Below are 144,179 nucleotides of genomic sequence, written 5' to 3'. Positions count from 1 at the left end.
TCTTGCAATTTACCTTTATTAGAAACTGCCTTACTTGCTTTACTTTTCATTACACTCATCCATATATTTTCAAGTTAAACTCACATTTCCGATATGGTTTTTTATCGAATGAAAGATTTTTGAATCGATGTCATTTTTATCTGCTACACTAATTCACCCCCCCTCTTAGTGTCGACTCGATCCTAACAGTTAGTATCAGAGCCATGTTCTTTCTCGTTTGGTTTAACACTCAAGAGAATGACTCTTTTCGACTTTTAATAGGGCTTTTCTATCGTTCGTCTATTAAATTATATGACCTTATTTAATTAGGTAAGATATATTATAGATATGATTGGATTCTAATTATGGTTATTGGCCAATAGAAAAGTTTATGTTAAAGTAGGATTTTTTAAGAGATAACCTTGATGGAGGAACTCTCCTAATAACTTACCCTCTGCTCTCGCCTATAAATAGACGATACCTCTAGGGGCTAAAGAAGACTGCAGTTGAGATTTGCAAGATAGCACTTCTTGCTTCTCTTTTGAGATGAACAAGCTAACAAGTTTGCTTCTTTTGCAATGTGTAAGTTTCCAAATTTTGCATCTTGAGCTAGCAATTTTTCTCCCCCTTTGTCATTGTCAAAAAGAAGGGAAGAATATGGTATCTCTTTTTCCCTTTACAATAATTTTTAAATCATGACAAAGGATGAATAATCAAGTTATGAATATCAAAATAATTTTTCATCATGAATATTTTATCATTGCATGCATCATTATCATAAGTTGAAGTATTGCATGCATAATATAAAATCATCATTCATAATTACATTAATGTTTCAATCATTATTTCAATATATTTGTGCATCATTATAGTTTCAATTTACAACATGCACAATTTCAAAACTTTATATATGGTATTCTTACTTCATGCATGATATAAATAAATCAATCACCATGGGCATATCATACATGATATTCACGCATTCATGATATATCATTTTGACAATAAATCATAGCATTTCAAATTATGATGGTATCTAAATGTCAAATTATATTACATCCTATCATGCATGATCATAACTCCTCATTTGTTTGCATAAATTCATGAGTATTTCGTGCATAATTTCATATCATCACAAGAAAAATATCAAGAGAATTTTGGTAATGAGATATACAAATCATGAAGACAAATTATGAATATCAAGAGACATATTATGATTCTTTTTGGATAACACAAATAGCGAAAAGAAAGAATCATAGTAGACAACCTTGATTTATAAAAAGAATTTTCAAGTTATAATTCTGAGAAATCAAGAGAAACCATGATTCATTTTAACAAATCTCCTCTTAAATAAATAACGAAAAGAATTCTTAAGAGATCATGATATAGATAAAATTCATTCAATCTTGTAGGAGAACAAGATATTAATTCATGCATATAAAATCTCTTAATTCATTATGAATCATAAAAATTATAATTTCAAAAAATTATGATTCATTTAGAAAATTCTCCTCTTTAAATATTCAAAGAGAGATCTTAGGAGATCAAATAATAAAAAATATTCAAATAAAATTTTAAGTTATGAATTTTAAAAAAGATATTCTCTTTAGGAAATCGTAAAAGGAAACGTAGGAGAAAAAGATTTCAATTCATGCCTAAGAACTCTTATGATTCATATTAAAAATTTTCTCAAAATGCAAGAGAATAAAGAGTAAGAAATCTTGATTCGTTAAAGATTTCAAGTTATAAATCTCAAGAAATCAAGATCGTGATTTTGATAAAACCCATTAAATTCAAACCATTAAAATCAATTTCATGGTTCACAAAATACATAACATAAATAGATTCATGATTTTAAATTGAATAATATATTTTCCATTTTATGTATTACATTTTAAGTGATTGATTTCATATAAGCATGTTAAAGTTTTTTTAACACCATATATCATAGTTTAAAATCGAAAGAGCAAATTGATAAGACTTTAAAGGTCTTATCGTCGCTCTGATACCAAATGATAAGACCCTAAAGTCTTATCGTCGAAGAAAGGGGAGAAATGGGGATGATAATGATCACTTCGAGGGGATCGACCTCCTAGGGTTTGTCAAAAGATAGAATAATATTTTTCATAGATTACTAAAAAGAAGCAGTTACATCCCTATCTATAGAGTTCCACCCAGAGTCCATCAGGACTTGAACTCTAATAATAAATAAATATTAAATAAACCTCTACTTGACTCTAACTGAACAAAACTGATTCAATAAACAACTGGACTAAATAGACTTAATAAACATTATTCAAAAGCTCATAAAAAGGTTTCTAACAGTTTCTCCCTCTTCAAATCAGCCTTGTCCTCAAGGTTGAGCAGCCTCAATCTCTGGGAGCTTCTCTTTCAGCACTTTAACCATAGACTATCTGCAACGCATCACAACCCGTTGATCAAGTATGATCTCCACTTTTTGATAGTATAAGCAACAAGTCGATCTTTCAATGTAGCAATCATTGCATGAAACTTCTGGCCCTGTATAATCAATTTTATCTTTGAATCTTTGCTATCACAAGTGAAAATCCGTCCATCAACGATCTTTACTTCGAATCTGTCATAGTCTTCAATGTGGTGGGTCAATCGGTCAATAGTCCCACTATCCATAAAATTGTTAGTGCTACCAGTATCAATCAAAACTATAACAGGCTGATGTTCCAGAGTTTCGCCAACTTTCATAGTTTGCGAGATAGAGTAGTTGGCTAATGCATGCATTGTATATATGGTAGGTCTAACATCTTCATTAGAATTTATACCTTCATAATCGGAGTCCACATTCTTAGCTTTCGGTTCCTCTCCAATTGGTTCAATTATCATAAGTTATCCTTGTTTACATCGGTGCTCCATACTCCATTTTTCATCATAATACAAACCCTTTGCTGATCTTTTCTTAAGTTCTTCTTGGGTTAGTCTTCGAGCGTCAAGGCTTTGGTTGGGAATAGATAGGGCTGGTAGCTTACTGATCATCTGGTAATTGTCACTTTTGTTTCCATGATTTTCCCCGTTGATTTTTTTCTCATGTAGATGTGCGAATGAGATCGCAGCTATCATAGTGCGAGGTTGACGAGCCTTAACTTCACACCGGATCTCTGGAATAAGACCTTCAATAAATGTATCCAGAAGTTATCGTTCCGACCAATCTCTAGCTTGATTTGATAATCTTTCAAACCTACTCTGATATTCCAACACTGTAGAAGTCTGACAAATTTTTTAGAGCTGTCCATCCACCTTCATGTATAAGTAGATTGTGTCACAATCTTGGGGCCCTTTTCTAGTATTTCCATATCTATGCAATGTAGAACTCCCACCTTGTTGAAATTTACTAAGGCTCTCCAATAAGTCCTTTTTGAAATCATTAAGTACTTCTTGTAACCGGTTCTCAATTCTAATTTTCAATGCTTCCATTTGTGCTTTCACTGAGTTATTAGTGGCCATTTCGTAAGACTGCAAATCTGTAATCTCAACTCCTATTTTTGGTATTAGTCAAGGGCATCAATCACTGTCGATGCCAAGTTGCCAAGGAGGTGGACGTCAAGGGCAGTGCTGCGGTGGCTGCGTTGGAGGAAGAGTAGCTGCCCTGTTTCTATCGCTGCGTGAGGTGAGAGCGCCGGGGTTGGAAGGCGACTGCGTTGATGTGGCTACAGCTGCTGCGACCCAAGAGGCGATCGCCGAGCAACGGGGTTGAGGCTGCGGTGATGGCAACCTGTGGTTGTGGCAGAATATGCTAAGCAAGGGGGAGGCGGCGTTGATGCAGCCGAGGTTGAGAAGAGGAATCGATGTTGCGTGCACTGCTGGGGTTGAGGTAAGGCAGCATACTTGCTGCAGTTGCTGCGTTCGCTGTTGGAGGGCGGCTGCTGCAGAACGAGGGGTTGGTCGTTGGCTGGGAGTAACGACGGTGGTTACAATCGGCGGCTGCGACAGTAAAGGGTGCCACTGTTTTTGTTGCTGCGTGGTGGTTGCTGCGTACTCTGTTGTTGTCGCACCACCGAAGGAGTTGGCCGGAAGGATCACGAGCGGTTGAGGAGAAGGCTGCAGTGGCTGGCAGCAGCGGTGGTCGCTGGCCGGAGCGCAGCGTTGTCGGAGGAGAAGGAGGCAGCGAGGGTCACGGCCGGGATCGACAGGGGCTGCAGCAACAAAGGAAGCTCTGTTTCTGCAACCGTTGAAACGAGGGCTGCGGCAACCGGTGGCTGCGGCTGCGATCGTGCGACCGAGAAGCAGCGGCAGCGGTAGAGAAGGAGGAGCCGACGATGTCACGGTTGGGAACAAGGGTAACCGGTGAGTTGCCCTGTTTCTGGCACTACGGATGCAGAGCAAGGAGGATCGGCTGCTGGGAGGCGTGCGGTGGTCGTCGCACGGTGGCCCGCAGCGGTGATGGGTCGGCTGGGCGGCGACCGCACTGGAGGGGAAGAGGAGTGCTGGAGGCGGCGTGGCTGGTGGAGGCGCGGCTGCGATCGACGAGGGGCTGCGGCAACAGTGGAATCTGTTTCTGCAACCGTTGCAATGAGGGGCTGCGGCAACCGGCGGCTGCGGCTGCGACCCAAGGGGGGGGCACGGCTAGGGTTGCGGTTGGGAGGCGACCGACAATGATCGATCGACCGGGAAGCAGCGGCGGTAGTGGAGAAGGAGTTGCCCTGCAGCGGCAGTAGAGAAGAGGAGCAGGGCTTCGGCGGAGTGGGACGCTGGCAGCGTCGTCTCCTGGCAGCGGTGGTGACTCGAGTGGGAGGCGACGGCCACGGTGGACTCTGGCCGGAAGCGGGGCAGGGTCGGTCGCTAGCCGGAGAATAGCGACGGCCGGCGGTGTGCTGGCCACAAGCAAGGGAAGCAGGGGTGCGTGGCTACGGCTTCTTTTCTTCTCTCTCTTCTTTCTCTTCTTTCTCTTCTTTCTTTCTTTCTTCCTTTCTTTCTTTTTTTTTCTTTTTTTTTTTCCTAAGATGAAGATAACTGCAGCAAGGGGGCAGCAGCGATGGTGGTGGCTGCTGGTTGGGCAACAGCGACGGCGGTGAAGAAGGAGCAACGATGGTCGCTGACCAAGACGCAAAGGTTCCTTCTCAGTTGAGAAGGATCGGCGTGGCTGTTAGCTTCACCCTTCCTCACACAATTTTTTTATGGCAACACTGCAGCGAGAACGCCAAAGTCTTATCATCGAAGAAAGGGGAGAAATGGGGATGATAATGATCACTTCGAGGGGATCAACCTCCTTGATCGCTTCGAGGGGATCGGCCTCCTAGGGTTTGTCAAAAGACATAATAATATTTTTCATAGATTATTAAAAAGAAGCAGTTACATCCCTATTTATAGAGTTCCACCCAAAGTCCATCAGGACTTGAACTCTAATAATAAATAAATATTAAATAAACCTCTACTTGACTCTAACTGAACCAAACCGATTCAATAAATAACTGGACTAAACAGACTCAATAAACATTATTCAAAAGCTCATAAAAAGGTTCCTAACATAAATATCATCATTAAAAATCATCAAGATCAATAAACCATAAATTACCCAAAACTCATCATTACTTCAAATTATCATGCATAATTTCAAAAAATAAATTTATTAGGTATGATATCACCAAACATGATTTCATAAGGCATTTTTAATCAAAATCATTTTATTTATCATAAACATGCTATTTTCATGATTATTTTCAAGATTACTAGAATGATAAGCATGATTCCCAATTTTTTTTTATTTTCATTATTAAACATATAATTTCTAAGAAAATTAATTCTAAACTAAATTAAAAATAACTCATGAAAACATTATGTAATTTCGAAATAAATTAAGGGCATTTTGATTACCTCATCATCGAAAGTCATTAAGGCATAGTTTGCCACCTCACCTTTGTTGATTTTCTCCCTGTCTTCGGAGGAGCTCGATTCATCCAAAGTCACCTTCTTTTTCTTGCCTTCGTAGCAAGTAGTTGCGTTCTTTTTGTTCGTTAATTTTTATTTCATAGGAGTTCAAGTTCACCATCACTTGAGCTTATGCTCGAGTGATCTTCAATTGTTCTAAGTCTGAAATCCTTTCTGTTCTTTGGAAGGTTGTTCTCAAGTTTCCTTTTTGCCACATTGTTCATTTCATAGGTTATTAAAGACCCAATTAGTTCTTCGAGTGGAAGGTTGTTTAGATTTTTAGCCTCTTGTATGACCGTTACTTTAGAGTCCCAAGTTTTAAAAAGCGATCATAAAATCTTGTTTACAAGTTCAAAATCTGAAAAACTTCTACCAAGTGCTTCTAAACCATTGACGACATATGTAAAACGGGTGTATATGTCAACAATGGTTTCACTCGGTTTCATATGAAACAATTTGAAATTATGTATTAAAAGATTAATTTTCAAAACTTTTTAATCTACTAGTGCCTTCGTGTGTGGTTTCAAGAATGTGCCAAATATCGAAAGTCGTTTCACACAAAGAAACCCGATTGAATTCATTTTTGTCTAAGGCACAAAATAGAGCATTCATAACTCTAGCATTTAGTGAAAATGTCTTCTTCTCCAAATCATTCTAATCGTTCATTGGAAGAGAAGACCTTTGAAATCTGTTTTTGACCATATTCCATAAATTTAAATCAATCGAAAGCAAGAAAACTCTCATTCGAGTTTTCCAATAAGTGTAGTTCATCCCATTGAAAAAGGGAGGACGAATGAGAGAAAGTTCCCCTTGAAAGCCGAAAAGAGCCATTTCTCTTGGGTGTTAAACCAAATGAGAAATACGAGGCTCTAATACTAACTTTTAGGAACGAGTCGGTACTAAGATGGGGGGGGGGGTAAATTAGTACAGTGGTAAAAGTCACGTCGGTTCAAAAAATCTACGTACGATAAAATCTGATTTCTACAAAAATCATTTCGGAAAGATCTTTAAATTGAAAGCATACGGAAGTGTAGTTGATGTAAAGTAAGGAAGGCATTTGGCAATTAAGATAAATGGCAAAACAGAAATGCAAACCGATTTATAGTGGTTTGGTCATCGTGACCTACACCCACTCCTCCGATTCATCTTCCGTCGAGGCCACCAGCATCCACTATCAATCTTCCTTTAATAGGCGAAGATCAACCTCCTTCTTACACCCCTCTTCTCCTTTTACTGGGTTTAGGAGACAACTCTTACAAGCACACACACTCTTCTGTAAACAGAATTCTAAAGTTAGATCTAAAGGAGGGATTTCTCAAGTGATTTCTACAGTGTTTTCTCACTTTAAAACTCTTTGTGCTTGTGTAAGTTAACTACGGATGAGAGGGGTATTTATAGGCTTCAAGTTGATTCAAACTTGGAGCCTAAAAAGGTCTCATCCGAGATTTCCTAGGTACTGGTGGTACCACCATCGTTCCTGGGCGGAACTACCATCGTAGGACCTAGTACTAGGCAGTACCACCGCCGAACAAGGGCGGTACCACTGTTGGCAGCATTGCTACCGGTGGTACCACCGCCCAGAATTCCTGGGGTGCTGTTCCCCATGCGGTGCCACCGTCGACCAGGTTTTCAGCACCCTGGTTGGGCCTTGAATCCGACCCAAACTAGCCCAACTTTAGGCTCAGGTGCCCCCTAACATAGTTGATGGGATTACCTCCCAACCCCAACTCTAATTATGTGCTAACTATGATTCCTAAGACATATCTAAGAAAGACAAGTCCGATTTCTTCCGGCGAACTTCCAACAATCTCTCGGCAATGTTCCGGTGGACTTCCAGCAAGCTCCTGGACTTCACGTTAATCTTCTTGGCGAGTTCTGATGAGCTTCTTTGGCAAGCTCTTGGACTTCTCGGTTGGTTCCGGTAGAACTTCCGGCGAACTTCCAACAATCTCTTGGCAATGCTCCGGCGGACTTCCAGCAAGCTCCTGGACTTCACGATAATCTTCTTGGCGAGTTCTGACGAGCTTCTTTGGCAAGCTCTTCGACTTCTCGGTTGATTCCGGTAGAACTTCCGATGAACGTCCGGACTTCCGACGAACTCTCAAACTCCCAACGAAATCGCGTTCTTGACTTTGGGACTTCATTTTGCTTTATGCCTTGCTATCATAGTTAATCTTGCACACACAAAAATACACTTCGATCTAGACAAGTATTACTAAGCATGAATCATGTTGTCCGGTATGTCATTGGTCCATCGACACTTCGTCTGATTCTTCGCTGCATCGTTCTCTCTTGTGACCTATTACCTAATCGGTCAGTTGACCTCCATAACTCCGATATCCTTACCATAATATCTGCTCTTCTTGGCCCGATGCCCGAATCCATGGCCCGAAGTCTTCTGTCGATATGTCGACCGATCCTCCGACCCGACATCCAATCTTCTGACATGTTTTCCTCCAGCCCAACATGATTCTTCCTGCTTTAATTATCTCTGTTAGGATCAAGAGTGGTGTCGGCACTAAGAGGGGGGGTGAATTAGTGCAGCGGTAAAACTTTCATTATTTCAAAAAACTTGTTTCGATTAAAATCGATTTCGACGAAAACCGTTTAGGAGAGAGGTTAACTTGAAATTGTTTTCATAAAGATAACTTGAAGGTAGTAAACAATTAAAGAGGTTTACAGTAAAGATAAATTGCACAAATAGAAATGCAAACTAGATTTTAGAGTAGTTCGGTCGTCGTGACCTACATCCACTACGCCGATTCCTCTTCCGTTGAGGCTACCGGCATCCACTATCGGTCTTCCTTCAATAAGCGAAGACCAGCCATCTTTTACACCCCTCTTCTCCTTTTACCAAATTTAGGAGATAACCCTTACAAGCACTTACACTCCTCTCTAAACATAATTCTAAGTTTAAGCTAGATGAGGGGATTCACTTATGATTGCAATAGAGTTTTCTCACTTTTAATCTCTCTATGCTTGTGTCTTTTAACTAGGGATAAGAGGGGTATTTATAGGCTCTAAGTTGATTCAAACTTGGAGCCTAAAAACATCTCATCCCAGGTTTCCTGGGTACAGGCGGTACCACCGCCTGCGCTGGGCGGTACCACCGCTAGCGTCAGTCTAACACTAACACTGCACTAGGCGATACCATCACCCAATCTGGCGGTACCATCGCCTAGCACTAGGCCACTGGGCGGTACCACCACCCAAACTAGCGGTACCACCACTTGGCACCCTACCAAGGGCAGTACAACGGCCCAAACAAGCGGTACCACCACCTGACATAATCTCGAAGATTGTGCCATGACGGTGTCACCTCTTGGGGCACTATTTGGGCCTCTCATTGGGCCCAACACAATCCTTACATGGGCTCAACTGGCCCCTAATTGGGTTGGCCCAAATCTAAACCCAATTACATGCTAACAACGATTCCTAAGGCATATTCTAAGCTAAATAAGTCTGTAAGTCTAGTTTCTTCCGGTGAGCTTCCGGCGATCTTCCGACGAACTTCCGATGATCTCTCAGCAATGTTCTGACGGACTCCCGGCAAGCTCCTGGACTTCACGATGATCTTCTTGGTGAGTTCCGATGAGCTTCTCTGGCAAGCTCCGAGACTTCTCGGCTGGTTCTGACAAAACTTCCGACAAACGTCCGGACTTCCAACGAACTCTCGAACTCTCAACGAAATCACGTCCTTAACTCTGAGACTTCATTTTGCTTTATGCCTTGCTATTATAGTTAATCCTACACATGTAAAATATACTTTAATCTAGATAATTAATACTAAGCATTAATCATGTTGTCCGGCATGTCATTGGTCCCTTGACACTTCGTCCGATTCTTTGGTACATCGTCCTCTCTTGCGGCCTATTGCCCAATCGGTCAGTTGACTCCGCAACTCCGATATCCTTGGCACAATATCTACTCTTCTTGACCCGATTTCCGAATCCATGGCCCGAAGCCTTCTATCGATACGTCGATCGATCCTCCGGCCTGACGTCCAATCTTCTGACATGTTGATAAGACCCTAAAGTCTTATCGTAAAAAAGAAGAAGAGAAAGGGGATGATCACTTCGAGGGGATCGGCCTCCTTGATCGCTTCGAGGGGATCGACCCTCCTTGATCACTTCGAGGGGATCGTCCCTCCTTGATCACTTCGAGGGGATCGGCCTCCTAGGGTTTGTCAAAAGACAGAATAATATTTTTCATAGATGATCGAAAAGAAGCAGTTACATCCCTATTTATAGAGTTCCGACTTTAGCTAAACTAAAAAGACTTAATAAATATGCAGAAAATAAAAGGATCCTAACAATCCCGCCTCCTTTAATTCAGCCTTGTCCTCAAGGCTGAGAAGCAACAAATTATGGAAACTTCTCCTTTAGCATGCTGTAGGACTCCCAAGTGGCATCTTCCTTTGGTAAGTTGGCCCATTGCACCAGCACTTCAGTTACAAGATGTCTGCGGTACATTGCAACTCGTCGATCAAGTATGACTTGTGGTTGAGCTTGAACTTCCCCAATAGTAGAAGTGTACGGCAAATGGCACTGTACTATTGCATCTTCACCCAATTTCCTTTTAAGGCATGCAACATGAAAGACTGGATGTATTTTAGAGCTAGCAGGCAAATCCAAACGGTAGGCCACTAGTCCAATGTGTTCTAGTACCTTATAAGGCCCAAAAAGCCGAGGAGATAGCTTCATAGAAGATCGGACCTTTATGGAAGTTTGCTTGTAGGGTTGAAGACGAAGGAAAACCCAATCACCCATAGTAAATTCTCGTTCACTTCAGTGTTTATCAGCTTGTTGTTTCATTCTTGCTTGTGCGACTGTGAGGTTATCCTTTAAAAGCTGAATAATCTTATTTTTATCCATCAATTCCTTGTCCACTTGATCAACTTTAGAAGAACTGGGTACATACTTTGTAATTATAAGTGGGGGTTGGCTATAAACTACTTCAAATGGAGTCATTTTAATAGAAGAATGGTAAGAGGTATTATACCACTACTCTGCCGAGGGAAGCCATTTGACCCATTCCTTCGGCTTGTCACTAGTAAAGCATTGGAGGTAATTTTCTAGGCGCCTGTTTACCACTTCAGTTTGCCCATCTGTTTGCGGATGATAAGCAGTGCTCATATTCAGCTAAGTACCTTGTAAACAAAAAAGTTCTGTCCAGAAGGAGCGAGTAAATATCTTGTCTCTATCACTAACAATGGAACGGGGACTCTCATGCAATTTAGCTATATTTTCCATAAAAATATGAGCAACACTTACAACAGTATAAGGATGTCGTAAAGCACAGAAATGAGCATATTTTGTAAGTCTATCTATGACTACAAGTATAGTACTCTTTCCTTGAGATGATGGGAGACTGTCAATGAAATCCATAGATATGTCGGTCCAAGTAGCATCAGGAATAGGGAGGGGTTGTAATAAGCCTAGGGTGACTACTGTCTCACTTTTGTGACGTTGGCAAACATCACATTCAGTAACAAATTTCTTGATAAAATTTTTCATACATTTCCAGTAAAAAAGTTGTCGAACTCGCTTATAAGTGCGGAGAAATCTCGAGTGACCATCAATTGGTGATGAATGGAACACCTTCAGAATTATTGCCTGGCAAGAAGAATGTGGGGCAACCACTATTCGACCTTTATAGCTTAAGTCCACCGAATCCCAACTATAATTTGAGACAGAACCTGGGGCTTCTTCTAATTTTTTAATGATGTTTTGGATCTTAGGATTATTTGCCCATTCCCTTCTAATAACTTCCAAAGTCTCGCAAATAGGAATAGAAATAGCTACTAGTTCAGCTTGTTTTGGAAGGCGTGAGAGGGCATCTGCTACTAAATTCTCACTCCCCTTTTTATAAATGATCTCATAATCGAATCCCAGTAGCTTTGTGACCCATTTTTGTTGCTTTGGAGAAGAAATCTTTTGCCCTAAAAAATATTTGAGGCTTTTGTGATCAGTGCGTATTTGAAACCGTCGACCAATTAGGTAGGGTCTCCATTTTGTGACTGCATGTATTATGGCTAGCATCTCCTTGTCATAAATATATAAACTCAAATGGGAAGGGGAAAGAGCCTTACCTGCATAAGCGATAGGCCGACCTTCCTGCATTAATATATCCCCTATTCCAGTTCCAGAAGCATCAGATTCAATCAAAAACATCTTATTAAAATCTGGTAAAGCCAGCACGGGTGTAGCAGTCATTGTAGTTTTCAAGAATTGAAATGCCTGAGTTGCCTCTTCTGACCATCTGAATGCATTTTTCTTTAGAAGTAATGTCAAGGGGGCACTAATTTTGCCATAATTCTTTACAAACTTTCGATAATAGCCTGTTAGTCCTAAGAACCCCCTTAAAGCTTTGATTGACTTTGGAATTGGCCAGTCTGTCATCACTTGGATTTTTGAAGGATCAACTGCAACACCCTTTTGAGATATGATATGGCCGAGATACTCAACCTCAGGTTGCCCAAAACTGCACATGGATTTCTTGACAAAAAGACCATGCTCACGAAGAATATTAAAGACAATTCGTAAATGTAATAAATGACTTTCTAGGGAATGACTGTATATTAAAATATCATCAAAGAAAACCAAAACAAACTTACGGAGATGAGCCCGAAATATATCATTCATTAAACTCTGGAAGGTAGAGGGCGCATTGGCCCAAAAGGCATTACTAGAAACTCATAATGGCCATTATGTGTCCTGAAGGTAGTTTTCTAAACATCCCTTTCATGTACTCTGATTTGATGATAGCCCGATCGTAGGTCCAATTTAGTGAAGACCTGAGCTCCTCCCAATTCATCCAACAGTTCATCCACTACTGGAATAGGATATTTATCTTTCACTGTAATGTTGTTAAGTGCTCGATAGTCAACACACATCCGCCATAAGCCATCCTTCTTTCTGATAGTAAGACTAGGGAATAATATGGGCTAACACTAGCAAGTATAACTCCTGTTTTGAGCATCTCTGTGACAATCCTCTCTATCTCTGCCTTTTGGAAATGTGGATATCTACAGGGTCGAACATTGGTTGGTGCCTTCTCAGGTAATAGTGGGATCCGATGATCATGACATCTAAGAGGTGGAAGTCCGTGTGGCTCTGCAAATATATCTGCAAACTCTATTAGTAATGATTCAATATTTCCAATCGGAATGTTCATTGTCATTTCCTTTTCAATGTTATGCAATTGCACCAAAACTCCGGTGTGTGTCTTCCGATGGACCCGCTCCATCCGATGGCTAGTGATAGTTGTAACCTTACCTCCACGTCTTTCTTTGAGAGTCACCTGTCTTCCATTAATAAAGAACTTCATAATTAGTTTAGAAAAATTTCAGGAGACATCAACTAGGGTTGATAACCATTCAATTTCGAGCACCACTTCATAGTCTTCCAAGGGTAATAAAAAGAAATCCACAAATAATTCTTGACCTTGCAAAATTAGTTTTATCTTTGAGCACTTGCTGTCGCAGGTTAAAATCCGTCCATCGGCGATCATGACTTCAAATTTGTCACAACATTCGATGTGGTAAGCTAATCGGGCTGCAACTTTTCTATCCATAAAATTATTAGTGCTACCTGTATCAATCAAAACAGTGAAAGACTGGTGTTTCAGAGTTCCCCCAATTTTCATAGTTTGTGGATTAGAGTAGCCAGCTAATGCATGCACTTTATGTGTGACGGCTTCAACATCATCATTAGTTTCCACTTCTTCATGATCGGAATCCGATACTTCTACTTCCGGTTCATCCTCGATCGGTTCAATCATCAAAAGTCTTCCTTGTTTGCATCGATGCTCCTTACTCCACTTTTCATCGCAATGCCAGCACAAACCCTTCGCTAACCTTTCTTTGAGTTCCTCTCGGGTTAGTCTGCTAGTGTTATGGTTTCGACTAGGAGTAGATGAGGTAGGTGCCAGTCATAGGTGCCCAACAAGCCAATCACGTGAGTGATGGCACGTGTGACTTGACACATAATCTTTTTGCTTATTATATTTTGACGTATATCACTTTATAACTATTGCATAAATGCATATATATATTATGATGTCCTTGGATTTGTGCAATGGGAATCAGATCATGATGAGATCACGATAATGAGATCGATTCACCTTTAAACACATATTCTAAATAATCCCGGTCATAGGTTACTCGAGAGGGACATCGTGATAACCGGACAGACTAGTGTGCTGTATACCCGTCCATATGATGGATGCAACTGGTCTCATAGCTGCTCGTATAGGGACACTAGAGATACAGTACAGGTGCTCATTGGAGAATGAGTTCACTGATTGATCCACTTACGGAATGTTGGATGGTTGATGATGCCTTATTATCAGACAGCGATTCTGTAGTCCTAATGGTATATCTGGTCCTTAGACTTGAGACACCAAGGATGTCCTATATGAGTGCTCCACTCTTTGATACCAGACTTATAGGTTTGGCTATCCCAGATCTAGTACAGCTGGTCATTGGGAGTGGTAGTCAACCTTACGAGGGCTATTGAGTGTCGATAGAGGATCATCCACTCTCCAAGGATGTCCTGTATGAGTGCTCCACTATTTGATACCAGACTAATAGGTTTGGCTGTCCCAGATCTAGTACAACTGATCATTGGGAGTGGTAGTCAACCTTACAAGGGCTATTAAGTGTCGATAGAGGATCATCCACTCTCGGCGTCATGAGAGAAATATCCCATGTGTTCTTGCTCAGACAAATCCCTGACAAGGGTCATTCGGGTTGAGAGAGAAAGAGTTCTCCGGGAGAATCCGATTCGAGCGAGACTCGAGTAGAAACCGTATGGGTCTGACAGCACCATGCTCGATATACGGTCTCTGGGATATTATATGGATGAGGGACTATAGGTACACGGTAACTAAGGACAGACATGTCCAATGGATTGGATTCCCCTGTATCGTTTGGGGACTACGGCGTAGTGTCCTAGTACGTCCGTAGTCGATGAGTCGAGTGAATTATTATAGAGATAATAATTCACTGAGTTAGAAGGAGTTCTGACAGGTATGACTCACGGCCAGCTCGATATTAGGCCTAGAGGGTCACACACATATGGTAGGCATTGCGATGAGTAGAGGTTCGGATATGAGATATCTGACGGAGCCCTTGTCTTATTGGATGCAGATCCAATACCCACTAGGGGAGGACCCATTAGGGTTTGACAAGGGACCTTTATAAATAGGAGGGATTCAGAGCCTCATAGGCTAGAGCCTTTGCTTGCCTTTCCTATTCTCCAATCCCTCTCCACTTCAGAGCAGGCCTGGAGTTTTGAGGAGCGTCGTCGCAACCCTACTGTGTGGATCACCGCTAGAGAGGAGGACGCTTGATCTCCTTCACCCTCTCCTAAGGATCTGCAAGGAAACAGGGATATACGATCTCCCTAGGTAACATAATCTACTCTATACGCAGTTTTAAGTTTCGCGGATTTTGCGCACCAATCTTCGAACGACGACGAACATCTCTTTGGGAATCGGGGATTTTGTTTTCTTTTTCTTTCGCTACGCATATGATGTCGTCCCCAAGATTTCCCAACAGTGGTATGAGAGCCAGGTTGTTCGTGCGAATGATTGGTTTTGAACTGCGTGTGTTGTGTTTAGGAAGAATTTTGATGTCAAAATCGTTGACGCAAAAACAAGGAAGGGCAGCAACAGTTGCTGCCCTCGATCTGCGTACGTGCAGCGCAGCTGAAGGCGGGCAGCACAGGGGCTGCGTCTGCAGCCGCCTGACGCAAGCCTGCCAGACGCCGCTGCTCCCGCGGGCGAAACCCCCCCGCAGGGGCGGCCGCCCGTCGGGACAGCACCGCCCGCAGAGGCGACGGCGCCCGTAGGGGCACCAACCTGCAGGGGCAGCACCGCCGGCAGAACCGCCCGCGGAGGCGGCGACGCCTGCATGGGTGACCACCTGTAGCGGCAGCGCCGCCAGCGGGCGTGCCGCCTGTAGGTGAGGGGAGCGCCCTTGCCCCGCCGCACAGGCCGCTGCTAGTAGGGTGGCGGCGGTGGCAGCAGTAAGAGGGAATTAGGGTATTGGGTAAAAAGACCGTTTTTCCCTTGTGAATTTGAGAAATTCCTGTTTCTGTCTTTCGTCCAAATTATGAAAATACCCTTAGGAATTGAGAAATTCCATGTATGTCCCTGATTTCAGAAAATATTAATTAATTAAAAGGTTTAGTTGATTATTATTTTTATTATTATCTAGTAGTCCTACATGATGATGATTATTTATACATGTGATGTATGATGTGTGGACGGATGATCATGGACCGTGTGATGTGTGTACTTGTGATTATTATTATTGAGGTCTGCGAGCCTCCATTATATTTCTCATTTATTGTCGGGCCTGCATGCCTATGATTAAGTTGTAATCACATGAGGAGGCGCAGCGGGAGCGTGGATGCGATAGCGGGACCCACGAGATGGACGATCGTGATGCATCAAGATGCATCAAAATGTCGACGGAACCAACGAGGACGAGATAGACGATCACAGGGCATGGAGATGCACTGTTGCACATATAGATCTTGATGTGAGTGATTAGGCCTACTGGCTCGGGCCTAATCATATTAGGTTGTGGTCCATGATCATCTGGTGTTATTGCTTATACACGTACTAGATATGTATATATATTTGCATGCGATGTAGATATATATTAAATATGTATATGTATGACATGTCATATGAGGAGACCAAATCATAGAAACATCTCTCGATAATATTAAGTCGGTAAACGTGAGGCAATTAGATTGACCCATGTGGCCTTCCATCGTTATGAGTAGGAATCGATTCCCGGTGTAGGTTGAGTTGGTCGAGTCCCTCGAGACTCACCTATATCGCGATTCGCTATCTTGCTTACGACATAGAGATGTCACCGGTGACCTGAGGGCATGGTATGCTTGGTCGAGTCCCTCGAGGGTATATCATCAAATCAGACTCATCTTGTAACGAAGGTGTTGACTTAACCGAGCATCATGGTTGGTCGAGTCCCTCGAGGCCATGGTAATTCGGAGGCCGAACAGGACGGGAATCACAAGGAGTTGTGATCGGTAAGAGTTGCCTACCTTTTAGGCTTAGTGTGATTGGTCGAGTCCCTCGAGGTTACACTAAGACACTGATTGGATCCTGATCCCCACTTGAAGTCTGTCGGAGACTTCCGTTTCACGTGCTGAGGGTGTCGCGTGATTCGTTAGTAAAATAGTGGGAGCATATTAAGATAGAAGTCCATATCTTGATAGTTTATTTTTTGCAAAATCTGCAATGTTATTCATTTCTGCTGCATCTTTATTTTCAGAAAATGTCGCTTTCAAATCCCTTACGTGGCATACTTGATGTCAACCGCCTCACTGGTCCAAATTATACGGATTGGCTCCGTAACTTGAGAATTGTTCTCACAGCAGAGAAAATCGTGTACGTCCTTGATATAGTGATGCCTACGCCCGAAGAAGGGGTAAGCGAGGATGAGATCGCTCGCTACGTGAAGTACATTGATGACTCCACTCTTGCTCAGTGCTATATGTTGGGCTCTATGACTCCTGAGTTACAAAGACAACATGAAAAGATGGATGCCAGATCCATTCTCCTACATGTCCGCAAATTGTTTGAGGAACGGGGAAGGACTCAACGATATGAGATATCCAAGAGCCTTTTTCGCGCTAGGATGACTGAGGGGACACCGGTTCAGAACCATGTCCTAAAGATGATTGAGTGGATAGAGAAACTCACAGGTCTAGGAATGATCCTAGAGGATAACTTATGTGTGGACATTGTGCTTCAGTCCCTACCAGATTCCTTTTCACAGTTCATAATAAATTTTAATATGAACAAGCTTGAGGTGACTCTCCCAGAGCTCCTCAATATGTTGAGGGAGGCAGAGAGTACTATTAAGAAAGAGAAGTCAGTTCTCTACACTGGTGAGACTAGAAAGAAAAGGAAAGCAGAAAGGTCCCTTAAGAAGGGAAAGGGCAAGGGCAAACCAGGTAAAGCAAAGGTTGCTAAGAAAGACCCAGCAAAGGACAAAGGCTAGTGCTTCCACTATGGTAAAGATGGGCACTGGAAGAGGAACTACAAAGAGTACCTTGCAGAAAGGGCGAAATAGAAGTTTGGAGAAGCTTCAGGTACATTCATGATCAATATCCAATTGGCAGATTTTTATGATAGTGCATTGGTATTGGATACCAGTATTGCTTATTACATCTACAATTTATTGTAAATTCTAGCAAAGCCGAGGGGAGATTGATGAGAGGAATATTGCATAAAGGTTTGTTTATGCAAGACACTACTCCACATATCATGAATGTAAGTGTCTAAGAGGAAACGAGATGAGGTGAACAGTGCATACCTATGGCATTGTAGGCTAGGTCATATCCATGAGGGAATGATTCAAAAGTTGCTAAATGATGGATATCTAGATCCATTCGACTATGTGTCATATGCAACTTGCGAGCCTTGCCTTCGTGAAAAACTTACTAACTCTCCATTTAGTGGAATTGGAGAGAGAGCTACTGAGCTGTTGGAACTCATACATAGTGATGTATGTAGACCCATGTTAACTCATGCCATTGGTGGTTACACCTATTTCATTACCTTTACTGATGATTTTTCAAAGTATGGATATGTGTACTTAATTAAGTATAAGTCTGAGGCCTTTGAGAAATTCAGAGAGTATAAGAATGAGGTGGAGAACTAGACTAGAAAGAGTATCAAAACTCTTCGATCAGATCGAGGAGGTGAGTACTTAAGTACAAAGTTTACTCAGTTCCTCAAGGACCATGGGATATTATCCCAATGGACACCTCCTTATACACCTCAGCTCAATGGTGTCTCTGAAATGAGAAATCGTACGCTATTAGATATGGTACGGTCCATGATGAGTTTCGCTGACCTACCCATCTTATTCTAGGGATATGCCCTAGAGATCGCAGCTTACCTTCTGAACAGAGTTCCAACTAAGTCGGTAGTGTCTACACCATATGAGATATGGAAAGGGAAGAAGCCTGATCTTAAGTTAGAATCAAGGACAGAGCGATGCAAATTTGTGGGATACCCCAAGGAAACTTGTGGGTATTATTTCTATCATCTCGAGGACCAAAAGGTCTTTGTAGCTAAGAGAGCAGTGTTCCTTGAGAAGGAACACATTCTTGGCGGAGACAGTGGGAGAATGATAGAGTTGAGCGAGGTTGGAGAACCAAGCTCAAGCACCACTCTACAGCCCGAGTCTGTTCAGGTACCTAATACACAAGTTTCAACTTTACACAGGTCTGATAGAGTATCCCATCCTCCTGAGATATATGTGGGACATATTAGAGGAGAGGATGTTGAGGATATTGATCCTCAGACCTACGAGGAGGCTATTATGAGTATAGACTCCGGGAAGTGGCAAGAAGCCATTAATTCTGAGATGGATTCTATGTACTCCAATAAGGTTTGGAACCTAGTTGATGCGCCCGAAGGTATTGTACCCATCGGTTACAAGTGGATCTTTAAGAAAAAGATTGGAGTAGATGGAAAGGTAGAGACCTATAAAGCAAGGCTAGTGGCTAAGGGGTATCGTCAAAGGCAAGGTGTTGACTACGACGAAACCTTCTCACCCGTAGCAATGCTAAAATCCATCAGAATTCTATTGGCTATTGCAGCACACTATGATTATGAGATCTGGCAGATGGATGTGAAAACCACATTCCTCAATGGGAACCTCGAGGAGGAGGTGTATATGATGCAACCTGAGGGATTCGTGTCCAAGAATTGCCCAGATAAGGTGTGTAGGTTGCTTAGATCCATTTATGGACTAAAGCAAGCTTCCCGAAGTTGGAACATAAGATTTGATGAGGCAATCAGATCTTATAACTTCGTTAAGAACGAAGATTAGCCTTGTGTGTACAGGAAGGTAAGTGGGAGTGCTATTACCTTTTTTGGTGTTATATGTGGATGACATCCTCATCATTGGGAACGATGTAGGAATGCTATCCATAGTAAAGGCTTGGTTATCTAGACACTTCTCCACGAAGGACTTAGGGGAAGCATCCTATATCTTAGGGATTCGAATCTATAGAGATAGATCCAAGAGGATGCTTGGTTTGTCCCAATCCAGGTACATAGAAACTATTGTCAAAAGGTTTGGCATGGAAAATTCCAAGAGAGGTCTCATACCGATGAGACATGGGATATCGTTTTCTACGAGTATGTCCCCAAAAACTCCAGAAGAAAGGGCAAACATGAATATAATACCTTATACCTCAGCAATAGGGTCTATCATGTATGTCATGCTATGTACTAGGCTTGATATAACGCATGCTCTGAGTGTCACGAGCAGGTATCAGGCGGATCTAGGCTTGGAGCATTAGAAAGCAGTAAAGTGTATCCTTAAGTACTTGAGAAGGACTAAGGATCTTTTACTAGTATATGGAGGTAATAGCCTTAAGGTTGAAGGCTACACTAACTCAAGTTTTCAGTCTGATGTCGATGATAGCAAGTCAAATTCAGGGTATGTGTACACCTTGAATGGAGGAGCAGTGTGCTGGAAGAGTTCCAAGCAAGATACTACTACTGACTCGACCACAGAGGCGGAGTACATTGCTGCATCAGATGCAGCAAAGGAGGGAGTCTGGTTGAAGAAGTTCATCACAGATTTGGGAGTCGTGCCGAGTAGTGAGAAGCCGACTTCCTTATATTGCGACAACTATAGAGCGATTACTCAAATAAGGGAACCCGGGTCTCATCAGAAGTGTTCTGAGGAGGTTCCAGCTTATCAAAGAGATCGTAACCCGAGGAGATGTAGTAGTGGAAAGAGTTCCATCCGAAGATAATATTGCAGATCCACTGACAAAGCCGTTGTCTCAGATTATCTTTGAGCGTCACAGGGGTCTGATGGGGATCAGACACATAGGTGATTGGCTTTAGGTCAAGTGGGAGATTGCTAATCATAGGTGCCCAGTAAGCCAATCACGTGAGTGATGGCACGTGTGACTTGATACAGAATCTTTTTGCTTATTATATTTTGGCGTATATCACTTTATAACTATTACATAAATGCATATATATATTGTGATGTCCTTGGATTTGTGCAATGGGAATCGGATCGTGATAAGATCACGATAATGAGATCGATTCACCTTTAAACATATATCCTAAATAATCCCGGTCATAGGTTACTCGAGAGGGACATCGTGATAACCGGACATACTGGTGTGCTGTATACCCATCCATATGATGGATGCAACTGGTCTCATAGCTGCTCGTGTAGGGACACTAGGGATACAGTACAGGTGCTCATTGGAGAATGAGTTCACTGATTGATCCGCTTACGGAATACTGGATGGTTGATGATGCCTTATTGTCAGACAGCGATTCTGTAGTCCTAGTGGTATATCTGGTCCTTAGACTTGAGACACCAAGGATGTCCTGTATGAGTGCTCCACTCTTTGATACCAGACTTATAGGTTTGGTTGTCCTAGATCTAGTACAGCTGGTCATTGGGAGTGGTAGTCAACCTTACGAGGGCTATTGAGTGTCGATAGAGGATCATCCACTCTCGGCGTCATGAGAGGAATATCCCATGTGTTCTTGCTCAGACAAATCCCTGGCCAGGGTCATTCGGGTTAAAAGAGAAAGAGTTCTCCGGGAGAATCCGATTAGAGCGAGACTCGAGTAGAAACCGTATGGGTCTGACAGCACCATGCTCGATATACGGTCTCTGGGATATTAGATGGATGAGGGACTATAGGTACACGGTAACTGAGGACAGACAGGTCCAATGGATTGGATTCCCCTGTATCGTCTGGGGACTACGGCGTAGTGGCCTAGTACGTCCGTAGTCAATGAGTCGAGTGAATTATTACAAAGATAATAATTCACTGAGTTAGAAGGAGTTCTGACAGGTATGACTCACGGCCAGCTCGATATTGGGCCTAGAGGGTCACACACATATGGTAGGCATTGCGATGAGTAGAGGTTCGGATATGAGATATCTGACGGAGCCCTTATCTTATTGGTTGCAGATCCAATACCCATTAGGGGAGGACCCATTAGGGTTTGACAAGGGACCTCTATAAATAGGAGGGATTCAGAGCCTCATAGGCTCAAGCCTTTGCTTGCCTTTCCTATTCTCCTCTCCCTCTCCACCTCAGAGCAGGCCTGGAGTTTTGAGGAGCATCGTCGCAACCCTACTATGTGGATCACCGCTAGAGAGGAGGACGCTTGATCCTTTACCCCTCCTAAGGATCTACAAGAAAACAAGGATATACGATCTCCCTAGGTAACACAATCTACTCTATACGCAGTTTTAAGTTTCTAGGATTTTGCGCACCAATCTTCGCACGACGACAAACATCTCTTTGGGAATCGGGGATTTTGTTTTCTTGTTCTTCCGCTGCGCATATGATGTCGCCCCCAAGATTTCCCAACAGTAGATTGCCTGCTAATCACCTGTTTATTGGCACCTCTGTTTCGACGGTATTCCACACTGATTTTTTCTTCATGTAGGCATGCAAATGAAATCGCAGCCATCATAGTGCGGGGTTGACGAGCCTTAACCTCGCACCGGATCTCGTGAATAAGTGTTAGGACTCTAGCTAGGAGAGTCCTAATTGAGAGGGACATTCATGTAAAACCTACCTAAGTCGACCCCTATTAAAGATGTGAAGAGGCCGGCTAGGGTTAGGAGGTTGTTTCTTATAAAAGAATTAGGAGTTGTAAAGGAATAGGAGTCTTGAGTAGGAGTCATATTAGGTGTTAGGGTTTAGAAGCCCTATAAATAGTAATGTATTCCTCCTCTTTTGATAAGCAATAGATGAATCTTTTCTGCAGCCTTTGAGCAGCAACTTGGAGGGAGGAACCCCTATAGAGTTCCAAGGAGGCCAATCACCTAAAGAGATCAACCCCAAGTTTAAAATCTACAAGGGTTCTAACACCTAGTATCAGAGCAGCGTTCTTGGCGTTTCGCTGCCCTTCCACAGCCATCCATCAACCCTCCACAACCGCCTAAAGCAATTCCCACAATTGCTTAAAAGATTGTCGCCAAATTCCGCCGTCATCTCCACCACCACGGATCATCCTTTGATCTCCCCGTGAATTGCAACAAGTTCTGGTTTTCTACCTTACTGCTGCTGCAATTTAGTTATCCTTATTTGAAAATCCCAAAAAAATTATTCCTATATTGCTGCATAAACTTTTCGTCATAAAGTTTTCATCTCGATGACGAAAGATACATTGCAGAATTCCAACTGTATAGCATCGTCTGTTTGATCTTGCTACTATATTTTTTCTATCCAAATCTCTACGAAATTTTTATGACATCGTTGACATTTCCTAACAGCATATTTCCTTTGGTTTTGTCAAAAAATTCTCAATATAAACTATTGATAGTTTACGTCTAATCTGCTATACTTGAAAATTTGCACTATAAAATTTCAGCCGCATAGCACTGTTTGTTTGATCTTGATACTATGTTGTTTCTATCCAAATCTCTACGAAATTTTTATGATAGCTTTGACACTTCCTAACAGTGGAATTCCCTTTAGTTTCATCAAAAATTCTCAATATAAACCACTGATCTGTTACGTCCAATCTGCTATACTTAAAAATCTGTGCTGCAGAAAATATCAGCCGCATATTGTTGCCTTAACCCATCTATTTGAAATCTTTTTTGAATAAATTTCTTATACACTTCATAGATCATCTTGGCTTCCATCTATGATTGATCTATTAAGAAATTCATCTCTAAAAACGATTTTGTGTTGTTGCAAATTTTTGTCGTAACCCGCTGAAATTTCTTGATGAGAATTCTGCAATCACAACTTGCACATACTTGCTACAACTTCCACTTATTTCTATCAAACCTTTGCTACCATCTACCACAGATCCAAAACTTTCATCTACAGCCCTAAAACTCCACCAAACCACACCCTCAAACTGCACCCAAAATAACCACAAAACAAGCCTAAACCGTAGCCTACATCCACCGATCTACCAACCCTTTCGACCATCACCTCTCTCAACCAATACATGTCTTTAACCCGACAACAAAAGAGAGATCTTAACATCACATATTTGGCAGCATATACTATGGCATCTGAGGAGGTAATCAATGCTAAATTCGAAGCCTTCGAGGTGCGAATGGAGGATAAGATTCGGACGCTCTTTACCGAACTCAGATTGGGCCGACCACTAAGCCCGAAGAAATCACATCAAGGAGAGAGCTTTGCCCAATCGCACCAAGTCCAAAGATATGACTTCCAAGAGAGGAGAAGCTCTATGACCAACCCCAATTATCCATGCATGAGAGTGGACTTCTCTAGATGGGAAGAAGGAGACCCGATTGGTTGGATCTCGCGTGCGGAGCGATATTTTCGGTACCATAACATCGCGGATGTATCTATGGTGAAAATTGCAGCTATACATCTTGAAGGGGATGCTATATAGTGGTTTGACTGGTTTGAACATACTTATGGAGTCCTTTCATGGCGACAATTCAAAGAAGGACTGCTGATCTACTTCAAACCAACCGATTACGAGAATATTGACGGACAACTAGCAAAGATCCGACAAACCTCTACCATTCAGGAGTACCAAACCAGATTTGAAAGGTTATCTAATCAAACTCGTGATTGGTCTCAAAAAAAGCTATTGAGGACCTTCATTGAGGGCTTGAAACCGGAGATCCAAGGAGAAGTTAAAGCGCGACAACCATATACGCTTATGGCAGCCATCTCTTTCGCACGACATCAAGAGGAGCAATTGAACCATGAAGCTCAGAGGACTAGGGTCGCTCCTCAACTAGTAATATTGAAGCCCTCAGTCCCCCCTACTATCGACCAAGTCCCTACACGAAAGAGGTTAACAAGAGAAGAGCTTCGGGAGCGATATGCGAAGGGGTTATGTTGGCATTGCGACGAGCCGTGGAGCCGTGAGCATCATTGTAGGAAAGGGAGACTTCTTATGATTGAACCAATAGAAGAAGAGGTCATTGAACATTTAGAAGAGAACCTTGAACATAAAGAAGATGCGAAAGAAGAGCCACAACTGATTGATGTTACAGTACACGCACTAGCCGGCTACTCAAACCCACAAACGATGAAAGTTGGAGGCCTTCTCAAACAACAACCGATCACTATTCGCATCGACATGAGCAGTACTACTAACTTCCTAAATAGTAAGCTTGCTGTTCGGATGGCATTACCTATCGAGAATCGCTGCAGGTTTGATGTTAAGGTCACCGACGGATGGATTTTGAGTTGTGATCGTAGGCGCCCGCAGGAGAAACTATTGCTATTGGACCAAGAGATAATTGCAGATTTCTTCCTTCTCCCTCTTAACGATCATGAGGCCATGCTCAGAATTAAATGGTTAACGACATTAGGTAATGTTTCCTAGAATTTTATGAAAGTAATTATGAAATTTTACAGTAAGGAGAAACAGGTGATATTGCACGGGAAACGTGGGGGTGACATAACAACGATTTGCACACAACAAATGGAGAAGGTTTTGCATAAAGCATGCAGCGGGTTTTTGGTACAACTTGAGCAGCAAACTAAGGGAGAGCCAACAGAATTTGAAGATCCAAATCTACTTTCTTTGCTTACTGAATTTTCAAATATATTTGACGAACCGCGCAATCTACCTCTTACCCGTCGGCATGATCATTGTATAACGATTCTTCCAGGCAAATCTCCAGCAAATGCTCAGCTATATTAGTATCCACATCTCCAGAAGGATGAAATAGAAATGATTATAAAAGAGATGCTCGAAACAAGAGTTATTCGGCCATGTTGCAGCCCCTACTCTTCACCGATGCTCCTCATACGAAAGAAGGACGGAACATGGTGATTATGTGTTGATTACCGAGCTCTCAATGGCATAACCATCAAGGATAAATACCCTATTTCAGTAGTAGATGAATTGCTAGATGAAAGGGAGCATAAATCTTCACAAAGCTGGACCTTCGATCCGGGTATCATCAAATACGAATATGCGAAGAAGACATACCGAAAACCACCTTTTGAACACACAACAACCAATATAAATTTTTGCTTTCTTCAAAAGAAGGTAGAATATCTTGGGCATATCATATCAGAGGAAGGTGTGGCAGTAGACCCCTTCAAAATTGGAGCAATGCAAAATTGGCTGACCCCGAGGAACATAAAATTGCTACATGGCTTTCTAGGTTTAATAGGCTACTACCGTAAGTTCATGAAAACCTATGGAAAGATCAGTATACCACTTACGTCCTTACTAAAAAAAGATGTCTTCCAATGGTCGGACAAAGTCTTCGCTGCCTTCGACAAACTTAAGGCAGCCATGACGACGACGCCGATGCTAGCACTACCAGATTTCAGCCGACCCTTCATTATTGAGGCCAACGCATCTAGAGTCGGAAATGGAGCAATTTTCATGCAAGATGGTCGACCACTCGCATACACTAGCAAGACATTATCTCCCTCCCATCAAAATATGTCAACATATGATAAGGAGATGCTCGCCATTGTACACGCAGCAACAAGGTGGAGACCCTACTTGATCAATCGACGATTTCAAATTAAAACCGACCATAGAAGCCTCAAGTACTTTTTGGAGCAAATTATATCATCCCCTAAGCAGCAAAAATGGCTAACAAAACTTATTGGATTTGATTATGAAATAACTTACAAAAAGGGGAAAGAGAATGTTGTTGCAGATGCGCTTTCACGGCTACCTGAGCAAGCTGAATTTTCGGTCGTTTCACTTTCGACCAGTGACTTCCTTGAGGATATTAAGATGGAATGGTAAAAAGAATTGGAGACCAGTAAGATCATAAAAAAATTGGAGGAAGCACCAAGCCCCGTGGCTCATTACAATTGGGACTCAAAAGAATTACACTATACGGGACGCATTGTGCTTGTGACAAATTCTACTTGCATCTTCAAGAGCAGGTTTTGGACAAAGTTATTTCATATGCAGGGTACTAAATTCAAAAGGAGTATGACATATCACCCAAAAATTGATGGTCAGACGAAAGTTGTAAATAGGTGCTTGGAGACAGCCCAAAGCCACCCACCAAATATGACTACGCAAGGAGAACTCCAGACCCAACCAAGTGCTTTTATTGATCGACGGATCGTAACTCGATGATGACGACCCACTACTAAAGTGCTAATACAGTGGGCGAACCTACAATAAAAGATGCCACTTGAGCGAACTATGACTACTTGAAGATCAAATTCCTAGAATTCATGAATCGTCAGCCTCGAGGACAAGGCTGATTTGAAGAGGGCGGGTCTTTTAGGACTCTAGCTAGGAGAGTCCTAATTGAGAGGGACATTCATGTAAAACCTACCTAAGCCGACCCCTATTAAAGAGGTGAAGAGGCCGGCTAGGGTTAGGAGGTTGTTTCTTATAAAAGAATTAGGAGTTGTAAAGGAATAGGAGTCTTGAGTAGGAGTCCTATTAGGTGTTAGGGTTTAGAAGCCCTATAAATAGTCATGTATTCCTCCTCTTTTGATAAGCAATAGATGAATCTTTTCTGCAGCCTTTGAGCAGCAACTTGGAGGGAGGAACCCCTATAGAGTTCCAAGGAGGCCGATCCCCTAAAGAGATCAACCCCAAGTTTAAAATCTATAAGGGTTCTAACAATAAGCCCTTCAATAAATGTACCCAGAAGTTGTCGTTCTGACCAATCTCTAGCTTGGTTGGACAATCTTTCAAATCTACTCTGATACTCCAACACTGTAGAAGTCTGACGAATTTTGGCGAGTTGGCCATCAACATTCTCATATTCGGATGGGCCAAAGCGAACAAGAAGTCCTCTTTTAAACTGCTCCCATGAAGGAATTCCATGGCAAGTTTTGTACCAATCATACCACTAGATTGCATCTCCATCGAGCTGGATTGAGGCCACTTCTACCTTGGATTCTTCTGGGGTTCTGTAAAAACAAAAAAAAATTTCCGCCCTAGAGATCCAACTGGTTGGATCCCCATCTTCCCATCGTGGAAATTCTACCCCGATACATGGGTAGTGTGTGTCACCATCCTGGGGCCCTTTTCCTGTATCTCTCGATCTGTTCAGCGTAGAACTTGGGCTCCGATGTTGTTGAAACCCGCTAAAGTGCTCCAACAAGCTCTTTTTGAAATCATGAAGAGTTTCTTGTAGCCGATTTTCAATTCTGGTTTCCAATGCTTCCATTTGTGCCTTCACTGAGTTATCGGTAGCCATTGCGTACGATTGCAAGTCGGTAATCCCCAGTTCATGTTTCTGATGTCTAGTCAAGGGCATCTGCACAGTAGCTGGCAGTAGCAACGACGGTGGCGACAGCCGGCAGCAGCAAGGCACCCCACGCGGCTGTGGCGCGACTGAAAACAAGGGCAGAGCAAGTGTGCTCTGTTTCGGTTAGATGTAGAGCAAGGTGGAGTGGCGGCGGCTGGGAGGCGAGCGGCGGTCGTCGCACAGTGGCCCATAGTGGTGATGGGTCGGCTGGGTGGCGACGGCGCTCGAGGGGAAGAGGAGTGCTGGAGGAGGCGAGGCTGGAAACAAGGGCAGCAGTAGTGAGTTGCCCTGTTTCGGTCGCCGTGAGGAGGGGGGCAACCGGCGGCTGCAGCTGCGACTCGGTAGGGGGCACGGTGGTAGAGAAGTTAGGGCAGCGTCGCCGAGAGTATCAACGACGAAGGGGTGGTCCGTTGGCAGGGAGACGGCGCCAGTGATCCTTCTCGCTCGAGCGAGATGGGAAAGCGAGGAGGAGAGGTCGCCGGTTGGGGGGGCAGTGGCGACGTTGGTCGATCGACCGGGAAGCCGCACCGGCGGTGGAAAGGTGCCAGCAAGGGAGGGCGCAGCCTGCCGGAGAGCAAGGGCGATGGTGGGGAAGAAGGGAAGCAGGGAATTCTCGGTGGTCGCCGGGGTAACAACCCTTTTCTCCTTTTTTTTTTGTTACGTTGCAGCGAAAACGCCAAGGATCGCCGCTCTGATACCAAATGATATGACCCTAAAATCTTATCGTAAAAAAGAAGAAGAGAAAGGGGATGATCACTTCAAGGGGATCGACCTCCTTGATCGCTTCGAGGGGATCGGCCTCCTAGGGTTTGTCAAAAGACAGAATAATATTTTTTATAGATGATCGAAAAGAAGCAGTTATATCCCTATTTATAGAGTTCCGACTTTAGCTAAACTAAACAAACTTAATAAATACACAGAAAATAAAAGGAAAGCATAGAAAATAAAAGGATCCTAACACATGTTTTCCTCCGACCCAACATGATTCTTCCTGTTTTAATTATCTTATCATGATTGAAGCATCTTGCGTCACTCAAAACGCAGATCAAAACATAAATACTTATCAATTGGTTTCATCATCAAAATACGAGATTCAACAATCTCCCCCTTTTTGATGATGCAACCAATTGATGACGGAGTTAACCTTAACTCCCGGAGTTTAAACAAACTCCCCCTATCAATATGCTATATTGATAGAACCTTGAATTCAAGCTGAATTCAAGTCATTACAAATTTCATCATGAATTATTTGTAACACGTCATCATGCATTACATGATTATACTTCTCCCCCTTTGTCATCAACAAAAAGGAGAAGTGCAACTTTCAATGTGTTTGAGGTATTAGTTCAAATCATTGCATGAAAAACATAATATCAAGTTTTATCATCATGCAATTTGTAAGTTAGTGAATGTAACAACATTTTAGAACATGCAAGCTAGCAATTTAAAGATCTTCATGAAAGCAACTCTTGCTTCTTGAAAGAAGCAAATTTGTCAATTTTGCTAGATGTGCAAGTTAGCATGTTTTATTTCTTGAGATAGGCAAGATAGCACTTCTTTCTTCATGCAATTTGCAACCAAGCAAATTTTTACTTATTCTTGACTTGTGCAAGCTAGCTAGCAAGCTAGTTATTCTTGCTTCCTTTTCAATGTGCAAGTTGCAAGTTTTGCATCTTGAGCTAGCAATTTTTCTCCCTCTTTGTTATTGTCAAAAAGAAGGGAAGAATATAATGTTATAATTCTTTTCCCTTTACAATAATTTTCAAATCATGACAAAGGTAAAGTGTCATTCTTATTTCAAAATGTCATAATTAAGATAAATTTTGAAATCAAATTAAAATAATTTTGATCATGATTCACATCATATGCAATACATCACATACATTATAAAAAGCATAAGTATTGCATGCATCATTCCAAATCATAAATACTTCATATCACGATGATATCTAATTGTCAAATTACATTACATCCTATTATGCATTATCATCATTTTTCATTTGTATTTCATGCATAAATTCATATCATCACATGAAGAATATCAAGAAAAATTAATTGGGTGATGAGATAAACATTTCATGAATACAAGAAATTGCATAAAACTTATCTAATGAAAGATAAGATCATGTAAATAACAAAAAAAGTGATTTTTTAAAAAAAAACCTCCTCTTAAATAATCAAAAGAAAATCTTATGAGATCGATTAATGAAAAATCTTGATTCATAATAAATCTTAATTTATAAGTATCAAGGAATCAAGATCATGATTTAGATAAAAATTTATTCAATTTTAAATCATCAAATCATCAAATCAAAATCATTTTCAAGAGATTCACAAAAGTGATATAAATAGATTCATTAATCTCCTTTTTGGAAAACTCTATAAAGTAAGGAAAAAGAAATCTTTTAAGGAGAAACCTATCCACTTTTTAGTTGTTTCAATTCATGTGATTTATTTCATTTATGCCAAATAAATAAATACATCAACATTTAAAATCGAAAGTGCAAGATTTATTACATTAAAGATCAATAAGGTATAAATCACAAAAATCATCATATATAGCTTTAAAATCTCATGCATAAAATCATGAATAATGGTATCAAAACATTTAATGTTTTTATTATATCATTATGCATCATTAAATATACAATCATCAACACTTACACTATTTCATATAAGCATGTCTTTTTCATTTATGCCAAATCAAAATATGCATCATTTTTTAAACTGAAAAAGCCACTTTTATTACTGTGAAAATCGATAATTGATAAATCATAAAAATCATCACACATCATTTCAAAAGAAAAACTCATTAAGCATGATCATTATGCATTACTTCAAATCAAACATGATTTCATTTAATCAAAATCAAGAAATAATATGGAAATCAACATGATATACATTATTACTTCTTAAACACATATAGCATGATTTCATAAGGCATTTTTAATCAAAATCATTTTTTTTATTAAACATGTAATTTTTATTATCATTTTCGAAATTACTAGCATGATCCTAATTTTTACATTTTCATTATAATTTTAAACATGCAATTTTTAAAAAGAAATTTATATATTTTTTTAAAAAAATAAATTAAAAACAACTCATGAAGGACATCAAGTAATTTCAAAGTAAACTAAGGGAGTTTCGTTTGAGTTGTTTACCTCATTGTAGAAAGCCGTTAAGACATAGTTTGCCACCTCGCCTTTGTTGATTTTCTCCTCATCTTCGGAGGAGCTCGATTCATCCTAATTTGTGTTCTTCTTCTTGCGTTCAAAGCAAGTAGTTGCGTTATTTAATTTATGTTTCATGAATTTTTTAAATTTATTTGTGAGAAGTTCAAATTCACCATCACTTAAGCTTATGCTCGAGTGGTCTTCAATTGTTCTAAGTCTGAAATCCTTCCTGTTCTTTGGAAGGTGGTTCTTATGTTCGTCAAGTGCCACATTAGTCATTTCATAGGTCATCAAAGACCTAATTAGTTCTTCAAGTGGTAGGTTATTTAGGTTTTTAGCCTATTGTATTGCGGTTACTTTCGAATCTCAACTTTTATTAAGAGAACGTAAAATTTTATTTACAAGTTTAAAATCCGAAAAACTTCTACCAAGTGTTTTTAGACTATTGACGACATCCGTAAAACGGGTGTACATGTCTCTATTACTCTCTCTTGATTCCATACAAAACATCTCAAAATCATGCATTAAAAAATTAATCTTCGAATCTTTTACTCTATTAATGCCTTCATGTGTGATTTCGAGAGCGTGTCATATGTCAAAAGTCGTTTCACAAGTAGAAACCCGATTAAACTCGTTTTTGTCTAAGGCACAAAATAAGACATTCATAGCCTTTGCATTTAAGAGAAAACGTCTTCTTCTCCAAATTATTCCAATGGTTCATTGGAAGAGAAGACCTTTGAAAACCAAATTCGACTATGTGACATAAATCGAGATTTAATGAAAGCAAGAAAACTTTTATTCGAGTTTTCCAATAAGTGTAGTTCGTCCCATTGAAAAAGGGAGGACGAATGAGATAGTGACTCTCTTGAAAGCCGAAAAGAGCCATTTCTATTTGGATGTTAATCCAAATTAGAAAACGAGGCTTTGATACTAATTGTTATGATCAAGAGCGAGGTCGGCACTAAGAGGGGGGATGAATTAATGCTGTGATAAAACTTTTATTATTTTAAAAAACTTATTTCGATTAAAACAGATTTCGACAAAAACAATTTAGGAGAGAGGTTAACTTGAAAGCGTTTTTCGTAAAGATAGCTTGAAGGCAGTAAACAATTAAAGATGTTTGCAGTAAAGATAAATTGCACAAATAGAAATACAAACCAGATTTTAGAGTAGTTCGATCGTCATGACCTACATCCACTTTGTTGATTCCTCTTCCGTCGAAGCCACCGGCATCTACTATCAGTCTTCCTTCAATAGGGGAAGACCAACCACCTTTTACACCCCTCTTCTCCTTTTATCGGGTTTAGGAGACAACCCTTATAAGCACTCACACTCCTCTCTAAACAGAATTCTAAGTTTAAGCTAGAGGAGGGGATTCACTTATGATTGCAACAGCGTTTTCTCACTTTTAATCTCTCTATGCTTGTGTCTTTTAACCAGGGATGAGAGGGGTATTTATATGCTTTAAGTTGATTCAAACTTGGAGCCTAAAAACATCTCATCCCGGGTTTCCCGGGCATGGGCGGTACCACCGCTAGTGTCAGTCTAACACTGACACTGTGCTGGGCGGTACCACCGCCTGGCACCTTGCAAGGGGTGGTACAACTATACAGACTAGCGGTACTACCGCCTGACATAGTCTCAACGACTATGCCACGATGATGTCACCTTTTGGGGCACTGTTTGGGCCTCATTAGGCCCAACATAGTCCTTACATGGGCCTAGCTGGCCCCTAATTGGGTTGGCCCAAATCCAAACCCAATTACGTGCTAACTACGATTCCTAAGGCATATTCTAAGCTAAACAAGTCTGTAAGTCTAGTTTCTTCCAGCGAACTTCCCACGATCTCTCGACAATATTCCGGCGGACTCCCAGCAAACTCTTGGACTTCACGATGATCTTCTTGGCGAGTTCCGACGAGCTTCTCTAGCAAGCTCTGAGACTTCTCGGCAGGTTCTGACAGAACTTCCGACAAACGTCCGGACTTTGATGAACTCTCGAACTCCCAATGAAATCACGTCCTTGACTCCGGGACTTCATTTGGTTTCATGCCTTGCTATCGTAGTTAATCCTGCACATGTAAAACATACTTCGATCTAGATAATTAATACTAAGCATTAATCATATTGTCCGGCATGTCATTGGTCCCTCGACGCTTCGTCTGAATCTTCGGTGTATCGTCTTCTCTTGCAGCCTATTGCCCAATCGGCTAATGACTCCGCAACTCCAATATCCTTGTCGCAATATCCGCTCTTCTTGGCTCGATGCCCGAATCCATGGCCCGAAGCCTTCTGTCGATACGTCGACCGATCCTCCGACCCGACGTCCAATCTTCTGACATGTATATATATACATATATATATTCGGTGTTCAAAGTAAAAAAATAAAACTCAAACTAGAAATCAGCAATAAATCTGATATCAGAAAAAAGAAAAAAGAAATAGGAATCGACAACAAGTATCAAATTATAAAAGTTGACACAAGACGTTCCTTGTTCCGGAGACTATTAAATCCTTAACAATATGAGAATAATCAAATATAAAAATAAATCTCTATTTTTTGCGGCACCCTTTCACTTGAATTTTGCCTATTCCATTACGCTCGCTTCGGGACTTCTCCGAGTTTCGAAGAGACTTCTCTTTCTCTTCCGACCGATGATTCCAACCTTTTCTTGTTCTTGATTTAGGCGAACTATGATTTTGTTACTATCCTGTTTCTCTTCCAGTATACCTGCTCGATGTCTGTACTTCTCCGGGTTTCGAACCACAGTGAGATAATAAAGATCTGTACAAAGTTACGCATCATCCATAGAAGGGCATTGTCCACGGGGCATGATCAGGTATTAAACCAGAGCTTAAGCATGAGGCTCTTGAGTATTTTCTTTCGACATGACACACCATCGATCAGATATGCCACCCAAGTCTCTCTCTCTCTCTCTCTCTCTCTCTCTCTGGTCACACGAGCATACAGTGCCATCATCTCTTTTAAAATAGAAACTTTTATTTCTTGCTTTCAAAACCTAAGTTGATGTTTTCCATTCTTTCCCCCTGACGTGGATAATTTTTTCCGCTGATGGTTTAGATAAATAAACCTACCGCTTATGCTACATGTAAACTTCATCTCCCCGTTGCTTTCTAGGCACCTGTTTATCCGTTAGTCTATGTTGGCATCCTGCTTTAGTTGGGAGGATAGTGCTTTGAATATGTTCCGTTTTCTTTCAACGCTTTGGGCATATGCTTATGCTTTTCTTTTTGTGTGAAATGCAGCTGTGCTCGGTGTACTCATGCTGTTTCAGCAGGTAAGTTGAGCACTGTTTCATTTTATTTCTTCTTATATGGCGTTGCGCTTCTATTTTCTTATTCTATTTCTCTTTTTTTTTTTTTTTTAAAAGTAGAACATACTCGTTAGAAACCACTACTAGCCTTACATATTTGAGTATTGTAGTTTAAAACTTAGGTAAGACACTTATAAGATCATTATAGGTTTAGGTTTTTAAGGATATATACTTGAAATTTATTTATTTACAAAAATAAGTGATGTAAATTGAATTTGATTCTAGAATCTTACATATCTTGTTCACTAAATTAGGTAGCATCTTTAAAAATCTGATAGATAGATAAAGTTTCAAATCATCAATCAACTTTGGTATATCATCAATATTTTAACAATCAAGTTAATCATAAAATTGGAGCCACCACGGAGACGTGACCTATATAAAACTTTCAGCTTTCATGATATTAAAAAAAGTAAAAAAAAAATTTCGATAAGACTAGATACTATAAGGGCTAAGATTGTGCCGGGGGGAGGGGGGACGCACGATCTCACATGATGTTTTCAATATCAAATTAGGATTAAAATTTAATATTTTTATTAAAATATAAATTATAATTGTATAACTTAATTATATCTATCCAAATTATTAATCATAATAATCGCAAGGTCCAAGCATAGTTATTAGAATCAAACTGAACTAACTGGATCACTGGATCATTAATCGATCTAATTAATTTAGTTGATCAATTGTGTTAAAAAAGAAAACAAATCAATTGCCCGGTTGGTTCTTAGGTAACTCACACAAACCAATCAAGTTAAATAAAATAGATTTAATTTTATTATATAGTTAATATTACTTAAATACCTTCTGTTTAAATCTTTCTTATTTTTTTTTATTTTAAAGTGTATAGGTGTCAATTCGAAAATAAGATTAAGATGAAAACGAAAAGCGTTTCCCCTTTTTGCTACATCTTCGCTTCGCCACGGTTCCTATTTCAACCCCGTCTTCTCATCACCTCCTCCCCCTCCGCTCACCCTTCTTTTTATGTTTTTTTTTTTTTGACATCTTCTATTAGTTTCTCTAACATCAATCAATAAATATGGTCCTTTCCTCTTTTCCGGTCACCCTTGTGCCTAAAGTTATTTTGTTTTTGTTGTTATTATTATTATTTTATTTTATTAAATTAAGTTTCGCTTTAACTTTCATCATACATGTATGCTACATCCATATCAATATTTCTACTTACCTAATTGAACTGCATATTCACTTTTTAGTTTTCAAAATATTATCATATACTATTCAATTTAGAAAAAAAGTTTTTTATAATATTCGTTGACGTTTTTATTTTATTTTTTATTTATCCAAGCTAGTTGAATTTTTTTTATTAATTTTAATATTTTATATTTTTTAAGGATATATAATTTTAAATTATTTTATATATTTGAAAATATGTCTAATTAAACGGACGATCGGATCAATGGACCCCCATCGATTCCACGAGTGACCCAGTGACGTGGGGCTCGCTGGTTCACTCTGGTCCTTTCATATTCTAACCCTTGCCACGGGTCACTCCTTTTCGAGTTCTAACTTTGCTCTGATGCCTTCTTTATAAAAATCAGCCTGTTAATTTCAAGTGGTAGTTTTACCTCAAAACGTTTTCGGGTGGTTTATTGCTTTGTATCATCGTTCGCTGCCTGCCTGTTAACCTCAAAAAAGTGCGATGCCCTCGAACCCGTTTAGATCTCTGGTTAAAGCCGTCAGATGAAGATCAGACGACTGGCACGCTCGTTTCGTCTCACAGTTATCGTGGTTCGCCACGACGAAATCAAAAGCGAAGGCGAGAAAGTGAAACTCACCACTTGGTTGTTTTCTTCTTCCTCCGTCTTTCGCGATCTCGCGATGCGTCGTCCCTCTCTTTCTTCTCTCCGAAGCTTTCTTCTCCCTTCCTCGAGATCCGAACCCTAACCCTCCTCCGTTTCTCTGATCGGAGTGACACTAGCTAGAGGAATCAACCTCTTCCGAGGTAAGGGATGGCTTTTATGGCGGTGCTCGAGTCCGATCTGCGGGCGCTGTCTGTCGAAGCCCGCCGAAGGTATCCGGCTGTGAAGGATGCCGCGGAGCATGCGATCTTGAAGGTGACCGTCGGTCTTTGTTCGGATCTGAAATATATGATTTCTCCACAGTTACATATGAGAAAGATTTTGCTTGATTAGTTTGTGATTTAGGTCTTATTGCTTCAATTCAGTTGTAATTTTCTTTTTATCCCACGAAAATAATTTTTGAGGTTTATTACTTAGACGGGCAATGTGTGGAATAGTTTTGATACATAGACATTCTGATTAACCCATATATTTTGCATTTCCTGTGCTAAATGTTTTGAAGTTATAATCTTGATTCTTGAACTATGTATCAAAAGTTTTGTGTCAGATCTGATCGAGTCGCCGAACTCATTGAACATGCCTTTTCTTTTTATGGAACTGTTCCTAATCACTTTAGTAAATCGTTGTTGCCTTCTTTAACTCTGTTTCTGGGTGTAGCAACTGCTTATGTTCTAATGCCACGTTCTCATGGTGTTATCTTCAGCTTCGCTCCTTGTCAAGTCCAAATGAAATTGCTCACAATGAGGACATATTGCTCATATTTTTGATGGCTTGTGATGTTAAGTCAGTAAAACTTAGTGTCATCGGACTTTCTTGTTTGCAAAAGCTCATAGCACATGATGCTGTTACGCCATCAGCTGTGAAATATATACTTTCCACCTTGAAAGAGGTAAAATTCTCATTGAACATGCATTCAACTTCCAAACATTTTATATATAAATTCAGTGCCTGTATTTCACTATCCATTTATCTATGCTCTATGAGTGCCTGGTCCAAGAAAGGTATCCTTGTACTTGAAGCAAAATTGCTGGGGGTCCATGGCTTGTGGTGGCTGTACGAACACTCCTATCATACAAAGTTCTTTATATTCTTTTCTTCTCCAATGCTTCTTAAGTTTGTTATGTATAATATTACTATTATTGGGATTTTAGATTCTGATACTAATAATGTTAGAACATGAACTAGAAAAACACTATTTCCCATCATCCTAAAGATTCTAATGTTAATATGATTTGGGGTTAGGTGGCTTGAACCTTACTGTCTCTTTAGGTGGGTTAGTGTTAACTCTTTTTTGATGCTTTGGCAAGAGAGTTCTCTATTGCCAACAAGAAGCTATTGTACAAACTAGAAACTCCTGTTTTGGGAGCCCAAAGAAGCTACTTTTATGGTAAAAAGAAATAATTATATCTGTGATGTGTCACCTTTTTGATTTCTTGTTGTATATAAGAGTAAATGCTCCTTGGTTTGCCTGCACTTTGTTTTATTTTTTCTTGTATCTTTGTGCAAATTGTTTTCCTACTTAGGAAGGCCAATTTTCTTTTTCTAATTTAGATATGTCAAAATATATGTAGGCTTCTCTCTGAGGTTTATGCTTCATGAAAGTCACTATACAAAATGTTTGCATATCGATCCATAAGATTGATGAGCCTGATTTTATTGGGCTCATATGGATGGACATTAAAGAGTCACTTAGGTTAACTGGAGCAGATAACCTGCAATGATGATTCCTGAAGCTGTAAAGTGATGGATTAGTAGAGAACAACTAAGAAACTGAGTAAATAGATGTGATAAGGTTTAAATCAGTAAGTTAGATCGTGGATCTTTATTTAGATTGTTTTAAATGGAGTACAAACAGCGATTTCAATAGGCGCGCTCGGGCAAGGCGAGGCGAGGCCTGAGCGCCTCGCTTCAAAGAGGCGTCGCCTAGGCGCTCGCCCGAGCCCAGGCGTCGGGCGCTTCGGGCGAGTGCCCGAGTTAAACCAGGCGACCGAACCAATGTTTTACATTTGGTTCGGTCTCCGGTGCTTCAGTCGGTTCGATTGAACCAACTAAAGCATCGATATTAGCCTCCCAACATCCCTCTCGTGACTTCCCCAACCCTAACCCTGCTCGTGATTCTGCCGCAGACATTTCCTCTCTATTGCCGCTGCCTCTCTCCGCTATCGTTGCCTGTCTTCGTTGTTGTTGCTCTCCGTTGCCACTGTCGCTGCTGCCGTTGTCACTATCGTCGCTCCCGCTCTCGCTCTTGCTACCGCTGCTGTTTCTCTCAATCAGCAACCTTAGTCTTACTCTTACACCGCTGCCGTTGCTCGCTGCTATCGCTGCCACTACCGCTACTGTCGCTGCTTGCCACTATCGTCGCTCCCACTCCCGCTGCCATTGCCGCTACTGTTACTCTTACTCCCTCTACTCACATCGACTTGATAGTGTATACCGTTAATGGTATATTAACAGTATACTGTTAACTGTATACTAGTAACAATATTTTTTTATTTATTAGATTAATAATATATTATTTTGATTTTAATACTGCTAATTTTTATTTATTTAAATTTTTTTTATTGTTTTGAATTTTGAGATTTTTTGTTAATGTGATATTGTGATTTTTTAAGATTTTTTTAATTTAATATCATATTTTTATTTAAATAATTATATTTATTAATTGATTTATATATTTTTATATTTTAGCGTCTCGTTTCGTTCCGGCGAGCGCCTAGCGCCTCGGACGTTTTTGCACCTTGGCGCCTTTTGGCGCCTAGCGCTTTTTAAATCACTGAGTACAAAACATTAAAGAATCTGGTCAGTAATAAATATGCTAATAGGTGATACATTTATTAACAATGTAAGTTAATTTTTAGCATTATTTTTATGCACATTTATGGGGTTTATTTTGAGGAGTTTTTGCATCAGAAGCTTTTCACCTCCTTTTGTTGTGACAATATCAATGTAGTGATCCAACCATATGATATTGTAGCTTGTGTAAGGATACTTAGATAATATTTATTGATTATTATTATTGTCGTTATAGTCTTTTGGAATATTTTACTATGATGTTTTTGATATGCTTTTTTCAGCATGCTGAGATGACAGATGAGAGTGTTCAGCTTAAAACCTTGCAGACTATCTTAATTGTATTCCAGTCACATTTGCATCCTTTAGAGGAGGTGAGCAAAAAATGACATATTCATAATCTTTTCTTTTTTCCTTTAGCCCGATTAAAAGATTGTGATTAGCATGCATATCTATATTCTTGCCGTCTTAAGTTATAATCCTTGAAAACTTGTTTAAGTGAAAACAACCTTTATTGTAGTTTTGGTTGCTCTTTTGAGTGAATTTCTTTTATGCAATTGCTAGATAAGAATGAGATAAACAATTGTTTTTTTTTTCTTTTCAAGTGTTCTAGATGATTGTTTCACTGGCTGGTTATGGTTGAAGATAAAAAATAAATCTTTGATGCTTTCAACTATAACTAATTAAGTACATGATATCTGACAAACTTTGGCTTTTAATTGAAGAGCTAGGATATTAGTTTGACATTATGATAAACAACATCAAACAATTGATGAATCTAGATCATCACTCATTAAGAAGAAGATTCTTTTAGTAGAATATTGGTGAAATATAATAAAATGTCATCACTGTTATTTATTAACCTTAATTTGATTTTCTCTCAAATATGAAGATACGTGTACAATAATCTATATTTCTGTGTACATATGTATATTTTTCTTTTCCTCTAGCTAAAATGAACATTTAAGAGAAATAAATTCCTTTGGAGTCCCTAGTAAATGCCCATCTCCCAAGTATCTTAGAAGTATTCAATTGTAAGTGATTATTTATAGAATCAAATTTCTTCAGGGAAAAAGTTTTAAAATGCATTTAACTATAGATGACAAGTACCAAAGCTGTATAGGTACTCAAAGGTGCCATAAGAATTTTGAAGTATTTAACATGTATCTGAATCTAGTCCATGAATATAATAGAGTGCCAGTGATAAATCTGGATCATATAGATATGGCCTCGAGGATCATGAGAAAAAAAGGTGTACATCCAAAATTTTCACTTAAAAAACAAGACAAGCTGCCTCAATGATCTATCATTGAAATGTGGTGTGAAGAATAGTTTTGATTGGCAAGTGTCTCAAAGTTTCATACAATTGACTTTTGCAAAACTAAAGATTGATGAAATACCCATATCTACGATTAGAATATCAGTCTAGCACCAAGAGGGGGCAGGACACAAAGGCAGGAAACAAGGGGAAGTAGGCAGCTACGAGCAGATGCTCACATTATTGGAGAGAGTTGCAAGGATAGCTGGTGATGGCAAGCAAGGTGGAATTGAGGTTGTAGGAGGCAGTGGAAAGGAAGCGGCCATTGATGAGGTTGCTAGGTGCTTTTTTTTGTGTTTTGGAGGGGTGTGTCTGTGTGCGTGTGGTAGGGGAGCTGACTCCAGTGCATTTGGTAGGTGTAGGTGGTGCAGACATATCAACAACATCCGGTGGCAGCGGACATTAGCATCGCATGCAAAGGGTCATGTGGGAGGCCCAGTCCAGGTTGTATGGCCACTGTTGGTGTTGGAGTGAGCAGCTAGCAATAGGCAAAATTGGTACTGATCGAGCATTTTACTATTGTTATTGGTGGATTAATGTGTTGAGTGAAAGATCACAAGTGGGCGGATGTGATTCGACTTTATAAGAGATCATATACTAGTACTTGGTGGTTAGCATATTGCTTGGTACAACTTAGCATCGTATGTGTATATGTGGACAAACATGCATACAGACATGTCCGGGTATGTGTACATTTTGTAAGGTATTATCATTACATGTTTGCACATTTATGTTTTACTTTTCAGGGTTTCTATAACATGCCTTTTGTAGTAGTACCTTCTATATAATTACTGAGAACATGACCACTAAAAGTTCTATTTTTTTTCTTTATAGTGCCAATATGTTCATAGAGCAGCTGTTATTTAGATGATCACTTATGGCGAATATTTGTACTTTTTAGGACAACATGGCTCAAGCTCTTGGTATATGTCTCCGTCTACTTGAGAGCAGTCGATCTTCTGACAGTGTGCGCAAGTGTGTATTTTAGAAAGCTATCTTAATACCCTGACCTGAGTCGAGCTTTATTTTTTAACTGTCTCTTATTTGCATTTGTTGTGGGTCAGTACTGCTGCAGCTACATTCAGGCAGGCCGTAGCTCTTATTTTTGATAGCGTTGCTTACATTGAATCACTTCCTCCTGGCAAAATTGGTTCCAGCAGTCACACGTCTCGAGCTAGTACCATTATGGATGATATTAGCCGTAGTTTCAATAACTCAGTGTATGTAATTCTTTCTCTTGCCTGTTTCTCTTATTTATGATTTTTATTGCAATGATAATTTTGCCATGTGTTTTATGCATATTTTCATTCTCTAATATAGCATGTGCAAGTGTTATTGAAATTGGTATTCACATAATTTTGAGCTTGGCCTTTTGTTACTTCATCATTTAGCTTACTTGAACTTTTGCAGGTCACTTGATAGTGATTTTGTTTCTGAAGGGCCAGCAAAGCGAGAAGGTCTTAGTAAAGTTGGTAAACTTGGACTTCGACTGCTTGAGGACCTGACAGCACTTGCTGCAGGTGGATCTGTATGTGTTGAATGAATCAATGAGCTTTTTATTGCAAAGTTTTTTCTTTTATGAATGCTTTAAAAGAAATAAAACATTATTATTATTTTGCACTAGTAGTTATCTCCCAAGATTTATTTTTTTCATCAATAAGCCATGTCCTACTGGTTTCCTTTAACTGTTATATGCCTACTGTTCTTTGTCTTCTGTGAAGGTAGAAAATATGCACACTAATGATCTGAGTACCTTTCACTTTTGTCTTTGTCAGGCGATCTGGTTGCGAGTTATTTCACTTCAACGGGCATTTGCTCTTGATATACTTGAGTAATGATTTTATTATGCCCTTTTAAATTATTTTTTCACATGATATCCTGATTTAATTTGCCTATTGCCGCCTGAACATTTTTATTTCTTAATTTATGATTTTCTATATCTTCTTTTGCTCTTGCCATTATTCTAATTACGTTTCTAGCATTGTTTCTTTTCATGTAGACTACTCTTACTCCATGTACATCTTTTTTACTATAAGCAAGGGACAGTTGTACTGACATATCTATGCAATTTCACTCAAGTCAGTCGTTAAAGTTTGATGCTCTAATATTTGTAAATAGAATTCACAAAAGTCAACTCTTCTTTTTTCCCATGTGTTTCTATTTGAAGCTCAAATTATTTCCCATGATTCTGCTGCTGGGAAATATCATTGAATATAAGCCTTTAAATTTTGGTGCTCTCACCAGTCATTTTTTTGTTTGTCAATGATGATGTTGTTCTCGAAAAGGGTTTTCCATTGAAAATAATGTCATTATATATGACATAGACCATCATGAGCTGCCCCTTACGTTCCTTGTTACTAGGTTGTGCATACAAGTATTACATAAAATCTCATTGAATGGCTTCTGAACTTTTTGTCACAATTTTTGCATCACTAGGTCTGGTTTTTATTTCTCATGCTGATAAATGTAAGATATTTTTAAATGTGCTTCTAAGGAATTATTATTACTTTATGTTCAACCACCTATATACTTATGTTTTCTTTTTATATCCTGATTGCCTGTAGCCTTATTGAAACACCAATTTCTCCTTTTTATCTTTTCTGTTTTCTCTTCGTACAAAAAATCGACAGAGCATTCAATGGCCACATGCAACCCAAAAGGTTTATTACATTGTTTATGCTCCACTCCAATTCATCAAGACATGTTGTTAGTTAATTATATTATTTAATTGAAAACTGAGTTGAATGATTGATAAAAAAAGAACAGTCTTGTAGACTATGCTGACTGATGACATATCCTTATGACAAATCAATTTTCTAGATATTTTGCTACATTAGTTATTACCTTGTTACTATTGGTACTTGTGAGCTATCTATTTATTTTTTTCGTGCTTTTGGAGGAACCACGACTTTGGAGAAAGAGGGCTTTTTGTTGAATTTTTCTGTAGACACATTTGCCTTATAAAATTTTTGAGCATGCTGATTTTAAATTTGTTTTTAACGTATATCTCAGTCATGATGTATTATAGGTCTTTATAGAAGGTGCACCTTCTTTCAAGAGCTACCAAATTCTTTCTCATAACCCCATTAGTTGTTGATTAATTGAATGAAAATTATTTTTAAATACTTTAACCATTTGACTTCATATCTGTTCTATATATTTTGAATTTCTTATTTTTTGTTTCTGAGTTTATGCTCACTTGCTACCATAATTAGATGGTGCAGTCAATAAGTTTGATATATAAAAAAAACATAGCATCCCACACATGGTATCTGGTGGGAAAACATCCGTTGATCTATGTGCTTACTAATGGTAGACATGAACATAGTATCCGGTTGATTTAGACTTCCTAAGATTTTATGAACATTGTTGCTATCACATAGAAAAGATGCAGGAAGATTTACAACTAGCTCTTCATTAGGTTAGCTACGTTCCGGTATAGAACTTTCCTTGCAATCCTTTGTGCTTTCATTAGTTGATGGATACATATATACACATTTGTACATATGCTTATACATAAATATATATACACATTTTATGGAACATAGAATGTGCAAATTATAAGCCAAATGATTTTATCTGTCACTCTAGCATCTGTCCTTATTTGTGTCCATTGCAGGTTCATTTTGTCCAACTACACAGCAATGTTTCAAAAGTTAATACCTTATGAAAAGGTTTTGTGTCACATTTTTTGTTATCTTCGTAGTCAAAATCTCTCCATTTTGGATCTTCAATCCTTTTGAATGCATTTGATACATCAGGTCATGCGCCACCAAATATGTTCTCTTCTTATGACTTCGCTGCGAACAAATGCTGAGGTAGTCTACTACTCTACTTCAGTTTTATGTTTGCTGTTGTGGACATTGATCTAACTTATGTTCACATCTTGTTAATATGTTTTCCCATTCAAAATCAGCTTGAAGGGGAAGCTGGGGAACCCACATTTCGACGATTGGTCTTACGAGCTGTTGCAAATGTTATCAGAATGTATTCTTTATCCCTTGTTACAGAAAGTGAGGTATACATTTTGTTACTCAGCTTAATGTGCCCATGCTTGGTTATATGCAAATATTTGTTACTTCTATGACTAGGGCTGATGCATAATCCATTCCAAGCTATGTACCCTGCTAGTAAATAAATGTGAGTACCATGGTTGTTACATAGTGGTGATTGCTATGCTCAGGCATGGTGTTGTAAATACGGTAATGCACTCAAGCAACCTAATGTGGCCTAGGACAAACATCGGCATTCTACCTAGTGTTTGCTGTAATAGTGTGAACTGTGGCATAGTGCCATTTAGTTACTATAATGGGCTTGGGATATGTGACATGAGTTTGATATTTCAGCATACATTTTACCATTTTTCTTCCTCAGGCAATCTTTTATTATATTTTGACTGTCTGTTTCATGGTCCATATTGATTAAGAAATCCTATATGTTTAGACTTAAAAAGAAAGTTGATGCTCCAGTGGCCAAAACATTTTTCTGGATCAAGGATTCAGTATTTAACTATTGGCAGCATTTGGCGTTTCTATAAATTGTTCAGTTAGAGTGGAATTATCCTACTGGCATCCATTTTGTGCTGGCTTGACGCCTTGACTTAGGGTGTGATGGTTTGGACTTTGGATACCAAATGGAGTCTCATAATTATTATCATGTTGATGTAGTATGTCTTGTTTGGTATGTGTCACTGAGAGGTTGTGATGCCCAAATTAATTCCACAACAAAAGTGGATGGTAGGTGGTTGTTGGTATTTGAGGCTGGATGAGATATTTTAGATCGCATGGTTCAAGTATAAATGTATAATAATTCCATTGAATCAGGTTGTGACAGCATGTGCAAAATCATTGATGTGAAACTAATAAGATCTTTTAATTTCAATTACATGTACTGTTTGATTATTTTGAATTATGCATCATTGATGGAGCTCTCTGAAACATCGTGAACAGATAGGGCATCTGTCTAAAATTTTGACAGAACATCTAGCTAGATTTTTTAAATCAAGAATTCCAGAGAAACAGGTATCCATGCTTAGACTTATTATTGCAGCTTATTATGCTTAAACAGGTATGAAAATGATATGTTAGTATATGACAAATCTTGAAAAAGGTTAGGAAATGACATGACATTGACATGGATGCTTACCATTTTTATGTTATATTATTTCATATGGTCATTTTTCGCTTTTAGATCATTGATTTGAACATTGGCCACATCACCCTGTACGTTCTTATATTTACTCTCTGATCCACATACTAGTTAGTCAATATTGGTAGTAAGTTATTCTTTTTGTAGAACTAAACATTCTTGTATGATAAAAGCACTTGAAATTTGGAAGCACGATTTCCTTTAATGGTCATGCTCACGGTTTGATGTATTGCCTGATACAGTATGACATGGGCAATACATATTGGTCCATCAACTCGTCAGCTGTTCAATACACGGACACTGTTAGGGGTTGTAGAGGGCAGTACACCTCTTGTATCACCCGATGCAGTTGGAACTTGACCGTTGGTCATACAACTGTCAGATTTCAACCAAATAATGGTTGGATTTCGGCCGTATTGATCTCCTCTGGTCATACCAGGTCCCAGTGTTCAAATTGGCTCTTAGGTCCTGTTTTGGCCCTTTAAATTCTCCTCCCTCCCCCACTTTTACTCACTCTCATTCACTATCATTCTCACTCTGTCACTCATTCAGTTTTTCATACTTATAACCTATTTTCTATTCATTTATGACTTAGATACATATTATTCTTATCTAAATATAATTTATACACCAAGAAATTAGGATTTAGGAGAACCCTAAAGCAGTTTTTTTTTTTGAATTTTGGCCATTTTTTGCCCTTTTTTCTGAACACTGGTACATGAACACTGGTACATAGTGGCCATGTTCGGCCCTTTTTTCGGAACATTGGTATGCTGGTACTGACCGATCATCCAATGCAGCCGGTCAACATGAGATGGCATTCCTTGGTGGCTTGGTCATGCTTTCCTTTGGTTGGTGTCTTGAAATTTTCATTCAGACATTTGCATTTTTGTGTTTTATGCTATGTATGACCCTAAAAATGCGCACAAAAGATATGTATCTATCAATTATACTAACATGATTAATAAAAAAATTAAAATAAAGTAGTCATTGGTGTTAGAACTGTAGTAAGTGTATCTAGCAAGATTTCTGTTATGATAGGATTGCATCAAGAATCAGTTTAAGTTGACATTGGCAATGGATAATCTTGTTAGCCATACGTAGGATAGACACAATGGTAATGTTATTCGTAGATGATATTGTGTTGCTTGATGAGAGTTTTGTTTACATTATTTCTTAATTTGAGTTATAAAGACAAACCTTAGAAACTTGACATTTTAAATTAAGTAGGATTAAGTACCATGATACCTAGAGAGAGGATGAAGAGGAAGAGAAGGAGAAGAAGAGAAGGAGAAGAGGACGAGGAGTGGAAGGAAGAGGTGACTTAGGAAGAGGACTGGTTGGGCTGACAACAAGGGGCGGCAAGTTATGCACGATGCAAGTGATGGGTGGTGCACAATGTGAGTGATGGGTGTTGCGAGGAAGTGAGCATGAGGGAGATTGAGAGAAGGGCACCAGGGGTTGCTTTATTCTAACCCAAAATTAGAAAAAGAAAAGACTGAATCGGACCGGGTAAGCTTGTTTAGGAGGGTTGCCATCCAGTAATTACTGAAACAGCCTTGAATCTCCTGAAAAAGGGTGGCTTTCATGCGGGTTGAGGCTTGGACCAATAAATACCACCCAGTACACACCAATCCAGCGAAATTTAAAACCTTGTTTGTTGTTTGTTCACCGGCAGTGGTAGATTAAACTTTTTATGGATTTATATCTGGCTGTTATTTTGATAGTTCAAATTAGTTTCTGGTTTAATCTTTTTTATTCTGGCATTCTATTCCAGTGACCTCTGTGTTTTTGTATTGTTTTTATTTTCAAACCATATGATCCTTTTCAATTCACACATAGATCTGAGTTTTTTGTGGCAAAGTCAAGTTGACGACAAAATTTGATAATCTCTTTGCAGAACAATGTTCAGATCTCAGACCCTTTTAGAAAATAAAACAATGATAATTGTTAAGCTAATTTTTTATACATAGACCAGATTGTAGAGCTGAATCAACTTTGGTTTTGTGGTATCATAATTTGGTAAAGACGACTGAATCCTAAAGGAACTACTGAACTACCATGATGTGTGACCATTGTTTTCTGCTATGTCATTATTTCTCTTACTCCAGACATGACCGCTGCTGAATCTGGAAACATATTCTTCAACTAACATCAGGGAACTTTGTTTTTACAGGTATTTTTAAATATGTTGGTAAAAGTAACCCGTCTTGACTTGCCACTGTGGCATCGGATACTTGTGCTTGAAGTCTTGAGGGTAACTTTTCAACAACTTAATCTGTGACTAGTTACTGTGTTTCTTTTGAACTATTCTATAAAATTCTGGAGTGATTGAGAGCTACCCCTTTTTACCATTTCAAGGGTTTTTGTGTTGAAGCAAGGACGTTAGGTCTGCTCTTTTGGAATTTTGATATGTAAGTTTTAAGAGTTCTTTTCTTGCTCATTTATTAATGGATTTGTTAGATTGCTGGTCATCTTCAAATTATCCATGAGATTTTGCCTTTATGTAGCATTTGTATTTATGTTTAACCGACACTGATTGAATTGATTTTTTGTACTGCATGGATACAATTTTACATTGATATTTCTTATTGGATATTTTGGTCAAGACTAGATTTTGCTATTTGACATTTGATTGGACACACCAGTTTCCTATAGGTGTATTAGTCGGTTGGTCGTGAACTTGAAATGCTAAATCACTTGAAAACCTTGCCAAAGTGAGACTTAGCCTGGTAGGAAGTTATAAAGGATGACACCTGTTTTTTTTCTTTCTATCTTATTTAGCCTAGTTAGTTCCAACTTAGTACAACTTGCAACTTTTGCATTTAGGTAAAATAGCACATACTTGAAGAATAACAATCTTATATATGATTGAAATATGAAAATGCAATTTCTATTTTTTACTAAAGTAAATTTTAATGGTTTAGGATTGTCAGTATAGAAAGTAGAAATAAAAGTTTAGAAGGCAGTACCTTCAAAATATTTCACAACCCTGATACCTATTGTAAGAAGCAATCCAGTTAGCAGCACTATTACCACAAAATAAGCATGCTTAGTGACAAATTATTCATGTCTTGTAATCCGGAATGCCTCATACTGCCATCCATTCTGTCCAACCAAGGAGGGGCAGTTACCTTCCTCAAGCGACAACTACTACCCAAACCTGGTGCAGTTGTAATATTGGTAGTTCATGCTATAGATGATTCCCTGAATTGACTTGGTCCATTGCCAGTAGTGGCCACTGCTTTACTCATATTGCAAGTCCCTCGATCACTGCTCATATTGTCCTCCAGGGAAGCATGTATGCCGGCTGTGAGGTCCGGATCGACGTCAACCCTTGTACTCATCATAGACCTTTCAACTCTGTAGTCTGCCAGTTCATCCTGGCTGGCCTTTTTTTGCAGCTTGGTGCTTTCCCATCATCAAGTTCTTCTCGAAAGGCCCTTCTTATCTCTTGAGGAACTTTTGTGCATTTCGCGACATTATGAAATCCATTGGTCAAATGCTGTGTTATTTGGGTTATTCCTCCTAATGATGCCATTTGGGGTATGTACCTTAAATCAACCATTAATTATGTGTTAGTGGAATAATAGAGCCTTAATTAGTCATTCATTTCTTTATCTAAGAACAATAAACATGCTAAAATGACCCTAAAATTACCTCTATTTAGCCCTTAGTTATGTGTTAATGGAATAATAAACCCTTAACTTCTCATTCATGTCTTAATCTAGCAATATTAAACATGCTAGAACAAGTCATCAATTACCTCCAAATTGTCCTTTGTAAACGGAATATTAACCGTTAATTCATCTTTTTATTTCATAATCATGCAACATGAAACATGCTACAATGAGCCTTTAACTACATCTAATTAGTCCTTAATTATGTGAACATGAAACAATAAACCCTTATTTCTTGGATAATTCTCTAATCAAGTAAGAATAAATATGCGACAATAAGCCCTTGATTACCTATAAGCCCTTAATTATGTGTACGTGGAAGAAAAAGCTCTTAATTGATGGATAATTTCTTAATAAAAAACATACCAGAATTACACCTTAATTGTGTCTAATTAGTCCTTAATTAAATGTATGTGGAAGAATAAGCCCTTATCCCTTAATTTTCGTATCACAAAGAATAAACATTTCTTTAACCTAATTACATAAAATTTTCTTAGGGGTCAGGTTTTGGTCTACACTGATTTGAAGACAAGATTGGATCTTTAGATTTAAGCCCTCTTTGAATGCAAATCAACCTTCCCTGATTGTTTTGGAAGGTTATTGAGAAGATCTAAGCCTGGTTTGTATTTCAGCCATCAAATAGGTCACTACTGGTCCGAACTGGCCAGTACAATCGGATTTTAATTTCTCATATTTAATACAATACTTTGTGGGTGTAAATCTCAAAAGATGCTATTACTTGCTTTGGTTGGCAGGGAATGTTTCAAAAAAGTCTTTATTAAGGTCAATGGTTTGAGATGTAAAAATGGGTATAACAAAAGTTGGCAGCGGAGGGAGTTTAAGTAAACATACCAAGAGAATCTTAAGTCTGAAGAAAAAATGTTGTTTGCGTGATACATTTAAAAGTCTTATTACTTAAGAAAGCAAGTGTTCTTTTTGTAATCACAATATTCATGAAATTTTGTTGATTTAGTACTGAAGTTGATAATTTTATGTGTACAATATAAGTTAGACGATGGTGGTAATTATTTTCCCAAATAGAAACTAGTTTTGAGTTTTGAAATTCTTAGGTACACTGGTTACTGCCAAACAATTTTTCTAAGTTCTTGGGATTTGACCAGTGATCCAACTGTATCTAACAATGCCATATGATACAGCATTTAACCTCAGAAGCCTTGGATAACACAAAATCATTCTTAAGTAGTTTATTTTATGTAGTTTATTGTTTCTTGTGTTGTTGGAATTTCTAAAAACAACGTTTCACCATAAGCTCCTACATTTATCCACACAGAGAAATGCTTAATTTAATATCTACAAGTATTGAAAGGACTGCCTGAAATGGGCCAGTAGTTTTATATACGAAATTATAATTGTGTTGTTGTTCTTCTGTGAACTTTATGAAAAATTATCTCGGATTTTGGAAATTCAAAAGACATATTGGGACAAACAATTATATACTTTGTTAGTCACACGCCTTAAATTCTAAGATACCTCTGTTTTGTTAGAACTGATGCAGTTGTAACATAAAACCACCCCAAGATTCAGAATTCACAATCTCCTTTTACCACCGGGTGCAAATAAGACCACAGTCAAATTTGTCTTCCAGGATAAAAGGTGCCCCCAAAGTTGCATTTTTCTGACTACAAATATCCTTTTTGTAAGTTTCAAAGCTCAAGTGATGTAGTCTATGTCTAATAACAGTTTGCACAGCCTATGGCGTAGCCGAAATGTCTTGTATGTCCCATTAATTTTTCCTTAACCAATTTGGGATTATTCTTCGATCCCATCACAAAAAGAGAAAGCTAATGTTTGTGATTGAAGTGAAATGTAATTAGAATTTCTCATTATTTTTGGAAGCATTTCAATGATTCTTGTTGTGTTAAGCGATATGGGAATGCATTTGGTTTTTCTGTGAAACTCAAGAAATGATAGTTGCCTGTTGTGAAATGGTACTAGCTTTTAAGTCAATCTGTTCTTTTCTTGCAAGCTTTCGTTTACTGTGAATGTAAATTGCCATGTGAATAGACTTTCATGTATCATCAAGTCTAAGCTTTATTGAACCAATTCATGGTTTTCTTGCCTTGTATTTTGCTGCACTATCTCATTTTGTTTTGCCCAGGAATCCAAAAAACACAAATGTTGTGGAGAACATGGTGAAAGCACTTGCTAGAGTAGTTTCCACCATCCAAATGGTATTCGTTTCACTTCCCTTCTTATTTTTTTGTGAAATTATTTTTGGCCTATATTGTTACATTTCTTGAGTTATGCCTATCGTGTTACATTTTTTATTACTAGGTAGGAGAAACCTATCAAGACATCATTTCATTAAGCTTATATGATAATGATTACAAGTTCCAAAAAAGAAAAAGATGTAATAACACTAGTAAAGCAATAGAGTAGGATATGTTCTTCATGAAATTGATTCTCTTGTGAAAAAGTTGCTGAAGAAAAAAAATCTATGGTTATTAAGAATTTAAGATGTGAGAGATCTAGTAAAAGTTCTTGCATTTTTATTTTTCCAAATGTTTTAGCATGTAACAATGAATAATCCATCCCAACAAAATTCCTCCAATTGCCTTAAACAAGATTGTAGGAAAGTGGCTGTAATTCAAACTTTGAAAATTCCTCCTTTGCATATTATAAGGGGGAACATAAACAGGATGTTACCAGTGACCATGCAAGATTAGTTGCACTTTCTTCGGTGCCTGTCAATGATTTCAATAGGCGCTCGGGCGCTCGCCTAAACGCTTGGGCGAGGCGAGGCGAGGCCCGAGCGCCTCGCTTCATTTCCAAGCGACGTGCTTCAAAGAGGCACTACATAGGCGCTCGCCCGAGCCCAGGTGTTGGGCGCTTCCGGCGAGCGCTCGGGTTAAACCAGGTGACCGAACCAACGTTTTAGGTTTGTTTCGGTCTTCGGTGCTTTAGTTGGTTCAATCGAACCAACTAAAGCATCGATATCAGCCTTCCTCTTGCGACTTTCCAACCCTAACCCTGCTTGTCGCTCCCGCTTCCGCTCCTGCTTCCGCTCCCGCTTCCGCTCCCACTTCCGCTGCTACTGCTCCCGCTGCCGTTGCTTGCTGCCACTGTCGCCGCTCTCCGCTCCCACTATCGCCGCTGCCGCTACCGTTGCCGTTGCTCGCTGCTACCACTACCGCTGCCACTGTCGCTGCTCGTCGCTCCCGCTCCCGCTGTCGCAGCTCGCTGCTACCGTTGCCATTGTCGTCGCTCGTCGTTCCCGCTCCTGCTGTCGCTGTCGCTACTCGTCGCTGCTGCTCTCAGTCAGTAGCCTCGATAGTATACTGTGAAATACTAGTAATAGTGTTTTTATTTATTAGATTAATAATATATTTTTTGATTTTAATACTGTTAATTTTTATTTATTTGAAATTATTGTTATTGTTTTGAATTTTGAGACTTTTTGTTAATGTGATATTGTGATTTTGCAAGATTTTCTTAATTTAATATCATATTTTTATTTAAATAATTATATTTATTAATTATATTATATATTTTTATATTTTAGCGCCTCGCGTCGCTCGGGCTAGCTCCTAGCGCCTCGGGCGTTTTTGGATCTTGGTTCCTTTTGGCGCTTAGTGTTTTTTAAATCATTGGTGCCTGTTAACTATAATGCCATTTTTATAAAATTTTTGCTTTTGTCGGCCTAATTTGGAGTATCCTCAAGTTGGTCTAATGTAAGAAATATTTATCAATTCAACAACGTATGAAAGATTAACTTAAATGGTTGTTTGAAGGGTACTATTTGAAGGAGATTCTGTCAATCCTCATCGTCAGTAGAGATACAACGATTGATATTGGCTTTGAAATAAACGAATTTCCAGGCCATGCTGTAAGGAACTCCAGGCTGATAAATTATGAGATATATATATCAATTCAAGAACTTATGGAAGATCAACTGAAATGTTTTAGAAGAGGACCTTTTCCTGTACATCCTGTCAACCTTCTCATCTTCAATAGAAATACATATGATTGATCCTGACAGTGAGTTGTAACAATTCCCTGTGATGAAGGAATTCCTGGGCCAAGAAGTTGCAAGTAACTCAAACCTGTGCTGCTTAATTAGTACGGCTAGCTTTTCTTACCAGAAATCTATATCCGAGTTTCATAATGATAAGTTGCAGTCTTCAGAGGAAGACGCAAGTGATTGATAGGAAAGTTGCAGAGAACCACCAAGATTCTTTGCGAGTGATCTTCCCAACATTTCTCCTCTAGCATGATGACTTTGGTAGACTTTGTCAAAACGTTGATTGACAAATCTTAAACTGACTCAAAATAGTACAGAACCAGTTTCAACATAACAGTAAAGTAACTTCAAAATATTTTAGAGGGTTTAAATTGAATAAGAATTACTGGTCTGATCCCTCTGATTTAGCATCTTTTCCCAACCATGAGAGTCCGTACAAGATAATTGACAAAAAGGATATAAAGAAGAGAGAGTGGCGCACTTGTGTTAGGCTATTGCTATGAATAAATTGCTTTTTTAATATCCTATATACTAATATTACAGAGTTTTTGAGACGAGGTAGTGCTTGATGAGTTGGATTGTTCTGCATTCATGTCTTTTTTATTTAAAAATATTAATTTTTAAAATTTTCTATTAATGGCACTGCCATAAACTTGCTTTTAGTTGTTTAATTTAGCTTTTTTAATTTTTGACCAAGCTGAATATGGATTTTCATTTTTGTTGAATGTTTTCCCCAATAAATTTGATCATTATGCCATCAGTTGAGCAATAGCTATGCTTTATATAGCTTGAGTTATGTCAGCTAATAAGAACTGCTCAACTCTTCCACGCTTCCCATAGCTTCTACTGCTGTAGCTAGTTTGGCGGGAACAATCCCAACTCCATGTTGAAAGTTTCCACCACTCATATGATTTGATTCGCAAGGAAGCTTTTATTGTATGTACTATTGTGCCTTATATACGCCCATGCGGCCTATATTCCATTATGACAGCTCCATCATAAAGGTAGACCTCCTACACAATGAAAAATATTGCAATTTTTACAATCCCTATTATACTCCCTTTCTTGAATGCTAACTTGAGTGTAGCTGTGGCCTTGCCGGGCATATATCTAATGCATCTGTTCCTACTTTGGTAGTATAAGCTCCATGTATGATTATCACGTTAGACTCCTGACATAGTGTTCCTTAGCATAAGGTCATGACCAGCGATTTAAAAAGGCGCTCGGGCGCTCGCCTAGGCGCTCGGGCGAGGCGAGGCGAGGCTCGTGTGCCTCGCTAATCTCCCAGGTGGCGTGCTTCAAACAGGCGCCGCCTGGGCGCTCGCTCGAGCCCAGGCGTTGGGCACTTCGGGCGAGCGCCTAGGTTAACCGAGGCGACCAAACTAGGATTTTAGGTCTGGTTCGGTCCTGGTTCGGTCTCCGATGGTTAGTTGGTTCAATTGAACCAACTAAAATTGCTATAAGTGACAACCGAACCTTAACCCTCGCCGCTGCTGCTCCCGATCTCGATCCCGCTGCTCGTCGCTGTCTCTGCTTGCAAATGCTGTCGCTGTCGCCGCTCGCCACTGTCGCTACTCGCAAACGCTGCCGCTATCGCCGCTCGCGCCACCCGCTGCTCGCCGCTCTTGCTCCTGCTGCCGCTGCTCGTTGCTGTCGCTGCTCGCAAACGCTGCCGCTGCCGCTGTCGTTGCTCGCAAACGCTGTCGCTGTCGCTGCTCGCAAACGCTGCCGCTATCGCCGCTCGCGCCTCCCGCTCCCGCTGCTCGCCGCTGCCGTTGTCGCCGCCCGCCGCTGCCTCCTTACACTCCGCTACCGCTGCCGCTTCCTCTTTTCTCAATCAGCAGGCACAACACCCCCTTACACTTCCTTCTTCTCCTTTTGTTAACAGTATACAGTATACTGTTAATATTGTTAGGTTTATTTGAAATTATTAATTTTTAATACTGTTAATAGATTTTCTTAATTTAATAGCATATTTTAATTTAAAATTTTAAATAATTATATTTATTAATTATATTATATATTTTTATATTTTAGCGTCTCGCTTCGCTCGGGCGAGCGCTTGGGTGAGCGCCTAGCGCCTCGGGCGTTTTTGGACCTTGGCGCCTAATGCTTTTTAAATCACTGGTCATGACCAGTATCCTCAATCCCAATAGGATGACCCAAAAGGATGATGATAAATGATTTTGTATTGTCATAGGATAATCGACAATTCAACATGAGTCCAGCCAAGAAGCAAGGACTTCCATATTAATTTTGAAAATACAGTTAAGAAGGCTGATTGCTTTAAATCCAATTCTAGTTCATTTATGTTTGAAAAAATAGTTTTTTTTTTATATGGCTTTCTTCTGGACCCAACCTTCCTTGCTGATTTCTCTCTTCTTTCTTTTCACTATGGGATATTATATTTTCTATAATATTATTTTCTTATTGAGATAGAGATTGGCAGCCTTCTGACCATTTTTCTTGAAAGGAAAAATATTGACTCTACCAAGTACAAATGATTATTTATTTTTGGAAGAGGTCATAGATAATGTTTTACCTATTGGACATTATTATTTTTTTTGAAAAGGAAAAACTGCTATAGGTTACCCGGACCTTGCAGGTCCCTCAAAATTGCATCATGCTCCTCGGTTGGAGGAGGATCAAAAAATCTTGCAGCAATGGCAAGGTTGTGACTAGTAGTGTTTACCAATATGTTAATGTGGACCCAGCCTAGAACATTGAAAGACTTGGCTATAGTAAGGATGTAATTACAGAGGTTTCACCTGTTGGACATGATTAATTATCTAAATTTCTGAAAGAAAACTATTTTGACTTCTGTCCAAGTTTGGATCTTTTATCTGTTCGGATCAAGAGCGGCACTAAGAGGGGGGGTGAATTAGTGCAGTGGAAAATTTTCTCGATTTTAAAAGTCTTTGTTTCGATCAAGGTTCGCCATACCGATGTGTACCGCTCGGTACGGGCGGTACGTACCGGTCCGAGAGGCGACCGGTACGCGGACCGCCCTCTACCGGGCGGTACACCAAAAAAAGCTTGTATCGGGCGGTAACGGTCGAAATTTCGACCATTACCGCCCGGTACCATTCGGTAACGGTCGATTTCGACCGTTATCGCCCGATACCACTCGGTAACGGTCGAAATCGACCGGTACCACTCGGTAACGGTCGAAATCGACCGTTACCACACTGTAGCAGTGCTACAGTGCTCCAACGGTCAAATTGACCGTTGTAGCCATTTCTCCTCCTATTTAAACTAATCTTCTCTCCCCTATTTCATTATACACTCTTAAACTCTCTCTCAAACATTTCTTTTCTCTCATAAACTCTATAAAACAACGATTTGTGAATTCAATCAAGGTAAATTTGGGAAGATTAAGAGGAAGAACTTTCTAATCAAGAGGTATGAGTCAAACTGCTCGAGGAACTACCGATACCCAACGGTCACACTCGTCCGCCCAACGTGCAAAGGCAAAGGGGAAGGCAATAGCATCAGTTGCATCGTTGGAAAGAATCGAGTCGGGCGACGAGACACCTTCACAATCACATTCTCTTTCTCGTTCGGTCCAGAGACATGACAGCAACACGGACATCAGTGCCTCAACAGATGATGGCGGTGATACCGGGCAGTCGTTGGTCTCGTCTGCACAACTTGAGGGTGGTGAATGGACTGAGGAGCAATATTTTACACATGCCACTCAAGATTTAGATCATGGAACTCGACAAGGTACTGGTTAAGTTTATGCGCGGAAGGGAAAGGAGAAGGGGAAGGGGAAGGGGAAGGGGAAGGGGAAGGCAGTGGATGAATATGAACAAATGCGACAGAGCATACATGATATAGACACAGAAAGAGACTCATCGTATTCACAGCCATCGTATTATGAAGAATTATATGGGCAACAACAGTATGGTGATAGTTGGTCATCCTTCTCTGAGCAACAGCATGATACAGAACAACACCAATATATGCCTCAAGAGCTGCCTCGGACAAATATGATTTATGACGATCAATCTACGATCAGTACCACATTGATGCATCAATGGCATACGGTGTATCAATACACTATGTCATGTGATCAATTTCATGATTGGGTCAAACAAACGTATCATATTGATATGTATCGGATCGAGGACCCCGATCCACCACCCGTGGAGGCCTGTCGTTCGTTTTGGTGGTAGAATTAACAATCAGGTATATCTAGATATATGATTATTTAATTCATTTGAATTTTAGAGTTTATATTGTAACAAAATAGTCTAACAATTCAACTGATTTTTCTATAGATATTTCAATCTATAACGAGCTGAAATACGAACCTCGAACAAGACTACCTCAAAGCCCGAAAAAGAAATGTGATGCTATTTTTACCAAATTTACATTGATTTTGCTAAACTTATATTATTACTATATTTATTTGTAACTTGAAAACTCTATCCTAACTTTTTTTTTAATTTTCAGGTATTTTCGGAGGGATAAATCGGTGAAATCAGGTGTACCGAGCGGTACACCTCGGTATACCGCTCGGTACGCCGTACCGTACCGTACCGAGCCAGCGTCGAAACGCCGGTACGGTACGGTTCGGCGAACCTTGGTTTCGATTAAAATCGATTCTGACGAAAATTATTTCGATACAATCCCTTTCGGAGAGAAATTGAATTTGAAAGCTTTCGTAAAAGTGCAAGAAGAAGATTAAGGAGGTTTGTAGTAATGTAAATTACACAAATAAAAAGTACACTAGAATGTAGAGTGGTTCGGTCGAAGTGACCTACATCCACTTTTGGATTCCTCCTCCGTTGAGGTCATCGACGTCCACTAAAGGCCTTCTTTCAATAGGTGAAGACCAAACACCTCTTTACAGCGCTTTCTCCTTTTCCCAGGTTTAGGAGATAACCCTTACAAACCTCACTCCTCTTTCTTCGATATTTACAAAGCTAAGAGAGGGAGGGGAGGACTCTTTCTAACTTTGTAACACTTAGCACCCTAGAGATTCAAGAATATGTTAAACACTTTCGTGCCCTTTCATGCAGAAAAGGGTGGGGTTTTTATAGGCCCCAATGACTTCAAAATTGGAGCCAAAAAGTGTCACATCCCCGGATTTTGAGGTACTAGCGATACCACCGTCGTTACTAGGTGGTACCATCGCCTGACAAGGGTCGTACCACCGCTGGCAGCATTCACTGCCGGCGGTACCACCGCCCAAACAACCTGGGACACTGTCTCCTAGGCGGTGCCATCGTCGGCCAAGAATTCAGGTGTTGAATGGGCTGCTCAATTCGGCCTAATTCAGCCCTGTTAAGGGCCCAGTTGGCCCTTAATTAAGTTAGTGGGATTATCTCCCAATCCTAACTTAATTTACTATCTAACTATGATAATTAAGACATAATTATAGCACTTCTTGTTCCGGTGTGTCATTTGCTCTTCCGGCAAGCTTCCGTCGAACTTCCGACGAACATCCGACGAACTCTCGGCAATGTTCCGGCGAACTCCTGGCGAACCTCCTGGACTTTACGACGATCTTCTTGGCGAGTTCTGACAAGCTTCTTTGGCTAGCTCTTGGACTTCTCGGTTGGTTCCGGCAGAACTTCCGACGAACTCTCGAACTCCCAATGAGATCTCAATCTTGACTCCGGCACAACACCTGCTTTATGTCTTACTGCTATCGTAGTTAATTCTGCACACTTTTCTCAACATATAGATTAGATTAAACAATTTACAAGTGACTTCATCATCAAAATCCGAGATTCAACAATCTTACCCTTTTTGATGATGACAATCAATTGATGACGGAGTTAACCTTAAGGCCCCCTATCTATATGCCATACTTGAGAAAAGACATTTTTGAATTCAAAGCCTTTGAATTCAAGAAACAAACTAATAAGATAAGTTCATTAAACTTATCAACATGCACATTATGATTCCTATCATGATCTAACATTCACAAAATATGATTCCAAGTTTTTATCAAAATGATGTCAAGGCATGACATCCATTTTCAAGCATGATATTTCAAATATAAAAAATGACAAAGATAACAATTCATCATTCTATGACAAGATATCAATTGTAAAATAGTAAGTTAAGCTCTAGATATCTTATCATAATGAAAAAAATTTATCAAGCAAACATTTCAAGTATATATGATGAAATACATTGCATACATTTGTCATCAATTTATCACATTTTGGTATTATTTTTTCCCCTTTGTCATCAACAAAAAGGAGAACAATTCAATAATGCAAGTGTGGTAAAAAAAATTCAAGCAAGTTTCACACTCAAAAGTTCTCATCATTAAATGTTATCAACATTAAAGTGATAGATTCCATCAACTTCTCCCCCTTAGTCATCATAATTTTACATGAAGAAGAGGAAAGAAGGTAAGGAGGGAATTCATTAAAAACTAAATTTATGAAATGATTTGAATGAAGTCAAAAACGATAAATAAGTTTTCGTTAAAACATGCTTTCATTTTGACAAAGAGAAGGGATTCATGAAAAGGATTGAAATATCCATATGAAATCAAATCCCCAATCTTGCAAATAATTATCATACACAAAAATTCATCTTTCAAGGATTAAGATATCCAATCTTTCAAGGATTAAGATATCCATTGGAATTCCTTCATTTTTTAGGAGAAGAATAAGGAAGAATTCATGGGAGAGGAGTATCACATGAAGGAGAAATTCATGAATAAAACTTCATAGTGAGAAGAGCATTACATCAAATCTATTTCTCATTAAAAATTCATAAGAGTAAAATCCGTGAGAGATGTATTTGTCAATGATTTCCATGTATCAAACATCAAGATATTTAAATGCACAATCACTTTATGCTCGATAAAATGTTTCGGCATAGCCTTTCATCACTCTTTGCATGAAATATCATTATTATTGTATTGTGGTATTCAAAAGTTCACACTATTAAGAATCCGATAATGTATCATTTGTATGATAAAGAGATCACAACATCATAAAATTTTCAACACAGAGTTTTGACATCAAAGTAAGAGTTATAACATCTAAGTAAGCATCTTATTTACATCATTTTGTAAAATTCGCATCATAAGAGGAGAAGATTCATACTCAAAGATCATATAAAACTCGTATGGGAAAATGCATATGGCTCAGTATAGTACTGTAGCACTATAGCGGTACGCCTTGGTGTACTGAATAATTTTTTATTTTTTATTTTCATACTGTAGCAGTGCTACAGTATAGTACTGTAGCACTATAGCGGTACCGGGCGGTCCGCGTACCGATAACCTGTCGGACCGGTACGTACCGCTCGGTACGGGCAGTATACTTTGGTACGACAGACGTTGGCGCATACTATAAGATCATGATTTAAATGAGTGATCCATGGAATCAAGAAAGTCCGAAAACAAAATTTAACAAATTCATGCATTCGGACAAATTAACATTCCTAATTCTTTTCTAATAAAATCAAATTGTTCTTAACTTGAAGGCTTTGTAAAAATATCGGCTAATTGATGTTTAGTATCAATAAACTCTAAGATTACATCATGATTATTAACATGATCTCGTATAAAGTGATGCCTAATATCAATATGTTTAGTTCTAGAGTGTTGAATGCGATTTTTTGTTAAACATATTGCACTTGTGTTATCACATTTTATAGGAATGTTTTTAAGATGAATCTTATAATCCTCTAAAGTGTTTTTCATCTACACAACTTGTGCACAACATGCACTAGCTGTAATGTACTCAGCTTTGGTTGTAGATAGTGCAACCAAGTTTTGTTTCTTGGAAGACCAAAAAACAAGTGAGTGTCCTAAAAATTGACATATTCTGGATGTGTTTTTTCTATCTAATCTACATCCGGTAAAATCCGCATCAACATAAACAATTAGTTCAAAGTTCTCAGATTTTGGATACCATAATCTTAGATTAGTGATACCTTTAAGATATATAAGAATTCTCTTAACTGCTTTAAGATGAGATATCTTAGGATTAGATTGAAACCTAGCACAAAGTCCTACACTAAACATGATATCCGGTTTAGTTGCGGTGAGGTATAGTAAACTTCCTATCATACCCCTATAAGCTTTTTGATCAAAGCTTTCTACACTTTCATCATTGTCTAACTTAGTGGAGATACTCATAAGAGTATTGATAGCTTTTGAGCTATCCATATTAAACCTTTTTAGTAAATCTAAAACATATTTTGTTTGACTAAAAAAATATCATTACTTAGTTGTTTGATTTGTAAGCCTAAAAAGAAAGTTAATTGCCCATTCGAACTCATTTCAAATTCAAGATTTATAATTTGAGTAAATGATTCACATAGAGATTTATTCGTGGAACCGAAAATAGTATCATCAACATAAATTTTAACAATAAGAAACTTATTTTTAAAATTTTTGATAAACAATGTAGTATCGACCTTGCCTTTAGAGAAATTATTTTGGATAAGAAATGAGCTAAATCTTTCATACCAGGCTTGTTTCAATCCATAGAGAGCTTTAGTCAATTTAAACACATGATTAGGGAGATTATCATTCTTAAATCCGGGAGGTTGTTCAACATAAACTTTTTCGGAAATAAAACCATTAAGAAAAGCACGTTTAACATCCATTTGGAATAACTTAAAATTATTACTACTAGAATAGGCAAAGAGCATCCTTATGGCTTATAATCGTGCCACATGAGCGAAGGTTTCTTCATAATCGATACCGTCATTTTGGTTGAAACCCTTGGTCACTAATCTAGCCTTGTTTCGAACTACGATACCAAATTCATCTTGCTTGTTTCTAAAGACCCATTGAGTACTAATAACTAAATGGTTATTTGGCCTAGGAACAAGCTTACACACTTCATTTCTCTCAAATTGATTCAACTCTTCTTACATTGCGATAACCCATGAATCATCTTTCAAGGCATCATCAATGCATTTAGGTTCAATTTGAGAGAGAAAAGCGGCGTTGATACAAAAATTCTTAAGAGAAGAACAAGTTTGAACCCCTTTTGATGTGTCTCCTATGATTAGCTCCTTAGGATGAGCATCTATATTGTGTAGCGAAAAACTTTCGCGATTTCAGAAAATTGTTCGTTTCGTTTAAAACTGATTCCAACAAAATTGGTTTCGATTCAATCTGTTTCGGAGAGAAGTTGAACTTGAAAGCTTTCATAAAAGTGCAAGAAAATATTAAGGAGGTTTGCAGTAAAGTAAATTGCACAAATAAAAAACAACCGGAATTTAGAGTGGTTCGGTCAAGGTGACCTACATCCACTTTTGGATTCCTCCTCCGACAAGGTCACCGACGTCCACTAAAGGACTTCCTTCAATAGGTGAAGACCGAACGCCTCTTTACAAGTACTTTCTTTTTTTCCCGGGTTTAGGAGACAACCCTTATGAGTCTCACTCCTCTTTCTTCGATGGTTACAAGGCTAAGAGAGGAATGAGGAGAACTCTAACTTTTACAACACTTTTATGACTCAAGAATTCAATATTAAGCCAATACTTTCATGCCCTTTCATGTAAAAAAGGGTGGGGTTTTTATAGGCCCCAATGGCTTCAAAATTGGAGCAAAAAAGTGTCACATCCCTGGAATCCAAGGTACTGGCGGTACCATCGTCGTTACTGGGCGGTACTACCATCGTTGATCTGACATTGGGCAGTACCATCGTCGAACAGGGGCGGTACCACCGCTGGCAGCACTACTGCCGGTGGACTACTGCCGGTGGTACCACCGCTAGCAGCACTACTGCTGGCGGTACCACTGCCCAGAAATCCAGGGGCACTGCCTTCCAAGCGGTGCCACCGCCGGTCAAGTTTTCAGGGGCTGAATTGGGTGCTCAATTCGGCCCTGTTAAGGGCCCAGTTGGCCACTAATTAAGTTAGTGGGATTACCTCCCAGTCCTAACTTAATTTACGCTCTAACTGCGATAATTAAGACATAATTTACAGTGCTTGTTCCGGTGCGTCAACTGCTCTTTCGGCGAGCTTCCGGCGTACTTCCGGCGAACATCCGACAAACTCTCGGCAATGTTCCGGCGGACTCCCGGCAAGCTCCTGGACTTTATAATGATCTTCTTGGCGAGTTTTGACGAGCTTCTTTGGGAAGCTCCTGGACTTCTCGGTTGGTTCCGGCAGAACTTCCGACGAATGTCTGGATTTCCGTCGAACTCTCGAATTCCCAATGAGATATCGATCTTGACTCCGGCACAACACCTGCTTTATGTCTTACTGCCATCGTAGTTAATCCTGCACACTTTTCTCAACATATAGATTAGATTAAACAATTTACAATTGACTTCATCATCAAAATCCGAGGTTCAACATTATCAGTTTGGACCAAAAAACCAATTTACTTAAAATGTAAATTCCATTATGAAACACTCTCTTTAAAGCTTTCAAGCTTGACTTTGAAATTCTCTAAAATGTTTCGAGTAACGACAATGTTTCTCCAACATTATCTTATCTTTTTAAGGTAGTTTGTTGTCTTAAAATGTTATTTAAGTTTGTAAAAATCTAATGTCTCTGTTTTTGTCTCGTCAACTTTTTAATTTACTTGGCTTCCATGCTGTAGTATGTTTAGATGCTAGCCTGTCCTTGGCTGCATAATAGAGTTTGGCAAACGTGGTTTCACCAATGCGGAAATTGTACTTGTTAAATATGATCTAGTACTCACATGACATAATTGTCTAAAGTCTCTTGTTTCCAACCAACAAGGTCTCTTGGGACCACTAGGAAACATTGTATTTCATCTTGTGTTCATGTAAAAATGAAAATTTTGACTAATTGGGAGAAGTGTTATGGTTGATATGGGTTTAATATTCTTATTGTTGTAGATTTAATTAATTATTTAACCTTCTCTTACATCTTAAAGTCTATATTTATTTAATTTGGCCAATAAGATCGGAGTATTGAGTAGTTAAGAAACAACAAATATAAAAAGTTTATGTTGTCGAGATGAGAATGTTGAGATGGATGTGTGGAGTTACTAGGAAAGTTAGGAAAATAAATACTCCTATTCGTAAACAACTAAGTATTACCTTGATACAGGATAAGATGAGAGAAAATCGTTTAAGATAGTATAGACATGTGCTTAGGAGACCTCTGGATACTATAGCCAGAAGAGGTGAAATGATTAACATTAGTGATATGAGGAGAGATAGAGGAAGACCTAAACAAACTTTAATAAAAACTATAAATAAAGATTTAAGTATTCTAAACTTAACTAAGCATATGGGCTTTTACAGATCTCAATGGTGGCAAAAGATCTATGTAGTCGACCCTAAATAGTTGGGACTTTCGGTTTTGTTGTTGTTGTAATTTGGTTTATAGGAATCTCCTATTTCAACATATTTTGTAACACACTCTTTGATATGTCTTCGGGAATGCATTTCTTTGATATTGTTGGGACTTTCATCTTCATTATTATTGCTTGTTATATATTCGAGAATACATTTCTTTGATATTTGAGCCTGTTGGTCTTAGCTAGCTAGACTTCCATAAGGAAAAAAATAGGGTTCGTCATACCGAGCTATATTCTAGCTAGACTTCCATAGGATCGAGGATCCCGATTCATCACCCGTGGAGTCCGGTCGTTCTTTTTGGTAGTAGAATTAGGTATATCTATCAATTGATTACATGATTCATTTGAATTTTAAAGTGTAAGTTATTTAAAAAATATTTTAGTAATTCAAATAATTTTTTGAAGATAATTCAATATTAATGGAAGGAAGGTCTTAGAACGTACCATAAAGTTACTTCGTAAAGCCCGAAAAAGATGTGTCACTATTCTTTCCTAATTTAGATTATTTTTGCTAAAATTATACTAAGTTTATATTTATTTTCAACTTAAAAATTGTAATACAATCTTTTTTTATTTTAAAAAAATTTTGGAGCTATTTTTGGTATTTTACCATACCGTCAGTACGCCTAGGCATTCCAACATATGGTACATCGATACACCTCGATACGTATTGTATCGATGGTTGGTTGGTACATCAGTACAGACTGGTAAGACATAGAGGTCATTAGTTTTGTTAAGGATCGTCAATATTGTAAGATTTGATACGATTTTGTTAGATATTTATATTGTGTGTGTGTGTGTGTGTGATCTTATTGATTAATAAGATAAACCATGAGTGTTTTAGAATGAAACAAATAAAAATGTTTTGATTGTCCTTAAGATTTTTTGTTTTAATTGTCCTTTTCTATTTTTTGTGTATCCTCCTATGCCTCTTGCCTACCATGAGTGTTTTAGAATGAAACAAATAATAATGTTTTGATTGCGGAGGACTTTCAACTTTCCTTAAGATTTTTTGTTTTAATTGTCCTTTTCTATTTTTTGTGTATCATCCTATGCCTCTTGCCTACCATTATTGCTACCTCCCTCATCCTTCACTCCCTTTATGATATCTATTTGTTAGGCAGTTGCTTCACAAGTCCAACTACATTCCTTTTTTTTTTTTTTGGAGAACTTTAGGCTTTATGTAATTTAGTGTCGAAATTAGTCTTTGACTTATGTCACGGAGCCAAATCAACCTAACTCACTTTGTGAAGGTCATTATGTCTTGAGAACTAGATCTTTGTGGAGATGGATGCTCCTCTAGAATGACTTTGTTAAGTCGAGTACCTCTAGTAGAATGACTTTGTTGAGTCCCTCATATCTGAAAACAAAGTTTCAGATACCAATCCATATTTGAGAGGCTCCTATTTATAGAGTAGGGGAACTTTTTTCTTTGCAACATAGTTGACATGGCAGGGTTGGTTGATTGGACTACACAAGTTGATCCTATTAATAGAGTAGGGAAATTTTCTCCTTTGTAACATAGCCGACATGGCAGGGTTGGTTGATTGGACTGCACATGTTGATTTTTGATTGGCCTGGAACATTAGTCATATTACGTACCCACCTATTGTTACTATAGAATGCACTAAATCTTGGTTAAGGATTGCTTGAAAAGTTCTTCTTGCCTGAGGTGAATATGTTGGATGATGGAGATGACTTGGTTGTTTGGGCCATGTTGGGCGCTTTGAATACAAAGAGATGCTATGGTTGCGAATGTTGTGTCAAACGCATCTTACGTTTTGTTTGGTTAGAGTTCATTAAGGGTGGGGAGATGTGTTGGTCGTGAAGGTTGTGTTGCATGTTTTGCCTAGCTAGGTGCGTTGGGTGTGGGGAGACATATTGGTCGCAAAGGCCATGTCGAGCATGTCGTAGGATGTGTCGGTTCGAGTGCATCTAGCGTAGGAAGACGTATTGGCCATGAAGGCCACATTCTAGTGTGAAGGCCACTTTTGGGTATATCATATGTTTTGCTCGGTTGGGATGCTTCTAGCATAGGGAGACATGTTCATTCCAAAGGTTCCTTTGGACATGATAGACGCTTTTCTCTGCTAGGGATCGTTAAACGTTTCTCAGGTAGGATCATTAACCGCAAGGAGATGCGTTGGTTGTGAAGTCTGTGTTGCCCATCCCACACTTTGTCTGGTAAAGTATGGGGAGACATGTTGGTCACGAAGGCTGTATAGGGACTGTTATGAAGACGCGATGTATACAGACATTGCTTCAGTGATGCAAACTTGGACTATCATGGTCATCTTAGTGATGTAGTGGACTTGAGATATCATAAATTATGAACTATTGGATGAAATTCTAGATGAGATGTCAAGTGAAGCTATGGGCATGATATTAGATGAAGTTGCAACCATGAGTTACAAGGGCTGCATAATGCGGGTAGTGATAGCTATAATGTGAGGAAGTAGGTTGTGGTGAGTATATTGGTGGCTTCTAATTTGGGTCGTATTACTGAGAGGAAGGTCGCCACACGAGTGCAACGCTGCCATGTGCTATGGAGGGCCATCGTGGCCATGATAGGATAGGAAGAAAGTTCACTATTACAACCACCATACGATAGGGAAAGGTGTCGCCTCGTGGCATGGGGGAAAGAAGGTGGCGCCAACTTGGTTAAGTTGGGCGACTCCTTAGTTGGTGTGTCTGTTGGGCTTGATACAGACTTGGTCAAGAAAGAAGGCCACTATTGTTGCTATGCAATATAGCCATAAGTCTTCGCTGGTCAGGTAGCCATTGTCTTTGCTTATTGGAGGAAAGAGGGTTGTTACCACTGCAATGGAAGCTAACCATTGATCTACCCCGATCAGGCAGCCCTTGGTGCTTGCCATGGGGCATCACCTTTGCTACTTCCCAGAAGAAAGAGGGCAATTCCTCCTGCTACTTGGAGGAAAGAAGGTGCATCACCAATTTGGTAGGAAGAAGAGAGATGTGGCTTCAGTGGAGGTCCTCGTTAGCTACCATAGAGTGCCATAGTATGGGGAATAATCAGTTCTGCTTGGATGAAGTAAGGCATGACAATGCTGACTTGGTCAAGTGGTCCTACTTGTCCTAGTTGGATGTGATTGACTTGAGGTTGCAAACACCTTGATGCTGAGACTGACTAAAGATTGGTTGACTTGGACATGTCGGGAGCTCCTGATACCAGGGGTGATGCAGAAGGGGGGGTAAAGCATAATAGATTTTGACAAAAAACCGATAGTAGAGCTGTATTTGCTGGAATGAGTATTTCAGATAGAAAAGTCCTAGTAGACAAGGACGAACTCTCGAAGAAAAGTCGCAGTACAGTTGTATTTGTTGGAATGAGTGTTTTGAATAGAAAAGGCACGAACTCACGATAAAACTTAAATAAGATCGAAAAATAGCTCACCACCAAGTTAAAATCACAAAGTGATACAGAAAGTTCACCACCCCAAGGATTATAAACGAGGATATAGAACTGAAAACAAAAGACTTACCACTCAAGGACGCATCCAAGAGATACAGAGTTTAAGGGAGTACTCCAAGAGAGCTTCTGCCAAAATATCATCAGTTTTTAAAGTCCTTTCTAAGCCCTAAACACCAAAATAAGTACTAATGCATGAAACAACCCTTCATGCATAGAGAATTTCGAAATTAAGTGTTTTATAGCTATTAACCAATTCGTTTAATGCATTCCTTGGTCATGAAGAAAAGCACATTGAAACAGTTTTAACTTTGTGCAAGGAATATGCTGATGAGCTATCATATTTGAGTGGGCTGAGTTGAAATTTATGTGTTGGCTAAAAAAAATATCATATCATCAGCAAGGTCCATATGAATAGATTGTAGCAAATTAGACACTCCCGTATCAGCTCCTTGTTTGGGCAAGTCGGGAGTAGGACAGTTTCTCCTTGCTTGGGCAAAAGTCAGGAGTAGATCGAGAGCTCTTGGACTTGGTTGCTGCTTTGCCTTCTTCGTCATGCAACCAAACTTGGATGGTTGAACAACCAAACTAATATGGATCAAGAGATGGTCGACCTGACACTGTGATGAACTTTATGGCGGTTGTCTTGACAATGGTTGTTTTGTGGGCATTGTTAACTAGTGGAAGAGGCCAACTTGAAGGGGTGGCTATCTTGATGTCATGGTGTTTGAGTTGAGGATACAATCGACTTGATGACGACTAGCTTGGTAGCGTTTGCCTTGAGGATCCAATCAACTTAACTATAACCATCTTGACGACATGCACATTGTCAACTCGGGAAAATGGGAATGTGAGCATCTTTTGACTTTGGAATGAGATTTAACCATGGGCACACATTGCCCTTGGGGAGGACTTGACTTCTCGAATTAGTGGAGGATAAGATCAAGTAGGCTATTCGTCTCTACCTTGCTTCTTGGAGTCATCTTTTTTTCGTGTCAGTAAAGCTAGTTACGTGTTGATTTGTGTCTAAAGCAGGGTCTGCCGTACCGAACCGTACCGCCCGGTACGGGCGGTACGTACCGGTCCGACAGGTTGTCGGTACGCGGACCGCCTGTTACCGGTCCGAGTGCACTGTAGCACTGTAGCAGTGCTACAGTACTCACCACACCTGAGTGTATCGCTCGGTATATCGTACCGTACCGGTACCGAGCCCAGGTCGAAATACCGATACGGTACGATATTGCGAACCTTGGTCTAAAGTAGTTATGGAAGGTTTTTGGAGGCTTTTTGGTCATTGACTGAAGGAATCAAGACAATTTTAGACCATATATGAAGATGTGGATGAGCACTGTTAAATGGGGATTAGAGTTTTTATGGTCCTTTCAAGGTGACAACCATCGATAAAATGAAGTTCAAATTCCTTGTTATGGTTGACTGGAGCCACCTCCTCACTATGCCAAAACTCACCATTTGATGGGCATGAGAACCCTTGGCTAAGTGATTGACTTCTTTGGTTGGTGATTGTGGAGTAGAGAGATGGATCATCACCACAGTGGACTTTGAATTCCTTGCACCACTTGGCATTAGTTTAGGTTTGGGTTCTACCGTGGCATGGAGCCCACAAGTTGTGGTTGATGAGTTCTAGGGTTTTGGTTTAGTGACTAATTGCACTAGTTATGGAAGGAATGGAATGACCTTTTGCATCATTGTATAAGATAAGAGATATGTGTTGGTGAGGTGGGGCTAAGGCTAGGCCTAACTCGAGGGAATGACCTCTTCTTGACCCGAGTTTAGTCACCATCTTGAGGATCGGATAAAGGGTTTTCTTGTTGACGTGTTCTCAAGGTTTTTCTTGATATTGATTTTTGTTCGATATTATCTATAATTGGTCCTTTTTAGAGTGCCAAATTTTTAGTGTTGAAATTGGACATTGACAAGTTTCACGAGGTCAAACCGACCTAGCTCACTTCTTGAAGGTGGTCAAGTTTTGAGAACCGAATCTTCGAGGGGTGGATCCTCCTTCAGGATGATTACTTTTAGGAGAGTTCCTCATGTCATGAGAGTAACATACATAACTAGTACCGGGGTGTGCCTAGCATGGTGACTCGAGTTAGTTCAAGGTCCTACATGAGTGTCGAAAATAAAGTTCTAGATCTTGTTCAATATGTGAGAGGCTCTATAGTGAGGGAATATTCTTGGAATAAGAAATATTCTAAAGAATACTCTCCCCTCAAATTTATGATGACATGACATGTTTGGCTCACTGGCTCCACGTGTCGAGTTTCGATCGGTCCAAATATTAGCCATATATCATAGACACAATTTTAGGTGATCATCAATCTGCAAGACAACGTAGTGCACTTGGTTTATTTGAAAGTACCATAGATATTCAAATCACATGAGATATGACTAGTACTCAGATTATATTATACAAAAAACAACCTTAATGTTAGTGATATTAAACTCTTGTTTTTTTTCCGAACCACTTGATATAGTGCAAGGTTTTTAGGGTGGGATTGTAATGTTTTTGAGATTTGATGTTTTGTGTTTCTTGAGAGATTAGGTTATTGTGTATTATTTTCTACTCATGTTGTAATGTATAATGGTGATCTGTTTTTCACTTATTATGTTGGTATGTTAATTTTTCTAAAGTATTAAGCCTCACATACATTATTATGATCCTAAATGATAAATACTGTCATGACATGTATCATAGATGATATTATTCATTCTATACAATAAAAAACCGAAAATTGAAAAGAAGCATGTCGTTTGATTTCAACATTTGGTATCATGTACCAGTATCAAATTAGTCTGAGAGTGACTAATGCATGTCTTTTATGTGATTTAGCATTCCTTAGTTTGCACATGCATGGTCTTGGAAGTACATTAATAACTGTTGAAGGTGAACCAAACTGTTCTGCGTTGTAAATTGTTGTAGATTGATATTATGCGTTTTAGCTGTTAATGATAATGCTGCACCAATTATTTATAGCTCAGATTTACCATCTTTCTTGTGGTAACTCTTTCTGTTCTAGGTTCCAGAATCAAGTGAAGAGAGCCTTGCAGCTGTTGCAGGAATGTTTAACAGTAAAGCTAAAGGTGAGGTTGACAACAATCTATTGTTTTCGTATCCTCAATGGGTCCCATCATTATACCAATCACATTCCGTTGAATAGCTTTATAAAACTTTAATAGTTCATCCTTTGAACTCAAATTTTATGGTTTAATCAAAACCTTGTGTATAAATAGGTTAATTTATCCTTCTATTTATTATTGGCTCTTTGATATATCTGAGATTATTATCTACAATTAGTTAAACTATAGAGGATACAATGACATAGAAGCAAGGTTTAAACTATTGTCTATGTTGGTCGATACTAGATGGTATTTACTGGTCGACAACCAACTGGGATGCAGATTGGTCAATTACACCCCATTGACTACAGGATAATTTGTACTGGATGATAAGTTCACCGTACCAAGTTTCCCAGGTAGTAAAGACTAAAGAGTGCTTGCCTTCTTTTTTTTTTTTCAATTCCTTATTTTCTACTCTCTCTCCTTCCTACTCTTTGTCTCTCTATCTCTTTGACTGTATATCCCTTTCTATTTCTCTATCCTTCATTTGCCTCCTCCCTGCCATCATGTTCACTGCCTCACCACCTACACATTGCTACAATTGCCTCCTCTCCATCGCATCGTTTTTGCCTCCTCGTAAATGTCACCATCTCTTCCTCCTGCTGTCTCCTTCACCTCTTGTTCCTCTTCTCTTGGCTGGATATATATCATTAAGTATTGCTGAAGTACTAATATGGGTTTTAAACTTCAAAATCATGCTTGGGAGCATTCACAATGTTCATGATTTAACTCTTTGGACAAGTTACATAAAAGGATTTAAATCAAGGTTCGTCATACTATAGCATACCATTTGGTACGGACGGTATGTACTGGTTCAACAAGGGACTGGTATGGGTGGTATGGTAGTATACCCCATGTACCATGTGTCAGTATGCTCGGTACGACTCAGTACAGTTCGATATGTACCGTATCGACAGTTAGTCAGTACATTGTTTTGGACCAGTAAGGCGAACCATGGTTTAAATTCTGTATCGGACTTATACTAGTCCGCCAAGTTACATAAATAGTTTCAATTTATGAATGGTTTAAATTTCTTATATTAGGCTGATACCGGTCCTTTGGTGGATCGATACAAGTCTGTGACAAACTGGCTTACTGACATGCAATATGCCATCATTTTGCTTGGCACTGAAGGAGGGTAGGAGGAGCTGGAGAAGAAGATGAGGAGGGGGAGGAGGAAGAGGAGAAGGATAAGGGGATAATGAGGAGGCAGAGAAAGAAGAGGAAAAACTGGCAGATGGCTGGTGACTCGAGGATAGACTTTACTTTTTTTTGTAGAGAGAGAGAGAGAGAGAGAGAGAGAGAGAGAGAGGTGCTCAGGGTGTCAGTTCATTTAACGTCTGTCATGCACCAGTCTTTACTTGGATGATTCTTTCTTGCCATAATAATCTTTTGGGTTTTAGGAGATTATGTGATCATCTGCTTGGCTTATATTTGCAGGAATTGAATGGAGCATGGATAGTGATGCATCTAATGCTGCTGTTCTGGTTGCTAGTGAAGCCCATGCTATCACCTTGGCTATTGAAGGACTTTTGGGAGTCGTTTATACAGTTGCTACATTAACAGATGAAGCTGTGGAGGTGGGAGAGGTGAGATCAAGTTCTTGAAAAGTGTTGTGTAATATGCTAAATAAGATTTGACTTTGTTTTTGCTCCATTTTCAGCTTGATTCTCCTAGATGCGATACTGATCCATCAGCAGAATGCACTGGAAAGACAGCCATTTTATGTGTGTCTATGGTTAATTCAACATGGTTAACTATTCTTGATGCTTTGTCTCTTATTTTGATGAGGTAGAAAATTTAGTAATTGAATTCTTAGTGTTCTTATAGTTTCCATTATATATATTGAGAAGATGATGAGACTATATGTAGGTCGCAAGGGGAAGCTATAATACTGGAGATTCTTAAAGGATATCAAGCGTTTACCCAAGTAAGTAGTACTTCCAGTAAAGCATGTTTGTCTTCTTGCATCTGTTCTGTGGCTTCCATATGAAGTTGGAAGAATCCTTAGATTTGTAATATTTACTGCTATCTGGTGTATATGTAACATTTAAACAAAAATCTAAATGCTCATAGTTTAGGTAGGGATAGTGCTTTGCATGATACTCAATGACGCAAAAGATCCATGTAGCCGACCTTGATAGTAGGAACATTATGTTCTTGTTGCATGGTCACTATGTATAATGATTTCCTCAGGACTATTAAGTTCTCTCCAAAGAATTAGAATTCCATGTCACTTGAGATGCAGCTGCAAATGGATTATTTGTTGTATTTCCTCACATTATCTATGTTTAAGTGCTAACCAGTGGAACTATTTATCTACCTCAGAAAGAGCAGTTACACTTTTGCTTCATGGTTTCAGGCATGTGGAGTACTTCGTGCTGTAGAACCTTTAAATTCTTTCTTGGCATCGCTATGTAAATTTACCATCAACATTCCAAGTGAGGGAGAAAAGAAAAGGTAATATTTCCTGCTTCCTGGGTGCGTGTCTCTTCTTGAATTGGTTTTCCTATCTTCGTAACTGGTTTTTTTTAGTTGTTCAGACAAGTATATATGTGGCGGTAGGCCTCATGGTTCATTATATAAACTCTTAAAAACCCTTGGCAATGTGGCAACCCTCATATATCCTTGTTTTTTTGCCTAAAGAGTAGGTAAATGCAAACCCTAAATCTAACACCCAACTTTTAAGCTTGGACTGAAGTGTTCTAATTCAACATTTAGTCCAGATCAACAATCCTGGTGAAACCTTTCAGAGGCTTTCATTGATACCACATCAGAACATCCTGTTTCTTGAAGAAAAATCTTGTTTAGACATTTACCAGTCAACATGGGTGGCACACAAAAAATTAATCCCTAATTTGAGTTGCTTGAATGACCAGACAGAATCATTTGAATCCTACTGGTTAAGCATTAGCTTTAAACAGAAAACTAGACTAAATGGGTTGTTCAGACCTAGACTACATAACAAATAATTGGTCAATCCATTTGAAAGCTATTATTTTCATGAAGCTGAACTGAAATCCAACATTTACTTAGAAAGCTGAACTGAACTACTTCTGTCTAACCTTAATCCTCATAAAAAATGTGGGCAAAAGTTTCTGAGGGTTTTTATTTGTATCAGGCCAGAACAGGTTGTTTTGCATATTGAGATCTTGGTGACTGCTCAACATGAGGTGCAACCATGGAAGTTAGTCTCTGATTGAATTTCTTGAAATGATTGTGTAAGAACCATTGATGCAGTATGGTATGTTAAACATTAGAAGACATTGAACCTTCCCATTGGCATGCATTCAGCAGGAATAGAATATATGAATTTGCCAATTATGAGCTGGGTGCTTTAACCATTCAACAATGGATGATTAACAGACATCATCAACATTGTGAATAACCTAATCCTAATTGAAATGAAATCTTTAGGAGGAATCAATGTAACAACATCAATTCAAATCCTGGATCTCGAATTGAGTGAGATATTAAGAGAGGTAAAGAATTGTCACTATTTGTTTAGATTCATGGTTCAAATTCAGTTCAGCGGAATCTTTCAATCACATTGTTCTCTATCAAAATTGCTTTAAGAAATTCTTTGATCCCCCATATTTGGAGTATACTACTTTTATGTGATTCGTAGGGTTCAACAAACAATCGATATTTCATGATTGAAGTTGTAGGATTGATTTTGGTAGCGGTCCTCATACCTCTTATTAACAATTGAAAGATTGTGGGGGAAAATGTCATATGAGCAAACCTTAGGTGAAGGTGAGCATGAATCCTACATTGTCTCTGCATGATACTCGATCATTAGTGTACCTCTTTCTTCCACTTATTCAAGTGCACATTGTAAAGCTAAGTAAATCATGAATCATGATTCACATTCACCAAATTTTCAAGATGTACAAGGTTCCAAATATTTGATATTATTTAATTTATTTTTATTGTAAACTTGTCAATTTGAAGTTAGTTTATATCAAGGTTCATAATTTCGTACCATACTAGAGTATCGAGCTCAGCTCGGTACGGTACGATATGAGTATAGCAAGCAGTATACCAGTATATATATATATATATATATATATATATATATCTTCTCGCGTGGGGAGAAGAAAACAAGTTTCTTCTCCACGTGAAGCCTCAGTGATGCCGTCGAGGCTTCTTCTCCTCGTGTGGATGAGAAGTCGCTGACGACGTTGAGGCCTCATCACCTCAGATGCATTTGCGGCATTTGGCGAGGGAGGGCGGCGACGGATCAAGATCGTCGAGGGAGAGCGGCACTGATCTCCAGGTTCTCCCTTTTCTTCTCCCTCGGCTAAAACCGCCCCGTAATGGGCGGCGACGGTCGAAATCGACTGTCACCGATCGATTTCGTATGGTAATGGGGTGGAAATAGCCCTAGTTAATGGTATCGCTCGATACGGGCGGTATCATTCGAAATTAAAAACCCAGGTTTGTATAATAATGAGAAGGCATATGCATTTGTGATGGTTATATTTAAAGATGTAGTAGTCTTTTGTCGAAAAATATGAGAATGTACAAGCAAAGATACATTGGGCCTCCTTATATTGAAATCATCCTTAATGTTTTACACATTATTTTATGTATCCATGATATGACTGACGATAATGTTAGAAAACTAGGGTTTGACTTACTGTTTTGACTGGGTGTGCCGGTCGACGACGACATGGCATGTGGTCCCCTTTGTCGATGTGTCGAGTGTCGCTATGGCGACGATTGTCGACAGCAAAAAAAAAAGCCCAAAAAACATTGGAAAATACCTGAAAATAGGAAAAAAAAACTTATATTAGGGTTTTTTATTTGGAACTAAAAGTAAGTTTAGTATAATTTCATAAAAAATCATCTAAATTAGGACGGAATAGCGACACATTTTTTGAAGATTTGAGGAGCAACGTTGTGGCACGTTTGAACCGTTCTTATGTTGATATTGAAATATCTACAAAGATGTGACTTGAATTATTAGATTATGAGTTAAACTATGTATTTGTATATCAATATGGCATATTTGTTGGAACCAATCTTGAAATTGCTCCCATGATATGTTATATTTATACACTATATGCCATTGGTGTATCTATGTTGTGATAGTTGTAGCCTAATCATCGTGAACCACACGTGTCCGAGATGGCTTCTGAGGGAAGTATGATTGTGGTATGTATTGGTGTGGATGTTGGAGAACATTGGAACTTCTTCTTTTGCCATTGTCCTGTTGCTCTATATCATAAGACTGATCAACCTCGGAAAAGAATGATCAACTATTATTATACTGCTGTTGGCCGTAATATCCTCCATAATATGTTGTTTGGGAATACGATGAGCTCCGCTCTTTGTTTACATTGTATAGGCTCGATCGTATCTGCTCAAAATCATTGAATGCCTTCCCCTTTCATGTATAAACCTGATCAATACCACTTTGAGCTCCATGATTTGTATTTTGGGTGGCAGGAATAAAATGCTACTCCTCGGTCCATGCACTACTCTGAAATTGAGTAGATGGAACCATCGACTCCTTGGCGTCGCTGCCATCATCAGTGGAGGCGCTGCTGTCCATGTCATCGCCATGTCTATGGACCGAGTGGGTTGTTGAAAGTGATTGAGAAGGTGTCTCGTTGTCCAATTCGATTCTTTCTAATGGAGTGGCTAATGCTATTGCTTTCCCCTTTGCCGTTGCACGCTGAGCGGACGGTTGTGACGGTTGGGTGTCATGACCTCGAGTTGTCTGAATTCTTCTGCTATGTTCTGATCGAGGGGGTCTTTCTCTTGCTAGGGATTTTTCTGAAAAATTATAGGTCTCAAGTTTAATTCTAGGTTTCAACATCTATGATACTATTGAATTTTGGAGTTGTATCACCCAAAATAGTAGGAAACCTCAATTGCCACAAATAGTAGGCCTTGACCATACAAGATTTGATGAACACATAATAGAGGTTTTGTAAATGATAGAACGTACTAGACACTAGACAGTATTGCTCATGACCAAACTTTCATTTTTCTTAGTCTTCTCTTCACAAACGGTGTGGCCACTAATCCTTTTACCCTATTTTCCTTGGAAGCATATGGGTTAACAGTGTCAGATTTTTTTATTGTGTGGTGAAATTTTGGATAGAAAGGTTTAGCAAATTACTTTATGTATTTTCATTTCATATCACTTGTGACACTTACAAGAACAGCTGCAGAAAGTGGTTCTCTAAATATACAAACTAATATTTCTAATTTCTTTTCCAAAGTTCACTTCAACCTTCACACTAAATGTCAATCCTGCCAAATGCTTGTCTAAGTATCAAAATTATACTAAGGAAGTCATTTTACCTAATATCTGATAGATCTACGAAGGCTTCGAAAACAGTAGCATAGTTTAGCTTCTATCATTTTCTGTTCCTTGATGTACTAACAGCATATTCAGTCTGTAAACATCAGTTTTTTAAATATTATTTGTTAACATTATGGTAATATGCTTTTATTGTTTTCTAATGCTATTTTCTGAGGGCTCCATTGAAGCTATTGTCTGTGTTTTGCAAATTCTACCAGTGTTCTACTCTCTCCTGGATCAAAGAGGTCAGACTCCCTACCTGATCAGCGAGATAATGTTGTTTTAACCCCTAAAAATGTGCAGGTTATGCTTCTTTTTTCTCTAGTTTGATTGATATTTTTAATGAGACTATGTTCTATTATTATTATCTCTAAGCGTAGAAGTTCGCGGGCTGATTGCTTCTTACTATTGTTTACTTAGGCATTGAGAACACTCTTCAATGTAGCACACCGCTTGCATAATGTCTTGGGTCCATCCTGGGTTTTGGTATGAATTTTGTGCTCACTACTTCTCGAATCGAAATAATCATCTTTATAAGTTCTAAAATTTAGCTATGTCCTGCAAGTTGTAGGTCTTGGAGACTCTGGCGTCTCTAGATAGAACCATTCATTCTCCTCATGCATCTACCCAGGTAAATCATGATTAAGAAGTTGCATATTTTGCTGAGAAAAGAGTCCCATTTGTTTTAAGTTGTTGAGTCGTTTCTTGTAGATGGACAAACTAACAATAGTAGGAAAATGTTGAATTTCTTTGTCCCTTGATTAAATGTGCTCCATCTGAGAGATAAATAATTATTCTTGGCTGCTAGTGGTGTCCATTTTTCCAATTAAATCCCAAATGTATTAGCTGTGGAAAGCTCATGATATATATTGTCTTTTAGTTGAATTCTGATGGAGCTGGTAACTGCCAAAGTTTTCCTAAGTGTATATAAACTGACAAGGTGTTTTATTTTTTAACCTTTTCTTGAATTTCAAGTTTTATCCTTGGGAAGGGCAGTCTCATTATGGCTGTAGCAGGAACATGTTTTACGCTCATTATCAAGATAAGGTGCATATAAATGTTTTTCGAGGCCATTCATTCGTTCCATGTGTGTGTATATAGGAAGTTTCAGCTTCTGCTTCAAGACTTGCAAGAGAAACATCTGGGCACTATACTGACTTCCACATTCTCTCTTCTTTGAATTCTCAGGTTGGAGCAGTGACATTCGTTTTGCAGTTGTAGTTTTCATTTTGTCTTATTTTTTGACTTACATTCTGATAACTAATCTCCTGTGATTTAAAGCTATTCGAAAGTTCAGCATTAATGCATGTATCTGCAGTGAAGTCACTGCTATCTGCATTACGTCAGTTATCAAGTCAGTGCAGTTCTGGAAATTCTCAAGCGCAAAGTCAGCAGATTGGAGGTGTTGCATTCTCGGTGGAGCGCATGACGTCTATACTTGTAAATAATCTCCACAGTGAGTAATTAGTTTTTTTGTTTTCTATTCTTCCAATAGACCATCCTGTACCTTGCTGTTTCTTGATGTTGCTGACATATTGATGTAGATAGGGTAACATGGCAGGTTGGTAGCTGTAGGCAAGATGTTATTTTGTATACAAATAAAACTGTTTAAAGATGTAAGGAAGAAAAAAATGAAAGAAGTAACTCGTGGAATCTATTAATTAACTCATTTATTCATCTTTATGAACAAATTGATATCTGCAACATTATTCTGAAGAACAATCGCTAACAACTCATTTTTTGCTATTTTAAATAGAACAAAGAATATAGGCACTGAACAACCTTGAGTCAACTCTAGGTGATAAATATTTTAAGGGCATTTTTCCAAGACAAGGGTTTTATTCTACTTCATGGACCATGGAATAAATGTTTAAATAGATTTATCATTTACCTATTTAAGTAGATTTGAAGCTACTTGGTTTGACTAAAATGATACTTGTAGTTGAAGTCCTAAACTATTTGGTGTTGCAAGGATATATTTAATAAGCCATTTCACAAATGTAAGAGGACATTTTTAGTAGCATTCAACAATATTGTACGTGAAGTTTGTTATGTCCTTAATACTTTATACAGTTATATTCATGCTATCTAATGAATAATGAGATGATTTATTCAGTACTAGTTTGTCATAGGACTAAAAGGCAGATATTGACATGCCAATGACATATTGGCATGGTCGAAGTATTGCACTAGAAGGTATTTGCCATGTGTTGTGCCAACCTGTGCTGGAGATGCTAATATATGGTTTGGTCAATTTTTTTTGGTGTCCTAGATGACCCTGTGCCAGAAAATGATAATACTTGGTGAAAATATTTTGTGGATTTGTAGCTAATAGCTGGCATTAATGAAAAATCTCAATATAAATGAGCAACTCAAAAATAAAGTGATCTTTCATTTTACTTCTAATAACTTTAAAGCGTAAAAGAAAAGAAACAAATTTGTTAGTCCCTAGGCTCATTCCATTTTGAATTGACCTTTGAAATTGACACACATTCTGAAATAAATATTTGAAGTGTTGTGATGAAGATTCAGGTTTTGATAGCACGAGCTATTTCATCTAACTTCCACGGAAGTCACCCACACTAGTCATGGTCCTGAATGCAATTGGCATAACGACAAGAGAAATAGTTGTTTTTGGGTCTGGGGCTGGTAATATAGATATTGTATATTCTGCAGAACTAAGAGGCTTTTGGAATCTTGGTTTGTTCACAATCCTACTATATATGCAATGTAGGAATTGTTTAAACTTGAATTTTGTTGTGACAATCCCACTTATATTGAGTCGATCTTCTATCTTGCAGGGGTTGAGCCCCTATGGGATCAAATTGTTGCTCATCTTCTTGAGGTGATTTTGACGATACATTTTTTTAATGCATCTTGGTTTTGAGATTGACATGAAGTTGATCTTCCCAGCTAGCTGATAATTCAAACCCACAAGTAAGAAATTTGGCACTAGATGCACTAGATCAGTCAATTTGTGCAGTCTTGGGCTCTGATGAATTTCAGGGCATTAAAGCATCTCAACAGTTGCCTGATTCTCATGTGAGTATTATTATTATTTTTTCAGGATGTCACTTTTATTGAGCATAGTTAATTGAGTGGTATGCTTCTTTATAGGATGCCAAAGATGCTGAAGTTGGATCATTTGAATGTGTTTTTCTATCTCCGTTGTTGGTTCTTTATATGTCTAGTCAGAGCCTTGATGTTCGGGCAGGATCATTAAAAATATTATTGCATGTTTTAGAGGTATTGCTATTCTCTTCTCAACTTCATAGAACATATTGCTTGCATGATGATTGAACTATCATCTTGCCTTTGTATTCTTATATCATTTAATCATTACACACAGAGACATGGCGACAAACTGTATTATAGCTGGCCCAGTATACTTAAATTGTTGAGGTTTGTTTCTTATGTCTTGGACTCTAGCTTCTTCTTTATTTTACACCTTATAAATTTTGTATTATTAGGGCTGTGGCTGATGCATCAGAGAGAGATCTTGTGCCATTAGGATTCCAGGTAATGTGATATCCCTCCATGTGTAATGAAAAAAATGAATTTGCATTAACTTGTTCTGGTGGCACTAAAAATTGACAAGGAGTACATCACCATGTCATCAAAAGGAAAGAAGTAAGATGTAGAGAAGTTATTAATTTGTGAATTTATACCTTTTTTATCCCAGAATTAAAAATTTGTTGTGGAAACCTCTTTTGATTAGATATTAAGTGAATTAAAAAAATTGCAATCATCTAGCAAGTTGGAATTCAGCAGATGGCAGCTCATTCTTTCACTTATGTTGTAATTTTGAAAATTGGTTTTTCATTTCATTCTCATTGCAGATCATTTGTTGATTTATCCATGGAATTTATAAAGTATGGTGTATTATATGCTGTCTTAATGACAATTGTCATTCTGATGATATGACAAAATTGTAGTCTTCTGTAAACATATACTGCTGAGAATATTGTGAATGCAAATTTGTCATTATTGTTATGATGAGATGGATATATACAAGTAATTGAACTATAAAGTGGGTCAAGTTATCCGTTTGTTCAAATGTTTTTCTTTGTTTCAATTTTCAAGATAGAATAAGTAGTAGTAGATGTGATGTAGCTAGTCTTACAACAACAAATTTCATAATATGGAATCTAGTTGTCCTTGACTATGGAATGACTGTTAATTATTCTGGCAACAAATTGGTAGGAAATTAGTCAAATCAAGGACTGATGCTAATGTCAAACTCATGTTTATGATGTTTCATCTATGCACATGATGAAAAAACCAAATTAAAATAATCCACTACCCAAGTGTAATTGACACTAAATTGTTCTTTGAAATTGTCAAATCCTCCAATCCAAGTAATGCCTCATATGTTTGTTTTGGGTTTCAAGGACTTGGTGTCTGTGAGAGAGAAGGCTCAGGCTCTGACCTTCAATACATGACACCATGGCAGAACTGATGCTTGATTGGAAGAGGTGACGAGGCATATCATATAGAAGGAATTTCCATGTCTTTGATATTTTCGTCTCTTATGTTTGCTGCCACCTTCGTCTACCATTTGCAGTCTCTGTTCTGACTGGCAACCTGTGCTAGTCCACAGAATATTAGAATCCAGTTAGGTCCTAGAGTGTGGTCCTTTTGCCACACTTTTAAAAGATCGACGCGTAATTAGCAATAACAAATTACCTTCATGAATGCCATTTATTTGGCTATTCATTCAGATTGGCATATATGCCATAACTTGAAGTAATAAAGGTTCATCAGATAACAAAGGGGCTCATGATAGATCAAAATTTGGATGTAGCTCCATTGAAATTTGAGTTATGACAATCCTATTTGTACATCCTGTCATGAGGAGATGGAGTTCACGAATAGGGATATTGAATATCAGTCACAACATTCTTAATGCTGGGTAATTATCAGAAGTGGCTTCACCTGATGGAGACTAATGCAGCTAGTTTTGGTTATGATGACTTAACCCATAGAAGCATAGGGAGGTAACTAAAATTTGGCCAAACTCCAAGTAGCAAATTGTATAGACTTTTTTTTTCAGATAATGATAGAGCTGTCGTATCTTTTCTTATTGCTTAGGTCTTATTCCAACCTTATCTTCTTCTTTTGGCAACTTCTTTTCTCAATCAATTTGATGTATTATTGTTGCATTTATAGGGTTTTTTGGATATATCCAAACTAAGGTTTCAAATGGCAGTTGAACTTGAAGATATTGACTGATATTTATTGGTCTGACAAAGGATTTGGGTCAAGACCATATAAGATGCTATCGAGTGATATTGAATTTTTAAATTAATGTTTTGTTAATACAGGGTGACACAGATTGGTTTATCATTTGGTATATTGATTCTGTACCTGTTCAATCAATTGCTGAAATTGATATTGAACTTAGATTTAAATTCTTGTGTTTAACCAAAGGTCTCAAATATCAGGTACACCATCGGGTATGCAACAGTATATAGCTGGCTGATAGGGGACCAACACTTAGATAAGCGATTTTGCCCCATCTGGTTTAAAACTGAGCATACCATGTCAGGCATACTGTTCGGTTTGTGCTACTATTGCTCCTTTAGCAGATGACAGTCTATTCGCTTCTCCAGATCTAATATAGATCCACTAGGGGGCTTTTTATGGCTGTTTGGAGGGCTTTGTAAAGCTTCTCTCCCTTACTTCTTCACCACTGTCTCTACCCATTCTTAATGCCAATTCTTCCCAAGGCACTCTCAATCTTATTATTCTAATTCCATTTTTTCAAATCAAGATAAATTTCAAAGGATTGAAGGGTTGTTCCCAAGGAGCCATCCAAACTTGAAATTGAAATTAATAACTTAATTTCTCTTGCATGAAGATGCATTCATGTGATTTTTTCTCTTAAAGTCATGATTTCAAGGATTTAAACATAAATTTTAGTTTTTTTCCTTCAAGTTTATATATGATTTGGTGAATGTTTTTTGTCAGAATTCTTGTGGGTTCATTTGAGTTTGACCAAAATTTCTGTGGACCTGTGCCGATCCATCCTAGATCCTTGTGGATCTAGCCTAGATCCACACAAGTTCAGCCTAACTCCACAGGGATTCGGCTTAGATCCTGGTGGATCTACCATACAATTCTGATTTTATCTTGTATTACCATACATCCATTTTGATATCCACATGTATGCTTCATTAGCTTTCTGTATATATTTCTATTTCTCCGACATTATAACTGATCAAGCCTAACTACATTTTACACTTGTTCCGTAAAAAAATCTTTCAATCTAAGAGGCAATCAGTAATCTTACAACAATCAAACCTCTGCATCTTTTATCATCCCCGTTTAATTTCATTGATATATCTTCTTTGATATCCCACTTCTTGTCGAATAATAGGGCAAATATATGTAATTTCTTATTTTCTACTAAGACTTCTTTTTCATCTATTTTGAATTGAATTTTGTTACTTCTTATTTTATTTGCCAGTTTGCATTTTTGCATTTATTTTATCTTAGATTGAAAATGCTCTCTTTGGATCTTTAGTGGTGATCTCAGCTCTGACATCGTCAATAAAAAGGGTGTCACCTGCTTGCAATATAAGAAAAGCAATTTCATCTGAAATATGTATCCTAAGATCTTCCATTTTTAGTGTTAATAAATTCAAATCTATTGTAGTTGACAAGTTACTTGTTTGTCTCCTAACACATCTTTGATCGAATCAATGCTTTTAAATAATTTTTTTTTATTGAGGACACCATATTTAAAACAAGGGAAGCACTAGAATTTAATCAATATAATCACTTGAATTTGAAGCATGTTCTCTTCTAAAATAAATTTCAATTGAAGTTTCTCTTTCCAGATCTGCTGCATCCTAGTGTGACTGGAATTTAGATCACACAGAGCATAAGACAAGTTTTGCAATATGCATTATGATAATTTTGGAATTTTCTCCTCAGTTATTTTTTTTCTACAGTCTTAGTACTTTCCGAGCATCCAATTTTCTTTTGATCTATTGGGGATCTTTTGAGCATTTTGTTACATTTGAAAATTCTCTAGTCAAATGCTGTTTTAGATGGGTTAATTCTCTGTTCCGACAAATGTTGTCATTTCATTATCAATGATGACATAGCTCCAAGCGGTATCATGCCAGATCAAAGCTATGCTGCTTTTGGCTCTTTTTCCTACATATGATCTGATCCACAAGTAATAATATTTTCATTTGTTTAAAAAATAACCTTAGCTTTGCAAGGATCTGTTTTAGATCCGTAGAGATTTAGGCTAGATCTATTCGAATCTAGCCTAGATCTAGCATGAATAGCACTAATCTATCCAAATCTCTAAATTAAACTCAAATTAGGTATAAATGGAAGAAATTTAGGCTATGTTCGGCCTGTAAACTAAACCCAAATTAGGTATAAATGAAAGAAATCTTGGCTATGATTGGCCCAAATGAAAGAAACCTAATTGAAAGAAATTTAAGGAGATTAGGTTAAGAAATTAGATACAGATTTACGGAATTTTTTGAAGGCATTCAAGACAAAATTTTGTTGCTGTTCATAAGGGTTTAAAATTTAGTATATCGGAAAAGTTAAACACAATTGGTGATGGATTTTTCTTTTTTATAAAGATCTTAAGAACAATGTTGTAGATGTAAAAAAGTTTAAAGATAGAATTATAAATCTAAAGTTTGTCGAGGGTTAAGAGATTTTGAATGTTAGAAGTGCTTATGTCCTCAGGTTGGACTAAATGATCAAACTGAAAGAAAGGTTTGGGGAAAACTTAGACGATATCATTCAAAGAATACATATAATTATAATTGAAAATTTTATAGTTGAAGGAGATTAAAATGGTCACTTGGGAAAATGGTATGATGAATTTGAAGGAGTGCATGAGGGATTTGGTCACGGGGAGAGAATTAAGAAGGGTGGTATCATTTTGGATTTTATGACTTCGTATGATCTTATAATTGTAAATACTTAAAGAAGAGAGATGAACATTTAATTACTGATAAAAGTGTTCACAATTATGTTATATAGGCCTTTTCTTTCATTAAAAAGTTAGATAAAGTTATATGCAAGAATTGTAAAGTTATATCTAGTGAAAGTACAATGAATCAACATAGGTTGATAACATTAGATATTTGTTATAGAAAATGGAAGAAACAAAAGACAGTAAAAAAATTAGTAGGACTAGATGTGAAATTTTAAAGATAATAATGTGAAGATTTTTAAGAATAGATAGGAAAGGGAAGTAGCTTGGAACCTAAACGGGATAATATTAATATTATTTTGGTCTACTATAGTCAATAAGATCAGGAGCTTATCAAAAGAGATTCTTGTTGAGATTAAAAGTAGAGGTGTAACTTTAATAGAGAGTTGGTGTTGGTATGAGGGAGTTCAAAAAGTAATTATTACTAAAAGATTATGCTTTAAACATTGGTAAAGTTATAAATATAAAGAGAAATTTAAAAGATATATATAATGTAGAAAAGAGGTTAAAAGAGCTATGAGTATGACAAGATATAAAACATATGATAATTTTATAACAAATTTGGTACTAACAGATAAGGAAAAAGATATATATCAAATTGCTATATATATATATATATATATATATATATATATATATATATATATATATATATATATATATATATATATATATATATATAAGGATCTCTATTTAATCTCTAGTTTGTTCTCAGATGTATAACCTAGATGTAGTATTTAATATTGCCCATGTGATAAGTTATTAAAGTGGTGGCTCTTCTGTTTTAATTATTAGCTCAACCCACTACATTTTTTTGCTTGCAGAGTATGCGCATCATCATGAATGATGGACTGTCAACCATTCCTACACACTGTCTTGATGTGTAAGTTGTTTTTCTGTCATTAATAATAACATGTCCCTGCAAATGCTTGTACATGCATATCGACACGAAGAGTGTCTATCTTATTACCTCAAAATTATTCATGGCTGTTACAAATATAACATATATTCAGGAATATAATTTATAATGCTTAAAGAGCCTAGAAATAAAAATTCACATTCTTTAAATATTCTAACATATGCATCATGTAAAAAAATTGTTTTAATGGCATAGGTTATGTTTCTATAATGTCAAAAATATCAAAATAAGTTGAACTTTTGCATGCATTCATCTCAGTTATGATAAAGTGTTTAGATTGCTTGTTAAATGATCTTCACTGTACTTGCATGCATATGTAGTTTCAATCATTAGTTTAGTGCTGATATGATGAAGACCAAAAACATATGAAGTCATTTCAATTTTATTTTTCTAAGTGTTTACAAAGTTGATCTTCAATTTAGGCCTCCATGATTGATATCTATTGAGACGTCAGGACTCCTGATAGTAATCTAGTGCATCTGTCTCTGTGTATATAGAGAGCACTTCTTACCAGAATATGTAATGCTGGTCACTTCTTTTGACATTATTTTTCCTTATGTTTCAAACCTTAATATTACATAGATAGCCTCTCTCTCACTTGTACCATAGCCATGTATGCTGTTCATTCATTTTTTTCCTTCTTATCTTTCTTTATCTGCATAAACTTGAAATGGTTTGGACCAAACAATTATAATATATGCCCTTTACCCTGTTTATAAACATGGATTCGATTTGGACAAGATAGAGTCCCCACTCATCTACCTGAAGTTATTGTATAGATTTCTCTGTTTTCTAAACTGTGCTAGTTGACTATCTTGTACTGCCTGTATATTATGGAGTAAAGAACCTATAGTTTGAATTATGCAACCAGAAAATGTCAATTACATAGGCAATCCGAAGGATTATTCTGATAGTAAATAAAAGGTTTTTGTCTTATGAACAACGAGAATACCTTATTCATCCAACGCCGTATTCATTCATGGAAAATGGCACACTGTCCTCTTTATCCACTATCCTTTCAGGTACCATATAATATTTGTAAAGGTTGGAGCTACAAGTTAGATGATCATTGAATAGTAAGAATGAAGTGGATGTACTATATTGTCTAGCGGGTGTAGTTAATGGAAGAACAAAACCACCACCTGCAGCTGCTCCTACTCCAACCAAATGACTACTGATTGTTTCAGCCATTCCTTTATTAGTACAGAAAAGACAACCAGTTGGTGAATGCCACTACCTACATGATTTAGTAATTACAACAAACAAAGTTGAATGTTCTTTCAACTCTTTCTGGTAATCAGCAGCCATTTGTTCCTAGATCCCAGGGACAGGCAGTGAAATTCATGTCAGCAGAAGTACAGACAAATGATTAAAGGTTGATGGGGAGGTGTGTCGAAAAGAGGGTTGATCCAGTGAGGTACTGGGGGGCAGGTTAGGGAGGATTGTATGAGTGGTGAAAGCAAGGTTTGCTGTACCGTAGTGTACCATCCGGTATGAGCGGTATGTACCGGTCCAACAAGCGATCAGTATGGGCAGTATATATCAGTTTGCCAGTACACCCGACTATACCATATGTTGGTACATCGGTATGTACCATATCAATGTCCGATTTGTCACGGACAAACTTCTAAACAGGATGTTTGATGTAATACTTATGTATATCCGTGTCTTTTGGTATGTTCATGCTTTGTACAGCATGTAGAGGGATGGCCGAAGGCTTAATAGTCCCATTTTAATTAGGTTGGTGGCCGCTTTAGGCTTGTAAATAAAGATTGTGTCATGTGGACACGTGTGAGAGATTTTCGGTCTGTAATGGACCATTTAACCTTTTGTTATGCAACCATTCAGAGCTTGTAAAGTCTGTTTGTAATTTGCATTGTCTATGAAGTGTTTTTCGGAAATGTTTGCTTGGGGATCCCGAATGAGGCGTTCTCTCTAACCCGTTCATTCTTTTGTTGGTCCTAAGGGACAATGGGAGGCTTCGGGGAGGCTGACCTTTGCGGACGGACACGCATGGGTGCCGCACGACTTAGGCAAAACCAGCTAAGTCCGTGACAGATGGTATCAGAGCGGGACAAGCACTCATAGAAACACTTAACATGCAAATGTGGGGGACCTAGTAGGGCTGCATTGAGGGCAGTCAGCACACGCGTGACCGTTTGGGGGAAAACGGGCATGGAGATGTAGGGAAAAGGAGTCGCTCGAAGGAGCGGGCATCTGAGGCTGGCATTCAGAGGAATGGCCAACCCTTCGCGCAAGAGGCACCACGAGAACAGAAAAGCTTGGAAGAATGGGAAGCGCACAAAGGTTGGGATGGCTGAGTTTGAGCTACGGCTCAACGTTGACAACTATACTTGATGGTGTTCAAGGCAAGCGAGGCGCTTGGTAAAGGATGAGACCATGCAAGGTGGAATGAGTTGCTCAACGACTGAAAGAGTTATGCAAAGCTCACAGAGGTGAGGGGAATTGCTAACTCGAAGAATTTGGTACTCATGCATGGGCTTGTATGCGGACGATGGAATGTTCGTGGCCATCCCAAGGTGATCGAAACTCGGCGCCATGGAGCATTGAAACTTTCTCTTCGGCATGTGAAGGATACGTTCGTAGGAGGCTGAAGTGTGCAACGAGTTCAGCATTTTGCTAGGCCTTGGAGTGGTGCAACGGGGACTGTATTGACGTGGAGTTGCAATCTAGCAATTGCGTTTGCAGGAGGCAGAACAATGCACAGTTTGTTCAGCGGATCGGAGTAGTCCAAGGGGATGGTGGTCTCCGAAACGAAGAGAGATGTTGCTCCAACGGGACAGTTATCTAGGAGGGATAAGTTCCGGCTCTCCAGAGGGAGAATCATGTGGGACGAACCTCACAAGTTGAGGAGGAGTACCTCAACAAACGACAACTCCACGAAGCTCAATAGACTGAGTAAGCGGCGAGGAATCGTCGCATGATCTCGCTCGAGAGAATGCATTGGTGGATGCATTGCGAGATCAAGTGGGGGAGCGACCCAAAGCAACACAAATGAAGGCACACTTGGAGTCGATATGGAGATCGGACTCAAGGGAGGGCTGACCCGTGGAATGGTGGGCTCGAGGGCCACCATCAACTCAATGCAAAAACGAGGAGCGGAGCAACTTAGGTGTAACTTGGCGAAGTACCCAAGCCGCATGAAGGGAGCCAGTATAGAAGATGGAACATGGAGCGGAGGCATAGTGCTTTCCTTGGACAGAGGTCAAGGACATGAACTCTTGTAAAGGCAAGAGCAGGATCATGTTGTTCCATGGGTCATTAATTCTGATGGAGCGGACTCATCTTGCATGGTGCCAAAGACGAAGGGAGCTTCTAGGCACATGCACTTTATCTCGGAGGAGCATTTGATGGAGGAACTAAGGCGACTCAATTTGCGGAGGCGAAGTTGGGTTCAGAAGGCCTTAGCACGGGGCAAGAGGACGCAGAGGCGGGTACTCATGAAGAATATGCCACAGTGTTGCCATTCAAGTTGCTATGAAGGAAGCGGTGCGCAGCGAAGATTGTGTTGGTAGGGGTAGAGGCCCAGGATCCAGACAATGGTGCACTAATTGCAGCGAAGTCGGGGGACTTCGGGAGTTACTAGGCGACGGACTGTCCTAGAGCGGTGCTTCATCTAGGTGTGACCCAAGAGTGGGTGGATGAAGGTCGATTGCCAAAGGAGCGACAAAATCGAAGGTGGAAGAGACCCTGCGATGTATTGCCAGAGGCCACACATGAAGGTTTCACAATTCGAGTTTATCCCACAAGAATCAGAATGCAATAGAGATGTCACCAGGAGGCGACATGGTGCAGCGGATCGTGGTGGAACAGTTCGTGGCAATGCGATACACACAACCTAGTCCCGTGAGGGACTAGATCATACGGAGGTATGATCGAGAGCTACTGGAAGCTCCACTTCGGTGAACAACACGACGGCAAGAAGGGCTATAGATTCAAGGAGTGAAGGCCATAGTACCGTAGAGGCGGGTCTTTCGTGTGTGCATCGAATTTTGCATCGGATGAAAACCTTGGTCATCAGCATATGGGGGCTGGGTTCCAATAAGGGAAAAGTTCGAATGCAAGTACCAGTGAGTCCCATCGGAGGGACTTGATCATGCAGAGGTATGATCGAAGCAGCTGGAGAGTTGGATTGCTCCAGAGCCCATATTCGCTTAAGGGTGCCCGACAAGTCAGAGGAAAAGGTCGAGTAAGCGAACGTTGCTACCAAGGAAGCTAAGGAGAACAGAATCGGTGCAAACCCTACAACGTGATGGTAGAGGCCATGCATGAGAGTTACAATCTGTCTTTTCATCGACCAAATGGAGCTGCTTGGAGAACACAGAGGTGTTGAAGCAGGGGGCCAAAAGGGGCGAGGAAGCGACGATGAGTCCAGAGGGGCTTAGCTACCCAAAAATCAAGCATCAGTTAGAATGGAGGTGGACTCGGAGGAGTGCCACAGAGGCATATCTACTGATTGTGAAGAAAAGGGATGCAGATGCGAGGCGACGGATAGTAGTGCCATGGTATCGCAGAGGCAGGACTTCCGTGAAAGTCATTGATCCCTTGCTCTCATGGAGGGAGAGCGCTTGGTCGTGAAAGGGGCCGAGGAGGTGGAGCATGTAGAGGCAAACTCCAAGTACCGAGACAAGGTTGAAGGGCAAAGGCCAAGGAACTTCGTAAGACCGGTGTCAACGAGCTTCTCATCAAGATAGCCGAAAGTGAAGGATTTCGGGTGATGCAAGAGTGCATAACCAAGGAACGAAGCAAGCAGTACGCGGTGCTGTACGTTTGCTACTCAGTGGAGTAGGCGGTAGGGATGATGGAGAAGACGGTACAATCCCAGACGGTACAATCCCGGATGAAAACCTTGGTCATCAGCATATGGGGGCTGGGTTCCACTAAGGGAAAAGTTCGAATGCAAGTACTAGTGAGTCCCATCGGAGGGACTTGATCATGCAGAGGTATGATCGAAGCAGCTGGAGAGTTGGATTGCTCCAGAGCCCATATTCGCTTAAGGGTGCCCGACAAGTCAGAGGAAAAGGTCGAGTAAGCGAACGTTGCTACCAAGGAAGCTAAGGAGATCAGAATCGGTGCAAACCCTACAACGTGATGGTAGAGGCCATGCATGAGAGTTACAATCTGTCTTTTCATCGACCAAATGGAGCTGCTTGGAGAACACAGAGGTGTTGAAGCAGGGGGCCGAAAGGGGCGAGGAAGCGACGATGAGTCCAGAGGGGCTTAGCTACCTAAAAATCAAGCATCAGTTAGAATGGAGGTGGACTCGGAGGAGTGCCACAGAGGCATATCTACTGATTGTGAAGAAAAGGGATGCAGATGCGAGGCGACGGATAGTAGTGCCATGGTACCGCAGAGGCGGGACTTCCGTGAAAGTCATTGATCCCTTGCTCTCATGGAGGGAGAGCGCTTGGTCGTGAAAGGGGCCGAGGAGGTGGAGCATGCAGAGGCAAACTCCAATTACCGAGACAAGGTTGAAGGGCAAAGCCAAGGAACTTCGTAAGACCGGTGTCAACGAGCTTCTCATCAAGATAGCCGAAAGTGAAGGATTTCGGGTGATGCAAGAGTGCATAACCAAGGAACGAAGCAGGCAGTACGCGGTGCTGTACGTTTGCTACTCAGTGGAGTAGGCGGTAGGGATGATGGAGAAGACGGTACAATCCCAGAGGCGACCAAACCTATGAGAGAATTACTCCAAGTTGGGGTGAAAACTTCCTGCATTCCAGAAGTTCGATGGTATTGAGAAGGTGAATCACAATAACTAACTCAACGCAAGGAGTGCAAACACTTCAAGTGCTTCAGAAGTGTGAGCAAAGAGCAGGCGAAGGCTAGTAACCAGCTCGATGCATGGAGTACAACCTCGAGGAGGCGGGCGAAGTTAAGTAACCTTTGCCTTCTCAACACTTAAGAGAATGGGCGAAACCGAGTACCCCAATTCTCTTATCTATCCAGCAGAGGAGCTCTGCACAAGTTCAAAGACCCTTCGAAGATAATGGAAGATAATAGTTGTCAAATCCTCACCAACGGTGATCAGTGCTATTGAGAGTAGATTGTCCGCTTCATTTCCCAACGAAATGCCAATCGAAAGCGGAAGTGATGCGAACCTACTTGGATGTGACAACTAAGTGAAAGAAGAGTCAATGAGCAAATTTTATGGAGGAAGGACCCAAAACTTCAGAAGTTTGCGAGACGATGCTCGTTAAAGCTCCAACAAGCATCCACCCAATTCAAGCAGCATGAGGCATTTGAGAGACTAGCGCAGTAAGGATGGTCTTTTCCTTCATTTAGAGGATCTGCAGGAATCAACAAGGATCAACACAACTCAACCAACCCCACACCAGACTCAGAGTCATTGGTGAGTTGAAGCAGCATGGCAGATCAAAGGTTCGACTACTCAAAAACAGCAGCGGAGAGCAGTTGAGAGCCAAGAGGCGCATTGCAGTTGGAGCAGAAGATTGAAGACTCAGCAAAGGCGAGGAGTTGCAGTGTCGACAAAGGCTTCGACGAGGACGTCGAAGGAATAAGTGGGGGAGAATGTCACGGACAAACTTCCAAACAAGATGTTCATGCTTTGTACAGCATGTAGAGGAACGATCGAAGGCTTAATAGTCCCATTTTAGTTAGGTTGGTGGCCGCTTTAGGCTTGTAAATAAAAGTTGTGTCATGTGGACATGTGTGAGAGATTTTCGGTCTGTAATGGATCATTTTACCCTTTGTTGTGCAACTATTCAGAGCTTGTAAAGTCTGTTTGTAATTTGCATTGTCTATGAAGTGTTTCATATTTTTCGGAAATGTTTGCTGGGGGATCCCGAATGAGGCGTTCTCTCTAACCCGTTCTCTCTTTTGTTGGTCATAAGGGACAATGGGAGGCTTCGGGGAGGCTGACCTTTGCGGACGGACACGCATGGGTGCCGCACAACTTAGGCAAAACCAGCTAAGTTCGTGACAGATTGGTACATTTCTACGGACTGATAAGGTAAACCATGGGTGAAGCCACCTTGAAGATTGATTATGCAATGACTGGGGCTAGGTGGGATGATGGTGCAGCTGTGCCATTATGTTTCATATTTGACATGGCCAGATTGCTGTGGGATGAAGATTTTAATCTGTGGTGTAATTGAAATAATAAATGATATATAATACTGATAAGGGGGCTTGTTTTTTGCTATCATCAGGGGGAAAGGGGTTCTTTTTGTCAAACAAAGCTGCAATTGGACATGCTAACGTGGTGAATTAATAGTGGGGTCATGATAATAGGTTTCTGGATTGTACTAAGGTGAGATATGATTTAATTGGAAAGAGAGCCATGATGACATAATGTGAATGTCATGACTGGGCAGAAGCAGAACTTGATGGGATGCCAAGGGCATGGAGATCATTATCATGGTTGAACATAGTGTATTAGTGTGCCAAGTTTCTTGGTAGCTTTCCATAATTTTATCTCTTTGCATCGATTTGGTAAGTTGATGGGTGTATGTTTTTACTTTAATTTCTACTAAAATTAAATGGTTATGATCAAATGTTTACTAGTAAGAACTAGTAAAATTGTAGCGTAGCTTGATAATTCATGTCATTTTTTATAAGATATACCCTTGCTGGATATGATGCCAGTTAATTCAATTTAAAGTGAACTGATGCCCTTTGGAAATGTGATTTGGTGTTGTCATTACAGTTTCCAGTAACTGTATCCTAATAATCTATGGTGCTCGAGTTTGAACACTATAAGTGGGAGTCTATATTTTAGATGGAGCCTTGGTACAAGAATAAGGTTGTTCTTTTGCTCCCTAGAGCATCTAATGGTGGCAGCCTCATGTGCTTGGCTGCCCTTTTAATTTGAGTTGAATTTGAAACACACAAGAGGTAACATATAACACCCCAAAGCATTTATTGTTTGGCAGCATGGAGACAAAATCATGGTCATTTTCGTGTGAGGCTTTTGTCAAAGAGCCATTCAAATGTGATCCACTTTTGAGTTGTAACTTGTCCATTTTGATATTTGAATTATGGTTGATGGGCTCTATCCATCCATCTTTAAAAGAAAATAGATTTTATATCATTTGGGATACTTTTATGTAAGTAAATTCTCTATAAATAATGATTTATGAACCATGTAGATTTGCTATAGCTTACTCTTGTTAGTTCCTAATTTACAATATTTATTATGCTATACTTTGAGGGGCTTAGGATTTCTGGGTATTAGTGTTAGATGGAAATATTAATTACATATTCAACAGTACTGGAATGCAATCTCTTATCAGACCTTGTACCAGTCTAAGAAGCATGGATACAAGACATACATGATATGATACATACATGGCGACATGCCATTTTAAACTAGGACACGGACATGTCGAAGACACGTGTGTGTGTGTATATATATGTATATATATTCGTAATACCACGATGTACCGAGCATATATATAGAAATATATTTATATATATTCGTTATACCACGGAATACCGCTTGGTATGGGTGGTACGTATCGGTCCGATAGGAGATTGATATGTGGATCACCCTGTACTGGGTGGTATATACTAAAAGGCTCTATATCACCTGATACGGGTCTGTATTTCTCGGTAATGATCAAAATCCGATCGTTATCGACCTGTACCAATTAGATTTCGACCAAAACTGATGAGCGATTCAGATCTGACCCTTTCCAATGGTTAGATCCATTTAAACCCTTTCCTCTCCCTCTTTCAGCCCTTTCACTCTCTCAAACTCTTATACTCTCTCAATTTTTTAATCACTCCTTTATCTTATTCTCACATTTGCATTCTCTTAAAACTTCACAAGGTTGTGATTTGTGGATTAGATCAAGCTTGAGAAGCTAATTAGAGAGGATCAACACCTTAAGTTAGAGGAAGAACTCTCTAATCAAAGGTATGTAGTCAACTTCTTAATTGCATTTAGCATCTTGCTTTGTCCGGAGACATGGTGGCACTATGGACAGCAGTGCCTTGACTGATGATGGCGGCAACGTTAGGAAGTCGATGGTCCTGTCTACATAGTTTGAGGGTGGTGCATAGTTCAAGACTGTATTTATGCATGCAACCCAAGATTCAGATCATGTAGCTCGACGTTATTGTTGGTCTCTTTTCTTCGAACAACGTTGATAGTTGGTCATTCTTCTCCGAGCAATAGTATAGTAATCGATCTTATGATATGGAACAACAAATCAGTGACAAAAGTAGTTTCGATATTCTCTATGTTCTACACCAATACATGTCACAATCGTACTGGCCTCAGGAGCCACCTTAGACACGTGTAGTTATCGACAGTCAAACAATAACTATCACCACATTAATGTACCAATGACATATGGTGTATCAGTATACTATGTCGTGGGATCTATTTTAGGATTAGGTCCGACAAATATTTCAATTTGATATATAGATATATATAGGATCGAGAACCCTGATTCACTACCCGTGGAGTCTTGTGTTTCCTTTTGGTGGTAGAACCAGGGATATCCATCATTCGATTACTTGATTCATTTGAATCTTAAAGTTTGTGTAATAAATAATCTAACAATTCAAATCATTTTTTTGTAATAATTCAATATCAATGGAAGAACAGTCCATAACGTATCACAAAGCTTCTACTCATAGCCCAAAAAAGATATCTATCACCATTCTTTTCTAATTTAGATTATTTTTGCTAAAATTATACTAAATTTATATTTATTTTCAACTTAAAAACCATTATATATATATATATATATATATATATATATATATATATATATATATATATATATATATATATATATATATATATATATATATATATTTCTATTTTTTAGAAATTTTTGGACTTATTTTTGGCCAGTTTTTCAGGTCATCAATGTACCCCATCGTATCGGCACATGGTATGTCGGTATGGAGCGATACGAACTATACCACCGATTGGTCGGTACATCGATTTATATATATAATATTTAGTTAACATGAGTTTTATAATTTTTATACTTAAATTTTATAAACTCAGCAATGTGAACAAATAAATATCATTATACAGGTTAAAAGAATTATAATAATCTAAATGTTAGTATCCAAAATAAAGATTGAGAATAACAAAATATATTTAACAACCTTCAGATATAATTGATATATGTTTCCTTGCGACGATCTCGAAATTTGTTTGCAGATTTCTTTTCCTGCGACGCTGATGATCCGCCTTCGCATAGAATGTAAAGTAGATGACTCTCACGTGAGGGCCACACGCGCATAATGCCTCATGCGAGGGCCATGCAATGAAATGCGTGGAAGCAAAGTGGGAGTGTTGTCGTGTCCCACAAATAGAAATATAAATAAATAAAAAAACATGGCTGGACATGTGTCTAGTCATGTCGACGACGTATATGTGTTTGACACGGACGGGTCCACCAAAAGCACGTGTCTGTGCTTCGTAGGCTCCAGTCCTAGGTTAGGTGGGTATGTACTATCGATATTGGTGTTAGTACATTGGTGTGTAGCAAAGCGACAGATGAAGGAGAAGAGGAGGCGACGGAGGAAAGAGGAAGAAGAAGAAGAGGAGGCAGTGGAGGAAGAGGAAGGAGGTAGAGGAAGGAAGAGAGGAGGAAATATATCAGGTTGGTGGCGTGTGGTGGGCGGTGGGGAGGTAGGCGGCTGTGGACACCAGCAGGCTCTGCACGTAGAAGAGTTACAATCCCTAATTGACTCCTCAAAAGTTTGAAGTTTTTTTATGGGGGTGGTTCGTTTCCCGGTTCACCGGTTCATGCCTGGACCGATATATACTGGTTGCTACCAACCAGTCCTAGTGAAATTGCAGCCCTTTCTTCTAGCTCTAGTGGTGCTAAGAATTGTTCTTCTAAATTATCATGATGACATGAACCTGGTTGTGTTTGTCAATTTTATCTTTAAATACATTATTCTGAAGCAACACCTTCTGCAATGTCTTCGGCATTAGATGCCATGGAGTGTCAGTGCCCTGTATAGCTTGTTCTCAGCATGCAGCTTGCTTTAACTTGTATATCATTATCTATATGGAGGTTTTCCCTAAACACAAGCAAAATGCTTCACAAATGGGACTCCCTCTGGTTCCGTCTGCTTGATGAAGTGAGTCTTTGTGATTTTATGGCAATATCTTAAATACATGTTCTATTTATCTTTTGTATCAAGTAACCATTATAAATGCTCACTCATATACACCATTCATATATTTCAATTATATCTTAGTTGGTCTACTCATAATTTTGCTTTTTCTAATACTTGATACGTAGCAATGGACTTACTTTCTGTTCTTCTGAACATTATTTGGAACATAAATTGAAATTAAGATTCTTCAGAGTTCATTCAAGACAGATCATAGCTTTTGCAGTTATGCAGCAGTCTAACTTGTGCCCTCTTGTAATTTATCTAGCTGTATAGAAGTCACAGGTGCATATAGTGCTCAGAAGAAGGAAATAAATATAAGTTTGACCGCAATTGGCCTACTTTGGACTGCAACTGACTTTATTGCGAAGGGATTGGCTCACAGTCTCATCCAGGAAATTGATGATGGTTATTAATCTCTTCAGCTGATGTTTATATTATCAGTACATTTGGATTCCATTTTTGTTTCCATATGTCATGAGGAATAAATTTGAATGTTTTTAACTGACAGGGATTGCTCCTGGTGTAGACCCCAAAGATGAACAGGCCATTCATACCATGGAAGTTCATGAACCAATTATCTCGAAAAGTTTGATTGATTACAATAAGTTGCTTTTTTCAGTTTTCTCCATTCTTCAAAATCTTGCAGGAGATCAGAGGCCTGAGGTATAGTGTCTTCTCTTTAATTGGAATTTTTCATGTACTTGTGTAATAGTTGATTCGTACATGATTACATCCTCTGTTATTCTGTTCACTTTTAAAATACACTTTATTATGTGCTAGACTCTTCAAATCTGACCTTGTTGTAAACAGCAAACGATTGTCATGCAAGACAAGTTTGACAAAGACTTCATATTCCTTTGCAGCGTTGTGCCTGTGTACCTGGCATCTCAAGTTTTCACTTAATGTGCTTGATTTTAGCATCTTCATCCATTTGTGTGATGATTTCATGGTAGAAGTTCAAAGACACTTCTGCCTTAATCACCTAGGGTACACATTTAAAAAAGATAAGAAAAACACACTTACTGAATTATTGCATATTTTGTCGTAATTCCATTCCATGAAGAAGAGTCCTTATCTAAGGTAATTGTTTTTTTAATCTGAGATTGCTTGGTAATATTTGTTCTAATTGTTATGCAAGTGGAATATTTGGCTAAAACCAGGCTGGCCCCTGCTTTGACATCACTTTTCACTTAGACTAGTTGAAATTCTGACCATGAACTGGACTTTGTTCCAAATGGGAATCAACCCAATATCCACTCAAATGAAACCTTGATCTATATATCCATTGGATCTAAGTCTATCCATGAGAATCAAGCATTGATCCTCATGGATGTGGCTTAGATCTACAAGAATCTAGGTTTCAGTTTTGAATATGAAACCCTAAATTATGCTGTACATGGAAGAATAATCCTAAATCCTAACCTACCAGACCTAATTGCATGAAATTAGCTTAGAGTTAGGTTTGGACTTATGTTGTTTTGAAGAGAAATTTGTTTGAATGCTGAGACTGAATCCTCTTCTTGAGCAAATCAGCTAATCCTTTTGTTCTTCAATGATTTTGGAAGAGAGTTGAGAAAGAATTAGGTGAGTTTTGAGAGAAATGTTAAAGAGAATAAGAGTGAGAAAGAGAGGTTGTGAGAGAGAGAGAGAGAGAGAGAGAGAGAGAGAGAGAGGAGCCTGTGGTGGCTATTAATAGCCACACAACGAGGTCCCAATGGCTATCCAATGGCTTGTTGGGAAGTCACATCGAGGAGGGTAGGCTTACTGCCCTATTTAGGTGCTTCCCAGGTCTGTGTCGGATGGTGAGCCTGGTACAAGGATCATACTGGGAAGTACACCCCATATTGGGCTTGATAGATTACAAACTCCATATTGAGAAAATATGATAGAATTATTTCAAAGTTCTAAGCATGATACATGATGTGCATATATGATTCAAATTCTAATGTCATACCTTATTATATGCTTACTACCATCAAAATGATTACCTTGATTCCGTGACGGGTGGTTCGAGGTCCTCCAAGCGACTAGGTTGTATCAAGCAAGGATCACCATTTTGGGTAGTACACCTACACCTATGTACCAGCCTGTTGAAGAGGAAGAAGAAGAAGAAGAGTAAGGGGTGGTACAGGAAGAGGAGGAAGAAAGAGAAAAAAAGTAGAGGAGGCAATGGAAGAAGTGGAGGAAAAAGCAAGAGGAAGAGAAAAGAAGAAGAGGAGGCAGTGGAGGAAGAGGAGGAAGAAGCAGATGGTAGAAGAGAAGGAAGAAGAGGAGGCAGCGGAAGATAAAGGAGAGGAGGAGGTGGAGGAAGAGGTGGGAGGAGGATGAGGAACAGCAGGAAGAGGTAGAGGAGGTGGAAGTGGAATTTGAGGTGTTCGGATGTATCTTCTATGGAGATTTCTTGAGAATGAAGCTTGAATTTCTTGAGATTGATCTTCTATGGAGATTTCTTGAGAATGAAGATTAAGTTCGGATGTATCTTCTATGGAGATTTCTTGAGAATGAAGATTTAAGTTTGGAGAGTGAGGTTGAGAGAGTCTTTGATGAAAAAAAGGGTAAAAGAAGGGTTGCAGTCTTTAAATAGATGGGAAAAGATCTGTTAGATCCAGGAACTGGGTGCAAACTAGTTCCAACAGTTAAGGCTGGGTGGTAAGGGCAGTAAAGTAACCATACTGGGCGATGAACCTGGAATAAACCATTCCCAGGCGAAAACTAGTGGTCCACCCGCCAGTTCAGCATTGGACTGGTAAACGCCGGTTTGTACCAACAGACACGCTTGATATATGGAACCGTGGTTCTCTGTACTTTGTGATTTGGAAAGAGTTATTGATATTCACTTCTTAGTAAATAACAGTGTTAGGTAATTAAGGATGCTCAATCTATTTATTTCATTCACTGAAGCTTTCTTGTCCGAAGGTACTTGAATGAAGTATAAGGTGTCTTCGAAAAAATGACTAAATTTTTTATTCTTCAAATTTAAGCTATAATCTGATATCCATGGGATAAATCTTTTGGATAGATATCTAGGTATTATTAAAGGTACTTAGTTGATGCCCAACGTGGGACATCTAACTTTCTAGGTCATCATATAAGTGCTGGTATGTCTTTTACCACCTAACACTGACAATGCCAGTTGCAAGACCGGATAAAAAAGTGTAAACTGACAGTTAGCATAAAATTATATCAGATCTTATGATATTGGATTTTAATTGATTAATTGTTGGGACTTGATGGTTTTGTTATTGTTGTTGTATGGATTTTGCCACCTAGCTGTCCTTTTTTCCTTTTTTATGTTGGCAGATAGGTTTGTTTTGTTATTTTGAGTCACAATATTTATTGAATCTTCTAGCTCACTTGCTATGTCTGATATGATGTTTTGATTTTAATATTTAATTAATTATGGATCCAATTATGTCATTGACACTGGGAGTAAAAGACTTGAAAGCTATTAAGTATTTAATATTTTCTTCATTGCTACTATTAAGTATTTAATTTTTTTTTTTGGGATTCTTGAACAGGATACATATGGTTTTTATTTATTTTTAGTTAGGGCAGTTCAACGAATGAGGGTCAATGCGGACCACAGAATGATGATGAAATTGCACAGCGAATTTTTACACTCTAGAATCTAGATCATGGAACATTTTAATATGGGATGCAAATCTTCTTGAATCAGAATGAGGAATCAAATTGTGGTTCGTAGGTTATAGAGGGGCCCCAGTAGCAGTGGTGTTAGACAAATTTTGTTGTGGTTTGGGCCTTGGAATTTTTTTTTTGATAAGTGGCCTTGGAATTTCCTTGAAGTGCATGAATACTATCATCATTGTTATTGCCTCCATTTGTCTTTTCCTTCATATGGAGTAAGCTTGTAAGCTATACTCCCTTTGTTCTTTTGGGCTTGCTGTTATGCTTTAATTACATGCAATGTGTTAGCTGTTTGGTTTACCTCTTAATTGTGCTCATGCACACTGTAAAAATCACTTCACTGCATTTCTAGTTAGTTGCTTATGATTTCTCTGCCTAATAATCATGATACTGATACAACAATGAAGGTGCAGCATCACACGAGTTTTCTATCCTCTATAAAGTAACTAGCCTGTTATCTAGCATCTATCCTGGAATCTAGCTGTTTATTGGTAGCTATCAGTGCCAACAGAATGAATTACTTTAATCATCTAAAAAGTTCAAATTTAAATGTCTTATTGCTTGTTAAATCTTTAATTCGTTTAATGAAAATTTGACTGAAATTTTTGCTTTTTTCAGGTAAGAAATTCAGCGATTAGGACTTTGTTTCAGACTTTGGGCAGTCATGGACAGAAGATACCCGGAAGTATGTGGGAGGATTGCCTATGGAATTATGTATTCCCCATTCTAGATCGTGTTTCTCACCTGGTAACTTAAGTTACAGAATCATGAAATATATGCTTCGTTTATGCTTTAAATGATTCTGTGGACAATTCTATCCATAGGCATCCACTTCATCCCGGGAAGAGTGGCAAGGAAAAGAATTAGGGACTCGAGGAGGAAAAGCTGTTCATATGCTGATTCACCACAGGTATTAACTATGAGGAATGCAAATTGTTTGTTATCCTAGTAGAACTTTTCGACCGAGAAAGTCTTGATTTGTCATTTTTTGTACTTATACCTTGAGTTTTTGTAGCCGCAATACGGCTCAGAAGCAATGGGATGAGACTATCGTATTGGTTTTGGGTGGAATAACAAGGCTACTGCGCTCCTTTTTCCCTTTTCTTCAGAGTTTGGGCAATTTTGCTGCTTGTTAGTTCTCTCTGAACATTTCTACCAAAACTTGATTGGTCTCTTTGATGAGCTAGTTCATCTACTGAATGGTGACTTATCTGCGCAGGTTGGGAACTTCTGCTAGATTTTGTCAAGAATAGCATCTTAAATGGTAGTAAAGAAGTTGCACTTGCTGCAATAAATTGTTTACAGACAATTGTTAATTCACATTGTCCAAAGGTAATTGTTTACCTTCTGGTATTCTATGCTGATTTTTGTCATGTATACTTCTGTATATGCTTGCTCTAATTATAGCTGAAAAAAGTTATTACTTTGAATCCCCGTTCTAACTTTTTCAATACGGAAGTTGAATACTATTTTGCATTTGTATAAAAACTCTACTCTACAAACCAATATAGGTTCAAGCTATCTTTCAATAACTCATGAAATATTTGACTGGCACTGACTAGTTTTTGCTGCAATGAGTTTTTCAGGGAAACCTGGCTGTATCTTATGTCAAATCTATGCTTGATGTCTATGAACTTGTAATTCAAATGTTCCCTAATTACACTAGTAGTGCAGCTAGCAAGGTGAAGCAGGAGATCCTGAATGGTCTTGGTAATGAATAATCAGATATTCTAGTGTTTTACAGTATGTTTTGTTCTTGTCTCTTTGACGTTAATGCATTATGTTTAACAGGAGATCTCTATATGCAAGCACACATAATGTTTGATGCAGACATGTACTTGCAGCTGCTTGCTATATTGCATTTGGCCATTAGAAGTTCCAAGAGTTCTGGTGACATGGAAAATGAAGCTGTAAGTTCTCTTGCTTGCAGTTCTGCTTAGTTGGTTCTGCCACTTATTGCCCAATATTCTGTTTTTATTTATTTATTTTTGTCTTCTACGGAGTGGATGATTCAACAAAGAATCCTTTGTTCTTTCAACATTTCTCATATTTCTTGTTTTGTTTTCTTATGCTTTCAGATCCAGGAAAACCTTCCACCAGTACAGCGTACAATTTTGGAGATTTTACCTCTTCTACGTCCTACAGAACGTCTATCATCCATGTGGTCCCAGTTTATCAAGGCGCTCCTGTGTTATCTGATTGGATATGAAGCTCGTTCACATAAAATCATAAATGACATGGAATTGGCAGTGCGTTCAAACCATGATCATGAGGGTTTAGAAAAGGACTCTCATAATGCTTCAAGTTCTTCTCCAGAAAGCAAATCCAGGGATTTCACAAATCATAAGGAAATTAACATGAAACCAAAGCCTGATGTTGCTAATGGTGCCTCTTCTGTCTCCATGACAAAATCACAGCCATCATTTCCTCACTCAGCTACTTCTGATGACACACCAAGCTCCCACTTGAGCCCTTTGTTTGGAGAAAAGCTCCTTCCTGTTATTGTGAAGCTCTATCTAGAGGCCTCACCATCTGAAAAGTGCTGTATATCTGCTGAAATCTTGCATGGACTTGGAAGGTAACCTGTAGACTGTTTTTCGTTTTCTCTTCTTTACATCATAATCTGCAGTGACTAATTTCTTCATGCTTGATTATTCTCCAGCTGAAAAACATTTGTACATTATTTTAAACAAGTCGAGAATGAAACTTGGCCCTGCCTTGTTGCCCTATTCTTCCAAGTGAACTTTTGTTCTGTGGTTATCTAAATAACAATTAACTTTTTATATAGGAAATGGCATGCAATAAGCACTCATATTTATGTGCAACTTTCACAATGTCATGGTGCATATAATGACACAAAATGTATAGCACTTCTTAATGTACATGTTCTTTACATTTCAAAGTGAATACAGAACAATGTAGTAAGTTGGCACGTCCCAAATCATTGGCTTTTTAACCTTTTGACACTCTAGGACAACATTTTAGCATACTATTTTGAAAATAGTATTTTCTATTCTTGGAGGGCAGGAATAACATCAAATCTGCATTTATACAGATATATTGATTTTTTTTTTTTTCAGGTGCATGAGTACTAGAAGAGATAACCCAAATGGTACCCTTTGGAAAGTTGCAGTTGATGGCTTCAATTGTGTTCTTATTGATGCCATAGCCAGAGTAAATTCAGAAAATAAATTTGATCAAAATACCTATAAAAGTTATAGGGCAAGTCTTTGGAATGAGGTGGCAGATGTCTATGAAATATTTTTGGTTGGTTCATGTGGACGAGTTCTTTCATCTAGAACTCTTTTGGTTGAAGCACTTTTAGCTGATGAGGTCATCGAGATGAATGTTCTGAGTACTCTGGGAGACAAGGTTCTTAAAAGCCATATTGATGCTCCTCTTGAGGTATAATTTAAAACCAAAAACTTATTTCCTGTTATATTTTCTTTATTCAAGGATTAGCCTTGGTTTCACATCTCATCTACTTATTTAGAAGGGTAATGTTGTTTTCCCAGATATTGGAACGATTAATTACAACCCTTGACCGTTGTGCATCCAGAATTGACTCTTTACCTCTTGAGAGTGTTGGGCTTATGCCTTCGCATTGTAGCAGATTCTCTCTGAGCTGTTTACAGACAATATTTTCCTTATGCAGGTAAGTTTTGTAACTGAAGCACACACTATTACAAATTATCCATATTTTCCGTAGCAATATCGCTTCGACAAATGTGATTTAGAACAGCAAATACACTAGGCATTTTCTTTGATGCTCTGTCTTCACTGCATTATCACCTCTTTATCTCAGTATGTTTATTCTCAAGGGCTTTCTTTTAGTGCCACCTTTCTTTCATATTCAAAAGTCTTGTTTTTGTTTTGGAATTATGATCCAATGGCACATAATTCATCAGTAGTTCTGGGATGTGCACTTAATCAATCAATTAAGCTCTTAAATGCAGATAAATTAAAATGGTTGGATGCATTTTTTCACTTAGGTGTAAAGGACATATATATAATATAAGTACTCATGAAGCTTGAAGTTTGGGATTGTTGGTTACCAGAACATTCTAAACCAGTGAATTAGGACTGAAAGATGACACTAAGTATCCAAATTATCAGATCTGACCTGGCCAAGTCTCAGATTACTGGTTGGACCAGTGGTCAATTGGTTGGACAAACAGAGAAATTTATATAATATTTTGTTATATTATTATTCTGTCTTAATAGGTTTGTTTTACTCTTTTCCTATTTTTCTTTTGCTTTTTTCCTCTACCATTTCTTTTTTGTATACTTTCTTTTTTTTTTTTCTCCCCCTCTCATCTAACCACTCTTACCATCTCCGCCTCTTCCTCCTTTCCTTCTACTTCTTCCTCTCTTTCTTTACCTTTCCTTCCCTGTTCTCCTCCTATTATGCTTCTCATTCTTCCTCCTACATATTTTGTCAGTGGATCCTACCCATTCCTTCTTTTATTTCCCTCGTTTGATGAGTAGCTTTTCTTCCTCCCTTTTCTCGTTGCTAGTAATCTTGTTCCTCCTCTCACTTCTTTTCCTTTTTATGTCAATTTATCCTTCACTCCTACTCTTTACTCTTGAAAGGTATGTCACTACTTGGCTGGCCTATCCATCTTCTCACTTTGCTCCGGCAAGGCATTGCCACGAGTAGGCCCAAAGTGTGGCTTGAATCAAAGAAGGGAATATCAAAATAGGGATCAACAAGGAATGTGTGGTTAACCCCCTTGTAACCTGGTCAATCAATTCAAACTAAAAAATGGTTGTCGAGTGATCTACAAGGTTCCATGACTGATCAACAACAACCAAGTCAATAAATATATAGCGGTTGGCTACATGGAGCTTCTGCCACAATTGAGCTATGTAAAATGCCATGTCTTTAGTTAAGTTAAAAATATTTAGATCTTTATTTATAGTTCATATTAAAATCCTTTTGGGTCCTTAGTAAAATTAAATTAAAATCCTTTTAGGTCCTTGGTAAATTAAATTAAATTTAAATTATAGTATTTAAATTAAAAGGCCATATCCTTAGTTAAATTAAAGTCCTTTATATCTTTCTCTGCCTCTTCTTGTACCAATAATTGAAATTATTTAGAAATCTTCTAACTACAACATCATGAATAAAAATGTTTACTTTATCTATCTTTCCATGAAATCTCATACGTTCGTTCACCTTAACATTCTCATCATCTTAACAAGACAAACCTCTTATATATATTGTTTCTTTGCTACCCAACACTTCGATTCACTTTGATTCACAAGGCATTGTAGATCTAAAAACTATCATGTATAACCTTTTTTAATCTAAAAGTAGCTGTTGATCACACAAAACTCTTCAATTTTAACAACATAGTTTTGCCTCTATGAATGGTATCTTCATCGATCTCTTCATCTTATTCAATAGTCAACCTAAGATGTCTATGACTTTTATTTATTAAAATTTCTTAACAATCCAATTTAATTATATCCTCATATCTATTCTTAGTTCTATATTCAGTTTTAAACCTTAAGTTTCAAGGTTTGTCTTCATACTCAGGCTTATAACTAATTTTGTTTAAACTTATATCAACTAAAATAATACCATTAGCGAATAAAATGCATCAAGGAATTTTGTGTTATGTATGACTAATAAGTTTATCAATGTAAAAGAAAAAGGAAAGAATCCAATGTATCCTTGATGTAGTCCTACACTAGTAATTACATTATCATGCATATTTGTTTTTACTTCATATAATTAGTGGATATATCTTTCTTTTCTAAAGCTCACCATAATAAATCTATAGGAACTCTATCATGGATCTAATCTAAGTCAATAAAAATCTATTGCAAATTCTTTCTGCTTTGCATTATACATCTTCGTTAATAACTTTAATAAATACATAGCTTCTATTGTTGATCTTTCAAAGTTCAAAACCAAATTGATTTTCGCATATATTTATTTCATATCTTATTCGACTTCCAATCAGTCTTTTCCTAAGTTTCTAATATGTCCCAATCTTTACTCCTCTATAGTTAGAACACTTTTGGATTTCTCCTTTATTCTTCTAAATTGATACGAGAAAGTCCTTTCTCCATTTAAATCTTAAATTTTTTGTTAAATAAACTAGTCAACCAAACCATTCTTTAATCTTATAGACTCTTCCAAACCTTAATAAGAATACCATCACCTCAATAAAAATACCATCATGTGACACACTCTGACCTATTTTTATATGTTTTACCTCACTTGCTCTAATTTTAGGAACAATAATTACTAAACATACAACTATTATCTATCCTTAGAGCTAAGTTATTTAAAAAATGTTCACTAAATAATTCATGAAATTAATTTCTTCATCTTTCCTTTCATTGTGGTTAATAAATATTTTTTTTCTTCATCCTCAAATTTAGCAGTTCGAAATATATCCTTTTTACCAACCTTGGTGGCTAACTTATTATAAAGATTATTATATCTTATCATATTGAGAGTTCTTTTCACCTCTTTTATGGATTCTATATACCTTTTTTATGTCACATCATATTTATAATTTTGTCAATCCTGAAAACATGATCTTTTAATAACAATTGCTTTTTAAACTTCCTCACACCACCAATTCTCTCTTAAGGCTACACTTATATCTTTAGCTTCTCTAAGAATCTCATTTGCAATATTCATAATCTTATTGGCTATCATAGTTTGCATAATGTTACCATTGTCCCGTCTAAGTTGAGAACCTCCTCCTTTTTTACATTCTATATTTAAAAGTCTTTACAATATTGTCTTTGAAATTCAAGCTTTGGTCCTAGTAAGTTTTTCTCCTATTTTGTACTGCTTCAATTTTTTGCAACAGATATATATTAATTACCATAATGTTTATGTGGATTCTCCTATTTTTTGTTGCTTCAATGTTTATGTGGATTCACCAATCTTTTACTTGGGATAACCTTACAATCTTCTTTACACAACTCTATCTAGGTTTTTAATGAGGAAAAAGTTCATTCAGCTATAATTGTGACTACTGATATAGGTAATAAAATGTTTCTCTTTTTCTAGTTATTATTAATAATTATCAGATTATATAAGGTAGTGAAGACTAAATTAATACCACCCTCCATTCCTCTCCCAATAGCCAAAGATCCAGCATGTTCCTTTAAATTCATCGTATTATTTTTTACATGACCATTCAAGTTTGCTCCGATTTCAAGTTCTTCGATTATCAGGATTCTTGGCAGTGATTTAAAAAGGCGCTCGAGCGCTCGCCTAGGCGCTCGGGCGAGGCGAGGCGAGGCCCGAGCGCCTTGCTTCACTTTCAGGCGGAGCGCTTCAAAGAGGCGCCACCTGGGCGCTCACCCGAGCCCAGGCGCTGGGCGCTTCGGGCGAGTGCCTGGGTTAAACCAGGCGACCGAACCAGGATTTTAGGTCTGGTTTGGTCTCCGGTGGTTAGTTGGTTTAATCGAACCAACTAAAACCAATATAAGCTGTCGCTGCCCAACCCTAACCCTGCTCGTTGCCGTTGCCGCTCCTGCTCCCACTGCTCGTCGCTCCTACTCCCGCTCCCACTGTCGTTGCTCGCTTGTTGCTGCTGCTGTCGCTGTCGCCGCTCGTCGCTCCCGCTCCCGCTGCCTCCTTACACTCCCGCTGCTGCTGCCTCCTTACACTCCTCTCCCTTCTCCTTCAGTATACTGTTAACAGTATACAGTATACTGTTAACAGTATATTAATAATAGTATTTATATTTATTAGATTAATAATATATTATTTTTAATTTTAATACTATTAATTTTTATTTATTTAAAATTATTATATTTAAATAATTATACTTAAAATTTTAAATAATTATATTTATTAATTATATTATATATTTTTATATTTTAGCGCCTCGCTTCGCTCGGGCGAGCGCCTGGGCGAACGCTTAGCGCCTCGGGTGTTTTTTGACCTTAGCACCTAGCGCTTTTTAAATCATTGATTCTTGGTATAATATCATCTAGTTTTCCTTAAAATCCTCTTTTGGTTTTATCATCTAATCCAACTTAAGAGGTATAAACTCATAATATTCAGAATCTCTTCCTTTAAAACCATTCTTAGAACTATAATTTTATCTCCAAATCTCTTCACTTCTACAACATTATTCTTAACACCCTTATCTACAACAATTCCCATACTATTTCTATGTTTAACTTTTCTAGAATACCGAATCTTAAATCCAACATTATCAATATCTCTAGATTTCCTCCTACCCACTTGGTCTCTTGCAAACCTATAATACTTTTTCTTCTAATTGTTATATTTATTAATTCAATTTCTTTTCCTAAAAGTGTTCCTCTATACCATGTTGCTAGCCTAATCCTTTGGCTTTGGACTTCCTTGGTGGTAACAGTCCAAAATAATACAAGAATCTTGCCTCCTTTACACCACATCTGAGCCCACCCTTTGTACTTCGAGGCACCCAAGTGGTGAAGGTTCCTTGCATCACTTCCACATTATTATGACCTAGTCTTATTTTTCCTACTTATCAGATATAATAGAAGGATCAAACTAAATTGAAGTCTTATTTTGAGTTTCTCCTTCAAATCAGCCAATCTGGTCCATTCTTATGACTATGAAAAAAAGTTTTTTGGCTCTTTACAATCAATGTGCATCAGGCAATTTGCTTTGCCCCGTGTAATATTTTTTGAAAAATTTGTTTAGAATTATGTGTTGAAAGTCTTGGTATATATATATATATATATATTAGTTTCTATGTTTTATTATGTGGAAAATGAATAGAGAACCCACTGCTTACTTTTAATATGTAAACCGATCGTGTTTTAAAAGCTAACATCCATAATTTTGTCATGTTCACTCAAAAGAGCCTAGGGGTTCATTTTTTCTTTCTCCAACTGAGAATTAACATTTTGTTTTATCTAAGCTTAAGTTCACATTTTGTTTAATATAAACTGAAATTTGTATTTCTTACTCAGTTTTACATGTGAAGATAGCTGGCATCAAACAAGATCGGAAGTTAGCAAGCTCACAGTCACCATTCTTTTGAGGAGATGTGAAACTATTTTGGACAAGTTTTTGACTGATGAAAATAGCCTAGGTAACCTTTTGGATTGAGATGTTAATTGGATACTTATTCTTTCCATGCAGATAACAAGAATGAGTGGTATTTTTTATTGGTATATACTTTTTGCTGGCAGATAGTGACAAGTTCATCTTATCTTGTAAGTTCATTTTTGCAATGCCTCAAACTACTATTGCAGGAGAGCATCCACTGCCGAGTGTGAGAATCGATGAAACTGTATATGTTCTTCAAGAACTTGCTCGACTGTCGATTCATTCGGATGCAGCAGCTGTTCTTCAAGTACCACAATCCGTAAGAGAAATCCTAAAGAAGAATAACAATATTGGACATGCCCATCTATATGTATTGTTTCCATCATTTTGCGAGCTTGCTGTATCAAGGTTTGTGTCTCAGTGTTCCTTCTGCTTTCTCACCATTTTTTTAATAATTTTTCCTAGTGTTGGCTTTTTTTATCTGGAAGAATTTTTCATGTATTCTTACAAAAATGTCAAAGTATACTCTTAATATGCAAATGTCCATTCTCATCCCCGCAGACTTTATATACATTTTAAGTTACTACTACCTTTACCTCTCATTAGCTGAAGTTAACCTTTCTCAGTTGATTCTAGTTGATATTTAGTTGATAAATGAATAAAGATAAAAATGCTACGATATAGACAACAAAGAAGTGATGATATCACATGATTGCCAGATGACATTGATGTGGACTGGTACCCACATGTGGTAACATGATATCCATGTATAATGAAGTGGCAGACACATGGCATGAGGATCGGCATTTGGTAACATCATTTGCCTGTTTGTGACATCTTCACGTTGTCAACATCATATGGTTGCCATGTTGTGCTTTCTGGATGGAAAATATGAAGAGAGCAAAAATATGTTAGGGAAATTTTAGATTGAGGGTACTGTTGAGTACTGTTGCCTTTTGACACTTCAATGGTTATAATTTAATAGATGGTTGGATGAACAATAATCATCATGGTATATGTGATCAATTTCAAAGATTTGCAGTGTCAAAAGGATATTTGCACTTACAGAGGATATGTGGGTTCCTAGGGCACTTTTGAAGAGTATACAATATATTTCTTCTTTGTTATTTAGCTAAACTAACATCTAAAAGGCTAAAACTGTAGTGATGAATAATATTCATGAAATGGAAGCCTTAAGCTGATTATATGTGAACAATTTTATATATGAACATTTTTCGCTACAACATATGCTAGTTGAATGCCATCTAATAGTGCGTGGCCTTATTTCATGCAGTTCATCCAGCTTTGTGGATTTGGTACCCCTTGCGCCTTAAGTCTCTGTGGCAATATTTATTGCGAAATTTGTGAACCTGGTCAACTCAATGCCAAACCTAAGAAATAAGATTGCTCTTCCAAACAACTTTTCAGTATGGCATGTGCCAGTTGTTGTTTACACCCAAATTGAAGATTCTATAAACAATTTCAAGTAATTATCATGATGAACATCTAGCTATGAAGCTTCTCATACCAAGTAACCTGGTTAGATGCTTCGGTCAATTCCACATTGAATGTGGATTATGATTTAAGATAGTATATGGACCACTACCCATCTCTAGAATTTCTTGGTACTTATATTTGGGAACTAAATCCATGTGTTTTCAGCCTTGATTGTGATAAAAATGAACAAAATGGTGCTGAGGCAACTCTGTGGGCTGCTTGGTGGACTGACAACTGTTGGGATGGATGCTACCACATGCATGCCATTGTGGTATTTTGTGATATACCTATTACTTCTATATTGGAAATGATAGCTTGTAGGCTTATTATTGCCTTTATGGGTTAAGCATTTGAGCCTTGTGGTTAAGAGACTGTTTTGTGGAGGTTCCGAATGGGCCTGTTGAGCTAGGTTACAATTTACAGATAGATGATGGGTTCCTCGGAATATAAGGTTATAAGGTTAGATGAGCTTATTGCCAGTGGCATGGGCTTAAACATCTTAGAACATATGGTTAAAAGACCAATTTTGTACAAGTTACTATGTTGGTGGATTCTGTCGAACAGGTTTGGGATAACTTCATTGGATCATTTGCTGCTCATATATGGTGGCCATGTTGTTCAATGAATCTTGGTTTTAGTAGGAACAGACACCATGGCAAGATCGGTTATGACACCTCAATCGTAATAATCCAAGTGGACTGGCGTATAAGCCTAACAAGGACATTGTTTGTTTAAGTGGATTGTAGTATATTGTTAGTCCCACATACACATTATAACTTAAACTAGTATGTAAGACAGTATCAATAGTATATTGTTAGTCCCACATACGCATTATAACTTAGACTAGTATGTAAGACAGTACCAACCCTCAAAAAATACCTTTTTTGAGGAGCTTGATATTGGCTCATGACAAAGGATGTTCAAATCGTTGCATGGTTTTAATGCTGAGACACTTTTTTCTGGCTTGATAGGACATGTGACCATGCATAGACAGCTAGATTCTCAAACTCACCCTGGAAACTTGAAATGATATTATGCTATACCTTGCTGTAATTTAAGGATACTTTGAAGTACTTTGTGGTGCTATAAAATATTATGCCCTCTTGCTGTTGTACACAATTTTGTGGAAGTTGGATGATCTAGATGACAGTTCCACTTGTTCTTTTGTTCGAAAGGGAGTTAAAAAGACCTTATCTTGCTTTTCACCAATTTTCATGTTTAATATTGTGTGATCTATAGTTTGTAACTTGTGTGCTTAACCTTCCATCTGCTTCCAAATTAAGTTAAATTATGTTATGACAATTTTTAGGGAAGTTAAGGTGAGGGAGCTAGTGCAAGTACTTCTAAGACTAATTGCCACAGATTTAGGGCTGCAGCGTCCAAGATGAAAAGAGATGACAGGTACATTTTAAAGCTTTCCGTGCATCAACTTTGCTGCAACAGTTATGGTGTGTACATCTTTTATTTAACAGACCCTTTCACTTCTGTAACATTTTGCAATTCATATTGTTTGTCTCTGTCAGAGCTTTATTTTACTTATTTTCTTCATTTTTCTCGTTGTAGTTGATATTGCAATTCATTTTTCTCGTTTGGGACACGGTGAACCATCATTGCCAATCCTGCTCATCAGGTATAAGTTGTAACGGCATGGCCTTGAAGTTCCATATAGCAGCCGTGAGTGGTGCCAAGGAAGTTCTCAAGTTCATACTGGTATCAGCTACACCTGTTATTAAAGAGCTCATCAACAATCCCTTCACACAATTTTTTTAGGGCCAAACCGGAAACTGATTGCGAGATGTTCAAGTGAAGGCCTACATTGGTCCAGATTTAGTAGATACGATTGCTTAAAGTGTCAGCATTTGCTCTTAAACTGATGGGATACATGTAACAAGCAACCCGAAAGTGCTCTGGCGTAAATGTGTCTTATATTTTAAGCACTACGAAGCTAAAAGGGATTCCAAGGGATATTATAGGTTCAGTCTTTTGTTTCGGATCACTAATCCATTTCATCAGACGAATCTGCGTCCTCCAATGGATATGCTGATAGTTAATTCGTTCAGCTGCACTTTTATCTCCACCGTGCTACCCGAGTACGTTGAAATTGTAGGCCTCTCAGCATTGTAATGCTTATATCTTAAATATTTTTTATTTCTTAGTTTCTGTTGATTCATGAAGCTTAAATCAAGGATGATCTTTATTTACGCAATGCTTATATCTCCACAGATTTCTCTTAAGTATGTGTCCATATAAACATATTTTAAAACATAAAACTTTCTATGTGATTGTAGTTTTATCACCGTGAGCTCATAAGTCAATTGTTGATTTCAATAATAAGTAACATTAATATTTAAAAAAAAGCATTATGGTACTGAAATCATTAATATTTCGATAAAAAATCATTATGGTACTGAAATCAATATTATCGAAAAAAAAAACATCCTTTTAGACCTCGGACCCATACACACAGGATCTTTGGACTCGTCGGATTAATTCGCGTGAGACATGGAACAGTTTAGCGAAACACTAATATGACCCAGTAATGAATCTCTAAAGCAAGATTGAAGTTATAAGCATAAGGCATTGCCAATGAACCATAAGATATTGTTAGCATTGATGGTTGCCCACACGTTTATTCTGTCGAGATTGAAAAGTATTTTTAATTTTATAATTCGGTGTCCAAACAAGAAATTCAAGTGTGGAAAGACTTTTGCATAAACAAATATCTTTAGATCATGGTGGGAAAAGAAAAAAAAAAGAGGTGAGAATATTATAGGGGGTTAACTCAGGGGAAGTTATAGTTTGATGTCACATAAAAATTTTTATATTATTTTTATGGACATAGGCAAGAGGTATGGAACCACACATATCGTGTTTATTTTTTAGCTTGATTTTTGTTTGATTGTTGATTCTCAGTATTATTTCTTTTGGCGTCAAAGAATTCTGCTCATCCAACAATGGTGTATGAGGAAAAAAGAAAAAAAAAAAAAAAAAAACTAAGATTCTTTATACGGGTTTTACAACAAAAAATTTGATGAAAGAAATAGTTTTTAGATTATATTACCTAAGCCAAAAACAAAAAAAAGATTAAAGGAGCAAGCAAACAAACTTTAGAAGGATCAAAAGGAGCCTGAGAGAATTTGTCTTTTCCATGAGAGACATAAAGTGGATAAAAATACTCATCAAATGGGATTGTTGAAATTAATAAGTATTTTTAAAAATTTCAAAGCTAGGATTTCTGGAAAATAATAAATTTAAGTATGAAAAGATGTATACATGAAGTAAACAAATCTCAAAAATTAGGATTCAAATATTATATGTGTGCTTTATACATTTTTCTGATGGTGGAAAGGATGTGATAAAATACTTTGAGCATTAATAAGATTTCCCTATGATAAATTATGAGAAATTTTTTTTTTCTTTTTATGTTTATGTAAGAACATATATGAAGAATTTTATGCTTATATTAAACCAAGATAACTTACAGTTTGATCTCACATTGTAAAAAATTTAGTTCAGAAAAAAATCAGATAATATAAACCTTTTGTTTATTTTATATTTGATTAATAATTCTTTATTTTGTTCTTTTGAAATTAAAAAAAAAATTGTCTCTTCCCACACAATCTTTGATCGTAAATGGTGTCATAATGCATTAATAATTCTACTTTCACAAATAGGAAGCTTAGTTTCTTTCGCCCATTTTATTATGAGTAAATGTCACTTTGACTATCTGTAAAGATCTAATAATAAATTTGAAGAAGTAATAAATAAGAACCGTAAAGATCAAGTAAGATATACGAAATATTATTTATTTCCTCCTGCGCACTTGATCGATCACCTTATATTTTAAGATTTTAAATTTAATAAAGATGGGGTTGAAAGATAAATTTTTTTGTAAAAACATATAAAATTTTATCGGATGATATTTTCAATAATTGGGTCTGATGCACAATACCATTATCAAACTAATACTTTAGGTATGATAATAACGTATTTGATCCAATTATCGTAGATTGAATATTAGAATCAATAAATCTTGAGGATGTCAGTTAACTTAGTTAAGACAAGGCCTAAGGGGCGAATGTCATCATCCTCATCATTTTCATTTGCATAAAAAAAGTAAAAAAGATTCGTTAATAATAATAATAATATATATTTTAAGTACATTATTAAGAATCTATGAACATTGAAATATCATGTATCATCATCATCATCATCATCATCATCATCATCATGCATTATTATTATTATTAGTAGTAGTAGCAGTCGCAGCGGCTAAGGATGATCAAATGCATAGGCGTGGTGACGTAGCCGTGGTCGGTTTTTTTTGGACCCCAATCAACCAAGTTCTTCCCACCACATGGATGCACAGTTAGGGTATTTTTACATGTATATCCCTCGCCACGTTATAATTTAAATATATATACCTCTCGAAAGTTTGTTTTTTGCATGAACAACCTTCCACATAAAACGTATTAAATATATACCCATTCCATGAACTCTACTCAAGTTTCAAAAAATGAGTAAGATGAAAATAATTTTAGATCGATCGCACATGTTTACTTATTCTAATTTTGTCACTTTTAGAGCTCTTTAGCTTCATGATCAGAAAAAAAAAAGAAAAGAATTTACTCAATTACGGAAATGTCATAAAAATGCAAAAGTATCACATCCGAGGGGTATAAATGCAAAGGACAATATTTCCAGGGTTTTCATGAAAGAAAGAAACAGAACATTGACCCCATAAATATAGTTTCCTTGGGAGGGGAAAGCGAGCGAGAGAGAGGGAGAGGGCAAAAAAGCTCCATTGCTACCGCCACCACCAGATATCTCTCCGATGGCGTCTCCTCCCCTACGTCGGAATTCCCTCCTCCCCCTCCTCCTCCTCCTCGATCTTCGTTAATCCCTTCCTAAAACCTCTCTGATCTCCACACGGGATCATTTTCTTTGCATATCTCGTCCCAATTCCCAGATCTACTGGGGTTTCGATCCAGAAAGATCATATCTTTGCTGCCCGGGCATTAGAACATTGCTCCTCCTCTTAGATCCGATCCCCTTTCGGAACCCTCTGGCATTGATGCTCTCCTAGCGGCCCATAATCCTAAAGATCCGGTCTTTTTTGCCCAGATGGGTCACCATCGACTCCAGAATTCGGCCATCGACCGCAACCAGGAGGAATCCATAGACGCCGTCGTGGATCCCGGAGGCCACAGGAACGCCGCCGCCGCCGCTGTGGATCTTGCCTGCGTGATATGCTCTGAGGTGAGCGCCGTGCTCGCCGTGATGCGCCGTAACGTCCGGTGGGGTCGCCGGTCTGCCTCCGCCGACGAGGACGACGTCATTGAGCACCTCCTCATCCGGTCCCTCAAGTCCCTTCGCCGGCAGGTCTTCTCATGGGGGGATGCCCGGCGCCCCTGGAGCTCGATCGAGCCCTCCGCTTACCTCCGCCCGTTCCTCGATGTGGTCTGCTCCGACGAGACCAGCGCTCCCATTACCGGTGTGGCGTTGTCCTCCGTGTACAAGATCCTCACCCTCGATGTCCTCGACCCGGGCGCTGGCACTGGGTTGGACACTGCGATGCATTTGATCGTCGAGTCGGTCACGAGTTGCCGGTTCGAGGTGACGGATCCTGCCTCGGAGGAGGCTGTACTGATGAAGATCCTCCAGGTTCTGCTCGCAATAATGCGGAGCCGTGCTTCGGCTGTTCTCAGCAACCAGCACGTCTGCACTATTGTCAATACATGCTTCCGTGTCGTCCACCAGGCAGGTACGAAAGGGGAGCTACTTCAGAGGTTCGCACGCCAGACCATGCACGAACTCATACGATGCATCTTCTCCCACCTGCCTAATGTAAAGGATGGTGGCCGACCTCCTTCTGTCAAGCCAGAGGTACTAGTTCAGATAATAGGCTAGAGAAAATTTTATATTTTGACAATCTGTTTGAACCACAATTATGATATGCACTTCAAAATCTTCTTGTATTTGAAAGTTTATAACTTGCAAAATTTCTATCATGAACATGCATATAAAGTGCAGATGAACCTTCTGTTTGCAGCTGGGTGCAGTTGACAAGGATCAGGCTTTCGGGATCAAGCAGGTGGAGAATGGAAATGGGAGTGTTGGGCCTGGGATGACCAGTATGGCAGATAACAATATGCCAAGCCCAGAGGCTCCAATCGGTGCGGAAATCATGGTTGAGCCATATGGAATTCCCTGCATGTTGGAAATATTCCACTTCTTATGTTCTCTTTTGAATGTTGCTGACCAGATTGGGATAAGTCCTGCTCCTAATCAGATAGCTCTTGATGAGGATGTGCCACTTTTTGCCCTTGGTATGATCAACTCAGTAATTGAATTAGGGGGAGCATCAATATGCAGGCACCCAAAGTTACTGTCCTTGATACAGGATGAATTGTTTAGGAATTTGATGCAGCTTGGATTGTCTGTGAGCCCGCTAATACTATCGATGGTCTGTAGCATAGTTCTGAACCTTTATCGCCACCTGCGCACGGAACTGAAATTGCAGCTTGAGGCATTCTTCTCTTGTGTGATTTTAAGGGTCACACAGAGCCGGTATGGGGCTAGCTATCATCAGCAAGAGGTAGCCATGGAGGCTCTTGTAGACTTCTGCCGGCAGACGACCTTTATGGCAGAGATGTATGCCAACTTTGACTGTGATATTTCTTGCAGCAATGTTTTTGAAGAACTAGCCAATCTTCTATCAAAAAGTGCATTTCCTGTTAACTGCCCACTGTCTTCCACACATGTGCTTGCATTGGATGGTTTGATTGCTGTGATTCAGGGAATGGCCGATAGAATTGAAAATGCACCTCCTCCTTCAGAACAAACACCACAGGAACTGGAGGAATATACTTCATTTTGGACAATGAAGTGTGAAGACTACTCTGATCCAGATCAATGGGTTAAATTTGTCCATCGTATGAAGAACATCAAGAGAAAACTAATGATTGTTGCTGATCACTTCAACAGAGATCCCAAGAAGGGGTTGGAGTTTCTGCAAGGAACTCATCTCTTGCCTGAGAATCTTGATCCCAACAGTGTGGCATGCTTTTTCAGATACACAACTGGGTTGGATAAAAACCTTGTTGGGGATTTCTTGGGCAATCATGACGAGTTTTGTGTACAGGTGCTTCATGAATTTGCCCGTACTTTTGATTTTAAGGACATGAATATGGATACTGCTCTTCGACTTTTCCTAGATACCTTCCGGCTGCCAGGTGAGTCTCAGAAGATACAGAGGGTACTTGAGGCTTTCTCAGAGAGATACTTTGAGCAATCACCACAGATTCTTGTGGACAAGGATGCTGCCCTCATATTGGCATACTCACTTATAATGCTGAATACAGATCAACACAATGTGCAAGTCAAGAAGAAGATGACAGAAGAGGACTTTATTCGGAATAACCGTCGCATTAATGGTGGGAATGACCTCCCAAGGGAGTTCCTGTCGGACCTCTATCACTCGATATGCAGGAATGAGATTAGGACTGCTCCTGAACAAGGTTTTGGTTTTCTCGAAATGTACCCCAGCCGTTGGGTTGATCTTATGCTGAAGTCAAAAACGGCATCTCCTTACACGGTTTGTGACTCCCGTCCATTCCTTGATCGGGAAATGTTTTCAGTCATGTCAGGCCCCATGATTGCTGCTATCTCAGTAGTGTTTGATTATGCAGAGCATGAAGAAATTTTTTTGACATGCGTAGATGGCTTCTTGGCTGTTGCAAAGATCTCAGCACACCACCACCTAGAAGAAGTGTTGGATGATTCAGTTGTGTCCCTATGCAGATTTACGACCCTCTTGGACTCATCTTTCATCGAGGAACCAGTGACAATCTTTGTAGATGACACAAAAGCTAGGTTAGCACTTGAGACAGTTTTTAGCATCACGAATACATATGGTGACTGCATACGTACTGGTTGGAGAAATATCCTTGATTGCATATTAAGATTGCACAAGTTAGGTTTGCTTCCTGCTCCTGTTGCTAGTGATGCTGATGATGATTCAGAGTCATCCCCAGATTCAATCCATGGAAAGCCTGTTCCTAGCCCACTTTCCACCTCTCATGTTCAGATTATGGGTACTCGTAAATCCTCTGGACTAATTGGGAGATTTAGCCAGCTATTATATTTTGACACTGAAGAACCAAGTTTGGAACCAAATGAACAGCAACTTGCTGCTCATCAGAGAACCCTGCAGATAATACAGGAGTGCCACATCGACAGTATATTTACAGAGAGCAAGTTCCTACATGCTGATTCACTAATGCAAATCACCAGGGCACTCATTGCAGCTGGTCATCCTCAGAAGATTACAAGTTCACCTGATGATGAAGACATGGCAGTTTTCTGCTTAGAGCTGCTTATTGCGATCACGCTAAACAACCGAGACAGAATTGGGCTTCTCTGGCAGGATGTATATGAACACATAGCCAACATTGTTCAGTCCACTGTAATGCCTTGTGCTCTTGTGGAAAAGGCCGTCTTTGGACTCTTAAGAATTTGTCAGAGGTTATTACCCTACAAGGAAAACTTGGCTGATGAGCTTCTGAGGTCACTGCAATTGGTGTTAAAGCTTGATGCACGTGTTGCAGATGCATACTGTGAGAACATCACTCAAGAAATCACTCGCCTGGTGAAGGCAAATGCAACTCATTTGAAATCTCAGATGGGTTGGCGGACCATTGCTTCCCTGCTCTCGATCACTGCTCGCCACCCGGAAGCTTCAGAAGTAGGTTTTGAGGCACTGATATTCATTATGTCTGAAGGGGCTCACATTTCACCAGCCAACTATGTTCTTTTGATTGAAGCCTCACGGCATTTTGCAGAATCTCGTGTTGGGCAAACAGATAGATCAGTCCGTGCATTAGATCTAATGGCAGAGTCCATTAATTGTCTTGCTCGCTGGTCTCGTGAGACTCGAGATGCTGGTGAGGAAGCTGAGAAAATTTCTGAGGGAATCAGAGAGATGTGGCTACGGCTTGTGCAAGCACTGAGAAAGATCTCCTTGGATCAGAGAGAAGTAGTAAGGAATCATGCATTGTTATCATTGCAGAAATGCTTGGTAGCAGCAGAAGGCATGTGCCTCTTACTTTCAACTTGGCTGCAGGCTTTTGATCTAGTTATATTTACTATGCTTGATGATTTGCTGGAGATTGTACAGAATCATTCGCCAAAAGATTACCGAAATATGGAAGGCACCTTTTTGCATGCAGTGAAGTTACTATCAAAGGTGTTTTTGCAGCTACTTCAACAGCTTTCTGGGCAGAGCAGCTTCTGCAAACTCTGGCTGGGGGTCATTGGTCGGATGGAGAAGTACATGAAGATCAAGGTGAGAGGCAGGAAGAGTGAGAAACTGCAAGAACTGATTCCTGAGCTTCTCAAGAACATTCTGTTTGTAATGAAATCAAAGGGGATCCTTGCAAAAGGAAGCATTGTAGGTGGAGATAATTTGTGGGAGTTAACATGGATACATGTAAACAATATCGCTCCATATTTGCAGTCTGAAGTGTTCCCTAATCAGGAAATGGAGCAGTTACATTTGGGTGCTCAAACTGATAACAGTAGCCCTAGGCTGTTGGCTGAGCCATCTGTTGGTTAGTCTGGACTTTTGACGTCGTTTTTGTTTGTTTTCTCTGTAAGAGGTATATAAAGTTCCCCACAAGGCTGCATTTGGTAGAATGACAATTCCTGTGCATTTCACATATGTCACGGGGATCACCTCTTAACCTACTTAAGAGATGTTCTTTTAGATCCTTGATTGCTACAGCTGAGTCTGATTTTATTGAACAAACATAGCCAAGTCTCAACCTAAAATGGTTCTGCGAATACCATGTAACATCAGGACTTCATCAGAGATTTGGATGAGCAAACAAAAACCATTGGATTAGGGGTAATATCACACAAATTTCTTGCCAATGACCTTGCCAGGTGCAATACTAAGATCAATTCTGCGTAAGTATTTTTTTTCCTTTTTTTTTGTTTTCTCAATGTCAATTTATTTCTCACAGAATTGTTCATCGAGGTTTTCATTTCCTGCAGTTATTATCTCTAGATACAAATGGTCGAGTGTACCAATTTAAGATGTGGGACCAATTTTGCCAATTTTCAGTTTCACATGCTTCTGAAATGAAATTTATGGTGAAAGCTCTTCCTTGATCTGATCCTGTATACACAGTGAGTTTATAAAAAAAATTTAGAAGTATAAAAAATCAGGTTTTATATGACTTGGAATGCTGGCACTATTCTTTTTTGTGGTACTTGGATCTGTTTCAGAATGTCATCTTCTACGATACATAGTCCAATCTTCCATCAAGCAATTAATTGATTATTTAGAAGGGATGTGTTGCATTATGACGTCAATAATTAACATATCAAACACTATGTCTTTCAAAATATGCCTGCAAGAATGTCAGCTTGATTATATGTAACTAGCATGTGCATCGTGGCTTCACATGTGAAAATTTATTTTTATTTAATTAAATGGAAACGGTTGAACCATGAGACATACAGAGACTGCAGAATATATTTAATAGTATTTGAGGTTCTCTGAGATTATAGTAAGAGAATTTTGACTTCATTCTGCATGTTAGATTATTAGGATAAATGAGTAGATTATAACTTAAAAAAGCATAAAGACATTGTTTTTTATAGAAATGAACTACGATGCCAGTTAGTTTAACAAGAAAATAATGGTGTGTGCAGTACATGATATGTACTTTCTTTCTGTTTATTTTTTCATTATTTTTTGTTGTCCTTTGCGCATCTGATTAAGCAATTCTGCCTGAAGCAGCTACTGTTGCAGGAGTCTTGTCTTGTCTTTTCTTTTTGAATAAGTCTTCTTGTGTTTACATTCTTAAAATTTTTCTGTTGTTAAAAGTTAAAACAATGTAAACAAAATGACTGCAGTGACTGAAAATATTTCGTAAGAAAACAATGTAGTGGATGTTATTAGATTACTTGCACAACCTTTTCTTTTTGTTTCAAAAACTATGACTTATCCACAAATGTCGAATGTCCAGCAAAATAATATGAAATAAAGTAAATTAACCATGCTTTAAATTGTAATAAAACAGATTCCAATGATGAGCATCACGACACTAAAAGACTAAGAAATTGAATTTTCAGCTAAAGAACATTTGAATGAATTAAATCATGAGCGAATTAATTGGAAGCAATGATTTAAATAGGTGCTCGGGCGAAGCGAGCCAAAGCCCAAGCGTCTCGTGTGTGGACCAAGCGACGTGTTTCAATGAGGTGCTGCCTAAGTGCTCACCCGAAGCGCTGGGCCAAGCGGCGTGCTTCAATGAGGCACTGCCTAGGTGCTCGCTTGAACCCAGGTGTTGGGCGCTTCGAGTGAGCGCCCGGTTCAAATAAGGCAATCGAACCTGGTTCAAATAACATAGCTTTTTACCCTTAAAACCCACCCTTCATGCCCGTGCGACCCCTAGCCAACCCTAGCGTTGCTTCTATCGACGCCATCGATGCTTTTTGTCGTTGCCTTTGTCACAGACACGGCAAACCGAGCCTTCCTCTGTCATCGACGGACGTGTCTAATGGCCTAGCAAGAGCTCGTAGCTTCCTTCCACCATCGCTTCGTGTGCAGTTCCTTCCACTGTCGAGGGAGAGGACCACAGGTTTCTTCGCCACCGACGAACTATCACGAACTTAGCTGGTTTTGCCTAAGTCGTGCGGCACCCTTACGTGTCCATCTGTAAAGGTCAGCCTCCCCGAAACCTCCCATAGTCTTTTAGGACATACAAAAGAGAAAACGGGTTAGAGAAAGCGTCTCACTCTGGATCCACAAGCAAACATTTCAAAAAACACTTTATAACCAATGCAAATTACAAACAGACTTCACAAGCTTTGAACGGTCATACAACAAATGATCCAAAATTGTTCACTATAGATCGAAATCTCCCACAAGTATCCACATGACCCAACCTTTATTTATAAGCCTAAAATGACCACCAAACCCAACTAAATTGGGGCTGTTAAGCCTTTGACCGTCCCTCTACATGCTGTGCAAAGCATGAACAAACCAAAAGACACGGACATACATAAGCATTATATTAAACACCCTCTTTATAGTTTTGTCCGTGACATTCTCCCCCACTTAGTCCTTCGACGTCCTCGTCGAAGCCTTTGCCGACACTATAACTCCTCGCCTTTGCTGAGTCTCCTCTGCTTTAACTGCAATGCACCTCTTGGCTCTCAACTGCTCTTCGCTGCTATTGTTGAGTAGTCGAACTTTTGATCCGTTATGCTGTTTCAACTCACCAATGACTCTAACTATAGTGTGGGGTTGGTTAAGTTGTGTTGATCCTTGATAGTTCTCGCGGATCCTTCAGATGAAGGAAAAGACGATCTTTATTATGCGCTAGTCTCTTAAATGTCTCGTGCTGCTTTAACTGGGTGGATGCTTGTTGGAGCTTTAACGAGCATCGCCTCACAAACTTTTGAAGTTTTGGGTCCTTCCTCCACAAAATCTGCCCATCGACTCTTTCTTCACTTAGTTGTCACTTCAAAGTAGATTCGCATCACTTCCGCTTTCGATTGACATTCTATTGGGAAATAAAGTGGATAATCTACTCTCAGTAGCACTGATCACCATTGGTGAGGATTTGACAACTATCGTCTTTCATTTAGTTTCTTCGAAGAGTCTTTGAACATGTGTAGAGCTCCTCTGCTGGATAGATAAGAGAATTGGGGTACTCGGTTTTGCCCATTCTCTTAAGAGTTGAGAAGGCAAAGGTTACTTGATTTCGCCTACCTCCTCGAGGGTTGTACTCCATCCATCGAGCTGGTTACTGACCTTCGCCTGCTTTTTGCTCATACTTCTGAAGCACTTGAAGTGTTTGCACTCCTTGCATTGAGTTAGTTACTGTGATTCACCTTCTCAATGCCATCGAACTTCTGGAATGTAGGAAGTTTTCACCCCAACTTAGTAAGTCTCTAATAGTTTTGGTCGCCTCTGTGATTGTACCATCTTCTCCATCAACCCTGCCGCTAACTCCAAAGGTACAACACCACGTACTGTCTGCTTCGTTCCTTGGTCAAGCACTCTTGCATCAACCTGAAGTCCTTCATTTTTGGTTATCTTGATGAGAAACTCGTTGACACTAGTCTTATGAAGTTCCCTGGCCTCTGCCCTTCAGCCTTGTCTCGGTACTTGGAGTTTGCCTCTGCATTCTCCACCTCCTCGGCCCCTTTCACAACCAAGCGCTCTCCCCCCATAAGAGCAAGGGATCGATGACTCTACGGAAGTCTCGCCTCTGCGATACCATGGCATTGCCATGCCCATGGCCCTACTATCCGTCGCCTCGCATCTACGTCCCTTCATGATCGGTAGATCTGCCTTTGTGGCATTTTGGCACTCCTCCGAGTCCACCTCCATTCTTACGCGAAGGGTTGGCCATTCTTCTGAATGCCAATCTCAGATGCCCGCTTCTCTAAGCGACTCCTTTTCCCTACATCTCCATGCCCGCTTTCCCCCAAACGGTCGCGTGTGCTGGCTGCCCTCAATGTAGCCCCGCTAGGTCCCCCACGTTTGCATGCCAAGTGTTTCTACGAGTGCTTGTCCTGCTCTGATACTAGCTGTCATGGACTTAGCTGGTTTTGCCTAAGTCGTCCGACACCCTTGCGTGTTCGTTCGCAAAGGTCAGTCTCCCCAAAACCTCCCATGGTCCCTTAGGACCTACAAAAGAGAAAACGGGTTAGAGAAAACATCTCACTCGGGGTTCATAAGCAAACATTTCAGAAAACACTTCATAACCAATGCAAATTACAAATATACTTCACAAGCTCTGAACGGTCGTATAACAAAGGATCCAAAATGGTCCACTACAGATCGAAATCTCTCACAAGTGTCCACATGACACAACCTTTATTTACAAGCCTAAAATGACCACCAAACCTAACTAAATTAGGGTTGTTAAGCCTTTGACCGTCCCTCTACATGCTATGCAATGTATGAACAAACCAAAAGACACGGACATATATGAGCATTATACTAAACACCCTGTTTACAGTTTTGTCCGTGACAGAACGCCCTTTGGAGCTTCCACCGTTACCGCCATTGCTATCCGCAGCTTCCGGTGCTGATGCTACTATTGTCCTCAACTTCCGTCGTTGTCGTTGTTGTCGTTCGCAGTGGTGCCCGTGGCTGTCTTAAACTAATCCTTCGCTGCTATTGCTACCAGCTCCCCATTGTTGCCTTCTCATCGTTGTTGCTATCACTTTCCGTCAGTTTCCACTGTTAGTGACCCTTTTATCCCCCTCTGTTACTGTTAACAGTTCTATTCTCCCCGTCTAACTACTGTTAATAGTAAGTAAATATACTATTAAAAGTAATTTTTAATTTAATATCATATTTTTATTTAAATAATTATTTTTTAATTATATTATATATTTTTTTATATTTTAATATTTTAGGGTGTCTCTCTTCGCTTGAGCGAGTGCCTAGCGCCTTGGGCGTTTTGGGACCTTGATAGCGTTTTTTAAATCATTGATTGGAAGTGAAGTCATTTTATCAAATGGATTAGTTTTAACCACAAACAACCAATTTTATGATTTTTAATCATCTTTAGATCTTTTCATTACTTACGTTGGTGTCACAAAAAAGAATTTCCAATTACTTGCACCTTCATGTAAACTAAATCATAAAAGCCTCAAAACTTGAGATATTTTACAATATCTTGGTCAATGGATGTCTCCGGTTGAGCCTCTGAAGCTTAGTTTGACAATATTTTTTTCTCTGATTTTTCATTAAGCTTGGTTCACCATGAACTTGCTATCCTGCTTGTGGTCCTTATGGTTCTTAGGCCAGAAGTTCACTAACAATTTATAGGTTCCTTCACAAAAGTTCGTTTTCATTCTTGGTAAGCATGATATGACTGCACATGCCTTTTATCTTTAACACCAGAGGCTCTTCAAAAACCTCTTTTTTTTTTGTTTACTTCGTCTATAAATAGCAACCGTAGGTATTAAGTTGGTAAGATGACAGGCTGAATAAGTATTAAATTGGTATATTTATGTTTTATCAATTACTAGTTAGCTTATATGAGTCTTTATATCAATGGATTTAATCCTTTATGCATAACTGGCGATCATTATTCTGAGAATAAATAGTTAAAGTTATGCTTTGATCGTGCTCTTCTCTTTCTCTTTTAATTTCTTTTCATCCTTTGTCTTTTGTCTTCTCTATCTTTTAGACACTCAAAATTCATAGGAGGTGATAATCCTATGAATTTTGATTGATTTTCTAAGTATGGATTGTGTTATGGGGTTACTGAAGATTCATGGGATGGTCCAAGTGAGATGGTGAGCTGTCTGTGTCTTGGTTTTAGCTCACTTTATCAAGAGCAGATTGCAATATTGTGATGACTTGGGCTTTGCAATATCTAAAATGGAAAAAGAGAAGTTGGAACATGAACAAAATCCATATTTTATGTTTGTTTATGTAACATGACTCATTATTTTTTTGAAAAATTATCTTTAAGAATATCCACTTGATTGACATTTCTTTCTTCTCCTTATGTTGAGCAGCTCATTGTTGATTATTTATGGTCTCTCTTTTATACCTCGATTTGGTAGATGTCTTCTTAAGTAATAGTTCTGGACCTCTTATGGAGTATGGTTTCTAGCCATGTTCTGAAATATTTTGAGGAATAAATTATATTGCTTTTATGGGGAATACTTGTTGGATTAAATCTAGGAATTTCTTTTCAAGCATATATAATTATGTAAATCATTGTTAGTTATCCTTTTTCTTTTTTATAATTCTTGTTGAAATAGATTTCTACGATGCACAAAAACAAAGCTTTATTTGTTGCTTTTTCATTGGGACAAATAGGTTGCGAGATAAAACTGGTGATTTATTGGCCATTTAAAACAACGAAATGAAATATTATAATGAGAATATGGAGATAACGATAGAAGAGGCATTAACATGATTATTTTTCCTAATGTTTCTGCTTCTTTCATCAAATTATTCTCGAGAAAAAAAAGGATGCATGACAAACTGTAGAGGTCAGTCGTTGTAGCACTGAATCTTTTCTGATAGGAACTTACATGACTTGGGAATTCAGAAGTTGGATTCAGAACTTGTCTTCTTTGCAAATAGGCAGGGATGGATTGTTTTGAGTGCTCCTAAATCCATTTAGACCTAAACCACGAATAACATGTATGGATTTAATGCAAGGCAATAACATGTGATTTCGTGGTTTAGGTTTAATTGGATTAAGTAGGGTTATGAGGTTTGAACAGAGTTGGATGTTTCTTTAAATAATTAATGACATTAATACTTTTCAAAGAGTAAATCCTTGTTGCTTTAGTTTCTGTCATTTACTCACTTGCTGTGGGATTAATTGAATTATGGTAATATAATAAATATATCATGTCATACATTTTTATGACCACCAAGTCTATCCAACAGTTCTGAGAACTGAGCTGGAGACGACATTGCTTCGATATCATAAAAAAGAACACTCGGAGTTGGGACCTTATTACTCTTACTAGCTTCGGGAATAGGAAGAGGAGAGGTATTTACTCCCGAGATGCTTCTTTTTTCTTCTTCTTGGGTGGCCATAAAAGTAACTACGCTTTAAAAAGAAAGGATGTCAAACCTGTGCTATTCTAATGAAACCAGAGACGAGAAAACTTAAAACATCTTATGCGATGACCATGAAAGATAATCTATACATTTGTAAGCAGTACGCCGAAATCGTATGCAAACTACTGAAAGATAATCTCAATCTGCTCAACTTCATATAGACTATGGAGTGTTGATAGGTAAATTTGAATGCATATCGTTTCTTTTTTCCATTCTTTCAGCATCCCCAGCATCTCAAATATCCTTAATCTTTTAAATCTATTATATATATGATTTAAAAGATTTGAGTGAAAAATAAGTCAAACCAATTCATAGACCAAACCAGATATATTTGAGTGACTTTGATTTTTCGCATGATGGCCTCTATCTCTCTCTCTCTCATCGCCACCAACTCTACCTCGGCTCCTCTTTACTTTGTCTCTTTTCTCCTTCGATACCATCAATTCAACCTATGACCTTTTTTTTTTTCTCGAGTATCCCTACCTCTTCGTCATCCTCTTTGTCATCGATTAACATTTCAAATTATATTTCAAAATTTTCTAAAATTAACAAAATTATAAAAAGCATATGTATTCACTATTAAAATATTATTCATTTATTTTAAAATTTTAAGATGCAATGAACAAGAAATAAATGGGAGTTAGCACTTGATTTAGTTGGTACCACCCAACCGAATACGATTCAGTCGTTTACTCATTCAATGAGTCAATTTTCAAGTTCAACCAATCCTTCTTTTTTTAAAAAGAAATATTAAGTACATGAAATCACTACTAAGTCTCTTTCATTTCTCTATCATTATAGAAAAACCATCCATATTAGATTCTATTATCTATAGAATTTGAACCCAAGCTCCATTTATGATTCATTATTTTGATCTAATTGGCCATTGTTCCTTTTTTTTTTTTAATAGATATTGGATTTCCGCCTATCTATTCTTTATACCCTTTTAGGATGAATTATGCCTATTTTCACATCTAGGATTTACATATACAACATATATCACCGTCAAAAGTGAATTTTTCTTAGTATTTAGATTCAAAATAAGAAGGAGATCCATTTAATTTTATTGTAAACTTGCAAATCAAACATTGGGTTTGGGTTGCGCCATATATATCAAAGAGTATACAATAATGATGTATTTGATGAATCAAATACATGGTCTAATAATGAACCATTTCATTTTAACATAACATTGAAATTAGTTGATAATATTAGTTGAATATTTTTTTTCTTTTTTTTTTGAAATTTTTTTGTCAAAGGCTTCATTCACGCATAATCTATATCGAGTAGACCATGTTGTTGTGAGAATTCTTAATTCATTAGTTGTAGGGAGGGACTTATGTCACCACAAACAAAGACTAAAGCAAGTGTTGGATTTAAAGCTTGTGTTAAAGATTACAAATTGACTTATTATACTCCTGACTATGAAGTCAAAGATACTGATATCTTGGCAGCATTCCGAGTAACTCCTCAACCTGAAGTTCCGCCCAAAGAAGCAGGGGCTACGGTAGCTGTCGAATCTTCTACTGGTACATGGACAACTGTGTGGACTGATGGACTTACCAATCTTGATCGTTACAAAGAGTGATGCTACCACATCGAGGCCGTTGTTGGGAAGCAAAATCAATATATTGCTTATGTAGTTTATCCTTTAGACCTTTTTGAAAAAGGTTTTGTTACTAACATGTTTACTTCCATTGTGGGTAATGTATTTGGTTTCAAAGCCTTACGAGCTCTACGTCTAGGGGATTTGCGAATTCCCACTTCTTATTCCAAAACTTTCTAAGGCCCGCCTCACGGCATTTAGGTTGAAAGAGATAAGTTGAACAAGTATGGTCATCCCCTATTGGGATGTACTATTAAACCAAAATTGGGATTATCTGCAAAAAAACTACGGTAGAGCGGTTTATGAATATCTACGTGGTGGACTTGATTTTACCAAAGATGATGAAAACGTAAACTCACAACCATCTATGCGTTGGAGAGATCGTTTCTTATTTTCCACCGAAGCAATTTATAAAGCGTAGGCCGAAACAGGTGAAATCAAAGGACATTACTTGAATACTACTGCAGATACATGTGAAGAAATGATGAAAAGGGCCATATGTGCAAGAGAATAAGGAGTTCCTATCATAATGCATAACTACTTAACCAGTGGATTCACTGCAAATACTAGCTTGGCTCATTATTAACGTGACAATGGCGTACTTCTTCACATCCATATCGCGCAATGCATGCAGTTATTGATAGACAAAAAAATCATGGTATGCATTTCCGTGTACTAGCTAAAGCATTACGTATGTCTGGTGGAGATCATATTCACGCCAGTATAGTAGTAGGTAAACTGTAAGGGGAACGTGAGATGACTTTAGGTTTTGTTGATTTATTACGTGATGATTATATCGAAAAAGACCAAAGTCGCAGTATTTTCTTCACTCAAGATTGGGTCTTTATGCCAGGTGATTATTACGGGATAGATTACGGGAAAATAGTCAATATTTTCACATAGAATGTAAAAAAAATAATTTCAACCATACAGGATCCATATAAACCAATTATCAAACTATTCTTTCTATTTTCTGGGTTATCTTTCAAGTGTACTAATAAATTCTTCGGCCGTAAGGAATCAAATGCTAGAGAATTCATTTATAATGGATATTTTTACTAAGAAATTTGATACCATTGTCCCAAATATTTCTCTTGTTCGATCATTGTCTAAAGCTAAATTTTGTACCTCATCCGGGCATCCTATTAGTAAGCCGATTTGGACCTATTTATTAGATTGTGATATTATTAATCGATTTGGCTGGATATGTAGAAATCTTTCTCACTATCATAGTGGATCCTAAAAAAAACAGAGTTTATATCGAATGAAGTATATACTTCGATTTTCGTGTGCTAGAACTTTGGCTCGTAAACATAAAAGTACAGTATGTAGTTTTTTGCAAAGATTTAGTTCGGGATTATTAGAAGAATTCTTTATGGAAGAAGAACAAGTTCTTTCTTTGATCTTCCCCAAAATAACTTCTTTTTATTTACATGGATCATATAGAGAACGTATTTGGTATTTGGATATTATCCGTATCAATGACCTGGTAAATAATTTATAATAAAATTAGGCATAAAACAATATAATAGAAATAGAAGATATAATAGAAATGATTTATAGATATAGAGATCAAGAGAAAAAATATATTCACAAATTCTCATTCTGAAATGCTCATGCTCATTCTGAAATACTCATGTAAGTAGTGTAGTGGTTGAATCAACTGAGTACTCAAAATTCTTATACTTTCTTTTTTTTTCTCGGGATGTTTTTTATATGTATATATAGGGAAAGTCGTGTGCAATGAAAAATACAAGCACGGTTTGGGGAGGGATTTTTTCCTCTATTGTGACAAAGAAAAATTATCTACTCCATCCGACTAGTTCTGAGTTCAAGTCTCGGGCAACCCATACAGAAAATAGAAAAAGAAATCTTTGTTTTCTACTTTTCTATTTTAATTCACTTTATTTACAAATTTAATTCATTTCATTTATAAATTTTGATGTATTTAGTCATAGATATTTGGTGTATTTAGTCATAGATAGATAAGATAGATATATGTTTGTTCTGTTGAGATTGGTTGACATTGACATATAAGTCATGCTATATTGTTAAATAACAAATCTTCTATTTGTTGAATCTTGGATTTTGATGATTAAATCAATTGATAAGTATTTATAATTTGATCTGTATTTTTAGTAATGCAGGATGCTTCGATCAAGATGAGACAATTAAAGCAGAAAGAATCATGTTGGGCTGGTGGAACATGTTAGAATATTGGATGTTGAGTTGGTGGATCGGTCGACGTATCGACAGAAGGCTTCGGGCCATGGATTCGGGCATCGAGCCAAGAAGAGCGGATATTGCACCAAGAATATCGGAGTTGTAGAGTCAACTGACCGATTGGGCAATAGGCCGCAAGAGAGAATGATACGCCGAAGAATCGGACAAAGCGTCGAGGGACCAATGACATGCCAGACAACATGATTAATGCTTAGTATTAATTGTCTAGATCGAAGTGTATTTTATATGTGCAGGATTAACAACGATAGCAAGGCATGAAGCAAAATAAAGTCCCGGAGTCAAGGACGTGATTTCGTTGGGAGTTTGAGAGTTCGTCGGAAGTCCAAACGTTCATCGGAAGTTCTACAGGAATTAACCGAGAAGTCCAGGAGCTTGCCGAAAGAAACTCGTCGGAACTCGCCAAGAAGATCGTCGTGATGTCCAGGAGCTTGCTGGGAGTCCGCTGGAACATTGCCAAGAGATCATCGAAAGTTCGCCAGAAGATCGTCGGAAGCTCGTCCGAAGAAACTAGACTTACAGACTTGTTTAGCTTAGGAAATTTCTTAGGAATCATAGTTAGCACGTAATTGGATTTGGATTTGGGCCAACCCAATTATGGGCCAGTTGGGCCCATATAAGAACTATGTTGGGCCCAATGAAAAGGCCCAAACAGTGCCCCAAGAGGTGACATCGTCATGGCACAGTCTCCGAGATTGTGTCAGGCGATGGTATCGCCGGTCTGGGCAGTGGTACCACCCAGACACATCCTCCGAGAGCCTACAGGCGGTGTTACTGCCAGCCTGGGCGGTGGTATCGCCCAGTGTAGTGTCAGACTAACACTAGCGGTGGTACCACCCAGCATAGGCGGTGGTACCGCCCGGACCCAGGAAACCTGGGATGAGATATTTTTAGGCTCCAAGTTTGAATCAACTTGAAGCCTATAAATACCCCTCTCATCCCTGCTTAAAAGAGACAAGCACAAAGAGATTAAAAGTGAGAAAACACTATTGCAATCATAAGAGAAATCCACTCGTCTAAGTTTTAAGTTTAGAATTCTGTTTAGAGAGGAGTGAGTGCTTGTAAGGGTTATCTCCTAAACCTGGTAAAAGGAGAAGAGGGGTGTAAGAAGGAGGTTGATCTTCGCCTATAAAGGAAGATCGATAGTGGATGCCGGTGGCCTCGACGGAAGAGGAATCGATAGAGTGGATGTAGGTCACGACGACCGAACCACTATAAAAATCTGGTTTGCGTTTACGTCTTGAGCAATTTACTTTAGCTGCAAACATCTTTAATTGCTTACTGCCTTCAATACATTTTCCGTACGCTTTCAAAGTTAAGATCTTTACGAAATGATTTTCGTCGAAATCGATTTTAATCGCAATGAAGTTTCGAAACTGACGTATTTTACCGCTGCACTAATTCACCCCCCCCCTCTTAGTGCCGACCTCGTTCCTAACAATTGGTATAAAGCCTTGTTTTCTCGTTTGGTTTAATACCCAAAGAGAAATGGCTCTTTTCGGCTTTCATGAAGGACTTTCTCTCATTCGTCCTCCCTTATTTAATGGGACGAACTACACATATTAGAAAAATCGAATGAGAGTTTTCATACTTTCTATTGATCTAAATTTATGGAATATGGTTGAAAATAGATTTCAAAAGTCTTCTCTTCCGATGAACAATTGGAATGATTTGGAGAAAAAGACTTTTTCTTTAAATGCTAGAGTTATGAGCTCTATTTTGCGCCTTAGACAAAAACGAGTTTAATCAGGTTTCTACTTGCGAAATGGCTTTCAACATTTGGCACATTCTTGAAACCACTCACGAAGGCACAAGTAGATTAAAAGTTTCGAAGGTCAATCTTTTAATGCACGATTTTGAACTATTTCGAATGAAGCTGAGCGAAACCATTATTGACACGTACACCCGTTTTACGGATGTCGTCAATGGTTTAAAAGCTCTTGGCAAATGCTTTTCTAATTTTGAACTCGTTAATAAGATTTTACGATCATTTTCTAAAAATAGAATTAAAAAATAATGGCTATTCAAGAATAAAAAAATTGGAAAACTTTTTTGATCGAAGAACTTATCTAGTCTCTAATAACCTATGAAATGACATGCAATGCACATGAAGAACTTGAGAACCACCTTCCAAAGGACAGGAAGGATTTCGAACTAAGAACAATCGAAGACCACTCGAGCATAAGCTCAAGTGATGGTGAACTTTAACTCATCACTATGAAATTTTAAAAGTTCATAAAACAAAAATTAAAGAATAAAAAGAACACAACTACTTACTATGAACGCAAGAAGAAGAAGGTGACTTTGGATGAATCGAGCTCCTCCGAAGACGAGAAAAAAATCAACAAAGGTGAGGTGGTAAAGTACGCCTTAACGGCTTTCGACAATGAGGTAATCAAAATGCCCTTAATTTATTTTAAAATTACATAATACTTTTCATGAGTTATTTTAAATTTAGTATAGAATTAATTTTCTTAAAAATTACATGTTTAATAATGAAAATATAAAAAATTAGGAATCATGCTTATTATTATAGTAATTTTGAAAATATTCATGAAAATTGTATGTTTATAATAAATAAAATGATTTTGATTAAAAAAAACTTATGAAATCATGTTTGATGATATCATGCCTAATAAATTTATTTTTTAAAATTATGCATGATGATTCTTGCGATTTATGGATTATCGATTTTTACCATTATGAAAGTGGCTTTTTCGATTTTAAAAAGGATACATATTTTGATTTGGCATAAAAAAGACAAAGGCATGCTTGTATGAAACAAACTAAAAAGAGGAAACCTTTCTCCTTGAAAAATTTCTCTATTTTATCGATTTTTTCAAAAAAAAGATTAATGAATCTATTTGTATCACTTTTGTGAATCTCTTGAAAATGATTTTGATTTGACAATTTGAATTTGAATGAGTTTTATTCAAATCATAATCTTGAATTCTTCGAATTACTTGAGATTTTTTTCTTAATCAAGATCTCTTCATTTTACCCCTACAATTTTTCTTGGTATTTTATTTAATAGAAGATCTACTATATGAATCATGTCTTTTGGTATTTAAGTGATCTTATCTTTCATGGCATGATCTCTTTATATTTATGGCTTGTATGCCTTGAAATGATTGAAATATTTTACACCATTATGTTCTTCCACTCTACTTCTTCCTTGATTACAATAAAGGGGAGAAAGAAAATTACTCGTTTGAATGTTAAATTTAGCCAAATTACAAAAAATGCATAAACTCTTCTTATACATTCTTTTTTGGATCATGATCTTGATTTCTCGAGTTTTAGACTTGAATCTTCTTTTTGAATCAAGATTATTTTTCCTATCATGCTTTCTTATTAAAAATGATATATGATCGTTTGATATTCATTTTTGTTGTTTATCTTTGTCATGCTTTGAAAATTATTGTAAAGGGAAAAGAATTATGACAGTGTATTCTTCCATTCTTTTTGACATTGACAAAGGGGGAGAAATATCGCTAGCTCATCTTATAAAATTTAGAAACTTACACTTTGCAAAGGAAGCAAAATTGCTAGCTCAAACATTGCAAAGGAAGTAAAAATTTGCTAGCTTGCAAATTGCATGGAGAAAGAAGTGTTAGTTTGCTCATCTAAAAAAAGAAGCAAAGATTACTAACTTGCATATTTCAAGAAGCAAAAGTTACCTTCTTGAACATCTCAAAATTACTAGCTTGCATGTTTTAAAATGCTATAAAATTTTTGCTAGCTTGCATGATGATAAAACTTGATGTTTATTATGTAACGATTTGAACTTGTATGTTTAAACACTTGATAGTGGTACTTCTTCTTTTTGTTGATGACAAAGGGGGAGAAGTATGATCATGTTATCCATGATGATGTATTGCAAATATTCATGATGAAATTAACAATGACTTGAATTCATCTTGAATTTAAGGTTTTATCAATATGGCATATTGATAGGGGGAGTTTGTTTAAACTCCGGGAGTTTAATTAACTCCGTCATCAATTGGTTGTCATCATAAAAAAGGGAGAGATTGTTGAATCTTGAATTTTGATTATGAAACCAATTGATAACTGTTTATGATTTGATATGCATTTTTAGTAACGTAGGATGCTTCGATTAGGATGAGACAATTAAAGCAGGAAGAATCATGTTGGGCCGATGGAATATGTCAGAAGATTGGACGTCGAGTCAGTGGATCGGTCGACGTATCGACAGAAGGGTTTGGGTCATGGATTCGAGCATCGGGCCAAGAAGAGCGGATATTACGCCAAGGATATCAGAGTTGGGGAGTTAACTGGCCGATTGGGCAATAGGCCGCAAGAGAGGACGATGCGCCGAAGAATCGGACGAAGCGTCGAGGGACTAATGACATGCCAGACAACATGATTAATGCTTAGCATTAATTGTATAGATCGAAGTATGTTTTACATGTACAAGATTAACTACGATAGTAAGGCATGAAGCAGAATGAAGTCCTGGAGTCAAGGACGCGATTTCGTTGGGAGTTCGAGAGTTCGTCGAAAGTCCAGATGTTCGTCGGAAGTTCTGTAGGAACCAGCCAAGAAGTCCAGGAGCTTGTTGGAAGTAGCACATTGGAACTCGCCAAGAAGATCGTCGTGAAGTCTAGGAGCTTGCCGGGAGTCCGTTGGAACATTACCAAGAGATCGTCGGAAGTTCGCTGAAAGATCTTCGGAAGCTCGTTGGAAGAAACTAGACTTACGGACTTGTTTAGCTTAGGAAATATCTTAGGAATCGTAGTTAGCATGTAATTGGGTTTGGATTTGGGCCAACCCAATTATGGGCCAATTGGGCCTATGTAAGAATTGTGTTGGACCGAATGAAAAGGTCCAAACAATGCCCCAAGAGGTGACACCATCATGGCACAATCTCCGAGACTATGTCAGGCGGTGGTACCGTTGATCTAGGTGGTGGTACCACCCAGACACAGCCTCCGAGAGGCTGCAGGTGGTGGTACCACCCAATGCATTGTAAGTGTCAGACTGACACTAGCAGTGGTACCGCCAGCACAAGCAGTGGTACCGCCCAGACCTAGGAAACCCGGGATGAGATGTTTTTAAGCCCCAAGTTCGAATCAACTTGAAGCGTATAAATACCCCTGTCATCCCTGGTTAAAACAGACAAGTACAGAGAGATTAAAAGTGAGAAAACCCTATTGCAATCATAAGAGAAATCCTCTCCTCTAAATTCTAAGTTTAGAATTTTGTTTAGAGAGGAGTGAGTGCTTATAAGAGTTGTCTCCTAAACCCAGTAAAAGGAGAAGAGGGGTGTAAGAAGGAGGTTGATCTTTGCCTATAAAGGAAGATCGATAGTGGATGCCGATGGCCTCGACAGAAGAGGAATCAGCGGAGTGGATGTAGGTCACAACGACCGAACCACTATAAAAATCTGGTTTACGTTTACCTCTTGAGCAATTTACTTCAGCTGCAAACATCTTTAATTGCTTACTGTCTTCAATACATTTTCCGTACTCTTTCAAAGTTAAGATCTTTACGAAATGATTTTCGTCGGAATTATTTTTAATCGAAACGAAGTTTCAGAACCGACGTATTTTACCGCTGCACTAATTCACCCCCCTGTTAGTGTCGACCTCGTTCCTAACACTACTATCTATCTCATTTCTAGTTATAGTTAATATGTGTGCTTGGGAGTCCTTAAAAATTGAATAAACCAAGATCTTACCATGACTGCAATTTTAGAGAGATGTGAAAGTACAAGCCTATGGGGTCATTTCTGCAACTGGATAACCAGCAGTAAAAACCGTCTTTACATTGGTAATTCATGTATTCCCAATGTAAATAATTGTGAAACCCCATCACAACGACCTATTATAGAAACTATGGATTTATTGAGCCATTATATCAACCGTAATGGGGTAAGAAGTGTTAGGAAAAGAGTCGGCACTAAGAGGGGGGGGAGGGGGGGGGGAGGGGGTGAATTAGTGCAGTGGTAAAATTACGTCGGTTCAAAAAACCTTCTTACGATAAAAACTGATTTCGACGAAAACCGTTTCGGAGAGAGGTTAACTTGAAAGCATTTTCATAAAGATAGCTTGAAAGCATACGGAAGATGCGTAGTGGATGTAAAGCAAGTTAAGAGGTTTGCAGTAAAGTAAATTACTCAAATATAGAAATGTAAACCAGAGAAGAACACGCTGATTTTATAGTGGTTCAGTCGTCGTGACCTACATCCACTCCACCGATTCCTCTTCCGTCGAGGCCACCGACATCCACTATCGATCTTCCTTTATAGACAAAGATCAACCTCCTTCTTACAGCTCTTTCTCCTTTTACCGGGTTTAGGAGATAACCCTTACACCCCCACTCACTCCTCTCTTAAACTATTCTAATGCTTAAAACTTTGAGAGGGGTTTCACACAAGATTACAGCAGAGTTTCTTTCTTTTTTACTCTCTGTGCTTATGTAAGTTAACCAGGGATAAGAGGGGTATTTATAGGCCTCAAGTTAATTCAAACTTAGAGCCTAAAAACATCTCATCCCGGGTCTCCTAGGTACGGGCGGTACCACCGCCAATGTCAGTCTTGTTGAATCTCGTATTTTGATGATGAAACCAATTGATATGTGTTTATGATTTAATCTATGTTTTGAGTGACGCAGGATACTTCGATCATGATGAGACAATTAAAGCAAGAAAATCATGTTGTGCTGGAGGAACATGTTAAAAGATTGGACGTCGGGCCGGTGGATCGGTCGACGTATCAACAGAAGGCTTCAAGCATCAGGCCAAGAAGAGCGGGTATTACGCCAAGGATATCGGAGTTGCGGAGTCAACTAGCCGATTGGGAAATAGGCCGCAAGAGAGGATGATGAGCCGAAGAATCAGACAAAGCGTCGAGGGACCAATGATATGCCGGGCAACTTGATTAATTACTTAGGAGTAATTGTCTAGATCAAACTTTTGTTTTACATGTGCAGGATTAACTACAATAGCTTGAAGACATAAAGCAAGTCTACCAGAGTCAAGTTCGATGGGTGTTCGAGAGTTCGAAGATTCGTCGGAGATGCTGCCAGAACCAACCGAGAAGAAATCGGAGACTTGTCGAAGTTTTTGGAAGTCCGCCAAAGAGATCGTCGGAGGTTCACGGAGATCACCAAGAAGGCTCAGCTACTCGCTGAACCCGCCACAAGATCGGGAGCCTATTGGGAGTCCGCCAGAAGAAATCCAAGGGTGTATCGGAAGTCCACCGGAAGATCACCAGAAAGCTCCCTGGAAGGAGACTCGACGTTTGCCAGTTGAAAACTTGCTTAGGACTATGTTTTCAGTTACGTAGTTTGCATGTAATTAGGGTTAGGATTAAGGGATAATCCTATATCCTGGTTAGGGGCCAATTGGGCCCGATATTACCTAGTTTGGGCCAGATTTGAAGCCCATCTAGTGACCCGTAGGATCGGGCAGTGGAACCGTCAGACTGGGCGGTGGCACCGCTTAGAACCCGAGGATCGTGCGGTGGCACCGCCGGACTGGGCGGTGGCATCGCACAGCACCCGAAAGGACGGGTGGTGGCACCGCCAGTTAACGGTCAATATGATATTGACAAGCGGTGGCACCGCCAACTTGGGGAACCCAAGAGAATTCAAATTTGGAGCTCAAATTTGAATCCTCTTGGGGTCTATAAATACCCCTCAATTCTCAACAGAGAACACAACCTTTGAGAAGTTAGAGATTGAGATAAAGCCTTAGCAAAGTCTTTAGCAAGTCTTGTTTTCAATTGCTTGAGTGTTCACCTCCCTCTTTCTCTTTAAAAATCTGTAAGAGTGTGAACCACTTGTAAAAGGTTATAATAGGGGTATTTGTCCTTCCCCTTCAAAGTGATTTGCTAGTGGAAGTTGGGAGCCTCATCGAAGAAGGCTTCGCAAGTGGATGTAGGTCATTTTGACCGAACCACTTTAAATTGGTGTGTTCGTTGAATGTGTGAGTGTTTACCTTTCGTAAACCATTATTTACATAGCAGCAAGTTTTCAGGTTTTATCTTCTCACTTTACTCAAGCTACTTTCACCAAGTCATTCATTGTCAAATCAAAATCTCTACGCATTTACGAAATCATTTTCAAACTTATGAGTTCTAATCCACTGCACTAATTCACCCCCTCTTTTAATGCCGCTCCGATCCTAACAATTGGTATCAGAGCTATGGTTATCTACTTTGGTTTAACACCCAAATAGAAATGGCTCTTTACGGCTTTCAAGAGGGTCACTCTCTCATTCGTCCTTCCTTTTTCAATGGGACAAACTACACTTATTGGAAAACTCGAATGAGAGTTTTCTTACTTTCGTTAAATCTTGAGCTTTGGAATATTGTCGAAAATGGATTTAAAAAATCTTCTCTTCCGATGAGCGAATGGGATGAATCGGAGAAGAAAGTTTTTGCTTTAAACGCAAAGGCTATGAATACCTTATATTGTGCACTTGACAAAAATGAATTTAATCACATTTCAATTTGTGATTCAGCTTTTGATATTCGGAGAACTCTTAAGGTTACTTATGAAGGCACTAGCTGAGTGAAAGAGTCCAAAATCAACATTCTTGTGCACTCTTACGAACTTTTTTGAATGAAACCAAGTGAGTCCATTGGAGACATGTACACCCATTTCACGGATGTTATCAATGGACTCAAAACTCTTGGTAAAAGTTTTACTAACTTTGAACTAGTAATTAAAATCTTAAGATCCCTTCCAAAAAGTTGGGATCTAAAAGTTACGACGATTCAAAAGGCCAAAGACCTTAAGACATTTCCTCTCGAAGAACTAATTGGGTCTTTAATGACCTATGAAATGAACAATGTGACAAAAAAGAAACTCGAGAACAACCTTCTAAATGACAGGAAAGATTTGGGACATAGAACACATGAAGACCACTCGAGCATAAACTCAAGTGATGGTGAACTTAAACTACAAATGAAACAAAAATTAAAACGTAAAAAGAACGGAACTACTTGCTTTAAACGCAAGAAGAAGAACACAAATTAGGATGAATCGAGCTCCTCCAAAGATGAGGAGAAAATCAAGAAAGGCGAGGTGGCAAACTACGCCTTAATCGCTTTCAACGATGAGGTAGTCAAAATCCCCCTAATTATTTCAAAATTATATAATACTTTTCATGAGTTATTTTTAATTTAGTTTAGGATTAATTTTGTTGAAAATTACATGTTAATAATTTAATGTTTAAAAATGAAAATGTAATAAAATGTTAAATATAAATCTTATGTATGTGCTTGAGAAGTCAGAATGTGTATTTTGATGATTTGCGATTTTGATTGAAACAATGCTTGATGTCTTAATGAAAATATTGAGAAGTTTAATATCATGCTTAATAATGATGCATGGCTTTTGAATGGAAGGTTTGGTGATCTTTTTTTTCGAACCTTGTCTTTGGTTGTCAAACATGATGTATGGTTTTGACTTAAGAACAAAATTTGAGCATGCTAATATAAAGTCAATCACATAAATTAAAACTAAAGAAGTTTTAGTTATCTGTAAGAATCATTCAAAATTATGTTCAATGAAACCAATGCAAAATGACGGAATGAAAATATTGAAATTTTGATACTATGATTTGATGATTTTATGCATGAGATTGTATAGTTATACATAATAATTTTTGTGGTTTATTGATCTTGATGGTTTTTATGACAAAATTCATTTTTCGATCCTAAATGTTGATGCACATATTTATTTAGCATAAATGAAATAAATGACATGAATTTAAGTAACTAGAAAGAGAAAAGCATTGTTCTTGAAAATTGTTTTTCACTATCTTATTGATTTATATGAATCTCTTGAAAATGATTTTGATTTGATGATTTGAATTTGAAATGAGTTATATCAAAATCATGATATTGATTTGACAAATTGAATGAGTTGAAAACGAATGATGATTTTTCTCTTGAATATAACTTGTAATAATTTTTTATAAATTATCATCTTCATTTCTCGATACATGAAATTTTTCCATGAATCAAAATTCTTTCATGATGTGATTCTTCTTGGTATTCACTAAAAATGATTTATTCAAATTAACCTATGCTACTTGACATCTTGATAATTTATGACTTGAATTTTATTATGTAAAATTTCTTGCATTCATGAAATGTATATTTCATCACCAAAATTCTCTTGATATTTTGAATAATGTATGAAATACAAATGAGAAGTTAATGATCATGCATGATAGGATGTAATGAACTTTGATATTTAGATACCATCATTTGAAAAACTATGATCATGTTACCAAAATAATGTATCATAAATGCTTGAATATCATATATAATATGTTCATAATGATGATTGAGTTATTTGTATCATGCATGAAAAATGAAAGATATAGTTTTGAAATTGTGCATGTTCGAATTTGAAAATATGATGATGCATAATGATGAAATTGTGTAATGAAATATTAAACATTTTGAAACCATGTTTTAGTGTCATGCACAATGATCATGCTTAATAAATTTCGAAATTATGCATGATGAATCTTGCGATTTACGGATTATTAATTTTTACCATAATAAAAGTGCCTTATTGATCTTTGTTGTAATAAACCTCATACTTTTGGTTTTAAACATGATACATATTTTTATTTGGCATATATGAAATAAAATCATATGAATTGAAACAACTAAAAAGAGGAAAATATTTTTTCCTTGAAAAATTATTTTTCTCTATCTTATTGATCTTGATGATTATTATGATAACTCTATATATACCATTTTGAATCTCTTGAAAGTAATGTTGAGATTTTGTTGAATTTGACGATTTAAATTTGAATGAGTTTGAATGAGTTTGTATTCAAATTATGATCTTAATTTCTTGGATTTACTACTTGAGATTCTTTTTTAATCACAATCTCTTCTTTGTACACCTACAATTTTTGTTATTTATAAAAAAAAGAGATTTGATAAAATGAATCATGTCTTTTGTAATTCAAGAGGTCTTATCTTTCATGACATGATGCCATTGGATTTATGGCTTATATGCCTTGAAAATAATTGAAATATTTTACACTATTTTGTTTTTCCCTTATTCTTTCTTGTTTACAATGATAAAATGAAAAAAGTTATAATCATGCATGGTAGGATGCAATTTGATAAATTAATACCATCGAAACATTTATAATTTGCAATGATGCATGCAATACTTGTGCTTTCTAATTATGATGTGATGTATTACATATGATGTAAATCATGATTTAAAATGCTATGAGTTGTTGCTAAAATGATGTATGTTGATTTAATGCTTTGTGTCATGAATGCTCTAAATGATGAATGTTTGGTATCATGATCAAAATATCGATAAATAGTTAAAAATTTTAGTATCATGTATAATATGCTCATAATGTTGATTGATTTATTCAATATCGTGCATGAATGAAATATAAGGTTTTTGAAAAGGTGCATGTTTTAATTTAAAAATATAATAATGCACGAATAATATTGATACTTACCTTTGTCATAATTGATGTAAAGGGTCTTCCCTTTTTTTGACAATGACAAAGGGGGAAATAGCTAGCTTGCACAAGACAAGAGAAACAAAAAAATTACAAACGTAGACATCGAAAAAGGGGCAAAACTTATTAGCTTGTTCATCTCAAAAGCAAGAAATGCTATCTTGTAATCTCAAGCAAATGTGCTATCTTGCCTATCTCAAGAAGCAAAACTTGCAACTTGCATATTGCAATAGGAAGCAAGAGTCATGAGCTTACACAAGAAAGCTATCTTGCATTTGCTTTCGAAATTTTTGCTAGCTTGTATGTAGTAAAACTTGCATATCTTAAAAATTGCTAGCTTGTAGTCTAAAGAGAAGCAAACAGTTGCTATCTCAAGATGCTAAACATGCTAAACTTGCACTTTGCAATGGAAGCAAAATTGCAAGCTCAAACATTGCAAAGGAAGCAAAATTTGATAGCTTGCAACTTGCATATTTCAAGAAGCAAG

General features: G+C 38.3%; 2 protein-coding genes across 6 annotated transcripts; both read left to right on the top strand.

The window, feature by feature from the left end:
• The first annotated feature begins 36,389 nt into the window (after positions 1-36,389).
• On the top strand, positions 36,390-113,891 carry LOC135615207 (uncharacterized). Of its 4 annotated transcripts, none has more exons than XR_010487909.1 (44): positions 36,390-36,714; positions 37,163-37,348; positions 39,534-39,623; positions 41,469-41,542; positions 41,632-41,787; positions 41,978-42,095; positions 42,343-42,398; positions 44,187-44,241; positions 44,329-44,385; positions 44,484-44,585; positions 47,892-47,972; positions 48,077-48,129; positions 51,515-51,587; positions 71,121-71,184; positions 72,661-72,809; positions 72,884-73,011; positions 73,093-73,150; positions 73,583-73,680; positions 77,758-77,842; positions 77,960-78,025; positions 78,111-78,170; positions 78,641-78,727; positions 78,821-78,995; positions 80,341-80,384; positions 80,453-80,581; positions 80,657-80,785; positions 80,889-80,941; positions 81,010-81,058; positions 86,336-86,394; positions 97,835-97,974; positions 98,078-98,232; positions 101,833-101,961; positions 102,039-102,124; positions 102,230-102,345; positions 102,434-102,546; positions 102,801-102,924; positions 103,006-103,124; positions 103,293-103,792; positions 104,295-104,619; positions 104,730-104,869; positions 110,161-110,282; positions 110,446-110,647; positions 113,046-113,184; positions 113,300-113,891. XR_010487909.1 is itself a non-coding variant. In XM_065113394.1 (44 exons), exons 1-43 carry the CDS (start codon positions 36,610-36,612, stop codon positions 113,122-113,124), a joined length of 4,989 nt encoding a protein of 1,662 aa, XP_064969466.1. In that variant the 5' UTR covers positions 36,391-36,609; the 3' UTR covers positions 113,125-113,137; positions 113,367-113,891. The 4 variants fall into 4 exon arrangements, 3 of the variants coding, with proteins under 3 accessions (XP_064969466.1, XP_064969465.1, XP_064969467.1); XM_065113394.1 differs by having other exon boundaries at positions 36,391-36,714; positions 113,046-113,137; positions 113,367-113,891; XM_065113393.1 differs by having other exon boundaries at positions 36,392-36,714; positions 113,046-113,137.
• A 2,607-nt stretch (positions 113,892-116,498) lies between these two features.
• On the top strand, positions 116,499-121,974 carry LOC135585033 (ARF guanine-nucleotide exchange factor GNOM-like). 2 transcript variants are annotated; one of them, XR_010487910.1, is made up of 3 exons: positions 116,499-117,622; positions 117,789-121,705; positions 121,793-121,974. XR_010487910.1 is itself a non-coding variant. In XM_065113396.1 (2 exons), exons 1-2 carry the CDS (start codon positions 116,861-116,863, stop codon positions 121,350-121,352), a joined length of 4,326 nt encoding a protein of 1,441 aa, XP_064969468.1. In that variant the 5' UTR covers positions 116,499-116,860; the 3' UTR covers positions 121,353-121,974. The 2 variants fall into 2 exon arrangements, 1 of the variants encoding a protein (XP_064969468.1); XM_065113396.1 differs by having other exon boundaries at positions 117,789-121,974.
• The last annotated feature ends 22,205 nt before the right edge of the window (positions 121,975-144,179 follow it).

Source organism: Musa acuminata, chromosome BXJ2-6 (assembly GCF_036884655.1).
Source record: "Musa acuminata AAA Group cultivar baxijiao chromosome BXJ2-6, Cavendish_Baxijiao_AAA, whole genome shotgun sequence".
NCBI lineage: Eukaryota > Viridiplantae > Streptophyta > Magnoliopsida > Zingiberales > Musaceae > Musa > Musa acuminata.
Note: the sequence above shows the minus strand (reverse complement) of the source record. Positions and strands in the feature narration are given on the sequence as shown.

Excerpts from the sequence above, each read along its gene's own strand:
- LOC135615207 (XM_065113394.1), top strand. The coding sequence starts at position 36,610 with ATGGCTTTTATGGCGGTGCTCGAGTCCGATCTGCGGGCGCTGTCTGTC. Across the intron at positions 39,624-41,468 it reads ATTTGCATCCTTTAGAGGAG|GACAACATGGCTCAAGCTCT; the intron begins GTGAGCAAAAAA and ends TGTACTTTTTAG. Across the intron at positions 44,586-47,891 it reads CCCTTGTTACAGAAAGTGAG|GTATTTTTAAATATGTTGGT; the intron begins GTATACATTTTG and ends TTGTTTTTACAG.
- LOC135585033 (XM_065113396.1), top strand. The coding sequence starts at position 116,861 with ATGGGTCACCATCGACTCCAGAATTCGGCCATCGACCGCAACCAGGAG. Across the intron at positions 117,623-117,788 it reads CTCCTTCTGTCAAGCCAGAG|CTGGGTGCAGTTGACAAGGA; the intron begins GTACTAGTTCAG and ends TTCTGTTTGCAG.